At 45.1% G+C, this 144179-nt stretch overlaps 1 protein-coding gene across 1 annotated transcript; it reads left to right on the top strand.

Annotated features, from left to right (window-relative positions):
- The first annotated feature begins 70405 nt into the window (after positions 1 to 70405).
- LOC138260837 (ranaspumin-like) lies at positions 70406 to 142987 on the top strand. The gene is made up of 11 exons (XM_069209263.1): positions 70406 to 70510; positions 75286 to 75374; positions 76130 to 76195; positions 86454 to 86513; positions 87631 to 87684; positions 91555 to 91620; positions 104743 to 104793; positions 130812 to 130844; positions 131124 to 131153; positions 132712 to 132777; positions 142794 to 142987. The coding sequence occupies exons 1-10, from the start codon at positions 70462 to 70464 to the stop codon at positions 132769 to 132771; spliced, it is 558 nt and encodes a 185-aa protein (XP_069065364.1). The 5' UTR covers positions 70406 to 70461; the 3' UTR covers positions 132772 to 132777; positions 142794 to 142987.
- Positions 142988 to 144179: the final 1192 nt, after the last annotated feature.

Below are 144179 nucleotides of genomic sequence, written 5' to 3'. Positions count from 1 at the left end.
TTTGTTGGGTGGGCTCTCATTATCCTACATGTGATTCTTGGCTTTCTAGGCAGCAGGATAGCTAATGGTGTGGGGGACTAAGTCTGACCCACTTGTAATTAACTCTGTCACCCAGATATTTCATTTTGCTCAGACTAACTATCAGTGCCTCTGGTCTCCCACATCAAAGGAATGTTTAGACATCCGAGTGCATGACATCTTTGGAAATTCACAGGGAAGTCGTGGTCACTCAGATCCTACACAATTATGTCTTTTCCGGTATGTTCCCATACACAAATGACAAAGACAGTATTTGTTTAATATGAAGTTTCATTGTACAACTGACTTGTAGAAATTTAGGTGTGAGCCCCAATAACCCAAACAATACACACTGTTAGAATTGAAATAGTCCACAGGAGAGTAATACATTAGTACACAGCTATCATGGTGCCTAACAGTTTCTACTCTCCCTCTGCTTGTTCTATGTATAGCACAGCATGTTAAGTTTGGAGCTTGCCTGTCTGAATCACAGGGGAGACATCATCCCTCATATCAGAGGAATGGGCTGGGATCTGGTTGTGCATCAGCAGCAAGGCAGGCAGCATCTAGTTTTGATTTTCTGTTTGGAAACTCCCTCTTGCGTGTCTTGGGACAAGGACGTGAATTTAAAAGTCATATGTCATGGTGATGAAAAAGGTTCCCTACGCAGGAATGCCAAACCTTAACCCCTACCACATCTATCAGCAACGTACCAGACGGTATCCTTGACTGGGGCACAGAGTGAATATGTTCTGGCAAACTCCAGTGCAGAAGTAGGCAAAACAGTGTGATTTGACTAATTAACAACACCCTAGGACTGGCTATTTGCTACATTAACTGTTTGGAAGGGCAATGAGAATCATTTAGTGCAAAGCGCTCTGAGGCTCTTAGATGTGAGCAAATGAGTATAAGTACATTCAGGGTAAGATGCACAAAGGCCTCCAGCCTGAGGCTAATGCGCAAAGTATACGTTTCACTTGCCACAATACACTTTGACTGACTGTGGGTGTTGTGACTGCCCTGCCAGCACACTTGCCTCTCAGGCCCTGCCCCATACACTTTTTATTCACATTGCATGAACTGTACATGTTACGTGGCATTACCTATGCATGTCAATGTTAGGATGTGTTATGGATGTAAACATTGTTGATGTTTGAAGATGATGTGGGATCATGTGTGTCTTACTGGATTGGCCTGTTTATCGTATGAATGTCCTATTTGTTTGTCAGACTTTGCAGGTGTGTTTCAGTGACCAGTTGCCTGTGTCCCCTCCTCAATGTTGTTGTCTGAGCAGTATGACATTAGTGATGTAGCCTTGTTAGCCAGGCACGTGAGGGACCCTGACGTATGCAGCATGTGTGTGTCCTTAGTGCTGTGTGGCTCCTATTGCTGGTTACTTAGGCTTATGTATGTGTCAGGTATGGACATTCGCCATTTGAGTGTACTGGTACCTTTGTCTTATTTCTAGAAGTAGTTGCGGATGTCATCCTCACCCCCTAATTTAGGTATGTATGTTCCAGGGTGGGGTTCCTGCCATTTGGTACTATAGCTGCACAGAGATGAGAGGTGTTATTGTCAACTGTTGTGGCAGTTACATTGCAGTTGTTGTTTTTGCTACTGCATTACAGATAGGGACCTAGTTGATGTAGAATAGATTTTGCAATACAAGTGCCTGGATGTGGATTTGAGGTAGTGGCCTTCCCACCTGTCACTGCTTTCCCTTGGCTCTCTTGTTGTAATTACAGGATGTCCCCATGGGACTGTTGTTGTTGCTGTACTTTGTCGTGCCCCAGCTTCGGTCAGTACTGGGCATGCCCCCCTGCCGTGCCCCTTTACCCATGCCACTTCATATATGTGCTAACTTACATGCATTGTGTAGTAGGTATCCCCCCCCCCTGCTTACAGTCCCCATTATTGCATTTGAATTCCCCATGCGACTTACCCTGCATGTGCGTTGTGTCGTGGTAGTCTGCGCTGTCCAGTCCTTGAATCCCTGTGACGATCTCCTCCGGGATGACGGCTGCGACCATCTCCTCCATGTGGTCCAGGGCCTCCTGTTGTGCTGGACTCCCCCCTCCAGTCTGCATTGCTGCCTTCCTGTTCCTGGCCATTTTCTCTTTTGTCCTACGTTTGCAGTCATGCCAGCGTTTCTAACACTCAGTGACTGTGCGGCGTTCTTCAGCCACACTGTTGATCTTGTCCACTATTTGTTTCCAGATGGCCTCTCTCCTACTGAGTGGCAATTTTGAGGAGATGAAAAGTTGGTGCTGGTGTTCCGTCACCTCTTTCACCAGGATTTCCTGCTCCCCTTCACTGAAGCGACACTTTCTTTTTAAAAAAAAAATGTCCTGGTTCCTGTATGGATCCTCCTGGCTGGTTCCTGGTCTGCTCTCATCCTCCTGGGGTCTGTTGGGGCATCTGGGATCCATTTTGGCTCTCCTCTGCTGAAAGGTCAGTTTTAGCGCAAAAATTTAACGCAATAGCGTGAAAAAAAACAGCGTTTTCACAATTGCGCTGTCGTAAATCGACCCACAGTGATGTGCGTCGCATTTACGTTGGTTTCCTCTACGACAGACCGACGCTGTGTGCGTCACGAAATAATGACTCCCACCTGTTGGTTGCGCCGCCGTACGTCAAAATATAAATTTGACGCCCGCATGGCGCTTCAAAATGGCGTTAGACGGCGCTAATTTTTTTAACGCAAAACTGCGTTAGCGCAGTTTTGCGTCAAAAAGTATAAATATGGGCCTTAGCACATTAACAATAGTAGAATAAGAATAGCAATGAAAGGCATCTATTTATATATATAAGCAAATAATTCATTGACAGATATAAGCTTTGATTAGCTGTATACTAAAATGCATTGCACTACGATATTTAGGAAGCAGAATATAAATGAGTTGAATACTTCAGATAAGCTTTGATTTACTGCACACCAAAATACATGTTTCAATTACTGCAGCAGGCTCTCGCTACGATGTTCAGGAGGCAAAATATAAACAAACTGAATACTTCATTTAAGCTTTGATTTACTGCACACCAAAATACATGTTTCAATTACTGCAGCAGGCTCTCACTAATAGATTTAGAAAGCAAAATATAAACGAGCTGAATACTTCAGGTCACCACGAGCAAACATGGAGGCAGCGCTGGGCCATGGCAGCTTCCACAATTCCATCTGCAAGCTTCCAACTCCCTCACCCACACTTCAGTGCTTAAATAACTCGACGCTTGGATTCTATCTCATTCTGGCATTTTCTAACTATGTTATCAGTACTTGGCTGCTCTGCTCTGCTCCAGCATTTGTTTTCATTCCATCTTCTCCCTGTACTCTCGTTCTCAAGGTTGAGACGGAGTCTTCTACACAAACAAGCGTGAAAATAATATCATGAACTTTTCCACGATGTTTGGGAGGGGGTTTCAAGAGGCATGACGCTCATCTACACTGCTCAAGCTAATTAACCCTTCGCGTTTCAATGTCTTCCGCATCTTTCCCTAATACTGAACACCTGGTAAAGGTTGGGTGCTAAGTTACTTAGTGTGTGGGCACCCTGGCACTAGTCAAGGTGCCCCCACATCGTTCAGGGCAAATTCCCCGGACTTTGTGAGTGCGGGGACACCATTACACGCGTGCACTATACATAGGTCAAAACCTATGCATAGCATCACAATGGTAACTGCGAACATGGCCATGTAACATGTCTAAGATCATGGAATTGTCCCCCCAATGCCATTCTGGCATTGGGGAGGCAATTCCTGGTTTCCCGAGTCTCTAGCACAGACCTGGGTACTGCCAAACTACTTTTCCCGGGGTTTCCCTGCAGCTGCTGCTGCTGCCAACCCCTCAGACAGGTTTCTGCCCTCCTGGGGTCCAGCCAGGCTTGGCCCAGGAAGGCAGAACAGAGGACTTCCTCAGAGAGAGAGTGCTACACCCTCTCCTTTGGAAAAAGGTGTCAGGGCTGGGGAGGAGTAGCCTCCCCCAGCCTCTGGAAATGCTTTGATGGGCACAGATGGTGCCCATCTCTGCATGAGCCAGTCTACACCGGTTCAGGGATCCCCCAGCCCTGCTCTGGCGCGAAACTGGACAAAGGAAAGGGGAGTGACCACTCCCCTGATCTGCACCTCCCAGCAGAGGTGCCCAGAGCTCCTCCAGTGTGCTCTAGACCTCTGCCATCTTGGAAACAGAGGTGCTGCTGGCACACTGGACTGCTCTGAGTGGCCAGTGCCAGCAGGTGACGTCAGAGACTCCTTCTGATAGGCTCTTACCTGTGTTGCTAGCCTATCCTCCTTCCTAGGTGGCCAAACCTCCTTTTCTGGCTATTTAGGGTCTCTGCTTTGGGGAATTCTGTAGATAACGAATGCAAGAGCTCATCAGAGTTCCTCTGCATCTCTCTCTTCACCTTCTGCCAAAGGATCGACCGCTGACTGCTCAGGACGCCGGCAAAACCACAACAAAGTAGCAAAGACGACTACTGCAACCTTGTATCGCTGATCCTGCCGCCTTCTCGACTGTTTTCCTGGTGGTGCATGCTCTGGGGGTAGCCTGCCTCCTTCTTGCACCAGGAGCTCTGAAGAAATCTCCTGTGGGTTGACGTAATCTTCCCCCTGCAACCGCAGGCAACAAAAGACTGCATCACCGGTCCTCTGGGTCCCCTCTCAGCACGACGAGCGTGGTCCCTGGAACTCAGCAACTCTGTCCAAGTGTCTCCCACAGTCTAGTGACTCTTCAGTCCAAGTTTGGTGGAGGTAAGTCCTTGCCTCCCCACGCTATATTGCATTGCTGGGTACTGTATGATTTGCAGCTGCTCTGGCTCCTGTGCACTCTTCCAGGATTTCCTTTGTGCACAGCCAAGCCTGGGTCCCTGACACTCTAACCTGCAGTGCACAACCTCCTGAATTGTCCTCCGGTGTCGTGGGACTCCCTCTTGTGTGTTCGGGTGAGCTCCGGTTCACTCCTCTTCCAAGTGCCTGTTCTGGTACTTCTCTGGGTGCTGCCTGCTTCTGTGAGAGCTCCCTGACTTGCTGGATGCCCCCTCTGTCTCCTCATCCAAGTGGCGACATCCTGGTCCCTCCTGGGCCACAGCAGCATCCAAAAATCCTAACCGTGACCCTTGCAGCTAGCAAGGCTTGTTTGTGGTCTTTCTGCGTGGGAACAACTCTGCAAGCTTCTTCATGACGTGGGACATCCATCCTCCAAAGGGGAAGTTTCTAGCCCTCTTCGTTCTTGGAGAATCCACAGCTTCTACCATCCAGTGGCAGCTTCTTTGCACCCTCAGCTGGCATTTCCTGGGCATCTGCCCAATCTCGACTTTGTTGCGACTCTTGGACTTGGTCCCCTTGTTCCACAGGTACTCTCATCCGGAAATCCACTTTGGTTGCATTGCTGGTGTTGGTCTTCCTTTCAAAATTCCCCTATCACGACTTCTGTGCTCTCTGGGGAATGTAGGTGCCCTTTACACCTACTTTTCAGGGTTTTGGGGTGGGCTATTTTTCTAACCCTCACTGTTTTCTTACAGTCCCAGTGACCCTCTACAAGCTCACATAGGTCTGGGGTCCATTTGTGGTTCGCATTCCACTTTTGGAGTATATGGTTTGTGTTGCCCCTATACCTATGTGCTCCTATTGCAATCTACTGTAATTTTACATTGCTTGCATTACTTCCTTTTGCTATTTCTGCATAGTTTTGGTATTGTGTACATATATTTTGTGTATATTTGGCATCCTCATCCTGAGGGTACTCACTGAGATACTTTTGGCATATTGTCATAAAAATAAAGTACCTTTATTTTTAGTATATCTGTGTATTGTGTTTTCTTATGATATTGTGCATATGACACCAGTGGTATAGTAGGAGCTTTGCATGTCTCCTAGTATAGCCTAAGCTGCTCTGCTATAGCTACCTTCTATCAGCCGACGCTGCTAGAAACACCTCTTCTACACTAATAAGGGATAACTGGACCTGGTACAGAGTGTAAGTACCCCTTGGTTCCCACTACAAGCCAGGCCAGCCTCCTACAGCCACGAGCAGTATTACCGGTAGAAGTACTGGTGAAAAAAGCTTCCAGTAAGGTTTTCACCTTACCCAAAATGACTCCGATGTCCAGCATGATGATGGTGTGGCGCATGGTCTGTCCAATTTTCCTGGCTCTCCAGAAGTGCTGTTCACTGCAGTCTTAACCTGTGCTCCTGTGTCACAACAGTCTCATTCCAGTCTCTCTTCCCACACCAATGTTTGACCTCAATTCACTCGCCTCAGCCAATGCCGGCTCCCCTATATGCTCAGCATCCACTACCCTCCTATACCAGTCCCCACTGAGTGCAATTGCTATGCCGTCCAATGGAGCCCACATGGTGGTCTACATCATTGCTTCAGAAGCAGCAAAACAGCACATCTCACCATAGGTGGCCTCCCCTTTCTGTTACAATGGTCGTTATGAAAGCAAATGGGGCTCAGTGCAGGGCCAATGAGAACCTCTTGAGCTTGTGCTTGCTTCCCCCCACCTGCACCACACCCTTAGCCAGCACTCCCCACTCACAGCCTCAGTTGCAGTGCTTAAACCCTAGCTGTTTGTGGTGCTCCTCTTCTGCAGCCTTCACCTGCTTTCACCACTCCCTTTAGGTTGATGCCCACGGTCTCAGACCATTCCCACCTCCCACACTAGACATCATAGGCTCCGCTCAATCTTCCTCTTAGTACTATCCCACAGCCTCAGTACACTCCTCACTTTCACTGGACGTTTAGTTACGGATAGAAGTGAATGCAGGAAGAGACGGATATTCTGTGGGGGTATTTGTAGACATATGCACATGTTCATGAGTGTTAGGTCATTTATTGTGTGCTGTGTTAGAGGTGTGCCTGTGTAAGTGCTGGGTGACAGTGAATGGTGTGAGTGCAGCTTGAGCAGTGTGAGTGCAGGATGAAAGGTGTAGCAATGGAAGTGCAGGGTGAGAGATGTTAGAAAAGGGTAAATAGCATGCCCATGTGAGAACTGGGTGACCAATGTGCTCTTGTGTGTGGACGGGAAGAGTGAAAGGTGAGCTGTGCGAGTAATGCATAACCAAACTGTAGTGCCTGTGTGAGTATGGTGAGTCATGAGCCAGTGCGAGGGTAGCATAATCAGTGTGACCTGTGTCAATGCAGGATGATGCATCCCTCGACAGTAACTCTCCATGTTGCAAGTGGAGGTTCAGGTGTAATTTGAATTGATTATTGAATCTGATCCTGTAATAAAATCACAGCATTTTGGATGTGTGAAAGTTACTTTTCTAGATGTGAGTGAGCAGTTAAAAGTCACAGCCAGGTTGTGAGCCCTGGCTCTGCAAGAAGTGTTCTTGGGTCATCAAGCTAAGTCTTCTTGAGGCTTCTGCCAGCTACATCCTGCTTTCTTCCCCTTCATCTTGTGGCTAAATGGTGCAACGTAAAACCAGGGATAATTGTTTCAAACACAGTCTATCTGCTTGACAACATTTCTGTTACCCTGGACAATTAACTTATTTCACTCAATTTAGGATGCTCCTTCTACAAAACCTTCCCTTATACATGATTTTAAAGACTTTAATTTTACCCCTTTAGTTATCAAAACCCAAACAGGTTTAATGTGACAACTGACTTGTCTCTTGGTTCACTCACAGCGTGGTCCATGTAGCCACTTATGTTTGAAAGTTTATGTTTTGAATTATGACTTTTAGTAAATATCATACAATGCAGAACTCTCTTCTAATGCACTAAAGTAAAACGTTTCCAAGTTAAAAAAAGTTTTTTTGAAATTTGATGAATTAGATGCCACACAGATACAATGGCTACACTCTGGTTACGTACACACTATCTGTTAATGTGCTGTTTGCCCACCTTTGTATTGTTTCTGAAATCTATTCTCCCACTGTGACAGCAACGGTCCTTAACAAGACAGGGGACAGCAGGGGGTGTAGGAAATTGCCCCTCTTGGCATGATCATCCCCCCACACTTTTTGCCTGATATTGATGCTGACTTGGCAAAGAGTGTGCTGAGAGCCTGCTAACCAGGCCCCAGCACCAGTGTTTTTTCCCCAAAACAGTACCATTGTTTCCATAATTGGCACACTCCTGGCACACAGCTAAGTCCCTTGTAAAAGGTACCAGTGGTACCAAGGGCCCGGTGCTGCAGCATGTATTTTGCCACCCTAAGGGACCTCTCATCAAAACATATGCACACTGCCAGTGAAGACTGTGTGTGTGGGTGGGGAAAAAAAGATAAAGTTGACATGGCATCCCTCTCAGGGTGCCATGCCCACAAACCACTTCCTGTGGCATAGGTAAGTTACCCCTATAACATGCCTTACAGCCCTAAGGCAGGTTGCACTATACCACAGGTGAGGGCATAGTTGCATGAGCAATATACCCCTACAGTGTCTAAGTCTATGCTTGGAAATTGTAAGTGCAGTGTGGCACTATTGAGTACATGGGCTGGGAGTACTTCATTATGAACTCCACAGCTCCATGGTGGATTCTCTGAAGACTGGGAAGTTTGGTATCAAACGTCTCTGCACAATAAGCCCACACTGATGCCAGTGTTGGATTTATTGTAAAATGCACACAAGGGGCTTCTTAGAGATGCCCCCTGTATTTTACACAACCCTTTAGTGAAGGACAGCCCAGTCTGTGCCAGCATGTCACTAACAGACATGTTTCTGACCCCATGGGTGAGAGTCGTTGTGCTCTCTGGGGTCAGAAACAAAGGCTGCTCTAGGTGGAGGTGCTTTGCACCTCCCCAATGTAGGAACTGTACACTTGGTGGTGAGCCTCAAAGTCTCAGGCCTCCTGTTACAGTGCCCCAAGAGACTCCATCTAGTGGAGATGCCCGCCCCCCCAGACCAAGCCCCACTTTTGGCGGAACGTCTGGCGGGAAAATTAGTTAAAATAGGGAGGAGTGACCACTGTAGCTAGGACCAGAGCTGAAGTGTCCTCCATCGACTAAGTTCCAAAACTGCCCTTAGATTCAATTGATTTTTGAATTGACAGCTTTTTCTAAAATGTTAAAAGTCCTGATAGGGCCTTGGTTAAGTACCTTAGCATTTCTTTTTGAGGTTTAAAAGTGCTGTAGTTAGTGGTAAGTAGCTAGAGTTTTTTAGTTCCTAAAAGAAATCCCCAACATTAGTAACAAAATCAGCAAAGGGCAGTAATCAGCCAGAAGCCACTCTGACTGCCTAGGAATCAGCAGAAATAGCAGACCATATTCTGTCCTTTGCACCAAACTTCAAGGCCTAGAGGATAACTATAACCAGGGATACCTGTAGGAGGCTGGCATGGCTCATAGTGGGTACCTGATGGTACTTACACCTTGTGCCAGGTCCAGTTATCCCTTAATAGTAGATTAGTAGTGTTCTGGCAGCTTAGGCTGATAGAGGTAGCTATAGCAGAGCAGCTAAGGCTGAACTAGGAGACATGCAAAGCTCCTACTATACTTTTTTTTTTCCCCAGGATCGAATAACACCGAAACAAAAAATGATACATTGTCACTTTCAGTAAGAATAAAAAGTTGTGTATAATCATTCAATAGAAAAATGAAACCATAAACAAATAAAGAAATTCAGCCAGGCTTATCTAAGAAATAATCCCCCCAGATCAGGGAGAACTTTTTACCACTACCAACTCTGCTGGCATATCTAATTTCCTGAACCCTGACTTGCGTCATCTTACAACGTCATTCTTGACTAGTGGGAGACAGCTCAGAGCGCCAATTTCTTAACAGAAGAGATCTAGCAACCACAGTGGCGATAAATATGAACTTCTCCCACCTAGAAGGGAGCCTTGCCTCATGGTCGTAGCCCAAGCTCATCGACCGAATGCTGGGGGATATGGAAACCGACGCCATAGTTGTTAACATCTCAAAAATTCCATCCCAATATCCCTGTATACATCGGCATGTCGTAATCACATGAGTCCAGCCTGCCACTCCGACTTCCTTACAACGAAAACACATATCGGGATAACCAGTCCCCATGCGAGACAGGGCCTGCGGGATTCGATACAATAACCATTTCCTGAAAAATATCATTTGGTGGCAGTTAGCTCCTCTAAGAACTGAAAAATTCAGACGATTAATGGTCTCCCAGCATTCACTTGAAAGCTCTAAGCCCTCCTGACGAGCCCATTTCCTTTGAGCTTTTATACCAAGATCTACTTTGTCCCTGTCTGCCAGAAGCCTTCTCCACGACCCCGCAGTCCTTATCCCAGGAGGATCCACCAATTCTGAGATCAATGACTGGGCGTTAATAATAGAATTGGCATCTAAATCCCTTAAAATATGTAACAAAATATTATAGGATCCAACCAACAGGAAGTCATTTTTGACAGCGGACAGAGTATTTAATGGAGCTTCCCAGTTGTCATTGGCACGAAAATCCCCAATTTTACTGAAACCAGCGTGCTCCCATCTCCTTACTAAATCTTCATTAAGCTGAGCACCAGAGTGCAGCAAGATCTGTGTAAGAGGAGTGTCAAAATGAAAAAATGGGATTGAATGTTTTCTAAAGAAATCTGATCTTTTCTTAAAAAAACATTTGAAAATCTTATAGCGAACCTTTTTAGGCGATTTCACCAAGAGTGCTGGGTTCCGAATATTATGCTCCCTACTTATTAATTCCCCAAAATCAGTAAAGAACCTACAGCCTGCCAAATGATCCATTTTAAAACTAGCACAGTAATGTGCAAAAAAAGTAAAATAATAGTCTTTGAAATTCGGCAAACCTAATCCCCCCTTTTCTTTATCCGCAGATAGCATACTTAATGCGGCTCGAGCCTTACGGTTTTGCCAAATAAAAGGGTGAAATATGGACTCCAGTTTTCTGAAAAAGTTTCGCGTTAAAACACACGGAATGGTCGCAAACAAAAGATTGAAGAGTGGTAAGATCGTCATTTTAATTAACGCAATTCGTCCTAGTATAGAAAGGGGAAGGGACCCCCAGCGGGCCAGCAGAGCCTGAGTTTTCTGCAGTATTGGAGCAAAATTTACCTTGTACAGGTCTCCAATATTGGCCGAGAAAAAAATCGCTAAATATCTCTTTGGATTGGCATTCACACAACCTCTTAATTCAGGAAGCAGATTGATAGGAGAGGTGCCACAAAGAATAATATCGGTCTTGCTCATATTAATGTTGTAGCCACCAATTTGTTCAAATGTATTAAATACATTAAAAACCGCTTCCTGAGAAGTACATTCTTTGTCTAGAAACATGATAATGTCATCCACATAGAGTTTAATCTTTCCCATTGACTCTAAAGGAGGTTGAACCTGAGTGTGTTGTCTAATTTTAATGGCTAGAGTATCGATAAAAAGAGCAAATAGTATGGGGGATAAAGGGCACCCCAGCCTACTCCCTCGTTGTATTTGAAGTTGGCCAACGCACTTTGAGTTTATAATAATATTGGCTTCCGAATTTAAGTACAACCTTTGAATTAGTGCAGTAACCTGAGTGGGCACCTTGTAGCTGGACAATACTGAAAAAAGCGTGTCCCATACAACCAAGTCAAATGCTTTTTCCGCGTCTAGCAAACGAATGATGGCAGGGACTTTATTAGAAGCAAAATAATCAAGAGCCTCAGCTAAAAAATGTGTAGCAAGTTGCCAGCCAGCTATAAACCCATTTTGATCGGGATGCACCAGTTTGTTAACTACCCCATTAAGCCTATTGGCCAAAAGTTTTGTGATGATTTTGTAATCTGTGTTTAATAATGAAATTGGACAATAATCATTGGGATCCTCCCTGTCCTTGTTTTTCTTTGGAAAGCTAACCACATTTACTGAATGCTGGGTCTTAGGAATCTGCTCACCCATCAGTAGGCCATTAATTAAGTCCAAGACATATTTGGCAAATGCGCTTATAAAAGCCTTATAAAACTCAGCCGGGAAGCCATCCGGTCCACAGGCTTTCCCCGTGGGAAGGTTCTTAACAACGTCTAGGAGTTCTGACTTCGTAAATGGCTGTAACAGCACTTCACAATCTTCGTCTAAAAGACTAGGAATATCCAGATCCCTCAGGAATTTCTTACTAGCCCTGGGATCACTAACTCGGACACAGCTATAAATTTGTCTGTAATGCTCCAGCATAATTTTATCGACAGCTCGGGGGTCAGCATGTCTAACCCCGGTGACAGGACATCTTAGAGCGTGTATGATATTACCAGCAATACGATCTCGAGCTTGCCATGCCAAAAATTTGGCTGTAAAGTTACTCTCTTCGTAGACCTTTTGTTTATAAGACCGATATTCTATATCCACCTTCTTAAAGAAGTTGTCAGCCAATGCCTTCTTAGCCGCTTCAAAGGACTGCCTATTGTTTTCCGAGGGAGCATATAGATAGGCAATTAAACACTTTTGAACTGCCTCTTCCAGTGCAGTAATTTGATGTCTCAGAAATGATTTATCTGCTGCCTCTTTGCCAATTGCCCAGCCCCTAAAAAAGGCCTTAAATGAATCCCAGACTACAGCTGGAGTTGAGGATCCCTGATTGCGTTTGAAAAAGTCCCTTATTTCAGCCTGAGAGATCTGTAGCCACCCCTCATCCAAAAGAAGCTGGACATTAAAAAAACACCTTCTAGTCTGCATTGTAGGGGCTTTGGAATAGAGAGACACTTCCAGCACCAGAGAGGCATGGTCTGAGAGACCAGAGTGCTGGACCGACTGAGTTCTATAACACAATGTTTCTGATATCAGAAAAAAATCGATGCGAGAAGAGCTTTTGAACTGAGTAGAAATACAAGTATATTCCCTCGCATCAGGAGCATTCGTTCTCCAGGGATCGCAAAGCATCAAGACCTTAACATAATCTTTAAAGATTTTTGTGACTTTGTGTTTGTATTGTTTCTTACCCCTAACCGTGGTATCCAAAACTGGATCCTGAAGAAAATTAAAATCTCCTCCAATAATGATTTTGCCTATTAATTGCAAGAGGGAGTGAAACAAGCTTACATAGGGGGCTGGGTCATCTGACAGAGGGGCATAAAAACTACCAAAGACAAATATTTATTTGACAATTAAACACTGGACTCAACACCATCGCCCGTCAGGGTAAGAAAAAAAAATCAAGTGGCTGTGCATTGAGGGCTCTGGCTAAGAAGACTGCCATACCTCTGTGAGCTGCTGAAGCTGCAGCGACTACTTTAAAATCAGCCATTTTTTTAAACATGTGGAAATCCGGAACTTTATTAACCGGAATATGAGTCTCCTGTAAAAATATAACTGAGGGATTTAAAGCGGTTACACTTTCCTCAATTGCAAACCTTTTCCTATGGTTATTTAATCCATTGACATTCCAGGAGAGTATTCTTAATGGAGGAAAACAATTTCTCATTGATTTACACCTAGAGCTGGTCTGGATAATATCCCCCAAACTATGACGTTAAATCACTATAATAGACATAACGGTGCTCTAAAGTGACAGAAACGGATCCTGATGTCCATACCTCTCCCCCCAAACCCACTCCCTCCCTTACCTCCCTTATCCCCCCAACCCTCACCCTCAGTGGCCCACACCTGGAGCCCTCCCGTCTGGGCGACATGAGGCCATGCCTCTCCCCCCCGATCCCCACCGTCCCTGTCTTGGTGCCTTGACATAGCACCTTAAGCCACAGCCTGGAGAGGGATTGGAGTACACATAACCTGGACCTGCGTTGTGGACGTTACCTGTGCAATCTCACATTCTTTTGGATCATCCCTCTTAGTGCAATACATGTCTCGCCCTGCCATGTATTGTCAAATTTTCCCCGCCCCGGCCCTGACCCCCCCATATTTGACCTGACTGCCCGGGATTTTGAAATACATGTAACAAGGATTTAGCAGCATCAACAGTATGAATGAAATTCGCATGATCCTGAAAGAACACTTTAAGTTTGGATTGCTGCACAAGTCTGGTCTGAGCCCCCGCTTTTTGAAATGCCGGGATCATCGCTTTCAATTCTCTCCTCCGATGTGCCGCCACCACCGACATATCTGAGAAAATCTTAAATGCATAATCACCAGGAATCTGGTGGATTTTGGACTTAAATGCATGTTGAAGAATCCGTTCCTTGATGCGAAAATCACCAAAATTCACAATAATAGTGCGAGGGTATTTAGCGTTAGGTGGCTGCACTGCAGGGACCTGATGGGCCTGCGTGATAGTGAGATCCAAATGCTTGTCCGTTGGTTCTGATAGGACATGACGTTGAATAAGATCAGTGACCAAATCTGTGACTGTCTGGCCGTTTTCACGTCCTTCAGGGACCCCTGTGAATCTCAAATTAGATCTGCATGAGCGATTTTCAGCATCGTCGAGCCAAATCTGTAGCTCTAGCAGGTCCGCCTGACACTTTGCCAGGGTCGGCTCTACAGTCGTACAGGCGTCTTCAAGGTCAGAAACTCGCTGCTCGATATCCGTGATTCGGGAATTAAGTTGCTGCATATTACTACAGATTAAGTTCAATTGCGATTCCGTTCTCTGATTTGTGTTGTCTTGTGAAACTTTCAAGGTTTTTAATTCCTTTAATATCTGCAGGAGCAAATTTTCCAGAGGGGTGTCAGTACTTGCCTTATCTATCAGCTCCTGAGATAAAGCCCCATTTTGAACATTTAGCTCGGCAGATCCAACAGATCCAACAAGAGTAGCGACATGGGAGGGGGACCCCGCTGCTGTGTCTCCCCCAACCCTGCTGATTGAGTCAGGCGGTGGAGGGGGGGAAGGAGCTGTCTGTGAAGCAGAGATGAAACCGTTTATCGGTGAAGAGGTAACCTCCTTCTGACCTTTCCCCAACCCGAACAAAGGATAGAGTAGCTTGGGGGCGGAATCCATATCTGTCATCTGGTCGCCAGAGTTCAAGCTGGGGGTCGGCTGAGTGAACGATGGGGAGCCTTGACCGAGTGATCCTGAACCGGGATCAGAGTTGGTACCGAAACCCTTAATTCCTCGGGTGGACAGTCAGAACTCAAATCAAAGTTATCCAAATTGTTCATGGAGAGAGGCGAAATATAAGGTGGGGCGGAGCAGAACAAAAAGTTGAATCTGTGGCTGCCGGAAGAGCAGAGTCTAAAGGTGGAGCCTTGTGGATGTGGTTATTAGAGGGGACAAGGCGTTTTGTTTTGACAGTACGTGTTGTTCTAGGCACCCAGGCAGAGGAGCGGCCTGTTCCCAGTGCATGATGTGGAGCACGCCGCATCATCCAAGGTTATAAAGTAGTCGTGCCTCGCCAAAAGGGCGCAAGTCTTGTTCTTTCAAGCGTGATTGCAATCATGAGCAGAGCGCAGAGAAGAGCCAATAAATCCCAGTAGGAACGAATCTCAAGACCAGTGTTTTTAGTGGGTAATTTCCTCTCTAATAGTGCCCTTACACGGAGAGAAGCAACGATCTGTTTTAATCTATGAAGCACAATAGAATCCTTCTTTTGGCTGAGTGCAAACTGGAACCAGCAAACCCAAGCAAACAATAATGTCTTTTTGAAGAATAGTTCCCTTAGTGAGTAATCCTCTAGCACCCTGAGCAGCCCTGGCTGTAAAAGCCCCCGACATATTAGGGATTGACGAGGAGTCCTCACCAAAGGGCCGCAGGGCCAAAGTCAAAGTCAATATAATTGAAAACTGGCTTCTGACTCAGTCCCCCCTTTTGTTTTGTTGTTTTTGTTGCGCCCCGGGCCTCAATTCCATGCCGGTCTCTCCCTTGCCAAACCCCCCTGTGCAGACCCAACTGCCAACACGCTATTGCAGAAGCCAGGAGGTTATAGCCACGAGATCTGCAGTCAGCTGTTTCCTGTTTCACCCCTCAGCCTCCGCGTTCTTTAAGAGCGAATGGCAGGACATCCGCACTGTGCAGTGTTGATATGTTAACGTGGCAGTTCAATATAAATACAGTAATTACAGTTTGTTGTGGCTTTAACAACTGAGCAGCGGTTAACACTAACACACCAACCACCGGGCCTGCTGTAGTTCCTGCATTGTGGGATTACACAAGGTCTGATATTCTGTCATTTTTTCCACCATAGCAGCACATCTATGATGGAAAAAGAAAACAAAGTAACTGTGCGGGAGTCTATTGAGCCGTTACCGGGCCCTCTTACCGCATCTCATTCTGCCCTGATGGCACCGGCGTCAGGGCGGGAGCACGAGCGGGATCAGGAGTCTGCATTCGCTCCCCGCTGCCCCCTGCCTCCTAGCGCGTAAGTCCCCCTCAGCTGAGCCTTGAAGCCCCAACGCCTCAGCTGCCAGGAGCTATGGGTGGGCAGCCGTCTGTAACCGCTGCTGACGAGTCCAAACCTTGCCACGGGGCGATCGAGCTGCTGTGTCTCTTCCCCACTCAGGGCGGCTCAGGGTGCTCAGTGTGCCGCTCCCCTACATCCTTGTTCTGACGTCCTGCTGTTCCCGCGTTGGCATTCTGGCTCGGAACTCCAGGGTCTTGCTGTCCCAGTGCAGCCGCTGCAATTGCACCTGGCTCCAACCCGGATTGCTTTAGAGCGAAGCCTCAGTATGAGAAATGCTGTATCCCGAAGCAAAACATCTCCACAGCGTCTCGCACCAGTGCGTGCCCTCTCCCTGTGTCTGTGGCTAGCCGCGGAGCATAACTGGAGCTCCCATGTGGCCTATGCCCCACCGATATACTCCTGTAGGAGGTAAGTAAAATAAACAAAATATGCACACAAACCAAAATCAGGTAAGTAAACAGTTAGAAAATGAGTGCAAACACTGTAGAATACAATAGGATGCAATAGGACACAATAGGCCTAGGGGCAACACAAACCATATACTCCAAAAGTGTAATGTGAACAATGAATGGACCCCCGGCCTAGTGTAGTGTGTAGAGGGTCACTGGGAGTGTGAGAAAACACTAAGGGTGTCCAAGATACCCCACCCCAAGACCCTGAAAAGTAGGAGTAAAGTTACCCTACTACCCCAGAAAGACAGTAAAGTCGAGATAGGGGATTCTGCAAAGGCAACAACTGACTGCAAAGCACTGAAGACGGATTCCTGTACCTGAGGACCTTCAAAGGAAGGGAACCAAGTCCAAGAGTCACACAAGTGTCCAGGGGGGGGCAGGAGCCCACTAAACCCCAGCTGAAGGGCTTCCTCTGGGTGGAAGAAGCTGAAGATTCTGCAACAACAGAAGGTGCCAGGAACTTCTCCTTTGGTCAGAAGATGTCCCACGGTGTGTTGAAGGATGCAGAGTTGTTTCCACGCAGAAAGACCGCAAACAAGCCTTGCTAGCTGCAAGAGTTGCGGTTGAGGATTTTGGGTGCTGCCAGGGCCCAGGAAGGACCAGGAGGTCGACCCTTGGAGGAAGAGACAGAGGAGGCGCTCAGCAACACGGAGAGCCCATGCAGAAGCAGGCAGCACCCGCAGAAGCACCTGAACAGGCATTCAGAAGATCTGAGCATGACGGTCGACTCAGCACAACAAAAGGAAGTCCCACAAAGTCAGAGTCCAACTCAGCGAGTCGGGCAATGCAGAACGGAATGCTGGGGACCTTGGCTATGCTGTGCATGAAGGAAGTCTTGCAAGAGTGCACAGAAGCCCTAGCAGCTGCAGTTCATGCAGTACACAGGATTATTGTCTGGCGTGGGGAGGCAAGGACTTACCTCCACCAAATTTGGACAGAAGGGCCACTGGACTGTCGGGGACACCTGGACCCAGTTCCTGTGTTCCAGGGACCACGCTCGTCAGGATGAGAGGGGACCCAGAGGACCAGTGATGCAGAAGGTTGGTGCCTGCGTTGGCAGGGGGAAGATTCCGTTGATCCACGGGAGATTTCTTCTTGGCTTCCAGTTCAGGGTGAAGGCAGACAGCCCTCAGAGCACGCACCACCAGGAAACAGTCGAGACAGCCAGCAAAATGAGGCACTACAATGCTGCTGGTAGTCTTCTTGCTACTTTGTTGCGGTTTTGCAGGCGTCCTGGAGCAGTCAGCGGTCGAAGTGGCAGAGGGAAGTGCAGAGAAACTCTGGTGAGCTCTTGCATTCGTTATCTGATGAGATACCCACAGGAGAGACCCTAAGTAGCCCTCAGAGGAGGATTGGCTACAGAGAAAGGTAGGCACCTATCAGGAGGGGTCTGTTACATAACCTGCTTCCACTGGCAACTCAGAGCTGTCCATTGTGCCCTCACACCTCTGCATCCAAGATGGCAGAGGTCTGAGACACACTGGAGGAGCTCTGGGCACCTCCCCTGGGAGATGCTGGTCAGGGGAGGGGTCACTCCCCTTTCCTTTGTCCAATTTCATTCCAGAGCAGGGCTGGGGGATCCCTGAACTGGTGTAGACTGGCTTATGCAAGGAGGGAGGGCACCATCTGTGCCCTTCAAAGCATTTCCAGAGGCCAGGAGAGGCTACTCCTCTCAGGCTCCTCACACCTATTTCCAAAGGGAGAGGGTGTATCACCCTCTCTCAGAGGAAATCCTTTGTTCTGCCTTCCTGGGACCAGGCTGCCCAGGCCCCGGGGGGCAGAAACCTGTCTGAGGGTTGGCAGCAGCGGTAGCTGCAGAGAGAACCCCGGAAAGTTAGTTTGGCAGTACCCGGGCTCTATGCTGGAGACCCGGGGATGCATGGAATTGACACCCCAATACCAGAATGGTATTGGGGTGGCAATTCCATGATCCTAGACATGTTACATGGCCATGTTCGGAGTTACCATTGTGACGCTACATATAGGTATTGACCTATATGTAGTGCACATGTGTAATGGTGTCCCCGCACTCACAAAGTCCGGGGAATTTGCTCTGAACAATGTGGGGGCACCTTGGCTAGTGCCAGGGTGCAGACAAACTAAGTAACTTTGCACCTAACCTTCACTAAGTGAGGGTTAGACATATAGGTGACTTATAAGTTACTTAAGTGCAGTGTAAAATGGCTGTGAAATAACGTGGATGTTATTTCACTCAGGCTGCAGTGGCAGTCCTGTGTAAGAATTGTCTGAGCTCCCTATGGGTGGCAAAAGAAATGCTGCAACCCATAGGGATCTCCTGGAACCCCAATACCCTGGGTACCTAGGTACCATATACTAGGGAATTATAAGGGTGTTCAAGTGTGCCAATCAGAATTGGTAAAATTAGTCACTAGCCTGCAGTGACAATTTTAAAATTAGAGAGAGCATAAACACTGAGGTTCTGGTTAGCAGAGCCTCAGTGATACAGTTAGGCATCACACAGGGAACACATACAGGACATACTTTATGAGCACTGGGGTCCTGGCTAGCAGGATCCCTGTGACACAGGCAAAAAAAAACATACATACAGTGAGAATGGGGGTAACATGCTAGGCAAGATGGTACTTTCCTACACCTGTCTAGCAGGATCCCAGTGACATCGTAAAAACACACTGACACACACTCACAAACAGGCCAAAAGTGGGGGTAACTATGCTAGAAAGAGGACACACACAATCTGCAACGGCAGTGTGCATGTGTTTTGGTGAAGGCTCCCTTAGGGTGGCACAATACATGCTGCAGCTCTTAGGGACCCTCCCTGGTCAGAGGGCCCCTTGCACCTCTTGCACCTTTTACAAGGGACTTAGCTGTGTGCCAGGGGTGTGGCAATTGTGGAAACAATGGTACAGTTTTGAAAAAGAACACTGGTGCTGGGGCCTGGTTAGCATTCAAGTCAGCATCAATATCAGGCAAAAAGTGTGGGGGTTGTAGGAGGTTAGTCCTCTATGTAGTGTGCAAGACTAGGCACACTGTGCAGGGGGTCCAGGCAACCACACGTTGGTTTCCAGAGGTAAAAATTAGATCACCTAATGCTCAAATTTTTGAGGTAGATGGTCGAGCAGTTAGGCTAATCCAGGAGATGTGCTAAGTATTTGTTATAATCACACTATCAATCATGCATCCACACACACTCAATAAATAACTCAAGACCAACTTTATAAACATACTTCAGATTTTTGTATAATTTTTAAGACCAAGATGGTTAAGATACGTTGAGTACTTTTTGAGTTATGATTTTTCAATCTTTAATAAAGTTAGTCTCTCTGTGCGTAATTACGCACCATAGGAATCAATGGAAGGCCACCTATAAAAATGCATGTGAAATCACACAGGTGAGTTACCAGTCTCTTCTTTTGCAGGATGGTTGACAAGGAGGGTGGGCACCTGATCCCAGTTGGAGAGTCTCAGGTGGCTCCTGGTTCCGGCGGGAGCAGCGATGGAAAGTCTCTTGGCACAGGGCCACTTAGAGCGGCCACCTGGAAAAGGAGGTGGTTTGCAGGTTTAAAAGTGGTGCCTTCGGGTCCCCTTGGGCTGTTGAGGTCACAAGGGGTTAAGCACCCGTGGCACACAGCTGGTTCCATGATGCAGGGCTCAGGGCGGCCGGATGCAGAGTGAGTTTGAAGTCTTGGAGGCAGTGCGCACTGGAGTTCTTTGGAGCTGGAGGTAAGTCTTCTTCCAGGGGCCTTGCAGGACAGCGAGGGTGCTCTGGTGGGAGGTCAAGGGTGTTCCTGAAGTCCCTCAACTGGGGTTTCCTCCTGGTCCAGTTGCAGCTCGGATCAACTGCAGACTGCTCCAGGAACCACTGTAACTGCAACAAAGTATCCAGGAAGGCTATTGTGACTCTGCAACTTCAGCTCCAGCCAGAAACAGCAACAGTTTCCAAGGTGTGCACTCTCTGAGAACTCCCTGTCTTCACCCTGCACCAGAAGGACAGGACAAATCTCATGTAGAGTGACGGAGTCACTTCCCTGAACCAGCAGGCACCTTCTAAGATGACGACCAGTTCTCTGGAACTCCTCTCCTGGCGATAAGCATGCTCCCTGGAACACAGGTGGACACCTTCGACACAGACTGTCTTAAGGTCCAGCTGTCCAAATTTGGCAGGGGTAAGAGCTTTGCTTCCCCATTTGCGACATTACCCCTGTGCACTGCGTCATCTCTAGCTCCTGAAGCATCTGTGCACTATTTGCAAGAATCCTTTGTGCACAGCATGGCCCGGGTCCTGAGCACTGCATCCTGCGACTCCCAACTCGCTGAGTTGTTCTCCGGCAGCGTGGGACCTTCTTTTGTAGTGCTGCAGCAACTGCAATTGCACCTTCTTTGTCCCTGTGTCCTGGGACTCCCGTGGGGGCTGCCTGGTCATCTGTGGGTTCCCTCCAGTGTTGGGAGCCCCCTATGCCTCCTCAGTCTGAGCTGAGGCCCCAAGGTCCCTACTGGATCCAGGCAGCGCCATTTTGACGAAAACTGTGACATTGCTTGAACCAAGGCTTGCTGGACGAATCCAGTGCTGCAACTCGCCTGCATCCAACATCTCGACATGGGACATCCTTTGCATAATGCATGAACCCGCAGCCATATTCTTTGGTTCTCTTCTGCAGACTTCTTCCACTGGAGAATCCTCTTTTGTACCATGTTCTAGGTTGGCAGGGGCTCCTGTCCTTCCTGGAATCTTCTGTGACTTCTGGACTTAGTCTCCTCTCTTCACAGGTCTTCAGGTCCGGGAATCCACCATTTGTTGCTTGAGGTCTTGCTTGGTTCTTGCAATAACTCTAATCATGAAGTGTAGTGTGTCCTAAGGAAACTCTTTACTCCTACTTTTCTGGGCTCTGGGGTGGGGTATTTTACTCACCTTTGTGGTTTTCTTACACTCCCAGAACACTACTACATTTCACTAATAAGGCATAACTGGACCCGGTATAAGGTGTAAGTACCTAAGGTACCCACTACAAACAAGGCCAGCCTCCTACAATGCCCACATCCCACTGCCTGTGGCATAGGAAAGTGACCTCTAAGGCATGTCTTACAGCCCTAAGGCAGGTTGCACTATGCTACAGGTGAGGGCATAGCTGCATGCGCAATATGCCCCTACAATGTCTAAGTCCATTGTTAGACATTGTAAGTGTAGTGTGGCCATATTAAGTACATATGTTTGTCTTTATGAACTCCACAGCTCCATGATGGCTCCACTGAAGACTGGGAAGTTTGGTATCAAACTTCTCAGCACAATAAACCCATACTGATACCAGTGTTGTATTTATTCTAAAATGTACACAGAGGGCATCTTAGAAATGCCCTATGTATTTTGCCCAACTCTTTAGTGCAGAACTGACCAGTGTCAGCCTTCCACTAACGAACACGTTTTTGACCCCATGGAGTGAGAGCCTTTGTGCCCTCTGGCGTCAGAAACAAAGCCTGCTCGGGGAGAAGGTGCTTCACAGCTGCCCCCTGCAGGAACAGTAACACTTTTCGCTGAGCCACAAAGGCTCAGGCCTCCTGTTGCAGTGCCCCAGGGCACTCCAGCCAGTGGAGATGCCTGCCCCCTCCCCCTGGACCAAGACCCACTTTTGTTGGCATGTCCGGCGGGAAAATTAGTTAAAACAGGGAGGAGTGACCACTGCAGCTAGGACCACCCCTAAAGTGTCCGGAACTGAAGTGACCCCCCTCCCTGCAGAATCCTCCATCTTGTTTTGGAGGGTAGGGACCAATAGGGTTAGGAATGTGCCCCCCTCCCCAAAGGGAGTGAGCACCGGAAGGGTGTAGCGACCCTCAGGGACAGTTGCCATTGGCTACTGCCCTTTGACCCCTGTAATGCCTTTAAATCTAGTATTTAGGGGCTCCCCTGAACCTCATTCACCAGATTCCTGGAGACCTCAAGAAGAAAGAAGAAGGACTGCTAAGCCGACCCCTGCAGTGAAGACTCCAGATGAAAACTGAGTTGGTCCCAGCCCTACAGACGTTTCTGCAGCTTCAAAAATGATGGTGATGTATACTGTAGGACCAGTGACTTCTACAAACCCCCAGAGGACTGCCTGCCCAGCAGAGGACCAAGAACTCCTGTGGACAATGACCCTGTCCAGAAGAAACCATTAAAAGGACTCCAGAACTGCCCCGACCCACAAGCACTGTCCACCCTGCACCAGATGCCCACAGCCCAAGTCGAGGTGCCCCACTCGTCCCGAGAAGGTCTTCAGGCAATTCTGACCATACTAGGTTGGCTTCTCCTGGCCACCATGAAGATGCCTGCAGCCTGATTCCAGAAGGCTTCCCTGACAGTGACTAGATCTGGCAAAGATTCCCGACGTCTGAAGGTACCCCTGCATCTCCAGCCCCCTGGTTTAGGGGAATCTGACTGACAGTCCAGCAACATCCAGCGGGTGCCTCTCCTTCCTGTCCAGCCTTTTGTTTTCCGCAACCGCTCCCCTGGACCTAGCCTAAAGCATCTTTGTGACCCCCGGGATCCCTTCATTGAAAAGCAGTGGGCATCCGATACTGTGTTTGCACTTTGCACCCGGCCGCCCCTGTGCTGCTGAGGGTGTGTGTTTGGTGCTGTCTTGTTGCCCCTCCAATGCTGACCTAAACCCCCAAGGCCTGTGTCCTGAAACTGTGGGTACTTACCGACAATCTCTTTTCTACTAAGTCCCCCAGTCCTCATAGGATTTCATTTCAAACCCGATGCCAACTTTGACCTCTGCACCCAGCCGATCCCGTGTCCCTGGTGGTGCACTTTTTGGCCAACTTGAACTTTGACCTGAGGACATCATAACCCCCGAAGACTGGAATCGTAAGGCATGTACTTACCTGTTAAATGTGCTAAAACCTTTCCCCCCAGGTCTCTCTTGACACCTATGAAAAATGGCACTGTGTCAACTTTTGAAATTGGAAAGTGTTACTTGTAAGCTGATTTATCTGCAAAATCCAAACAAAGTACATTTGATACATATGCTTGCTACTTACTTACAGCTATACTTACCTGCAATAAAGATTCTTTGGATCTAGTAATAAAGTAACAAAATATATTTTTGCTGTATAAAAACAATTGGCCTGGAGTTAGTCATTGAGTGTGTGCCTCATTTCTTGACTGTGTGTACAACAAATGCTTTGCACCACCCTCTGATAAGCCTAACTGTTCAACCACACTACCACAAAAGAGAGCATTGGGATTATCTGGTTTAGCCTCTGTTAAGTATCTGGGGAACCTCCGGACTCCACACTATAGTGATACAGTGGCATAGTGTATACAGAGCCAGCTTCCTAAAGGGGGCAGACTCACGAAGTGAGAAATGGTCATTTAATGACCTGCTAATTACTACCAATGAGGCCAGCTGTGACATGTGAGCTTCTGCCAAGCACCAGCCCAACTCAAGAATAGCATGTGTACTCCACAGCCCGGTCTACAGCAGGCAGATGGGAGGGTGGGTGTGAGAAGCAGGCCTGGTTTATAGTGGGTACCAGCGGTACTTACACCTTATACCAGGTCCAGTGATCCACCTTCGTGAAATGTAGGCAGTGTCTAGCAGCTTAGGCTGTCTAGGGGTAGCTGTGGCAGAGTAGCCAAGGCTGAACTAGGAGACATGCAAAGCTTTTGCAATACCACTATAGTCACACAGTACTTATACACAATAAAATACAATACTCAGTGTTACCACCAATAAAGGTACTTTATTTTGGTGACACAAGGCCAAAAATATCTTAGAGGTAAGTAAAACAGTCATAGAATAGGGCAAACAGTGAAAAACACAATAGATTGCAATCGGCCTAGGGGTAACACAAACCATATACTAAAATAGAGCGTTGCGTAGGCTCTCATTATCCTAATGAGACTACTGGATTTTGAGCGGCAGAATCGCCTGCGGTGTGGGAGACTGAGGCCCATATTTATACTTTTTTAGCGCCACATTTGCGTCGTTTTTTGATGCAAAATCAGTGCAAACTTACAAAATACAATTGTTTTTTGTAAGTTTGTGCCGATTTTGCGTAAAAAAATGACGCAAATGTGGCGCAAAAAAAGTATAAATATGGGCCTGAGTCTGACCCACTACAGGTGACACATGTCGTTCCAATCCGGGTTTTGCTCCAGCTGACTAGCAGTGCCTCACCTCTGCCCAAGGGCAGGGGTGATTGTGCAGCCAAGCGCATGACATAACTGGTTTGTCAGGGAAGCCGTGGTCACTCAGGTCTCATCCGTTTCTCTCAGTTACATTAGTGTCACATACACAATAACGAACAGAGGCAGTATCTATTTCAGTAATGCTTTTAATTAAGTAACTGCATATTAGATAGCAAAGCATGGGCTGCAATAACCAAGAAGATACAGCATGACAAGATTAAAATTGGGACAATTAGAGTAAAACATACAAATAATGCTACCATATTGTCACTAGAGTCAATAGACTAATTCCTACCTAGGCTATAATAGAGCACAGCGTGTTAAGCTCTAATTCTGCCCTTCAGGTTCCCCTGGGAAGATATCATCCCCCATACTTAAAGGCCACTAAATCTAACCCTAAGATATATATGTAAAAATGTCAATAATGACAAGTTAAAATGACACATGAGCATATAAAAGGGCAATTTAACATGTGGCATAAGAAGGACAAAATTTCAAGAGTCAGAGTCATTTTTAGAATTTCCAATTGATTCCGGGAAAATGGAGGACAGGAAATTTTCCACTTCAGCACGTGTTAAAGTTGGAAAGGCATCGCTGAGAAGGACCAAGGAGCAGTCGTGTTCCATAGCCTGAGCCTCAGCCAAGGCAGAATTCCGTGGTGTCCCCAATGATGAGTTAAGAGCCACATCCTACAGGAAGGGCAACTCAGAAGTAACTTCCCATAGCAAATGCACCCTCAATGCGCATGTATTGTAATGAGCCCTCAGCGAGCACATCAAGAGATCAGCGTCCAATGAAAGCAAGCGCTGCATAAAAAGACAAACTTCCAGTGCATGTTCGAAAAGGCACCAGTGGCACCGAAACACAGGCTGCACACAATGTAAAACCCGTCTAAATGACAGGGACCATTCACACTCCAATTCATGACACAGCTGCACTGATGGGAGCGCTTTCATTCCTTCTTGTTGCGGCGGGACAGCCATTGCGCATAAAAAATAGCAACAGCAAAATGCCAACTACTATAGCCAAAGTTATTGGAAATACCTTTAAAATACTGGAGAAAATTAAGTGGATGGCTGATGGTATTAAACCAAATATTGAGGAGAAGGTGTGAACAAAACCAGAACCAACAGCCTTAAATAAATTTGCGATTCCAGTAGTACTGGACGCATTAAATATCCATCCCACTAGTTTACCAAAGTGTCTCGGAAAGTTTGTACTTAAAAGGGACTGTATCTCTGCTGATGACCTTGCCACTTAAAGTGCATAGGCCTTGTGCGCAGATGTGAGAGCCACATGTTTTTGAAACAATAAAGTCTTGAGTCTGCTCAATTTGTCAAAATTCACATTAGAAGTAGCAATATGAGGCCAAATGTCCACTACCTGTTTTATGTTAGTGGGATGAAAGAGTATGTCCGCAGCATGTAACAATCTTAGAAACCGAAACAACATAAACTATTCCGGCTTGCATCCCACAACAGTCTTCACCATTGAGGAGGACATAGCTGTCATTTGAAAGCACCTGGAACATAGGTCTAATCAAGGGGACTGGAACTCTCTTCAGATAACAAGCCAAGTTCACTGCAGATGCGTTACACACCCCATGCAAGGACAGATGTTTACAAACCATTGAATGGCTGACAGAAGTCTTGCATTCGCTACCGCTAAGAAAGACTTCTTTAATGCCACTAAGACATTTGTATGCGAAGGGTAGCTCCCACACCTCATGGATGTGACTATCTCCCAGCTTTTCATATCTGTCTACCGGAATGTGTTTTAAGCCAGATGTGAAATGTAATGTGGAAATAGGCAGATTAATGACCCTGTGTATTAACCACTCAGAAGATGGTATTTCAGCCACAGTAAAAAGCATCTTTTCTAACTTTTCGATATTTAGCATGACATAAGTCGCTTTTTTCTTAGCCATTAGTTGTTGTTGTCGCGTTAAATTAAAAGAAGAAAATATTTCCCTTGCGCTGACATGTTGCTGTGGAGCGTGACCCGCCTTCAGTGTTTGATGTGTCCAACCCAACTACATAATGGACCTTAGTTGACTCTGCCCATGATGTAATGAAGACATTTCCGTTTGTATAATGTCCATTGCAGAAGAAACAATGTTATTTAAGGTGTATATCCAGTCGGACAGGGTATTAATCCCATTATCTACAACAGCTAATGCCTTTTTAAAATTTTCCTGGTCTATTTGCCTTAACCGAGCAGCAGCTTCTTGTTGTGGAAGCTTCCAGATTTCATAATATACTTCATATAAGAAGTGCCTTCTGTGTTGTTTTCTGGGGCCTAACAGGAAGTCCTGTAAGTCGGTGTTATTAGACAGGAGACTGAGGTGTTCTCTAACTGCATCTAGTGAGGAAGTTCTTAACCATTGCTGGCATAGTATCCCTACACTGTATGTTGTTACTATACCCGCATGTTCGGACGATATATAGCGAGGGTCCGACTTACTAGTTCTACAACCCCCTGTGTAGTTTATAAAATGTTTATGACACCCATTGGTATTTATTGGCCACAATAACCACCAGCCAGGACGTGACAGTGCCATTTGTGAAAATTAGCAGGGGCGGGTATGCTGGGCGTGTTCAATTCCTTAATCTTTGCTAAGCCTAAACAACTTGTTTGTTGCAGAGTTTCATATATAAATATCATTTAAACAGGTATCAGGCATGCTCTAAATAAAGCTTCCTTCCCCCGTATTTGCCAATGTTTAGTTCCCCACACACTTTTTAAGTCAATCGGCTTCAGCCAGTATTCATAGCCTTCTATAGTCAACCGGGAAACAAAGGAATCTGAATATATAAATTTCATATTTTTCAATAGTATATGTATGTTTTCTGTAGGTGGCAATTTAAAATAATACGACTCAGCATTTTTAGCATCGTACCCAGAAAAATATGTAAACTTTTCAGAATACATTCTAGAGCTCCCTTGTGGTGGAGTCAGACAATGGCCCTCATTCTGACCTTGGCGGTCTTTTCGCAAGACCGCCGAGTTAGCGCCGCGGTGAAGACCGCCGACCGCGGCGGTATGCCGCTGTGCGCATTCTGACCGCTGGGAGCGTTCCGCCGGAAAACCGCCAGCAGCCACACTGGCGGTCGGCGGGAAAGTGGAGACTGGTCAACCTCCACCGCCACGCCAGCAGAACACCGCCCACAGAATTACGACCCACATTTCTGTGTGGCGGTCTTCTGTTGGCGGTCTTCTGTTTGCGGTCACCTCCCCATGGCTCCCGTCGCCTCCCGGAGGACCAACGCACAAGGTAAGTTGACCGTCCGTGAGGGGAGGGGGTGGGGGGGTGTTGTGTGATGTGGGCGTGCATGGGGGTGTGCGTGTGAGTGTGTAGAGGGGGTGTGTGAGTGCGTGTATGCGGGCGGGGGGTGCTGCTGTGTCTATGGGTAATGTGTGCTGTTCGGCAGGTGCGCATGTCTGCATGTATGTGTGCGGGTATGTGTCCCCGTTGTGTATGTGTGTGTAGGGGGTGTGTATATGTGCATGTTGGGGGTGTGTGCATGTCGGGGTGCATGTATGTGCATGTCGGGGTGGGGGTGGGGAGGGGGTTCGTACCACCTCTGGGGGGTGGCAGGGGGGTGGAGGGTGTGGGGGGAGGACTCGGGTGGGTAGTGGGGGGTGGGGGAGACCCCTATCAGTGCCAGGGAAGGAATTCCCTGGCCCGATAGTGCTTACCGACATGGTTCGCACGGCGGTTCCCGCCCGCAAGAAACCGCGGCGGTAGGCAGGGTCATAATACCCTTGGCGGTCTTGGGACGACCGCCGGGCCGGAGTGCGCAAACTCCAGCCCGGCGGTCATGACCGCCGTGGCGGTCGGAGTGGAGAAGTGGCGGTCGGTCGCGGCGGGGACCGCCGCGGTCAGAATGCCATTTTTAATACCGCCGGTCTGTTCGCGGTCCGACCGCCGTCTCTCCGCCGACCGCCAGGGTCAGAATGAGGGCCAATGTTCTCATTGTTTATAATTAAAAACAGTCTTTGGGCTGCTTGCTCTGTGGATGAAATGGAGCCCATAACATTTATAGCAAAACATATCACCATAATTCTCTTTAGATTGATAAACATCTTCTGGTTCAAATACAGTATAATACTGCAATTCAGTTATCATAGAATCAACTGTTTTCACATCCCAATCATCAGAAACAACTCAGGGTATTATCATATCGTTCACTGAAAGTTTAAACACATATGGTATTCGAATGACCTCCGTAGGGCCGTGTATATAGAATGTTACTTTATCCCAAACAATCCCATCAGGAATTGGAATGGCGGAAATGTTCATGAAAGACAAGTCTCTCTGGACCTTGTGGGAAGAAATATTTTGTTTTCTCATCCACCAGTTCAACTGTTGATTTTTCAGAAAGAAAATGACCATGTATTAACAAAAAAGAATGTTATAACAAACCCAATCCAAAGCAAGAAAGCCAGTACAGTCAAGGAAAGCCACAGATAGTTCCATGGAGGAATAAAATAAATTACTTGAAGCCTGTTTATCAGTTTACGTGTTTTTGACAGTTCAGGTGTTGAAGAGGAGAATGAGTTTGAGATGTCATCATTGATGTCGGCAAAATATCCAGAAGCAGTTTGTGCAAAAACTGGAGCTGTGTTTATAGGTGAAGTTGGTGTTTCCCGCGGTGGCACAGAGTAAACAGCGCCATCCATCTGTCTTGAAGTTGTGTCAAATCGATCAGTTATTGCTGTATTATTTGATGTCCGTGGAACTAATGCAAGATCATTTTCCACCCTCCCCAAGCTTGGAGAGGTGTTAGTGTTGCTACTTACAACTTGTAGAGGAACTTCTTGACCAGTAGTGAGAGGGATTCGGGAACTACTGGCTGTTCCTTTTGGTTGGCTGTGCAGGATCGGCCACATGGGTAGTTTGACACTGTTGATGGAGACTAAACGATTTGCTTTGGCACCTACCGATGGTGGAAGAATTACAGTTCTGATACCATGTATTCCCAAGACTGGAACTGGTGCACGATAAGAAGGACCAAATTCCTTTTTAACAGCAAGCTTTTCACGTACTGGATCGCCCACTCTAGGAATCCAGCTGGTAGGCGTTACAGGTACATCCTTAATTCCTGTGGAGGCAGCACTGGCGGAAGAGTTGTTGTCACGGAACTGGTGTAATTCCTGTAAGACAGCGACACGTTCATTTATGTCAAAAGGTGTTTCTGTCGCCTCCACGCCAGGACCATCAAGATCTGGAACATAAATTTGAGTTCCAAACAGGCACTCATATGAAGTACGATCCCCCAGGGACCTTCTAGACAGATTGTTAAGTGCTCTCTGGACTCCATACTGGTGATTAAGCCAACTACGACCCGTACCTAAGACTGTGGCTGTTAATGATTGCTTTAAATCACAGTTTAATTGCTCCATGACACTATTTCCCTCGGGATGAAATGGAGACGAGTACTGGAGTTGGACCCCCAATGAAGCCATGGCGTCCCTGAATGCCCTTAAGGCGAAAGCAGGGCCCTGGTCCGAGTGGAAAGCCGCAACTGCATATGTACTGATAAAGACGAGCAAATCTTTAGTAACATTCCGAGCATCAGCCGAGCGTTGTGGTCATACCCATAGAAATCTGGAGGAGGAGTCAACAGAGACTAGGATGTATTTGTATGCACTGTCTGGTGTTAGGGGACCGCAATGGTCCAAGTACACACATTGTAAAGGTTTGTTAGAAATTAGGAGGGGTGTCTGCGGTAGGCGCTTAGCAGTGGAAACTTTGATTTGTTGGCAGATGTCACAACAAAGGACATACTGCTTGGCCTCCTTCTATAGGCCTGGCCACCAAAATTGGGCTTGTAGCAATGATATTGTAGCCACCACACCAGCATAGGCAGATACTACCCCCTCATGCGCTGCTTTAATCAACTCTGGGCTTATATCTTTCTTGGGAATTTCTCGAACCCTTAACTTTAGCGTTTAGGCAGCCTCCAATTCGATAGGAATATTTAGCAGGAAATTATTTTGGATAGGGCGTACCATCAGCGGTAGCTTTCACGGTGGCACATATGTCTTCGTCCAGTTTTGCTCCTTATTGGGTTACTGCAGCAACAGTGGCCGTAGCCACTGCTGCCTTTGCGGCTTCATCAGCCAGAGTATTCCCAGCCACGTGTATTCCATTGCGATGGTGTCAAAGTGTATGCACAACATGTACATTTGGTAGCGTTTCCTTCAGATCTGCTACTTTCCCCCACAGAAGTCTGTGTTTAATGGTTTTGCCTTTGGAATCTCTTAACCCATTCTGGCACCAGTAATGCAGGTATTCATTGAAGGAGTGGACACAATAATACGAATCACAAACAATCAGTGTGAGCTGTGCAGGATCCGTATGTTCCAGTGTCATCACCAGAACTTTTAGCTCTGCTAGTTGTGCTGTGCAATCCCCTAGGGTTTGCAAGTATGTATGTTGGGGACAAAATGTATTATCCTTCATGTAGCCACTTACATCTGCGCAAGCAGCGGAGTATTGATGCTTTGTGCCAATTGTAGGTTTGCAGAGCAATCGGTGTACATGACTCTTTGATATTGATCAATAGGCAGTGTGTTTGCTGGAATTGGGTATTCTAGTTCATATTGCAAAAATTCTTGAGTTTTTAATTTTGGGTAGAAAATGTAGTCTACATCAGTGGCCATCAAAGACGTGGCCCATTGTATCCAACGTGGATATAGGGGGTCATTACAACCTTGGCGGGCGGCTGCCGCCGCCCGCCAGGCGGTAACCGCCGTGCGGCCCCCATTATGACATTCCCGCTGGGCCGGCGGGCGCAAACCAAGTTTGCGCCCGCCGGCCCAGCAGGGATGAGGCCGCAACATAGGAGCCGGCTCCTAATGGAGCCGACGGTGTTGCGGCCATGCAACGGGTGCAGTTGCACCCGTCGCGCTTTTTACTGTCTGCTATGCAGACAGTGAAAAGCTGGCCGGGGCCCTGTTAGGGGGCCCCTCCACTGCCCATGCCAGTGGCATGGGCAGTGCAGGGGCCCCCAGGGGCCCCAGGACACCCCTTACCGCCAGCCTCTCCCTGGCGGTGCAAACCGCCAGAAACAGGCTGGCGGTAGGGGTGTCATAATCCCCAGGGCAGCGCTGCTTGCAGCGCTGCCCTGGCGGATTATCACCGCCGGGGCTAAAACGGTGGGAAACCGCCGGCCCCGGAGGTGCGACGGCGGCGCTTCCGCCGCGGTCGTAATAGGGCTGGAAGCACCGCCAGCCTGTTGCCTGTGGTCCCGTCCTTTTAGCCCTGGCGGTCTCGGACCGCCAGGGTCAAAATGACCCCCTTAATGTTTTAGCGTTAGGTACGCTGGCTTTTGTGACAGCCTCAAGGGCTGGAATGGGAGAAACAACAATAATGCGTTTGCCCAGGGCTAGAGGTCTTTCTTTAATGACATCAATCTGGACAGCAGAGAGAATTTTCTCAGTGGGAACAAAGCATTGTTTTGCTGCTGAGTATAAATGTGATTTGTATGCAATCGAGACAGTCTCACCCTCATTACAAGTTACATAGGTGAAACCAATGGCATCAGCAATTACTCTGATGACCAAATGTGTTTTGTTGACCCTTGTGTCTAGATGTTGTGCTGCAAGAAAGTCCATCTGCGGGTCTCTAAGAATGCGTGTGTGTTCGACTGTCCAAAATTTGCTTGAAAAGTCTGGACATATTAAGTCATGTAAGAGTTTTATGCGAGACGCATAACCTGGAATGTAAGTTCTGCCAAAATTTAGGAAACCCAATAGAGTTTGGAGTTTTTTAATCATATTTGGCGGTTGTAATTGTACGCATTTTTCTAAGAATTGTGGGGCTAGGCTCTTTCCTTGACTCGATAGCTCAGATTCCAGAAACAGGACGCCAAGGAAGGCTATTTTTGTTTTTTTTAAATTGAATTTGTAGCCAAATTGAGCAAATCCCACAACAATGCAGGCTACACGTCTTAAATGTTGTAGCAATTCATCATCCGTGAGATACCTATCATCTACATAGGACAATGCTTCAGGGTCAATGTCGTGCAAAATTGCAGTCACCCGAGCTGCGAACAGTCCTGGGCTGTTCTTGTACCCCTGGGGTAAATTACAGATTTTTTTCTGGGAGCCTAGTGCGGTGAAGCTTGTTAAGTCTCTACTCTCAGGCGCTATATTCTGGCAGAAGAAATCACTGGAAATGTCCAGTGTTGTTTCGAATTGTTTGCGCACTATGTCGTTCATTAGTGCTGTGCTATGTGAGTTTTGTATAGCATATGTGCATGTATGACTGTTTAGGTGTCTGTAGTCTAAGACTATTCTGTATGAATGGTCCTGTTCAGATACTGGGAATAAAGGATTATTCATTGGGAAGACACAGGGTTCAATTACCCTCTGGTACTCCAGTTGTAATAGGAATTACATGGTAGGGGGAATCTTTATCCCATCCTATGTGGTTGCGATATAATGTGGGTGCCTGCGCCAATGCCCAATCGATGGCGTAGGATTCAGCGAGTTCCTCTGGAACAAGGGGCAAGAAAGAAGGTTTAATAACATCTTCCCCATATGGGCAGGTACGGACAAATTCAGGTGGCCGATCTTGTTCGGCCAACAAGATATCATATTTACCACGTGATCCCAAAATATTGCGTCTATTGTGCGTTCAATGTCTCCTTCTAACTGTAGCGTTACTTTATACACCCTATCAGGCGTGGAGACTTGCATGTGCGCAGTTTCTGCTTGTAGAAAGTCATCAGTTGCTTTCACCTCCAGATGCCCCAGAAGAATCTGGCGAACTATTGGAACCTCTGCCGAGCTGTCTAGAAGCAGTAGTGCCCACTTCCTGTTCTTCAAATGGACCATCTTCTTGAGCGGCATGTCGTACTGAAACTGCTGCCACCTTTTTCTTTTTAAATTGGGGAGGTTTATCTTCCTTTTTAACATAAACCTCTAATGAGTGTTGTGATTCCTGTCTCGGTTTCACATACTCTGTCCTTCGCTCTGATTGCCCACCTCTCTCTGCGTTTTTTCGATGAGGCTTGAAAGGAACAAGATTGGCATGTATCAGTATATTGATATCTATCAGGCGTTTTTATATTATCTCTATTCCGGAGATTATATCTATTCTTCCCTTCCTTTTTTACAAGTTTGTTGTTTTTTATGCCAGCGTTACTTTGTTACCCTCAAGAGCTTGCTTGAAGAAATCTTTGTTTGATTTGTGCTGAAACTGTGGTTTAGTTTTTCTTGACCGTAGACTATCTCAACCAATACTAGAATAGGTCTCTACGATAATCTTTGGCAGCTCGCATTCTTGATCCTGTTGAGGAACATCCCGGAGCTGCATGCGCACTGATAGTGCGACCACTTCCCCTTCAAGGTTACTCAAAATAATTGAGGATACTGTGACAAAATTGCCCATTAATTGCATCCCCAAATCTAGGTCCGGGGCAGCCCCATATTCATCCTGAATTTGTTTCAACACTTCCGGCAAGTTGGCAAGTGTGGGAGTACTGTGTGCGGTAGTGTAGAGCGCGGCAAACACTGTGCCCCATGTATTACAGTTTTCCACTGTAGGGACCATCCCAAATGGCAAGCACATTGTTAGAATTGTATGTTTATCCTGACCCGTATGGGGAAATACTGCTTTCAGTGCATTTATTTTTTGAGCTAGCCAAAACGGAATTTCTTCTCGTTTTGCAGGTACTTTAACCAGAAATGAAATGTACACTTGCAGGATTAATACCTGATGTCACTGCATGTGGTTGCACTGGAGCAGCACATGCTGGGTTTGTAGTCAATATTTGCATTACAAACTGTACTAATTGTCTGTATACTGCTGTCAGTTCAGTGTATAAGTGACAGACCTCAGCTACTGCTAAATTTGCTATTGCAGGGTGAGGTGTATAAGTGGCCAATAAAGGCCAGGTAGGACCATCATTACTTAGAGGACCTAACCTAACTGGTAAAATCAGTTGAGCTGCTCGATCCCCAGGAGGACAGAAACCTGTCTGTGAGGTGGCAGCAGCTGGGGCTGCAGTGGAAGCATCAGAGAGCTGGTTTAGCAGTACTAGGGGTCCATGGTGGAACCCCCAGGGTGCATGGAATTGACCCCCCAATGCTAGATTTGGACTGGGGGTTAAATTCCACAATCTTAGACACCTCAAATGGCCTTATTCGGAGTTACCATTGTGAAGCTACATATATGTATTGACATATATGTAGTACACGCCTATAATGGTGTCCCGCACTCACAAAGTCCAGGAAATTGCTCCTGGACAATGTGGGAGCACCTTTGCTGGTGCAAGGGTGCCATCACACACAGTAACTTTGCACCTAGCCTTCAGTAACTGAAGGTTAGACATATTGGTGACTTATAAGTTACCTGGTGCAGTGAAAATGACTGTGATATAGTGGGTGCACTGTTTCACTCAGGCTGCAGTGGCAGTCCTTAAGGAGTGTTTGTATGACCTCCTTATGGGTGGCAAAAGAAAAGCTGCAGCCCATTAGGATCTCCTGGAACCCCAATGCCCTGGGTACCTAGGTACCATATACTAGGGACTTATAAGGGGGATCCAGTGTGCCAATCTGAATTGGAATATGGAGTCACTAAACTATAGTGACAAATTTAGTAAACAGAAAGAGCATACGCACTGGAGTTCTGGTTAGCAGAACTCCAGTGACACAGTCAAGCATATTGACAAAACATATAGGCCACAAACTATGAGCACTGGGGTCTGGACTAGCAGGATCCCAATGACACAGTAAAAACACACTGACAAACAGGCAGGAATTGGGGGTAACATGCCAAGAAAGATGGAACTTTCCTACAGTGGGTGAGAGTAAATCCAATCGGCATTGCACTCTTGACTGACTCTATGATATTGCTTTTCCTTCCCCTAGTGCTCATGGAAATGTTACTTCTGTTTGTGTAATGTTAACAGCTGCTGGAGAAAATAAAGAACAAACAAGCATTTGCAATGCAATTGGTCTCGCATTTGCTAGAGTTTAGAGCTGTTGGCATTGTAAATTTAAAAAAAAATGTACCCATGTGTTTTGGTTTCGAATGGGGTGGATGTATGTGTTGCGGCGTGGAATGATGCGGCTATGTTATCTTATGTAATGCTATGATTTGTTGTGTTCTAATATTCTATGTTGTATGATGCTATGCTATGTTGTGTTCTGCTATGATAGGTTATGTTGTCTTATGTTGTGTTATGCTAGGCTATGTTGTCTTATGCTATGTTGTCTTATGTTCTGGTATGTTATGTTGTGTTATGTGATGTTATGCTGTGTTGTGTAATGTTGTGTTGTTATGATAGGCTATGTTGTGTTGTGTTATCTTGTGTAATGTTATGCTATGTTGTCTTATGTTATCTTGTGTTATGTTATGCTATGTTGTGTTATGAATTGATAGGCTATGTTGTCTTATGTTATCTTGTGTTATGTTATGCTATGTTGTGCTATGTATTGATAGGCTATGTTGTCTTATGTTATGTTTTGTTATGTTGTGTTATGTTATGTTACGCTGTGTTATAATATGCTATATTGTGTGATGTTATGCTATGCTATGTTGTCTTATGTTATGCTATGGTGTGTTATGTTATGCTATGTTATGTTGTTATGATGTACTATGCTATATTGTGTTATGTTTTGCTATGTTATGTCGTGTTGTGTTATGTTATGTTGTGGTGTTATGCTATGCTATGTTGTGTTATGTTGTCTTATGTTGTGCTATGTTAAGCCATGTTGTGTTGTGCTATGTTGTGCTATGGTATGCTATGCTATGTTGTGTTATGCTATGTGGTGTTATGTTGTGCAACTGCTTGTAACTCATACTAATACCTTATGGTAATGTCCGCACTACATAAATAACTCCAACAGAGTAATTTGTTTTCAGATTTGGAGATATGGGGTGTTATGCACATGTGCAGGAACTAAATACACACATTTGCGTTCTGAAGCTATATGTGCACTGTAGGAAAGTACCATCTTGCCTGGCATGTTACCCCCATTTTTCACTGTATATATGTTGTTTTAGTAGTATGTGTTACTGGGACCCTGGTAACCCAGGGCCCCAGTGCTCATAAGTGTGCCTGAATGTGTTACCTGTGTAGTGACTAACTGTCTCACTGAGGCTCTGCTAATCAGAACCTCAGTGGTTATGCTCTCTCATTTCTTTCCAAATTGTCACTGACAGGCTAGTGACCATTTTCACCAATTTACATTGGCTTACTGGAACACCCTTATAATTCCCTAGTATATGGTACTGGGGTACCCAGGGTATTGGGGTTCCACGAGATCCCCAAGGAGCTGCAGCATTTCTTTTGCCACCCATAGGGAGCTCTGACAATTCTTACACAGGCCTGCCACTGCAGCCTGAGTGAAATAACGTCCACGTTATTTCACAGCGATTTTACACTGCACTTAAGTAACTTATAAGTCACCTATATGTCTAACCTTTACCTGGTAAAGGTTAGGTGCAAAGTTACTTAGTGTGAGGGCACCCTGGCACTAGCCAAGGTGCCCCCACATTGTTCAGAGCCAATTCTCTGAACTTTGTGAGTGCGGGGACACCATTACACGCATGCACTACATATAGGTCACTACCTATATGTAGCTTCACAATGGTAACTCCGAATATGGCCATGTAACATGTCTATGATCATGGAATTGCCCCCTCTATGCCATCCTGGCATAGTTGGCACAATCCCATGATCCCAGTGATCTGTAGCACAGACCCTGGTACTGCCAAACTGCCCTTCCTGGGGTTTCACTGCAGCTGCTGCTGCTGCCAACCCCTCAGACAGGCATCTGCCCTCCTGGGGTCCAGCCAGGCCTGGCCCAGGATGGCAGAACAAAGAACTTCCTCTGAGAGAGGGTGTGACACCCTCTCCCTTTGGAAAATGGTGTGAAGGCAGGGGAGGAGTAGCCTCCCCCAGCCTCTGGAAATGCTTTCTTGGGCACAGATGTGCCCAATTCTGCATAAGCCAGTCTACACCGGTTCAGGGACCCCTTAGCCCCTGCTCTGGCGCGAAACTGGACAAAGGAAAGGGGAGTGACCACTCCCCTGACCTGCACCTCCCCTGGGAGGTGTCCAGAGCTCCTCCAGTGTGCTCCAGACCTCTGCCATCTTGGAAACAGAGGTGCTGCTGGCACACTGGACTGCTCTGAGTGGCCAGTGCCACCAGGTGACGTCAGAGACTCCTTGTGATAGGCTCCTTCAGGTGTTAGTAGCCTCTCCTCTCTCCTAAGTAGCCAAACCCTCTTTTCTGGCTATTTAGGGTCTCTGTCTCTGGGGAAACTTTAGATAACGAATGCAAGAGCTCATCCGAGTTCCTCTGCATCTCCCTCTTCACCTTCTGATAAGGAAACGACCGCTGACCGCGCTGGAAGCCTGCAAACCTGCAACATAGTAGCAAAGACGACTACTGCAACGCTGTAACGCTGATCCTGCCGCCTTCTCGACTGTTTTCCTGCTTGTGCATGCTGTGGGGGTAGCCTGCCTCCTCTCTGCACCAGAAGCTCCGAAGAAATCTCCCGTGGGTCGACGGAATCTTCCCCCTGCAACCGCAGGCACCAAAAAGCTGCATTACTGGTCCCTTGGATCTCCTCTCAGCACGACGAGCGAGGTCCCTCGAATCCAGCGACTCTGTCCAAGTGACCCCCACAGTCCAGTGACTCTTCAGTCCAAGTTTGGTGGAGGTAAGTCCTTGCCTCACCTCGCTGGGCTGCATTGCTGGGAACCGCGACTTTGCAAGCTACTCCGGCCCCTGTGCACTTCCGGCAGAAATCCTTTGTGCACAGCCAAGCCTGGGTCCACGGCACTCTAACCTGCATTGCACGACTTTCTAAGTTGGTCTCCGGCGACGTGGGACTCCTTTGTGCAACTTTGGCGAGCACCATTTCATGCATCCTTGTAGTGCCTGTTTCTGGCACTTCTCTGGGTGCTACCTGCTTCAGTGAGGGCTCTTTGTCTTGCTTGACGTCCCCTCTCTCTTCAGGTCTAATTTGGGACCTCCTGGGTCCCAGCAGCGTCTAAAAACGCCAAACGCACGATTTGCGTGTAGCAAGGCTTGTTGGCGTCCTTTCGGCGGGAAAACACTTCTGCACGACTCTCCACGGCAAGAGGGATCCGTCCACCAAAGGGAAAGTCTCTAGCCCTTTTCGTTCTTGCAGAAACCTCAGCTTCTTCTGTCCAGTAGAAGCTTCTTTGCACCCGCAGCTGGCATTTCCTGGGCATCTGCCCATCTCCGACTTGCTTGTGACTTTTGGACTTGGTCCCCTTGTTCCACAGGTACCCTAGATTGGAAATCCACAGTTGTTGCATTGCTGGTTTGTGTCTTTCCTGCATTATTCCTCTAACACGACTTCTTTGTCCTTAGGGGAACTTTAGTGCACTTTGCACTCACTTTTCAGGGTCTTGGGGAGGGTTATTTTGCTAACTCTCACTATTTTCTAATAGTCCCAGCGACCCTCTACAAGGTCACATAGGTTTGGGGTCCATTTGTGGTTCGCATTCCACTTTTGGAGTATATGGTTTGTGTTGCCCCTATCCCTATGTTTCCCCATTGCATCCTATTGTAACTATACATTGTTTGCTCTGTTTTCTAAGACTATACTGCATATTTTTGCTATTGTGTATATATATCTTGTGTATATTTCCTATCCTCTCACTGAGGGTACACTCTAAGATACTTTGGCATATTGTCATAAAAATAAAGTACCTTTATTTTTAGTATAACTGTGTATTGTGTTTTCTTATGATATTGTGCATATGACACTAAGTGGTACTGTAGTAGCTTCACACGTCTCCTAGTTCAGCCTAAGCTGCTCTGCTAAGCTACCATTATCTATCAGCCTAAGCTGCTAGACACCCTATACACTAATAAGGGATAACTGGGCCTGGTGCAAGGTGCAAGTACCCCTTGGTACTCACTACAAGCCAGTCCAGCCTCCTACATGCACTCTACAAATTTTCAGAGTAACACATTACATTTCACAGAGGACTTGTGCGAGTGTCATAAACAATACCTGAGTGAGCAAACATTGTGTGAGCTTCTTGTTTCCCATAAAGGTGAAGTAGCTCTATGAGTTAAGCTTTCCAATGCCAGAGGGGCAAGCTCAGCCGTGTATCCTTCCGAGGCTGAGGACACGTTCCCCACTTTTGTTGTGTCTTATTATTTGCACCACATTTACGGATTGTAATATCCGGTTTCAAGAGCTACATTGTTAATATTGTTGTTATTATTATACAGACACGGTCAGCCTGACAGTCACCATAGAGGAGCCGATGTTACTTGCCTGCCCAGTTCCCACAGAGCTGCTCATCAGTGAGGCTTCGATGAAATTTGGAAAGCGCAAGGAGACCTTGTCTAAAAGCTGCTCTGCTGAAGGAACCTCGGCTAGCGCATGACTGCTTACGTGATGAAATGTCAACCCTTCTCGGGAGCTGTCAGGAGAGGAGAGTGTACTGTGTGTTAAATGGTTTCACTGACTTTGGAAAGGAAGGTACCTCAGTGAGTTTGACGGGATAAGATGCTGCGCAGAGAGATGCCGGTGCCTGCTAAAAGGCTGCTCTCCTGAATGGCTCTCTCAGACAAGCTAGTTTGAAATGCCAGCCTTCTTGGGAGATATGCAGAGAGAAGAGATGGCAGCTCTGTTAGCCTGAGCTCAGATTCCACTGCTGCTGTTTGAAACAGTGAAATAATGTCAGCTCTCTCCAACTATATGCAGAGTGGACAGGTCAGAGATAAACAGGACTTAGCGTAATTACACAGTATTTTGTGCTGCTCCCAAAGTGAAAAAAGGCAGGACAAAGAGGCAGAACTGACCACTAGCAAGCAAGGATTTTTGAAGGACACTGCAACTAACAAATCAAAACGCTGGAGCTCACTCTATTGTTTACTTTAGTATACAGCAGACCGAACGCTAACGCTCGACCTAAAAACTGACTAATCCTCGCCTCGGGGCCTGACGTGGAATTCAGCAATTATGTCATACGTACACTTTTGTAACAGCAAGTGTGTAGACATTGGCAGAGAAGTTAATACCATTTCTTTTAAACTAATTGCAATACGAACATCATTTATTTGCCTTCCTCACATGTGGCGTTTAGACAATAGATATCACTTTTCTTATGATTCATTTCTGAAGAAAAACAGGCAAAATGCCATTAAAAGGATCTAACAAAGCTATGGTGCGTTCTTCTTCTTGACTTTTGGATCTCGCAGGTGCCCATGTTAAGCCGTGCTGCTGTGAAACTCAAACCTTAGCAGCTACCAACGGTTTCCCACTGAGCCAAAAGGCTTGTTAAACTAGGTCCCATTAAAAGACTTGTAGCTTTTCATGGTGATGTGTTTTTTCAGGTCTCTGTACACAAACAAGTCTTAAATAAAACTGATTGTGAATACCATGTCAGAGCTGAGGGTGTGACTTAAGTTGCTGATAAATGAAGTGAAGTCAAAGAGACAAGGAAAGAGACATGAGGGAAAAAGAGGAGAGTGAATCGAAATGGGAGGGTGGGAGAAAGAAAAGGAAGAAGAAAAGGAAGGAAGAAAAGTTACATTGGCAAATAGAAAGGGTAAACAAGGAGAAGCGGAATGAAGTAGAAAAGGGTAAAACGAACAAATGAAACATAAAAGGAAGCAATTAAGCAAAAGTTAAAGGAAGGGTAAGAGTAACGGTGGAAGGTCAAGGTTGAGGAGAAGAAAGAAATGGAGAAGGATGGACAGAAGGATGAAAGGATCAGGGGTGAAATGATCAATTGATGGAAGAGTGAAAGGAGGGAAAGAGATGAAACAGGGTGAAATGATAGATGGGTGATAAGATGGATGAATGGGCGTAAGGTGCAATGGTGCATGGATGGGTAAATGTATGTAGGATGGATGGATAGATCAAGCAATTGGTTAAAGGATGATTGAATGGGTAAGTGGAAGAGCAAAAGTATTGATGGATGGGAGGATGGATAAATGAGTGTATGGAAGGGAGACAGTGTAGATGGAATGGTGAATGGAATGAAAGATATGTGGATGGATGGAAAGTTGAAGGAATAGCTAAGTGAAAAGAAAAGATGGAAGAGTGAAGGCATGGATGGATGAATAGATGAATGGATGTCTGAAGTGTTGAAGGAATGGATCAACATACAGAAATATCAAGGAATGGATGTGTGGATGGGTGAGCAGATGGATACATGGTAGGCCGGATGGATGGGAAAATGAAAGTGTGGAGGGATAGATGGGATGGTGATTGCTGGAAGGGTAAAAGGATAGATGGAAAGATGAAGAGAACTATTGTAGTAAAGGTCAGTTTGCTCTGTGACATCAGTGATATGTTTCGAAGTGGTGGTAGTTGCATTTGCTGGCTACTCCCTTCAGGTAATTATTTTAGGTATTGAGGTTTCTCAATGATGCCTGTATCTCTGTTACTCAAATCAAGACCAGCTAGAGGTTCAGCATAATTTTCACTATCTGAAACCATAGACTATGTTAGAAGATCCTAAACAGGTATACAGGATTAGTTTTCATTCTGAATAATAAACTTCAGTTTGTTGCCTCCAATAATTTTTTTTATATTAGAATGTATTGCCTACTCTGGGCTACAAAACCTCAAAACAATTTGGCAAACAGTACAAGATTCAATGTATATAACAGTGATTATGAATTCATGATAAGCTCCAACGGTTTATTTAAAAATAAGATAAGATAAGATATCAGTTTCCTAAATTAATGAAATAGCGTAGAACAGGCTCCACAGGTACCATTATTTTAAAATAAAAACAGATGCATCCTGATGTTTCTGTACATAGAGAACTACAAAAAACACACCAGGTTGACTAGGTTAACCTCCCAAATCACATAATCCGCAATCAACAGCTCTCCATGTATTTAGGCCACCCCAACCGAAGAGCCTGAGATTTCGTAAGAAATTAAGCTATCTCAACTGGAACTGCATACAACTTCATTTGTCAGTTTGCAGGATGAGATAAAAATGGAATGTCTTATTAAGGCTTACTTTAGCCAGACGTTCGTAAAGGATATAGGTTAGCAGGGCTCTATGGAGTGATATGTTATCCTCCCTGCTCTGTTCACAAGTTTAGGATTCACTCCTAAGTCATTCTTGGGGAAAATGCATTACTTCTCATTAGTTCTCATTAGATATTGGAACCTCAAACAAGATATCCATCTCTCAACACTTAACATTATTGGATCCTTAGCATGGTTATTTGCAAGTTGACTCTGCAGTTTATCTGGCGCTGGCTGCTGGGCATCACAAATGCACAAAATTGCTGACTATAAATACTTTGCAATTGCGGTTGTTAAAGAAATGACAATTTCTACTGCCTACATAGGTATCATTTTATGGAATCCTAAAGACTCCTTCCATAATGAACTCTCGCTGTTGTCTAGATCATAACTTCTCTCCACCCACTAAATTGAGGACCCTTCGAACAGTACTGGAATTTAGGAACTCATGACTTCACTGTTAAGCCACCGTACATTTAAAAAAAATAATTCTAGGACCTGCTTTACTGTTTAGTGAGCCATTTTTTCACAAAAGTCCCTAAATAAACGTATGTTTAACCTTCTGGTAGCTTGGCATAAAAGCAGGCAGGCTTAACCTATGTAAAGTTTTTATGCAGCACTCAAAGAGTAACACAAGGAAAACACAACCGAAGGAAAATTGTAGGAAAGTACCATCTTGCCTGGCATGTTACCCTCATTTTTTACTTGTATGTATGTTTGTTTCTGCCTGTGTCACTGGGATCCTGCTAGCCAGGACCCCAGTGCTCATAAAGTGTGCCCTGTATGTGTTCCCTGTGTGGAACCTAAATGTATCACTGACACTCTGCTAACCAGAAACTCAGTGTTTATGCTCTCTCTGCTTTTAAAATTGTCACTGCAGGCTAGTGACTAATTTTACCAATTCTGATTGGCACACTGGAACACCCTTATAGTCCCCTAGTATATGGTACCTTGGTACCCAGGGTATTGGGGTTCCAGGAGATCCCTATGGGCTGCAGCATTTCTTTTGCCACCCATAGGGAGTTCAGGCAATTCTTACACAGGACTGCCACTGCAGCCTGAGAGAAATAACGTCCACATTATATCACAGCCATTTTACAATGCACTTAAGTAACTTATAAGTCACCTATATGTCTAACCCTCACTTAGTGATGGTTAGGTGCAAAGTTCACTAAGTGTGAGGGCACCCTGGCACTAGCCAAGGTGCCCCCACATTCTTCAGGGCAATTTCCCCGGACTTTGTGAGTGCGGGGACACCATTACACACGTGAACTACATATAGGTCAATACCTATGTGTAGCTTCACAACGGTAACTCCGAACATGGCCATGTCTAAGATCATGGAATTGTCCCCCCAGTACCAATCTGGTATTGGGGTTACAATCCCATGCATCCCCGGGGCTCCAGCATGGACCCCGGGTACTGCCAAACTAGCTCTCTGGGGTTTTCTCTGCAGCTACCGCTGCTGCCAACCCTCAGCAAGGTTTCTGCCCCCCTGGGGCCTGGGCAGCCCAGTCCCAGGAAGGCAGAACAAAGGATTTCCTCTGAGAGAGGGTGTTACACCCTCTCCCTTTGGAAATAGGTGTTAAGGGTCTGAGAGGAGTAGCCTCTCCTGGCCTCTGGAAGTGCTTTGAAGGGCACAGATGGTGCCCTACTTGCATAAACCAGTGCACACTGGTTCAGGGATCCCCCAGCCCCTGCTCTGGCGTGAAACTGGACAAAGGAAAGGGGATTGACCACTCCCCTGTCCATCACCACCCCATGGGGGGTGCCCAGAGATCCTCCAGTGTGTCCCAGACCTCTGCCATCTTGAATGCAGAGGTGTGAGGGCACAATGGAGACCTCTGAGTGGCCGGTGCCAGCAGGTGACATCTGAGACCCCTCCTGATAGGCTATCGCCTGGTTAGGTAGCCAAACCTCCTCTGGGGGCTATTTAGGGTCTCTCCTGTGGGTTTCTCTTCAGATAACCAATGCAAGAGCTCACCAGAATTTCTCTGCACTTCTCTCTTCAACTTCTGCCAAGGATTGACTGCTGACTGCTCCAGGACGCCTGCAAAACCGCAACAAGGTACAAAGAAGACTACCAGCAACATTGTAGCACCTAATCCTGCTGGCTTTCTCAACTGTTTCCTGGTGGTGCATGCTCTTGAGAGCTGTCTGCCTTCACCCTGCACTGAAAGCCAAGAAGAAATCTCCCGTGGGTCGACGGAATCTTCCACCTGCAAACGCAGGCACCAAACTTCTACATTACCGGTCCTCTGGTTCCTCTCTCATCTTGACGAGTGTGGTCCCTGGAACACAGGAGCTGGATCCAAGTGATCCCGACAGTCCAGTGGTCCTTCCGTCCAAATTTGGTGGAGGTAAGTCCTTACCTCCCCATGCCAGACAGTAATCCTGAGTACTGCGTGATCTGCAGCTGCTAGGGCTTTTGTGCACTTTTGCAAGACTTCCTTCATGCACAGCACAGCCCAGGTCCCCAGCACTCTGTCCTGCTTTGCCCAACTCACTGAGTTGGACTCCGACTTCGTGGGACCCTCTTTTGTTGTGCTGAGACGACCGCCGTGCTCAGATTTCCTGAACACCTGTTCAGTTGCTTTTGCGGGTGCTGCCTGCTTCTGCATGGGCTCTCTGTGTTGCTGAGTGCCCCCTCTGTCTCCTCCTCCAAGGGGCAACCTCCTGGTCCTTCCTGGGCCATGGCAATCCCCAAAACCTTCAACCGCGACTCTTGCAGCTAGCAAGGCTTTTTTGTGGTCTTTCTGCATGGAAGCAACTCTGCATCTTCCAGCACGCCGTGGGACATCCTTTGGCCAAAGGAGAAGTTCCTGGCACCGTCCATTGTTGCAGAAGCTCTGGCTTCTTCCACCCGGAGGCAGCCATTTTGCACCTTCATCCAGGGTTTAGTGGGCTCATGCCCCCCCTGGACCCTTGCGTGACTTTTGGACTTGGTCCCCATTCTTTGCAGGTCCTCAGGTCCAGGAATCCATCTCCAGTGCTTTGCAGTCAGTTGTTGTCCTTTCAGAATCCCCTATCTCAACGTTACTGTCTTTCTGGGGTAGTTGGTGTAGGAGGCTGGCCTGGCTTGTAGTGGGTACCAAGGGGTACTTACACTCTGTACTAGGTCCAGTTATCCCTTATTAGTGTAGAAGAGGTGTTTCTAGCAGCTTAGGCTGATAGAAGGTAGCTATAGCAGAGCAGCTTAGGCTGAACTAGGAGACATGCAAAGCTCCTACTATACCACTGGTGTCATATGCACAATATCATAAGAAAACACAATACACAGATATACTAAAAATAAAGGTACTTTATTTTTATGACAATACGCCAAAAGTATCTCAGTGAGTACCCTCAGTATGAGGATGCCAAATATACACAAGATATATGTACACAATACCAAAAATATGCAGTAATAGCAAAAGGAAGAAATGCAAGCAATGTAAAGTTACAGTAGATTGCAAAAGGAGCACATAGGCATAGGGGCAACACAAACCATATACTCCAAAAGTGGAATGCGAACCACAAATGGACCCCAAACCTATGTGAGCTTGTAGAGGGTCGCTGGGACTGTAAGAAAACAGTGAGGGTTAGAAAAATTACCCACCCCAAGACCCTGAAAAGTAGGTGTAAAGTGCACCTATATTCCCCAGAGAGCACATAAGTCGTGATAGGGGAATTCTGCAAGGAAGACCAACACCAGCAATGCAACCAAAGTGGATTTACGGACGAGAGTACCTGTGGAACAAGGGGACCAAGTCCAAGAGTCGCGACAAAGTCGAGATTGGGCAGATGCCCAGGACATGCCAGCTGAGGGTGCAAAGAAGCTGCCACCGGATAATAGAAGCTGTGGATTCTGCAAGAACAAAGAGGGCTAGAAACTTGCCCTTTGGAGGATGGATGTTGCATGTCGTGAAGAAGCTTGCAGAGGTGTTCCCACGCAGAAAGACCGCAAACAATCCTTGCTAGCTGCAAGGGTCGTGGTTAAGGTTTTTGGATGCTGTTGTGGCCCAGGAGGGACCAGGATCTTGCCACTTGGATGAGGAGACAGAGGGGGTGCCCAGCAAGTCAGGGAGCCCTGACAGAAGCAGGCAGCACCTGCAGAAGTACCGGGACAGGCACTTGGCAGAAGAGTGAACCGGAGCTCACCTGAAGACACAAAAGGGAGTCCCAAGACGCCGGAGGACAACTCAGGAGGTTGTGCACTGCAGGTTAGAGTGTTAGGGACCCAAGCTTGGCTGTGCACGAAGGAAATCCTGGAACAGTTCACAGAAGCCGGAGCAGCTGCAAATCACGTGGTACCCAGCAATGCAGTCTAACGTGGGGAGGCAAGGACTTACCTCCACCAAACTTGGACTGAAGAGTCACTGGACTGTGGGAGTCACTTGGACAGGGTTGCTGAGTTCCAGGGACCACGCTCGTCGTGCTGAGAGGGGACCCAGAGGACTGGTGATGCAGTCTTTTGTTGCCTGCGGTTGCAGGGGGAAGATTCCGTCAACCCACAGGAGATTTCTTCAGAGCTCCTGGTGCAAGAAGGAGGCAGGCTACCCCCAGAGCATGCACCACCAGGAAAACAGTCGAGAAGGCGGCAGCATCAGCGATACAAGGTTGCAGTAGTCGTCTTTGCTACTTTGTTGTGGTTTTGCCGGCGTCCTGAGCAGTCAGTGGTCGATCCTTTGGCAGAAGGTGAAGAAAGAGATGCAGAGGAACTCTGATGAGCTCTTGCATTCGTTATCTAAAGAATTCCCCAAAGCAGAGACCCTAAATAGCCAGAAAAGGAGGTTTGGCTACCTAGGAAGGAGGATAGGCTAGCAACACAGGTAAGAGCCTATTAGAAGGAGTCTCTGACGTCACCTGCTGGCACTGGCCACTCAGAGCAGTCCAATGTGCCAGCAGCACCTCTGTTTCCAAGATGGCAGAGGTCTGGAGCACACTGGAGGAGCTCTGGGCACCTCCCCTGGGAAGTGCAGGTCAGAGGAGTGGTCACTCCCCTTTCCTTTGTCCAGTTTCACGCCAGAGCAGGGGTGGGGGATCCCTGAACCGGTGTAGACTGGCCTATGCAAAGATGGGCACCATCTGTGCCCATCAAAGCATTTCCAGAGGCTGGGGGAGGCTACTCCTCCCCAGCCCTGACACCTTTTTCCAAAGGGAGAGGGTGTAACACCCTCTTTCTGAGGAAGTCCTTTGTTCTGCCTTCCTGGGCCAAGCCTGGCTGGACCCCAGGAGGGCAGAAACCTGTCTGAGGGGTTGGCAGCAGCAGCAGCTGCAGTGAAACCCCGGGAAAGGCAGTTTGGCAGTACCCAGGTCTGTGCTAGAGACTCGGGGGATCATGGAATTGTCTCCCCAATGCCAGAATGGCATTGGGGTGACAATTCCATGATCTTAGACATGTTACATGGCCATGTTCGGAGTTACCATTGTGACGCTATACATAGGTAGTGACCCATGTATAGTGCACGTGTGAAATGGTGTCCCCGCACTCACAAAGTCCGGGGAATTCGCCCTGAACAATGTGGGGGTACCTTGGCTAGTGCCAGGGTGCCCACACACTAAGTAACTTAGCACCCAACCTTTACCAGGTAAAGGTTATACATATAGGTGACTTATAAGTTACTTAAGTGCAGTGGTAAATGGCTGTGAAATAACGTGGACGTTATTTCACTCAGGCTGTAGTGGCAGGCCTGTGTAAGAATTGTCAGAGCTCCCTATGGGTGGCAAAAGAAATGCTGCAGCCCATAGGGATCTCCTGGAACCCCAATATCCTGGGCACCTCAGTACCATATACTAGGGAATTATAAGGGTGTTCCAGTGTGCCAATGTGAATTGGTGAAATTGGTCACTAGCCTGTTAGTGACAATTTAGAAAGCAGAGAGAGCATAACCACTGAGGTTCTGGTTAGCAGAGCCTCAGTGAGACAGTTAGTCATCACACAGGGAACACACACAGGGCACACTTATGAGCACTGGGGCCCTGGCTGGCAGGGTCCCAGTGACACATACACTAAAACAACATATATACAGTAAAATATGGGGGTAACATGTAGGCAAGATGGTACTTTCCTACACACCCCCCCCAAACGAAGGACATTAAGACTAGCCATGACCTGATGAGTCTTCATTGTCTAAGTGGAAATATCTGGAGAGTCCATCTGCATTGGAGTGGGTACTCCCAGGTCTATGTTCCACTGCATAGTCCATTCCCTATAGAGATATGGACCACCTCAACAATTTAGGGTTTTCACCTTTCATTTGTTTTAGCCAAAGTAGAGGTTTGTGGTCTGTCTGAACAATGAAGTGAGTGCCAAACAGGTATGGCCTCAACTTCTTCAGTGCCCAGACCACAGCAAAGGCCTCCCTCTCTATGGCAGACCAGCGTTATTCTCTAGGGGTCAACCTCCTGCTGATAAAAGCAACAGGTTGATCCTGGCCCTCAGAATTGAGTTGTGGTAAGACTGCCCCTACCCTTAATTCAGATGCATCAGTTTGAACAATTAATTTCTTGGAGTAACATGGGCTTTTTAGGACAGGTGCAGTGCACATGGCCTGTTTCAGCTCCTCAAAAGCTTTCTGACAGCTAGCTGTCCACAATACCTTTGTAGGCATTTTCTTAGAAGTGAGGTCATTAAGAGGGGCTGCAATGGAGCCATAGTTCTTGATGAACCTCCTGTAATACCCAGTGAGGCCTAAGAAGGCTCTCACCTGGGTCTGAGTTGTAGGGGGAACCAAATCCATGATAGTTTGGATTTTCCCCTGAAGTGGTGCAATCTGTTCTCCACCTACAAGGTGTCCCAGATAAACCACTTTCCCCTGCTCTATCTGGCACTTTGAAGCCTTGATAGTGAGGCCTGCCTTTTGCAGGGCCTCCAAAACTTTCCACAGGTGGACCAGGTGATCATCCCAGGTGGAGCTAAAGACAGCTATATCGTCCAGATATGCTGCACTAAAAGCCTCCAACCCCTGCAGGACTGTATTCACCAACCTCTGAAAAGTGACAGGTGCATTTTGCAAACCAAAGGGCATTACTGTGAATTGGTAGTGCCTTTCAATAGTCGAAAATGCAGTTTTTGCTTTAGCATCCTCTGATAACTTGATCTGCCAATACTCTGCAGTCAAATCAAAGGTGCTTAGATATTTGGCAGATGCCAGTGTATCTATTAGCTCATCTGCCCTGGGTATAGGGTGAGCATCAGTTTTAGTTACCTGGCTGAGACCTCTGTAATCTACACAAAACCTCATTTCCCTTTTCCCATCTTTGGAATGAGGCTTTGGTACAAGCACCAAGGACTTTCAGAGTGCTCAACCACTCCCAGTTCAAGCATTTTCTGAACCTCTTGTTTTATGCAGTCTCTGACATGGTCAGGCTGCCTATAGATTTTACTTTTGACAGGCATGCTGTCTCCAGTATCTATAGTGTGCTCACACCAAGAAGTGGTGCCTGGCACAGTGGAAAAGAGTTCAGAAACCCAGGAGATTTATGCAGTTGTCTTTCTGCTCAGCAATAAGACAGTCTGCTAGAACTACACCTTCCACTAGAGCATCTTGTTCTGTGGAAGAGAAGAGATCAGGGTGAGGGTCACTCTCTTCTTCCTGTCCTTCATCTGTTGCCATGAGCAGGGTGAGATCAGCCCTGTCATAGTAGGGTTTTAGGCGATTGACATGGAGCACCGTAAGGGGACTCCTGGCAGTGCCCAAGTCAACCAAGTAGGTGACTTCTCCCTTCTTTTCAACAATAATGTGGGGTCCACTCCATTTGTCTTGGAGTGCTCCAGGGGCCACAGACTACAAGACCCACACCTTCTGTCCTGGTTGGTACTGAATCAGAACAGCCTTCTGGTCATGCCATTGCTTTTGGAGCTCTTGGCTGGCCTGAAGGTTTTTACTGGCCTTTTTCATATACTCAGCCATTCTGGATCTTAGGCCGAGTACATAGTCCACTATGTCTTGCTTAGGAGCTTTTAAAGGTTGTTCCCAACCCTCCTTTACAAGTGTTAGAGGACCTCTCACAGGGTGTCCAAATAGGAGTTCAAAGGGGCTGAAGCCCACTCCTTTCTGGGGTACCTCCCTGTAAGCAAAAAGGAGGCAAGGTAACAGGACATCCCATCTCCTCCTGAGTTTTTCAGGGAGTCCCATTATTATTCCTTTGAGAGTTTTATAAACCTTTTAACCAGTCCATTTGTTTGTGGATGATAAAGTGTGGTGAATGTGTATGTTACACCACATTCCTTCCACATGGCCTTCAAGTATGCAGACATAAAGTTGCTACCCCTGTCTGATACCACCTCTTTTGGGAAACCCACCCTGGAAAATATTCCCAGGTGAGCTTTTGCCACTGCAGGAGCTGTAGTGGTCCTTAGAGGAATTGCTTCAGGATATCTTGTGGCATGGTCCACTACCACCAAGATAAACCTATTGTCTGAAACAGTAGGAGGGTCAAGGGGGCCAACTATGTCAACCCCTACCCTTTCAAAGGAAACCCCAACCACAGGCAGTGGAATAAGGGGAGCCTTTGGTGTGCCACCAGTCTTGCCACTGGCTTGGCAGGTCACACAGGACTTACAAAAGTCTTTTGTGTCCTCTGACATCCTAGGCCAATGAAACAGGGGGACAAGCCTTTCCCATGTTTTCATCTGACCCAAATGTCCAGCCAAGGGAATGTCGTGGGCTAGCGTTAGGAGGAACTCTCTGTGTTACAGGGGGATGACCAATCTCCTGGCTGCTCCAGGTTTTGGGTCCCTTGCCTCTGTATACAAGAGGTTGTCCTCCCAGTAAACTCTATGTGAGTCACTGACATCCCCATTTTGCTGTTTGACAGCTTGCTGTCTTAGACCCTCTAATGTGGGACAGGTCTGCTGTGCCACACTCAGCTCCTCCCTGGCAGGCCCCCCTCCACCCAAAAGATCAGCAGTGTCTGCTTCCAGCTCCTCTGGTGAAGGTTCTGCACAGGGGGGAAATTCGTCTTCCTCAGAAGTAGAATCATCTGTAGAGGGAGGGATAGTGGGTAGGGATTTACCCTTACTAACCCTAGCTTTAGGGAGCACTTGGTCCATTGTTCCAGGATCCAAGCCACCCTGTCCTTTTTGCTTTTTGGCCTGAGCCCTGGTTAAAGCAAAAATATGCCCAGGAATGCCCAGCATTGCTGCATGAGCCTCCAACTCCACTTCTGCCCAAGCTGATGTCTCTAAATCATTACCTAGTAGACAGTCTACAGGTAAATCTGAGGCAACCACAACTTTCTTTGGACCAGGACCCCCCCCCCCCCCCCAGTTGAGATTCACAACAGCCATGGGGTGGCTAAGAGTGTTGTTATGAGTGTCTGTCACTTGGTACTGGTGACCAAGTAGGTGTTGTTCAGGGTGTACCAGTTTCTCTATTACAATGGTAACACTGGCACCTGTGTCCCTGTAGGCCTGAACCTCAACACCATTTATTAGGGGAAGTTGCTTGTACTTATCCATGTTAAGGGGACAAGCAACCAAGGTGGCCAAATCAATGGCACCTTCAGAGACTAACACAGCCTCTGTGGTCTCCCTAACAAGACCAACCCCAACTAAATTACCAAAAGTGAGCCCAGCTACTCCCTTGGATTGGCTTTTAGTAGGTTTGCTCCCACCACCACTGCTATTACTAGGGGCACTAGGTGTAGCAGTAGGGGTTGTGGTAGTGGGAGGCTTGGTGCTTTTCTTTGGACAACTGGCTTCATTTGTCCAATGGCCTTTTACTTTACATAAATAGCACCATGGTTTCTTTACTTGATTAGAAGAGGATTTGGACCCACCACCCCCACCAGAGTGTTTTTGTGGGCCTGATGAAGACTCATTTTTAGATTTGTCCCCACCCTTGTCTGAAGACTTACCATCCTTCTTCTTGCCATCCTTGTCACTCCTGTATGAACTTTTCTGTTCACTCTTGTTCTGACCCATTTGTCTGCCTTCTTTCCCAATTCTTGGGGAGAGGTCAGATCCGAGTCCACTATATATTGGTGTAACAAATCAGACACACAGTTATTCAGAATATGCTCTCTCAGGATCAGATTATACAGGCTTTCATAGTCAGAAACTTTACTGCCATGTAACCACCCCTCCAAGGCCTTCCCTGAATGGTCAACAAAGTCTACCCAGTATTGTGAAGACTCTTTTCTGGTTTCTCTGAACTTAATCCTGTATTGTTCAGTGGTTAAGCCAAATCCATCCAAGAGTGCATTCTTTAAAACTGTAAAATTATTGGCATCACTTTCCTTCACAATAAGGAGCCTATCCCTACCATTTCCACCGAAAGATAGCCATAGGATAGCAGCCCACTGCCTTTGAGGGACCCCCTGTACAACACAGGCCCTCTCAAGTGCAGCAAACCACTTGTTAATGTCACCCCCTCCTTGTAAGGAGGAACTATCTTATGCAGATTCCTAGAATCATGCTCTTTCACAGGATTACTATCTGGAATACTGCTGCTACCACCATGGGGTCCAAACCCCAACCTCTGTTTCTCTTTCTCTAAGTCTAAAGATTCCCTGTCTAGAGCCAGCTGTTGCTGTTTAAGCTTAAGACTGGACTCTTCCACTCTCAATCTATTGAGCTCTCTTTCTAACAATCTGTCATCAGGGTGTGTGGGTTGGGCATGCTTAGACACAGAAGAATGATGTGAATGAACAGAGGGAGACCTGTCCCTAACTGTTTGCACCCTAACAACCTGGCCTGCAGGAATAACATCCCTACTGTGATGTGAACTCACATTAGTACCAGCTATGCTAGGTGGTCTGCTAAGGGGCAGGTTGGGAAGATCACCATCTAACACTCTTACTAGGGGAGCCCCTGAGTCAGACTGTGAACCATCTCCTAACTTCTCAATGGATGTGCCAGCTAAGGCCTTATCATTCTCAATAAGCATGTTAGATAACAATTCTCTAGAGGGATTCATTCCCACCCCTAAACCTCTATCAATGCAGAGACTCTTCAAACCCTTCCAGTTAAGGTGGTCATAAGCTGAGCTGACCAGATCAAGAGAAGGACCTGCATCAGACATGATAGAAGAAAGGTTTAGGGACAGATAAAAGAGAGAAAAAGTTTCAGGACTTTTTAAGGAAACTGAAAAAAAAACTTTTTCAACTTTTTAGAAACTTTTTAGAAAGTTTAGAGGTACTTTTCAGCACTTAGCAGATAGTGTAAGAGAAGAAAAGCAAAACTTTTTGGTTAGGTGTACATACACTGAACTTGTTTTGTATATTATTCTCTCATGAAAAGTACAAAATGACAAAGTCGTAGTAGTTACAAGTACTTATCCCACCGCTGCACAACCAATGTAGGAGGCTGGCCTGGCTTGTAGTGGGTACCAAGGGGTACTTACACTCTGTACCAGGTCCAGTTATCCCTTATTAGTGTAGAAGAGGTATTTCTAGCACCTTGGGCTGATAGAAGGTAGCTATAGCAGAGCAGCTTAGGCTGAACTAGATGACATGCAAAGCTCCTACTATACCACTGGTGTCATATGCACAATATCATAAGAAAACACAATACACAGATATACTAAAAATAAAGGTACTTTATTTTTATGACAATATGCCAAAAGTATCTCAGTGAGTACCCTCAGTATGAGGATGCCAAATATACACAAGAAATATGTACACAATACCAAACATATGCAGTAATAGCAAAAGGAAGTAATGCAAGCAATGTAAAGTTACAGTAGATTGCAATAGGAGCACATAGGTATAGGGGCAACACAAACCATATACTCCAAAAGTGGAATGCGAACCACGAATGGACCCCAAACCTATGTGAGCTTGTAGAGGGTCGCTGGGAGTGTAAGAAAACAGTGAGGGTTAGAAAAATAGCCCACCCCAAGACCCTGAAAAGTAGGTGTAAAGTGCACCTATATTCCCCAGAGAGCACACAAGTCGTGATAGGGGAATTCTGCAAGGAAGACCAACACCAGCAATGCAACCAAAGTGGATTTCCGGACGAGAGTACCTTTGGAACAAGGGAACCAAGTCCAAGAGTCGCAACAAAGTCGAGAGTGGGCAGATGCCCAGGAAATACCAGCTGAGGGTGCAAAGAAGCTGTCACCGGATGGTAGAAGCTGTGGATTCTGCAAGAACGAAGAGGGCTAGAAACTTCCCCTTTGGAGGATGGATGTCCCACGTCGTGAAGAAGCTTGCAGAGGTGTTCCCACGCAGAAAGACTGCAAACAAGCCTTGCTAGCTGCAAGGGTCACGGTTAGGGGTTTTGAATGCTGCTGTGGCCCAGGAGGGACCAGGATGTTGCCACTTGGATGAGGAGACAGAGGGGGCACCCAGCAAGTCAGGGAGCCCTCACAGAAGCAGGCAGCACCCGCAGAAGTACCGGGACAGGCACTTGGAAGAGGAGTGAACCGGAGCTCACCCGAAGACACAAAAGGGAGTCCCACGACGCCGGAGGACAACTCAGGAGGTTGTGCACTGCAGGTTAGAGTGTCGGGGACCCAGGCTTGGCTGTGCGCAAAGGAAATCCTGGAAGAGTGCACAGGAGCCGGAGCAGCTGCAAATCACGCGGTACCCAGCAATGCAGTCTAGCGTGGGGAGACTTACCTCCACCAAACTTGGACTAAAGAGTCACTGGACTGTGGGAGTCACTTGGACAGGGTTGCTGAGTTCCAGGGACCACGCTCATCGTGCTGAGAGGGGACCCAGAGGACCGGTGATGCAGTCTTTTGATGCCTGCGGTTGCAGGGGGAAGATTCCGTCGACCCACAGGAGATTTCTTCAGAGCTCCTGGTGCAAGAAGGAGGCAGGCTACCCCCAGAGCATGCACCACTAGGAAACAGGCGAGAAAGCGGCAGGATCAGCGATACAAGGTTGCAGTAGTCGTCTTTGCTACTTTGTTGCGGTTTTGCAGACGTCCTGAGCAGTCAGCGGTCGATCCTTTGGCAGAAGGTGAAGAAAAAGATGCAGAGGAACTCTGATGAGCTCTTGCATTCGTTATCTAAAGAATTGCCCAAAGCAGAGACCCTAAATAGCCAGAAAGGGAGGTTTGGCTACCTAGGAAGGAGGATAGGCTAGCCACACGGGTAAGAGCCTATCAGAAGGAGTCTCTGATGTCACCTGCTGGCACTGGCCACTCAGAGCAGTCCAGTGTGCCAGCAGCATCTCTGTTTCCAAGATGGCAGAGGTCTGGAGCACACTGGAGGAGCTCTGGGCACCTCCCCTGGGAGGTGCAGGTCAGGGGAGTGGTCACTCCCCTTTCCTTTGTCCAGTTTCGCGCCAGAGCAGGGTTGGGGGATCCCTGAACTGGTGTAGACTGGCTTATGCAGAGATGGGCACCATCTGTGCCCATCAAAGCATTTCCAGAGGCTGCGGGAGGCTACTCCTCCCCAGCCCTGACACTTTTATCCAAAGGGAGAGGGTGTAACACCCTCTCTCTGAGGAAGTCCTTTTTTCTGCCTTCCTGGGCCAAGCCTGGATGGACCCCAGGAGGGCAGAAACCTGTCTGAGGGGTTGGCAGCAGCAGCAGCTGCAGTGAAACCCCGGGAAAGGCAGTTTGGCAGTACCCGGGTCTGTGCTAGAGACTCGGGGGATCATGGAATTGTCTCCCCAATGCCAGAATGGCATTGGGGTGACAATTCAATGATCTTAGACATGTTACATGGCCATGTTCGGAGTTACCATTGTGACGCTATACATAGGTAGTGACCTATGTATAGTGCACGCGTGAAATGGTGTCCCCGCACTCACAAAGTCCGGGGAATTTGCACTGAACAATGTGGTGGTACCTTGGCTAGTGCCAGGGTGCCCACACACTAAGTAACTTAGCACCCAACCTTTACCAGGTAAAGGTTAGACATATAGGTGACTTATAAGTTACTTAAGTGCAGTGGTAAATGGCTGTGAAATAACGTGGATGTTATTTCACTCAGGCTGCAGTGGTAGGCCTGTGTAAGAATTGTCAGAGCTCCCTATGGGTGGCAAAAGAAATGCTCCAGCCCATAGGGATCTCCTGGAACCCCAATACCGTGGGTACCTCAGTACCATATACTAGGGAATTATAAGGGTGTTCCAGTGTGCCAATGTGAATTGGTGAAATTGGTCACTAGCCTGTTAGTGACAATTTAGAAAGCAGAGAGAGCATAACCACTGAGGTTCTGGTTAACAGAGCCTCAGTGAGACAGTTAGTCATCACACAGGGAACACATACAGGGCACACGTATGAGCACTGGGGCCCTGGCTGGCAGGGTCCCAGTGACACATACACTAACACAACATATATACAGTGAAATATGGGGGTAAAATGCCAGGCAAGATGGTACCTTCCTACAGTTGGGTAACTTTACTCCTACTTTTCGGGGTCTTGGGGTGTGGTATCTTGGACACTGTTAGTGTTTTCTTACACTCCCAGCGACCCACTACACACTACACTAGGCCTGGGGCCCATTAGTGGTTTGCATTCCACTTTTGGACTATATGGTTTCTGTTGCTCCTAGGCCTATTGTTTCCTATTGCATTCTATTGTGTTCCATAGTGTTCTTACTACTTTTCTAAGTGTTTAACTTACATGATTTTGGTTTGTGTGTATATTTAGAGTATTTGACTTACCTCCTAAGGGAGGGTGTCCTCTGAGATACTTTTGGCATATTGTCATTAAAATAAAGTACCTTTATTTTTAGTAACTCTGAGTATTGTGTTTCTTATTATATAGTGCTATATGATATGAGTGGTATAGTAGGAGCTTTGCATGTCTCCTAGTTTAGCCTATGCTGCTCTGGTATAGCTATCTCTATCAGCCTAAGCTGCTAGAAGACAACTAATCTACTAAGAAGGGATAACTGGACCTGGCACAAGGTGTAAGTACCACAAGGTACCCACTATAAGCAAGGCCAGCCTCCTACAACAATCTCAAACCAATTTAAAAACATGGATAATATTTTAATCAATGAATTACACAAAAACTAAAAAAAATGCTGTCAGTGGAACCGGAGTTAAGAGTTTTTAAATTTGAAGGTAAAAATATAGCCGAAAGGTACAGATGCCAACCCCAGATGTTGGGTTGCACCGGTCTAGTCCGAAGTCAAAAGTTCAGGCCAACCATGATGGAGTGTAGAACGTGTACAGGTGGAGGCTAAGTCTGCTGAGAGATGTACCTTTTGCCCTTGGTGTGGGGGGCTGCACGGTGTGGTGCTGAGGTGCGAGGCTCTGCATCACATCATTTAAAGCCACCCATCAAAACCTGTGTGATGCTGTGATACATTTCTTTGCATTGCTTTGTGTCAGGTGAAGCCACTGATCAGGAGCTGCAATGTAAGAACCTGTGTTACTCTGCTCCGTGCCAGATGTAGTGAAAATTTCAGTCAAACAGGGACCTCGTACACAGTATTTGGAGGTCAGGACTCACTCCCACAGAGGCCAGCAGAGAGTACAAGGTCAGGTCCACTTGGGTATAGTCCAATGGGAAGTAGGAGCGGTCTCTGGAACTTGTACCTATCATTCACAGAGGAGATTAACCAACTGCCCCTTGGAGTCACTCCTACTGTCCTGCGTTTAAGGAAAGCAGAACTACTTTTTCTTCAGCCTTAAAACAGTAGGACAATCCTTCTTCTGAGGCTTCACAGGTCCAGGAGTATTCAGAGTTTAGGTTCTTGGGTTGCCAATTTTATGCCCAATACCAACTAGTGGGTGGGGACCCCCCTCTTTCTACCTCTATAACTAGTTTTGTTCAGTTCTTCCCCTTCCCCTGAGTTTGGCTCCAGTCTGTCAAAGTGAAACAAAAGTCAGTCAGGACGTGGCATGAGCCACATTTGGCAGTGACAGGTTAGGCATCTCCTGAAGTCAGGATGGAATTAGGTACAGCAGTCAGGCTACCATTTGAAGCTCAGAGAGGGGCTAGGCACAACCCTGTGGGCCATCCTGCTATGAGAGGAACACCCTCCCTCACACCCAGGGACCTTGTTCACTGTCTGTGGGGAATATACATCATGCCACAGCAGAGCAATTAACATTCAGTTGACACTGGACACCAGCAGAAAAGAGCATTTGGCTTAGGCAGGAAAATGCCAACTTTTTTCAAAGTGGCATTTTTGAAAATATTATTTAGTTCAGACTTCACCCTTAAAGATGATTTTAAATTCCAGTTAAAATGAGTGGATGAAGAAGTTCTGTAACTATTCCAAAAATGAATTTTGTACTTATTCAATATATTAAGGTAAACCAGTGTTAGAATATGGGAGACTCAGCCTTGCTGCAATGAAAAATGACTTTGGAGGTTTTTTACCGCCTGGGCATGTAAAACTTAAGTACACTTGTCCTGCCTTTTAAGGATCATGCACCCTGCCCTATCAGCATTTGGACCTATCCTAGGGGTGACTTGTAAGAATTAATAAGCATTGACAAAGCCAATAGGTTTCGCCTCTGTCTTTTTTTTCTATGTAACTGGCGTACAAGTATTCGAGAAATATTATAATAATGTTGGTTTTATTAAATTAAAAACAAACATTATTATAACATTTTTCTAATATTTGTAAGCCAGTTACATAGAAAAAAAGACAAAGTTGAAATGTAGTGCCATGCATGTAGGAAGACGGAAGACAGAAGCCAGATGATGGCAGAAGATGGGAAAAGACAGAAGATGGCAAAAGACGGGAGAAGACAGAAGACAGAAAATGGCAGAAGGTGGGAAAAGACAGAAGATGACAGATGACAAGAGAAGATAGAAGACAGAAGATGGGAGAAGACAGGAGAGCGACATAAGACGCCATAAATGGAAGAAGACAGGAGTAGATAGAAGATGGCAGAAGAAGGAACAAGACGGAAGAAGACGGAAGAAGACAGGAGAAGACAGAAGATGGCAGAAGACGGAAAAAGACAGAAGGCAGAAGACCAAATGCTGCAGAATACCAAAGGCGGAAGAAGACAGAAGATGGACGAAGACAGAAGACTGAAGAAGACAGAAGGCGTGAGAAGACAGAAGGCATGAGAAGACAGAAGATGGAGAAGAGAGAAGACAACAGAAGAGAGAAGAGGGAAGAAAACAGAAGGCATGAGAAGACAGAAGATGTTAGAAGAGTGCAGATGTGAGATTACGGAAGATGGCATACAGTAAAGAGGACAGCAAAGACAGAAGACGGTATGCAGAAAGTAAAAAGAAAACAGACGGCAAGAAGAAAGAAAACCGAGAAGAAGGCATCAAAGAAAAAATACATCAGTGAAGTCAGTGAAGTAAGAAGATGGCATGGTGGAAGAAAAAAGAAGGCAGCAATGAAGAAAGAAGATATAGAAGATGACAACGAAGAAAGAAGACATCAGAGAAGAAAGAAGACGGCATGAAAGAAGAAAAAAGAAGTATCTTCAGAGTTGCAGCCAGTGGGAAGGACACTGAGCAGTGTCCAATAGGAAGTGGCTGGAAGGATTACTAGGTCCACAGGCAACTTGCAGGCAAGATTGGTGAAGAAGATGAAAACAACGATAGGAAGTGATTTGAAGACAACGTGCTTGCCAATTTGAAGCAGTTAAATCAGAGAGACGTTGAAGTAAGCCAATGGTAAGTTCAGGTAAGTAAAGGGCTGGTTCTATGTCCGTTTTACCTTTTTTTTTTACTCACAAAAGATTTCGCAAGCATGCGCAGAAGCGCGCGTGGAGGCACAACTTAAAAGGAAGATTGAGGCCTGGCAGTAAGCAGGTGTGTGGGCCTAGCCCAGCCTATGGTAGGTTGGTTAACTGAAAATTCAAGTTTTCAGTGTCTTCGTGAGGAGGAAGCTCGGATATGGAGTTGGGGATTGTTCCATGCTTTAGGAGCGATCCTGATCTGATTCCGTGTATGCGTGGGATGTATGAAAGTAGTACTTCTGCGGAGCAGAGTTGTCTGGATGGTTGGTTAAAGGTCTGGGTTGTTAGTGTGAGGAGTTTGAATTGAGCACTTTTGTGATTTGGAAGCCAGTGTAGTTTCCTGAGGTGAGGTGTGATGACTGTTCTAGGAGGCAAGTTGAGGGTGTATCTGGCTGATGAGTTCTGGGTGGTTTGTAGTCTTCTAATGAGTTGCTTGGTGATCCTGGGGTAGAGGGTGTTCCCATAGTCTTTTTTGCTGGTGACAAGGGTGTGTGACAGTTATTTTAGTGTTCTTGGTAGCCATTTGAAAATCTTCCTCAGCATCTTCAGGGTGTGTTGAAACAGGATGCAGTGATGGTGCTGACTTGTGCAGTCATGTCCAGTTTTTCATTGATGATTAATATCCGAGATTCCTGACATGGGTTCTGGTTGCGGGTCTGGGTTCCGCCAACCACCAGTTGGAGTCCTTTGGTAAGGTGTTCTTGCCAAGATCACTACTTCTGTCTTGCCTTTGTTGAGCTTAAGACCATTGGCTTTCATCCAGTTAGTGCCTTTCACCATTTCCATCAATCTTCTAGCCACCCTAGTCTCTATTTTTGTGTTGCTGTAAATGATATGTATTTTGATTTATTGTGACTAAGTTATTTTTCCTAAAATAGGTCCCAAGCTCAGCCTGGGACCTTGACTGTGCCAATGGACAATGACACAGTGCTGTCAATATAAGATAAAGTCAAGAGAGTTGAGCTCCAATTCTGGGTGGGTGATTTTTCACTGGCAATTATCCAAATCTGTCAAAAATAAGGTTAGAGCAATGATATGCGAAGGTCTGTTTAGCTTAAAAGTTTGAGGCACTCTTTATGACTTCTGTTTTATCTGTGCTTTCTGGATTGGGACTCAGGTATTGAAATTAAACAGTTGTAAGTAGTTGGCTAGTGTTAAATTGAAACATTTAGATGTAATTTTTGCCTGTATTATGAACAAGTTGATAGAACTGAAGACCAAGAGACAATCTAAGATAGTACAATGAAGAGCTGGTGTTTATTTCTTTATTGCTAGGCTGACAGAAGTGGAGAAGGTAAGCCAATTTTGCAATACTGAGTCTTTTACTCTAAAACCTATCTGTGATTTGGGCACGCTCTTATTTATCTCAATCCATTGTAGCAAATGGTAATGCAAGTGTTTTTTTTAAAGCTTGCTACCAGTACTTAGCATTGATCTCCCCAATAACCTTCCTTCAAGGCTAAAATGAATAATGAGTGTTTCCAAGACCCTGTGAGCACTTCAGTTCTCATAATGTCCATGCATACAGCCTCAGATCAGTCCATCACAATTTAGAAGAGCCAAAATAGCTAAGCTGGACCAAGTCTCCAAAAATCTAGATGGTTTCAATGAACAGATACTTTCATCAAATTTGCAAGTTAGATGGTTACTGAAGTCACTGAATGTAATTTTCACCATTTGAAGTTTATCTTGCCCTCCATATAATTTTAATTGATGATGGGCCCATCCTTCTAAACTGATTCCATAGCATAGTATTAATGTCTGGATTGCTAATCATGTCTCCTTCTGTAACTAATCTCCAGTCTTTTTAAACTGTGCTCTCCCTAATGATGTCGGCATTTCAGCTCTATGGCATAATCTCCTCAGTTATTATTAACTCTAAAGGTTCTTTAATTGATATTCCAGAATATTAATCTCCATAAATTTACATTAGGGCTACCATCTCTAGACATGCTTTATTTTTTATTTATATGATGACTACTTAAAGTGAACCTCATACTTAAATCTGATCATCTTAGACTTCTACCAAAGAAAGTGGTGTGACAATCACTGGCATGGGGAAAATAATAGTCAATAGGTTTATTATAACTTATCATTGCCATTTCATTAGTAGTTTTTCCTTCAACCAAAGTTTTCCAAGTGGTCCCTGTGTTTTCAGAATTAATGGCTCCAAGCCGGGTCTGGAGATTCATGTTACCCCAGAAGTTTATGGTGCATGGGACATACCTGGCTTCTGTCTCATACAAAGTTTATAGGCATTGGGAAAATGATCACTATTACTTCTGTCAAGAATAGGGAAGTGAACAATCTTATCAGAATTATGCACATTTATAAAAGTGTGAATTCAATTAGTGATTCGCCCAGTTTAATCAGTTATGAGGGCTTTTAAGAGATATTATCCATGGAAGTACAATTGATAACTCAAGCACAAAAATAATATTAATCGTGTGCATCCTATCTGCAACCAGGAGATTAAATGAACGACTGGGAATTACCCATTGCTAGTTAAAACCTTAAATGGACAAAGGTCTTCATTCTAACATTAAAGCCAATCTTAAATATTGTTAAAGCTTAGGGGTAGTAATCACTAACATATCCAGCGACAGCTGCAATTCTTACAATATTCCATTGATTTTTATTGGTTGGAAAGAACTATAATGAGACAGTACCTATCTCCTCTGTAAAAGTTCTATTTGTAGGGTCACATAAAAAACATCAATAATTCTGGAATGCTCTACTAAAGTATAAGAAGAACATTCTCACTGAGAGCACCATCTCCAAAGTATTCTTTAGTTTTTAAAAGAAAAAGCTAGCATAATCTCTCTGTGCTCTTCTCTCATGTATTTAATCAGCACTTTGGCAAGGAGGGTGTTGTTGCATCATAATGATTACTGTTGAGATGAGTTTGTGAGGTGTGGGGTGTGCAGAGTAGCCAGAGAAATACAGTATTACTGTATATAGTTGCAACGTGGCATTGGGGGCTATTGAGGAGTCAAGCTGTGTGGTGAGGTGCAATGTGAGTTGTGCTGTTGTGGGAGACACTGGACTATATTGTTGTAGTATGTGATAGGGCTTGTATTCATAAAAGAGCCTGCTTGGATGATGGTGTAGTGGAGCCTGTTGAGGGTGGTGTACTATGTGTGGGATGTGCCACAAGGTTTGAGGGAAGTGTAGTGCAATGTCGAGCTCTGAAGTATGTTAGGGAGTTGAGTTCATATAGCTAGCTCACACTATGCATAAATACACTGAGTGACAATTGACTTGATCATCCTTAACCCCTTCTGTGCCCGGTACGTAATGGTTATGTCCCGCGGCACAGTGCTCCTGTGCTGAGGATGTAAACATTACAATCTGGCACTAGTCCACGGGGAGTGCAAGCATTCCCCCCATGGTCAGGGATGGAAGGGGAATCGTAAAGTGATCGGGCTGCAGAAATACCCCTTAGACACTAGGGAGTTTGTTTTTTTGTATATAAATAATGAAGGGGAGCGACCCCTTGGACAAGAGTCGCTCCCCTCGGGGGCATTTTTTATAAGGCGTTTTCTGCCCCTGGTGGCAGATCAGCCTATTTTAATTAGGCCAATCTGACCCCGGTGGGGCAGAAGCCACTAGACACCAGGGATAATTTTTAAAAAGTTGTTTTAGAGGTGGGTAGCGACCCCTTAGGCAAGGCTCATACCCGGGGGGGCAAATTGTTTTTAGGCCATTTCTGCCCCCCTGGGGGCAGATCGGCCTATTTTTATTAGGTCAATCTGCCCCCCAGGGGGGGCAGAAACCACTAGACACCAGGGATTTTTTTTTGTTTTGCGACAATTTCACTAAAGGGGAGCGACCCCATTATATAAGTTAGGGAAAATTAAGGTCTTCATTGAGATTCATAACATTCACAGCAGAAACTGCTTAAGGCACAATACAAACAAAATGAAACAAGGAGAAGACACTGCACCATGCATGCTGTGGCAACAATCCTGGTATTTGGAACTCCCTTGCCAACCATATTAGGCAGATCCCACACTCCTAGCCCATAGAAATGAACAGAACTTCTTTGTCTTAAAGAGCTTTCTTATCCATGTGTGAAGCTCAAGATGGACAATAGATGTTAATCTCCCTACTCCTGCCTTCAATTCCTCCTTCATCCCCTTAGCCTGTACTCCTTCACACTACCCATATCTTCAGAAAATGAACTGTTTTTATATATTGCTAGCAACACTATGCATGATTACACTGAGTGACAATTGACTTGAGCATCCTTAACCCCTTCTGTGCCGGGAACGTAATGGTTACGTCTTGTGGCACAGTGCTCCTGTGCCGAGGATGTAACCTTACATCCTGGCACTGGCCCACGGGGAAAGTGCTCCCCCCATGGGCCTAAAGACAGGGATGGAAGGGGAATCGTTTCCCCTTCCACCGCCCCCCGGTGACGTCTGATGAAGTCAGCGCGCCATTTCGCGCTGACCTCATCAGAGGTCGCCCTCATCGTGCTGGAAGCTCAGCTTCCAGAGCTAAGGGTGGGAACGGGCAGAGAGACAGGAAAGGAAAGGAAAGACCTTTCCTTTCATGTCTTTCTGGGCATTTCTGCAGCCTGATCGTAAAGTGATTGGGCTGCAGAAATGCCCACTAGACACCAGGGAGTTTGTTTTTTTGTATACAAATAATGAAGGGGAGCGACCCCTTGGACAAGGGTCGCTCCTCTGGGGGGCATTTTTTTTATTGCATCTTTTCTAGCGGCAGATCACCCTATTTTAAGTAGGCTAATCTGCCCACAAGGGGGCAGAAACAACTAGACACCAGGGATTTTTTATTTTGTTACAATTCCACTAAATGGGAGCGACCCCTTAGGCAAGGGTCCCTCCCCTGGGGGCAAATTTATTTAAGGCGATTCCTGCCTCTCTTGGGGGCAGATTAGCCTATTTTTCTTAGACCAATCTGCCCCCAAGGGGGGCAGAAACCACTAGACACCAGTGATTTTTGTTGGTGCCAATTTCACGCAAGAGGAGTGACCCCTTAGGCAAATTTATTTTAGGCCATTTCTACCACCTGGAGGAACAGAAACCGCTAGGCACTAGGGTTTTTTTTATTTTTTTTTACAGATGGGGAGCAACCCCTTACGCAAGGGTCGCTCCCCTGGGGGGAAAATTAATGTTAGAACATTTCTGCCCCCCTTGGGGCAAGATCGGCTAATTTCTATTAGGCCAAACTGACCCGGGGGTCAGAAACCACTTAGGCACCCGGGATTGGTGTGTGTGTGCGTTTTATTTGGGGGCAGCCCCTTGAGCAATGGTCACTCCCCATGGGGGCACATTACTGTTGGCCATTTCTGCCCCCCCTTGGGGGCAGATCAGCCTATTTTTTAAAGGTCCATCTTCCCCCAAGAGGGGTAGAAAGCCCAGCAGAGACTAGGGAAGATTTTTTTCAAAAAGGAGGGTGGGTGTATGGCTATACCCCCATCCCAAATAAATGGGGACAAAGCTGTTCTGCCCACCGGTGGGCAGATGGGGCAATTACCCCCGATCCACTCCCTGGGGGGGCAGAAAGACTACTACATGCCAGGGAATAAAAAAAAAATAGTGGGATGGTGGCTACCAACCAGTATGGGGATGGTTGTTCCCCCACCCCAACTGAAGGGGGTAACAGTCTTTCAGCTCTCCCCCCCGCACACTAAAACATCTTATCCCAACAGCAAGCAAGAGGACATTTGATTATTTTGGGTTTTTAGTTTTACATTTGGGTCATGAGAGCTTGTCTAATTCTCAAAATTGTCCCACTTGGAATGGTGAGGGCAGCACTTTTTCGACTTTGGGATGCTGTCATGTAGAAAAATCTACGAGACCTAGACACATCTGAAAACTGAACATCTGGGTGAGCCCAGGTGGTGTGCTTCACATGCACCCGCACCATTTTCTTACTCACAATGCCCTGCAAACCTGCACATTTTCCCCACATTTTTGTGATGGAACCTTCCGGAATCTGCAGGGATCCATGAAATTCCTACCACCAAGCATTGTCGCATCTACACCAATAAAAATTCTGCCCCATTTGTCAGCCTAAAAATGTTTTTTTCCAAACTGCCTTTTTGGACCCGATTTGGTTTCCCCTCAATTTTGACATGTTTTTGGCTCTTCCCTGTCACAGGCACTTGGCCGACCTACACGAGTGAGGTATCATTTTAAAGGGAGACTGAGGGGAACGTTGAGTAGTTGGAAATTAGTGCTGGTGCGGTTAAAAATTTGATTTTTTTTTAGCTAAATTTGAGGTTTTCTGCAGATTCTGGGTAAGAAAACACTAGGGAATCCACACAAGTCACACCTCCCTGGACTCCCTTGGGTGTCTAGTTTTCAGAAATATCTGGGTTTGGTAGGTTTCCCTAGATTCCTGCTGAGCCCATGACCAAAAACGCAGGTGCCCTCCCCCGCAAAAACAGATAGTTTTGTATTTGATCATTTTGATGTGTCCACATATTGTTTTGGGGCATTTCCTGTTGCGGGCACTAGGCCTACCTACACAAGTGAGGTACCATTTTCATTGAGAGACCTGGGGAAACGCTGAGTAGAAGGATGTTTGTGGCTCCCATCACATTCTAGAACTTTGCAGCACCTAAATGTGAGGAAAAAAGTGTTTTTTTTTGTCATATTTTGAGGTTTGCTAAGGATTCTGGGTAACAGAACCTGGTGACAGTGCCACAAGTCACCCCATCCTAGATTCCCCTAGATGTCTAGTTTTCAGAAATGTTCAGGTATGCTAGGTATTTATAGGTCCCAGATGAGCTAAAGGCCAAAATCCACCCATAGTCACTTTGCAAAAAACAGGTCAATTTTCTTTGGGAAAATGTGATTTGTCCATGTTGTGTTTTGGGGAATTTCCTGTCGCGGGCACCAGGCCTACCCACACAAATGAGGTACCATTGTTGTCAGGAGACTTGGGGGAATGCTGGGTGGAAGGAAATTTGTGGCACCTCTCAGATTCCTGAACTTTCTATCACTGAAATTTGAGGAAAAAGTGTTTTTTTGCCAAATTTTGAGGTTTGCAAAGGATTCTTGTAACAGAACCTGGCGAGAGCCCCACAAGTCACCTCATTCTCAATCTCCCTAGGTGTCTAGTCTTTAAAAATGTATAGGTTTGCTAGGTTTCCCTAGGTGCCGACTGAGCTAGATGCCAAAATCCACAGCTAGGCACTTTGCAATAAGCGGTCAGTTTTCTTTGGGAAAATGTAATGTGTCCACGTTGTGTTTTAGGGCATTTCCTGTTGTGAGCACTAGACCTACCCACACATGTGAGGCACCATTTTTATCAGGAGACTTGGGGGAATGCTGGGTAGAAGGCAATATGTGGCTCCTCTCAGATTCCAGAACTTTCTATCACTGAAATTTGAGGAAAAAGTGTTTTTTTGCCAAATTTTGAGGTTTGCAAAGGGATTCTTGTAACAGAACCTGGCGAGAGCCCCACAAGTCACCCCATTCTGAATCTCCCTAGGTGTCTAATCTTCAAAAATTTATAGGTTTGCTAGGTTTCCCTAGGTGCGGTCTGAGCTAGATTTCAATGTAAAAATGTGATGTGTTAATGTTGCGTTTCCTGTCGCGGGCATTAGGCATACCCACACAAGTGAGGTACCATTTTTATCAGCAGACTTTGGGGAACACAGAATAGAAGAACAAGTGTTATTGTCCCTTGTCTTTCTCTTCCTTTTATCCTTCCAAATGAAAGACAGTGTTTAAAAAAGACGTCTATTTGAAGAAATGGCCTATAATTCACATGCTAGTATGGGGACCCCGGAATTCAGAGATGTGCAAATAACCACTGCTTCTCAACACCTTTTCTTGTGCCCATTTTGGAAATACAAAGGTTTCCTTGATACCTATTTTTAACTCTTTATATTTCACCAAATGAATTTCTCTATGACCCAGTATACAATGAAAACCCATTGCAGGGTGCAGCTCTTTTATTGGCTCTGGGTACCTAGGGTTCTTAATGAACCAACAAGCCCTATATATCCCCGCAACCAGAAGAGTCATGCAGCCGTACCGGTATATTGCTTTCAAATATCTGCCATAGGTGGAAAAAGTTATAGAAGAAAACAAGGACACAAATGGCTCTTTTGTTCACCTCAATTTCAATATTTCTTTCTTTTAGCTGTTTTTTCAGTAGGGAAACCTTGAAGGATCTACACAAATGACCCCTTGCTGAATTTAGAATTCTGTCTACTTTTCAGGAATGTTTAGCTGTCCGGGATCCAGCACTGGTTTCACACCCATTTCGGTCACTAACTGGAAGGAGGCTGAAAGCACAAAAAATAGTAAAAATGGCGCATGTCCCAGTAAAATGCCAAAATTCTGTTGAAAAAATGTGGTTTTCTGATTGAAGTTTCCCTGTTTCTGAAAGCTGGGAAGATGGTGATTTTACCACTGCAAACCCTTTGTTGATGCCATTTTCTGGGAAAAAACACAAGCTTTCTTCTGCAGTCCTTTTTTCTCATTTTATTTTTAACGAAATTTTAGCTGCATTTTGGCTAATTTCTTGGTCTTCTCCAGGGGAACTCACAAACACTGGGACCCTCTAGAATCCTTAGGATGCTGATAAAAAAGGACGCAAATTCGCCGTGGGTAACTCATGTGAACAGAAATTTATGAGGGCCTAAGTGCAAACTGCCCCAAATAGACCAAAAAAAAAAGCTCTGCAGGGGAAAAGGCCTGGCAGCAAAGGGATTAAAGAATGTTCAGTCTTGTTTCTCCTTGCTTAGTCAGTAGTGCATTGTTGTCCTTAGGAGATCACAAAGGAGACCCAAAGGTATGGGCAGTAACACAAAGTAAGACAAAGAATGTATTACATGCTCAACATAAAGAGATATAGGGGGTTATTACAACTTTGGAGGAGGTGTTAATCCGTCCCAAAAGTGACGGATATGCCACCAGCCGTATTACGAGTTCCATAGGATATAATGGACTCGTAATACGGCTGGTGGTATATCCGTCACTTTACCGTCACTTTTGGGACAGATTAACACCTCCTCCAAAGTTGTAATAACCCCCATAGTTTTAGCGATACAGGAAATAGAAGCATAAAAGTAAAGTGGTGTAGTGTTAGAGTTGAAAGGTAGCTGGGAACTGCAGTAATGTTAGCCAGAGTTCTACCTGTGAATTCGCAAATGAGAACATTGCTTTCTAAGTCTGAGATTTAGTAAATGATCATCAGCCATCCTGCATACTCTATCTCAGTCAATATAATTGGTGTTAGAGCGGCAATGAATCGGGAGGGCAGAATTATCGTTTTTGGACTGGAGTCACTGTGAAATTCTCTGGATAGACTGAGAACATTTTTGTTAGAGGCACAAAATTGACTTATGCAGGGTATGGGTCTTGTGCTGCACTCCGACGCATGAAAATCTTTCATCAAATATTTTTACTCTGTGCTTCCTTAGCTTCCATTGAAACCCTGGGGAAGGGGCACTTACAATTGCAAATACCAAGCACACTCCTCTAGTTGAAACCAAAAAGGTAAGCGGATTAAAAAAGGCTTTCCAGATTAGGATCTCATGGGCAAGATGATAAGGTTTGTGAAACGCAGTGGATTTCTGCCAGTAATGAGGACACTTTGCCACGCTCTTACTGCTGAGAGTGACTACTTATCCCTCTAACAATAAACAAATCACATACGTAATCACATAGAAAATACACATACGTAATTCCATAGGACATAGCTCCAAATACTTTCAGTTACAATAGACAACAGGATGGAAAAAGAGAAGATTAAAACTGGATCTGTGAGATTTGAGACTTAATGACTCCTTTAACAAATATTGACATGTTCCTTATGCCTACATGCTCTTTACACAAGGAACAACAAATAGAGACATGCCAGTCACACCACAAACTTTATTAATTGGTGAAAAAAGCTATTGTGTGTAAGAGTCCTTTGCAGTTATCCTTGAAAGAACTTTTTGGCAAAACTGAATTGTAGAAAGTGGATATTTGATCCATCTTGTGATGATCTGGGAGGAGTGTCCATTGATGCTTCTAGTATAAAAGTAGGTGTCAGAGATAGGTAAATTCACCAGCATCTGAAGAGTCAATACCTATCCATCACTTAATCATGAAGGTCGGTGTGGTGTTCCTGCTCGTGGCCATTAGCGGTTGCTATGGTAAGCATTCTTTTTTACCACAGAGCTGCACTGTGCTGGATGGAAACAACAGGCAGCAACATACCTACTAATATTTGGCACTTCTGCTCCATTACCAGTGCTGGCTTACACCCACCTTTTAACGAAGTGTGTCCCTAGCATAGGTTTCATACTGGAAGGGTATCATTCCAGTACAAGGTACTTTGCTCAGGCATAGCTTAAATCTTTTCCCACGTTTCTGTGTGTGTGCTGTGCAGTGCAGGACAGATGCAATGTGAATAAAGTTAGGAAAAATAACAAATAAAAAACATTACCACTTGTTAGCACCAGCCTCAAGCAGTCATTGCTTTTGGCAAAGGTCTATCTACCATTGTTATGAGCTTTACATGAAAAATGAAAAACCATGGATGGTAACAGGGGAATTCCCGCATATCACCAATGTGATGCCCGCTACAGGTAAAGTAATCCAAAGTAGCACACAGGCTCCTTAAGTTACTTTCAGGGGCAGAGTCCAGCACAAAAATATAAATACTCTGTCAGCCCTCTGCTCCATTTTGCATCACCTTTTGTGACTGCGAACTATTACAAAGCAGCAATTAATCTGTAAAAGAATAAAAGCAATGTTCAAAATTTTGTTCAGAAAGCATTCGGCCTGCGCTATCGAAGATCAGGGTGTTGAATGCCAAGGCTGCATAGTCTTGCTTCCGCCTCATGTCTCTTTGATCCACCACCATACACTCCCTGCCTCTTTATCTCTTGCAGGTTTTTTTTTATCCCTGTGGTCTCCCTTAATCATTTTTTTAGTCTTTTTATTCTTCTTTCCTCCTTTTTTGGTTTTCTCTCACTTGCTCTGGATCAAAGTCTCTTAATGCAAATTAAGTGCCAGGACCCTAAAATGAGTGCCAGTGAGCCATACCTGCTCAAATTAAGCACTGGTTCATAGTGTTGTTAAATCTCCACTCTTGATAGCATATTCTACCTTCCTTTGCAACTGTTACTTTGACTCAGACATTGCATTCCATGAACAGTGACAGACTATACATCTCAGCAGGTTTTTGGGTGGAGTAGCTCTTTGTGGAGTGAATGCTTTTTATTTCTGTTTCAGAGCAGTGTTTCACAATATCCACATAAAGAATGTTTGCAAACAATGAATATCAATGGAATTCATCTATGGTCACAACATTTATTTTGAATATCTAGAATTGATCTGGCCCCTCGAGAACCTACATTGGACACCCCTGTCCTAAAGTGTACAATGTGCATACAAAATGGCATACTGTAGAGGCGGAGACAACCTAAGATGCTTATTGCTACTCTTTCAATACCAGCTGTAAGGCCAAGAAATTGTGCTTTTCTTTGGTGTTAGATGTATGTATACCATAGTGTACAGTCCTGGCTATGTGTGAAGTATAGATTATGATGGGTCCATATTATCCACTGCCCAGGGGATTCTGTGGGCACATTCTATAGTAACAGCACAATGGATAATTGAGCGAGCCTGAAGGCACAACTCTCCAAAGGATTCTACTGAAAAGTAAAACACAAAAAGAGCAGCATCAGAGCATGTGACTCTCAAGCCTCAAGCTATGAAGAGACTTTTTGCTTTATTGCAATTGTATTTATATAGCACTTACTACCCCTGACGAGGCGTCAAAGCACATTTCTGTGAGTAGCACGCTACTCCGAAACCTAAAAGGCATTAGTGGGGAATTAGTATAGGGAAATATGAGTACAGTATTAGTATTAGTATTAGTATTAATATGAGTTAATTTGAGAGGAGGATATGTGAGTTTGTTAGTTGGATTGACCAGAGTAATGGGAAGATAGAGGAGGGAAGAATTCAGAAGTGTTAATTGGAAGTTTATAGCAATAGGATGAGGGATGGGATGAGTAAAGGAAAGATGGAGGAGGGAGGAATATATAGAAAGGGGTTAGGGAGATCATAGTAGCAAAAGGGGTTTAGGATGAGTCAAAGGTGAGATAAATGAGGATGAATTTAGTAGGGTTGTTTGGGAGATCAAAGTAGTAAATAGAGGTGTGGAGTGAGCCAGGAGCGGTAGAGGAGGGAAGAGCTTAGACATGGTTATTTTTGTGACCAAAGTAGTAGAATGGGTTTGGGATCAGTCACGGTTAAGATAACATTTGTTCATTGTGATATAAAAAAAGAAAGCAGGGATTGATAGGTATCTAATATAACAACTTATCTAGGAGCTATGCAATGACCTGTGAACATGTTAAGCATAGAATAATATTCACATATATATCTATATATATGTATATACACACACATATATACATACACACATGCATACACACAAATATATATTTAACGATGGATAAATATATATTTGTTAAACAGTCTTAAAGAGTGTGTGTATAATTTATTATTATAAAATAGCAGCTATACATATTTCTTAAAGAACTATACCTGTCTAGAATATACACATAATAAAATTATAAACATTTATCAACACAGGCATATGAAGTCCATTGCTGTTTGGATATGGTGGTTATGATGGAAAGAGCAAACTCTTGAGTAGTTTTCTGAAGACAAGATAGTTATCCGTGGATCTTATATTTGGGGGTAATGAATTCCATAGTTTGGCTGCTTGAACAAAGAAGGATGTACCACCTTTTGTCTTTTTCTTATATGGCGGTGTTTTAAGGCAGGTGCCAATCTTCAGCAGAGGTTTCTTTGTTGAATGTATTTGGTTATTTTGTTTCTGATGAAAAGCGGTCCTGTTCCATGTATAGCTTTGTGGGTGATACAAACAGCTTGAAGGTGGATTTTCTGGCAACCGGTATCCAGTGTAGAACTTTCAAGGCAGAGGCGATGTCTGCCTGCTTGTCAGCTGCCAGGCTACATGTAATAATAGCCTGGCAGCTGAGTTCTGAATACGTTGTAGATTGTTCATAATAGATAGAGATGATCAGTGGTAGAGGCCATTGGAATAATCCAATTTGGATAGTACAAGAGAGATATTAGCCTGCATCTTGCGTGAAAATTCAAGGTGGGGGAAGATGAGTTGCAGAGACTTCAAGGTGATGAAGTCTGATCGTGCTAATGTGTCAACTTGGAAATTCATTGTTAACTTGGAGTCCATGGTAATTCCAAGGTTTTTAACTTCCTTGGATACTTGAAGAGGTGGTCCCATATCACCAGGCCAAGCTCACAGTGGGTTATACATTTTCCAGTCGCCACATGTAAGTATTTCTGTTTTGGAAGCATTCAGTTTGAGATGGCTCCATATCATCCACTGATCAACTGCTCTGAGGCAACTGAAGATTGGCTTTTTATTATAAAATAGTATGACCAGCACTACAGAGCAAGAGAAGGGAGGAAAGGTGTCTCCTACAGCAGCCTACAACAGAGGCTGAGCGTTTATGTCTGCCCAAAGTCAACAACCACTCTCAAAATGATAAGATATTCATATTTCAGTGGGAAATGTTTTAGTAAATTGTTATAGTACATTTAGTTTAATCAATACCACACACTGGGGGTCATTCTGACCCTGGCGGTAATTACCGCCATGGCGGAGGTCGGCGATAGCACCGCCAACAGGCTGGCGGTGCACCGCTGGGCATTCTGACCGCGGTGGTTCAGCCGCGGCCAGAAACGGAAAGTCGGCGGTGTACCGACTTCCCGCTGCCCGCTTCCCGCTGCCCGCTTCCCGCTTCCCGCTGCCCATGAGAATCCTCCATGGCGGCGGAGCGCGCTCCGCCGCCATGGGGATTCTGACACCCCATGGGCACTGTCGGGGCCCCCGTAAGAGGGCCCCACGAAGAATTTCAGTGTCTGCTTTGCAGACACTGAAATTCGCGACGGGTGCAACTGCACCCGTCGCACCTTCCCACTCCGCCGGCTCCATTCTGAGCCGGCGTCCTCGTGGGAAGGGAGTTTCCCGCTGGGCTGGCGGGCGGACTTTCGGCGGTCGCCCGCCAGCCCAGTGGGAAACCCAGAATGACCGCCGCGGTCGTTTGACCGCGGTACGGTCTTCTGGCGGTTCCCGCTTGGCGGGCGGCTCCCGCCGCCCACCAAGCTTAGAATCACCCCCACTGTCTTTTCATAATTGTCAATTTCAAGGATCGCCTAGAAATACAGCCTCTGTAAATTACATGCAAATCACTAAGATAACTACTTTCAGGTTGTATCGATAGTGTAGGAACTACAGAAATATGCCTACTATACATGCAAGCTTCCTACATTTAGCAAAACTTAACCTGCTGCATGTGATATTTTTCAGGTAATGCATTTGTATACATTTCTATTTCATGAGTTTAAAAAAATGTATATCCTGGGTTCAGTCATGTGTAAATTGATGGGTTTTATGAAGTTTAGAAATGAACAGAGTAATATGTATCGTTAGATGGACAATGATTTTTTTGGATGGACAAAGAGGATAGTGTGAGGACTTTTATGACCTACTGAGATGCTCTGTTGTATAATCCCTGGTTTGCCTGATTGTTGATAACTGTTTTAAGTTGAATATGGTCATTTCTCTACTCTCCTTGATACAAAAGTTTGTTAATTAGCTGTCATTGTTTGTCAGAACTATCAGAATTTCAAGAGTTAAGAGTTTTTAATTGTTGTTGATATTGAAGTATGCTTTGTCAAAACTGTACTAGACCGAATCTGAAAAAAAGAAGTGAGTGTGTGACTTACTGAGTGTGCAACTGGGTAAGTGAGTGAAGGAAATGGACAAAATACAAAGTGCAAACAACAAATCAGCTTTAGGTATTTCCACACAATAAATGGCACCAGAGTAAAGTCTTACAGATTTTTATTTTTTTCCTAGGTCATGTGCAACCTCATGGAAGTGGCACATATTGCCACCCATCCAGTGGTGGAGGGGTCCCACACACCAACTGTTTTGAGTACATTATGGTAAGGTTGAAACTTGAAAGTGTGTTGCTGAAAGTAGTAACTGAAAAGAGTGTGCATTAATAGTACATTAGAGTTTCGGATTTAATTCACCCAAGCTTCTATCTAACTATTACTGTAAACTGTGAATTTTTAAGAAGCCTTCTGTCCAATTAGGTGTGCCAGTGAATATGTGAACACCTCCCTGCAAGGAGAAGGGTGTTCATAGATGTCTACAAAGAGATAGGTCATGTGCAAAGAGTACCACCAATGTAAGACCTATCCTGAAATTGAAATGGTGTCCCCCTCCATTGTAAGACCCCTGAAAGTAACAATTTCTTTGTTGTGCATGTTGAGTGAGACACTGACCAAACACAACTGTACAAAGTATCAATAGTAGTAGTAATGATAATAAAAAAGAAATAATAATGAGGATAATAATAATAATAATGATAATAATAATAATAATAATAATAATAATAATAATAGTAGTAGTAGTAACAATATTTACATATACATAGTTGTAGTAAAATCATTTGAGATTGGATACACAAGCATACTAAACTATCAAACTAAACCACAAAAACACTTTTACTTCGTCTGCAGTTAAGTGTGGGGGTTGTTTATCCTTTAGAATGAACAGGACATTGGACATTAGGCTGAACACATATATGTTCTAAAAAGAATAGCACCTGAACCACAAGAGAAAACCCAGCTGTGATCACGTGACTACACACTATTTAAAGTATGACATACAACTGTCCTTTTATTTTTTTCAGAAAGAACATGTGAAAAACGTTTTGGTCGCTCTACAAGAACTCTTCTGCTCATACGACCATTGCAAGGTAAAGACAATCGGTTCTTCATATGTTAATTTATAGCTAATATTGAATCCTGACAGTTGGCAAAATTGTTCAAGTGAGCTAAACACTATGGGGCACATTTACAAGAAAGTGGTGCATCAGCACTGATGTGCTGCTTTTCTTGCATCGCCTTTGCCCCACTTAACGACACCATGTGAGCACCGTATTCACGATATGGCGCACCAAGGCAGTCGCTAGGCCAATGGTGTCATAATTTTTTACACTATTGTATTGCTCTGCTACAGTAGCGTCAAACATTTTGACGCTAGTGCAGCAAAGTGGACAGGAAGCCCATAGGTTTCTATGTGTGTGTGTCATTTTAATGCCTGCTTTGAGCAGAAGTTAAAAATGATGTTAAAATGGCGCAGTGAAATCTTGGTGATTTCACTGCGCCATTTTTGAGGGACTTTTAATGCAGGAATGCCCCCTTGTATACATTATGGCTGGTGCAGGCATAATGTGGCGCAAAGGGGAGCAAAGTGGCACAATGCATGCATTGCGCCTCTATGTAAATATGGTGCGGCAAAAATTGCCTCTTTGCTCCACATTACCTTAAAAATAAATTACGTTAATATGGCACAAGGAGGCGCTAGGGGCTTGTAAATATGCCCCAATGATTTTATCACATATCCCAACATGAGTGTCTTCCCCATATATTTGACATTAGGCTATCACTGCCCCCTGCTGACGTGATTGTCAATACTCATCAATTCTCCTCTGTAAGTGCCTTGTCTTCTTGGGGTTTCAAAATGGCATTGATGAACTCCCTCCCAGTGTCTCATCCCAGTCACGTAGGTAACCTGTTTCTATCTTGCACCTGATAATCTCTTTGCAGGTGTTCCAACTCTCTCAAACAACCCCCCCATGGATGCATTTCACATGGAGTGCAGTTACAATAATTGCCTCTCCCTGGTTGTTCCCCTAAAGTGCCCGTATTCTACTAATCATTGCACATCTGCATTCTTCAAGATTTGACTATTTGCAATCAGTGCTCTCTCTAGGACTGCCCAATTTCCCATTCTTTCATGACTGAAATCTCTCTGTCATTCTGTCCATAGAAGTGACTACCTCACTGTCTCCCTCAATATGTTCCTCTTACTCCTCGCAAGGCGGCCTGACATCACCTCACATTTCTCACACCAAGAGCTGTCAGTATTTAGTACTTCCCAACCTTCAGTTCTTGTCTACCATTGGTAGTTCCTCATCTCTTCATCTCTGCCAAAAACCCACGTGGCATATTTACAATCCCCTACCTCCTCCTTGTGCCACATCAGTGTCATTTTTTAATGCAAAGGGGGGCAAAGAGGCAACTTTTGCCGCACCAGATTTACATAGTGGTGCAATGCATGCATTGTGCCACTTTGCTCCCCGTGCAACACATTATGCCTGCATCAGGCATAATGTGTGCAAGTGGAGCATTCCGGCATCAGGAGGCCAGCAAAAATGGTGCATTGAAATCTACAAGATTTCACTACACCATTTTTTCCATAATTTTTAAAGCCTGCTCAAAACAGGCATTACAATGAGGCACCCATAGAAACCTATGGGCCTTCCTGCACTAGCGTCAAACTTTTTGATGCTAGTGTAGCGAAGCGCCACAATAGAGCCAAAAACGTTTACCCTATTGTCCAAATGTCTGCCATTGTGCGCGGTATTGTAAATACGGCACACCCTTGGTGTTGTTAGGTAGGGAAGGGGCAACGCAAGATAAATGGCGCATCAGTGCTGATGTGCCAGTTTCTTGTCAATCTGCCCAAAGTGTTCTCTGTCACCACATTTAGAATTACGCCACTGCGCTGTGTGCGTTTCTTGCGCCCGATTAATTCCTTTGACCATTATTCTCATTATTACAAGCTGATGAGTAAGTGATGTGTTAGGTTAATGGGTTGATGACCTCTCAACAAAAATTTGTGTGTACATTTTGAATTACATGTATCACTCTCAGCAGATATATGCAACTTTTCATTTTCCCAGTCTAAAAAAACGACATAACCATACATTGGGTATGAGTAACATCTGTAATTTACAGAACACAAAAATGCTAAATTGGCATTCCTGTAGCTGTAATTTCAGAACCATTTCACAGCTTTTAACTGAGTTATTGTGTCTTAAGCAGTATTTAGGATATATAACGTTCTACTCTCAATATAGAGCATCCTGACAAATCTTTTCAATTGTACGTAGTGGTGTGTGAGTGCTTTGATACCTGTTCCCCCCTATGAAGTAATTTCTAAAAGTTCCAAGTGTTCTCAAACCATAGGTTTGCAACTTAGTGGTGGTAGTTTGCCCTCCGCCACTTTATCTAATCCTCTTTGTACCCTATACTTCAGTGTGTATCTCTCTGGGCTCTTTCCACCTTTGTGTCTGCCATTATACTTTATGCCACACTCTTTACTGACAAGCACTCTGTCTTCCACGCACCTTTTTATCTACCTATTTTAGGCCCAGTACTTCCCTGTTAACTACTCTCCACTTACAGTGATTTGTACACCATTCCAAGTTCCCCACAATACATAATGCCTTGCTTTATGTACTGTAAACCTCAATGCCTCTGAAACAATGTGTCCACCACTGTGTGCGACTTGCAAGTCAGTGTCTGCCACTTTGTGTGCCCTATGTTACAGTGGCCAGCACTGTTTGTGCCCTACAACTAATTGCCTAGGCTGTTATGCTCTCTCAACCATTCTGTGTCCCGACAACTAAGCATTCACCGACAACTAAGCATTCATCACTCTGTGTATCATGCAACACAGGCAGGGCCGCCTTTAGCGCTGTTGGGTTCTGGTGCAACAGTCTTTTTCAGTGCCCTTGTAGGAGGCTGGCCTGGCTTATAGTGGGTACATTGTGGTACTTACACCTTGTGCCAGGTCCAGTTATCCCTTATTAGTAGATTAGTAGTGCTCTAGCAGCTTAGGCTGATAGAGGTAGCTATAGCAGAGCAGTTAAGCTGAACTAGGAGACATGCAAGGCTCCTACTATGCCACTTATATTGTATAGCACTATATCATAAGAAACACAATACTCTGAGTTACTAAAAATAAAGCTACTTTAGTGACAATAGAGGATATACTTCCTTCGGAGGTAAGTAAAATATACAAAGTGTACACACAAATCAAAATCAGGTAAGTAACCAGTTAGAAAAGTAGTGCAAACACTGTAGAACACAATAGAGTGCAATAGGAGACAATAGGCCTAGAGGCAACATAACCATATACTCCAAAAGTGGAATGCGAACCACGAATGGACCCCAGGCCTAGTGTAGGGTGTAGAGGGTCACTGGGAGTGTAAGAAAACACTAAGGGTGTCCAAGATACCCCACCCCAAGACCCTGAAAAGTAGGAGTAAAGTTACCCTGCTACCCCAGAAAGACAACTCAAGATAGGGGATTCTGCAAAGGCAGCAACTGACTGCAAAGCACTGAAGACGTATTCCTGGACCCGAGGACCTGCAGAGGAAGGGGACCAAGTCCAAAAGTCACGCAAGTGTCCGGGGGGCGGCAGGAGCCCACTAAACCCCGGATGAAGGTGCAACAGGGCTGCCTCCGGGTGGAAGAAGCCAACGATTCTGCAACAATGGAAGATGCCAGGAACTTCTCCTTTGGTCAGAAGATGTCCCACAGCGTGCTGGAGGATGCAGAGTTGTTTTCACGCAGAAAGACCACAAACAATCCTTGCTAGCTGCAAGAGTCACAGTTGAAGGTTTTAGGTGCTGACAGGGACCAGGAAGGACCAGGAGGTCGCCCCTTGGAGGAAGAGACAGCGGGGCACTCAGCAACACAGAGAGCCCATGCAGAAGCAGGCAGCACCAGCAGAATCACCTGAACAGGCATTCAGAAGATGTGAGCATGGCGGTCCTCTCAGCACAACAAAAGGGAGTCTCACGAAGTCGGAGTCCAACTCAGCGAGTTGGGCAATGCAGGACGGAGTGCTGAGGACCTGGGCTAGGCTGTGCACGAAGGAAGTCTTGCAAAAGTGCACAGAAGCCCTAGCAGCTGCAGTTTCCGAAGTACACAGGATTACTCTCTGGCGTGGGGAGGCAAGGGCTTACCTCCACCAAATTTGGACAGAAGGGCCACTGGACTGTCGGGGACACTTGGATCTAGCTCCTGTGTTCCAGGGACCATGCTAGTCAAGATGAGAGGGGACCCATTGGACCGGTGATGCAGAAGTTTGGTGCCTGCGTTAGCAGGAGGAAGATTCCATCAACCCACGGGAAATTTCTTCTTGGCTTCCAGTACAGGGTGAAGGCAGACAGCCCTCAGAGAATGCACCACCAGGAAACAGTCGAGAAAGCCGGGATGAGGATGAGGCGCTACAATGTTGCTGGTAGTCTTCTTGCTACTTTGTTGCGCTTTTGCAGGCGTCCTGGAGCAGTCAGCGGTCGATCCTTGGCAGAACTCGAAGAGGGAAGTGCAGAGGAACTCTGGTGAGCTCTTGCATTTGTTATCTTGTGAGAAACCCACAGGAGAGACCATAAATAGCCCTCAGAGGAGGATTGGCTACCGAGAAAGGTAAGCACCTATCAGGAGGGGTCTCTGACGTCTCCATTGTGCCCTCACACCTCTGCATTCAAGGCAGAGGTCTGGGACACACGGGAGGAGCTCTGGGCACCTCCCCTGGGGAGGTGCTGGTCAGGGGAGTGGTCACTCCCCTTTCCTTTGTCCAGTTTGATGCCAGAGCAGGGCTGGGGGGATCCCTGAACCGGTGTAGACTGGCTTATGCAAGGAGGGCACCATCTGTGCCCTTCATGCATTTCCAGAGGCCAGGAGAGGCTACTCCACTTCGGCACTTAACACCTATTTCCAAAGGGAGAGGGTGTAACACCCTCTCTCAGAGGAAATCCTTTGTTCTGCCTTCCTGGGACTGTGCTGCCCAGGCCCCAGGGGGGCAGAACCCTGTCTGAGGGTTGGCAGCAGCGGTAGTTGCAGAGAAAACCCCAGAGAGTTAGTTTGGCAGTACCCCCGCTCTATGCTGGAGCCCCGGGATGCATGGAATTGTCCCCACAATACCAGAATGGTATTGAGGTGACAATTCCATAATCCTAGACATGTTACATGGCCATGTTCAGAGTTACCATTGTGACGCTACATATAGGTATTGACCTTTATGTAGTTCACATGTGTAATGGTGTCCCTGCACTCACAAAGTCCGGGGCAATTGGCCTGAACAATGTGGGGGCACTTTGGCTAGTGCCAGGGTGCCCTCACACTACGTAACTTTGCACCTAACCTTCACTAAGTGAGGGTTAGACATATGGGTGACTTATAATTTACTTAACTGCAGTCTAAAATGGCTGTGAAATAACGTGGACGTAATTTCACTCAGGCTGCAGTGGCAGTCCTGTGTAAGAATTGTCTGAGCTCCCTATTGGTGGCAAAAGAAATGCTGCAGCCCATAGGGATCTCCTGGAACCCCAATACCATGGGTTCCTAGGTACATATACTAGGGCATTATGAGGGTGTTCCAGTGTGCCAATTAGAATTGGTAGAATTAGTCACTAGCCTGCAGCGACAATTTTAAAAGCAGAGAGAGCATAAACACTGAGGTTCTGGTTAGCAGAGCCTCAGTGATACAGTTAGGCACCACACAGGGAACACATATAGGCCACAAACCTCTGAGCACTGGGGTCCTGGCTAGCAGGATCCCAGTGACACATATCAAACACACTGACAACATAGGGTTTTCACTATGAGCACTGGGCCCTGGCTAGCAGGATACCAGCGAGACAGTAAAAACATCCTGACATATACTCACAAACAGGCCAAAAGTGGGGGTAACAAGGCTAGAAAGAGGCTACCTTCCTACAGCCCTTCAATGACAATTTCCAACAGTGCCCCTCTTTGCTCAATATTACTTCTCTCACATGTATTTTATTTGTTCATTTGTTTGAAATGCTCCTCATACCAGTGTAGGGTGTTTACACTTTACATCACACACAATTTCCAGAGACAATTAATTTATATGTGTGTAAAGAACTCTATAGATAATGTTACATAAGAAATGAGGATTGCAATATGTAGGAAGCACACCATCCTTATTAGCAGGCAGTATATTTTAAGAATGTTTGGTTTGGAGAATAAAAACATCTCAGAATTTAAGATGTAGCACAGTGGATGGAATTGGCCATACTAATAAGAATGTATTTCAGCCCAAAGGAACCCTTCTTAGCAACATTAGGTTAATGAGAGACTAGGAAAAAAATATAACATTCTAACCTATACCATGCAGTGTGCATGCAGCTCTTTGATGACAGTTCATAGGTCACTGTGCTGTATTAAGATTGTAACATAGGAACTGCACGTAACAAAAAGGTCTATGTGACAATCGCAGTTTCCCACTGAACTATCCACATAAGATACAGTTCTGTGATTTGCATGGTACATGTTCTTTGCACCAGAGGTATCAACCATCTGCTACGTTTTGACGAATCAAAACTGTCAGTAGACAACACTACATCTCACTCCAGGAGGAACATTAATCGCCAGACATATCTTGACAATTTTAATGTTGCTTGGACACACAAGAACCTTTGCAGAAGGACATTTTAAGCCCAGAGGTTACTTCTAAACATAGTGCCCTCTTTCGAGCTCAGTGCCAGATGCAGCTGCACCAGTCACATTGACTAAAGCCGGCTCTAACCCAGTGTACACCTCCCTCTTTATCCTCTATCACAGTATCACCCCATCTGGAATTCAAGTAGTTCTTTCAAGTTATACAAAATGGCCCTCATTTAAATTTTTCACACACCATGTCAATTCTCTTTCGTGATGGAAGTTCATAATGACATGGCAGTGCAACCCAGAACTTACACAGTAAAATTTGCAACATTTCACTACCTCATTCTGCGACTTCACTGCATCCAAATTTTACCGCCTGCTCACAGCAGGAGTAAAACTGACTCAGGGCTTTTCTGTATGGGGGCCTCCTCGCATTGCTGGAGAAGCATAATTTTTTATGCTAGTACAGCAATATGTGAGTTTAGCACCAACAGATGCATCAGAATTTCTGACACATCTGTAAAGCGTGCACCAGAGGCCTCTGTATTGTAAATACAGTGCATCCATTGCGTTGTTATGTGACCATAGGGCAGCGCAAGAAATTTGACCCATCGGGCTGATGTGTTAGATTCTTTTAAATGAGACCCATTGGGCCAGATGTAGGTAGCATTTTGCATGGCGCAAACTGCGAAAATCGCAGTTTGCGCCATGCAAAATGCGCATCGCCATGCTCATTCACATTTTGCGAGTTGGTACCGACTCGCAAAATGTGAATGTGACTCTCAAATAGGAAAGGATGTCCCCTTCCTTTTTGCGACTCGCACCACAATGCTAAATTGTTTTGTGACCGCGAACGCGGTCGCAAAGCAATTCGCAGTTACCACCAGTGTCACACTGGTGGCAACCCATTCGCAAAAGGGAAGGGGTCCCCATGGGACTCCTTCCCCTTTGTGAATGTTGCCATAAATGTGTTTTTTCAGAGCAGGGAGTGGCCCAATGGACCACTGCCTACTCTGAAAAAACGAAACCAAATAGTTTTGTTATTTTTGTTGTATTGCAACTCGTTTTCCTTTAGGGAAAACGGGCTGCAATACAAAAAAAAAAACTGCTTTATTTAAAAAGCAGTCACAGACATGGAGGTCTGCTGTCTCCAGCAGGCCACCATCCCTGTGTGTGCAGGGAATCGCTATGGGGTCGCAAAATGCGACCCACCTCATTAGTATTAATGAGGTGGGTCTTTGTGACCCCATCGCGATTCACAGACAATGTCTGAGACACCGTTCTGCATCCGAATTTGTGATTCGGAAATTGAGAGTCGCACCGACTCGCAATTTCCGAATAGCAAATTCGGAGATTGCTACATCTGGCCCTTAATTCCTTATACTCCTCTGTCTGCCACTTTACATTTTGTGCCGTGCATCTCACTGTATGGCATGCTGTGGGTCCCAAAGCTAATTGTTTACCACATTTTGTGTCCTGTGTGTCCCAGCTGGCTATTCTGTGTGCCATAAACCCCTTAGTACACTATTGTGAGTTCCCTATGGCTCAATGCTTCTCACTCTGCGCCATCATAATAGTGCCTTAGATTTTATGAGCCTGGAAGACAATGAACACCACTATTTGTGCCATAGAGCTCAGTATCTATCACTCTGAATGACCTATATTACAATTGCTGTCACTGTCTGTACAATGCACCTCAGAACATTTAGCTATGTGTCCTCTCTATCATTCTACCCTCGGAAAATCCCAAAGTTCTTTATAACTACAGACCTATCTTGCTGCTACCTCAGCTTGGATAAACACTAGAAAGTTATATTCATAAACAGGTAGTAGCCTTTCTAGAAGAACTTAAGACCTTTCACCCCTCACAATCGGGTTTCAGAGTGCTAGAAAGCACCAAGACTGCATTGGTGGCAGTCACTGATAACAACAGACTCTCACTAAATGCAGAAATACCGGTCATGCTGATGTTACTGGATCTATCTGTTGCCTTTGACATGGTCTCTCATTCCATCCTAATCCGTAGACTACATGAGACAGGACTTTACAGCAGAGTGCTACATTGGCTCATAGGTTCATTGTCAACAGAACCTAAAATGTCTGTTTCAGTCCGTTAAAATCGAGTAAGATATACCAACAAAGGGGTCCTTCAGGGTTCATGCCTGAGCCCAACACTATTTAATATCTATGTAGTGCCTCTGCCACATATTATGAGATCATGTGGTGTGGAGATTGTGTCATATGCAGATGATACCCAACTTCTCATCTCCTTCGGACCTGATCCAGATAAAGTTAAAGCTCAGTTTGTGAGCTGTATGAAGGAAATAGCAGATTGGACGACCAAAAACTGACTCCAATTACACAGTGAGAAAACTGAGATTGTCCTATTTGGCAAAGCACTTGAGTTTTGGTCGGCTGATTGATAGCCCACTGAACTTGGCCCAGCCTTTTCTCCTAAGCAAGGGGTGAAAAATCTTGGAGTAAAAATGTACCTAATGCTATCTATAAAAGATCAAGTCAAAGCACCCTGTGGCACCTGTTTTGCCACAATTAGGCTCTTAAAAAAAGTTTTCCCTTGCTCCCTTCTACCTCCAGAAAAACCCTTGCCCAGGCACTAATAACTAGTTGCTTGTACTACGTGAATGCACTGTTGGTAGCAGCAAACAGCACTTTGCTCGCCAAATTGCAAGTTGAGCAGAATGCAGCCCTGTGGCTAATTTGTAGCCTACACGCACGGCCCCATCCTAAAAAACTACCATGGCTACCAGGAAATGTGCAGTTTTTAAGCTAAGCTGCTTGACGCATAAGGCATAAAATAAGGTCTTTCCTGCCTATCTTCACTCAAGACAGTTAAGGTCCACAAATAAAGCTCCCTTGCAGTTCCGTGCAAATGCACCTCCAGATAGGTTGGCAGATCTTTGTTTTGCATTTTGCCCCTTTTCACTGGAAAAGACTCCCTTTTCATATCTGCGCGTGTCCCGATTTGACAAACTTTAACAAGATGTTTACAACGTGCATGTTCTAGAGTGCACTCGTTCTGAACAGCCATGTGCCGAGACGCTCATTCGGGAGTGAATCATGCACTATACCAAAAATATGTATGATATGATGATATAATTATGTGTTTCTTACATGTAGGAATGTACGTCTTTGTGCAGTCAGCACCACAATGTAAACCACATAGTTCACCATCAAAGTCATTACCTGGAACCTTTGCCTCCATGTGAACCACTTAATGTGCAATGAAAGTGTGTTTCCTGTAACGTATGTCCTCCACCTAAATATTTTGCACAGTTTGTGAATGCCATTATAGCACATTTGATACATTTTAACTCATTACGTCGAACCTAAAACCAATTTCAAGTATCTTAAACGTTTATTTCAGACAGCAGCGTTGAGGGATGAACTTTTAAAAAATGGCTCTGTATTTGTGACTGAGGTATTGGAAGCAGGAATTAATCTACTTCTAAACATATTAGAATAAAACTAAGCTACCTATAGGAATGCAAGCAGCCAGCCAGTCTTGTAGAACTGTCAGTGAATTATACCTGTTGGAATCAGGCAGCCTGCCGGTCTGTCTCAGCCATTAAATCTTCATCTAGGATGCAGCTTGTCATGCTATTGATTGAATTCGCTTCTATATGCACATTGCATATCTGATGGTTATTATGTGCACTTGATAGTCAATAAATAAACAATAAAAAAGGATGAAGCTTGTCACCTGTTTCTCAACTTTTGTTTTAGACAGGTGACTGCAGCATGGAAGAATGGAAACGAATGTTCGATCAACTCAAAACTACTATGGTACAGTCTTGTTGAATTATTGCGCTATTTATTACCTGAAATTTATGGAGATCTTTTAAAATAATGACTGTGTTACTAATATACTGAATATAGGGATCATCCTATCGGCACATTATAACTTCCTAATATTACATAATTAAAAATATTGCAAAAACATTCATATAATTAATGTAGACTATCATTCTTACAGCTTGTACAATTTTCACGTCTTTTGACATTTTGTGATTTACAGTTTATCAGAATGGAAGTGTGTTCATAACCTTGCTGAGCTAAGAGAGATTTAAATTTTTTGTAAATTATGATAAATTTTATCGGTTCGAAAAACAATCCAGAATAATCTAGTATTATACATTCCGCCACGCAGAGATAAAAATATAGGAGGCAGATTTAGGAGCCCCTGACGCCACCTTAGTGCCACCATAGGGTCATTTGTTTACACTAAGGTGGCACTAAAGTGGCATTTTCACTGCGCAATAAATACAAAGTGGCGCAATGCAGGCATAGCGCCACTTTGTAAACGCTTGCTCCACATTATGCCTGTGCCAGTCATTATGTACGCAAGGCGGGCGTTCTCCTGGTATAGGGACTGAAAAAATGGCGCAATGAAATCTAGCAGATTTGCTTGCACCCATTTTTTCAGCACTTTTAACGCATGCTCGGAGCAGGCATTAAAAGGGGGCCTCCATTATTTAAAATGGGCCTCTCTGTGCTCTGCAGGAGTAGCACCAAATTTTTGGCGCTACTCTTGCAGAGTACATCTGTAGCATAAACAAAATGACACTATTGCCCCCTAGCCTGTGCCACGGTGCACCGTATTTTAAATACGGCGCACATATGGTGATGGTGGCGGTAGGAGGGTATTAAGTGGCACAAGGAAAGTAGCGCTGCACTAGGTGCAGCGTCACTATTCTTAAACATGCCCCATAATTCCTTATTGATGTGATTACTAAACTAATGAAGTAGAATTTGGCATAAGTGTGTAACACCAGATTTGTTTCTTTTATTTTAGTCTAATAAAATTATTTACGAACAACATCTCATAAATAACTCCTTTCCATTGACTTCTTTCAGTTTCCAAGTTAAAGGCTGTCATAATATTTTCGCATTATTTTTTCAGCAACTCAGCGGTTGTGCACTTAATGAGATGGTATTAGGTAAAAACCCAACAGTGGTAAGTTCCTATCTGTTATATTTTACTGTTGTTTCATTCCTAGATTATCTTTCACATCTGATGCACCTCAGTACAATATTTGATATTTTTCTATGTAATATCTCCTCTGAGCACCTCAATATGTTCCTTGATGAGCCTCAATGAATGGAGTTGTTTTGTCTTTGCTGAGGGAGGGTTTAAGATTGCTCATATAAATGGCTTATTATATCCTTTCAATAGAGATGTTACCTTTTCTCTACTAGGAGGCTAAGCTGCTTCTCTCCCCCAGTCTTCTGACCTCAGATTGGCTCTCTTAGGGCTTTGGTCCAGCATCCTGATTAAAGTAGCACAAGTTTTCAGCATCTTTATAAAACATTGTCTTACGTGCTACCATTACCATTTTATTCAAAGTAGTAGTAAGAACCCCAAGTGCATGTCACGTTCAGTATAATTTCCAGCAGGAGAACAACATGGACAGTATTAACTCCTTGGAAAACACAGTTGGGGCAGCCAATGGCAGACATTATATACAGCTGTTTCTTCCTGACTCTTCTTCTTAGTTTGACATGATGAGCAGTTGGTTTGGCATTGGGATGAACGCTTAGGGTTATATTAGTTTTTTTAATGAAGGGCCTAAGTGTGATAGAAAAGGATGATACTTGTTTTTTTTTCTGTTGCCTTGCTGAAGGCTTCCATGTTTTCAGTCTCATTGTCCATGTTTGAGCAATATCCTGAGATGCACTTTCCTGTGACAGCCTTCTCCTTGAAGACCATGACTACCTTAATCCTCTACGTGCTGCAGACAAGAGTTCGACTCACTCTGTACCCAGCATATAGCAACAACTGGATTTAACAAACTTTTTCCAAAGTGAAAGGCAAATATTGAGACCCCTGATGGGATTTAAAAAGATCTTTTGAAGGTGAATCCCATGTAAATAAAACACAATATTACAATTACTTCAGGGTGACAGTGTGTGTCTTTTGCTGACAATTGCTCTGGCACTGGTGTAAACATTATGGGGGTCATTACAACCTCGGCGGTCTTTTTAAAAGACCGCCGAGGGACCGCCGGGCTGAAGACCGCCAGTGGTGGCGGTTTTCCGCTCGGAGTATTATGACTGTTGGCAGCTCTAAGTCATTTTTCCGACGGAGAGCCGCCAACAGCCATAGTGACTGGCGGCGGGTAAGTGGAGGTTGCTCCACCTCCACCGCCACGCCAACAGAACACCGCCCAGCGAATCACGTCCTGTGATTCGTCGTGGCGGTGTTCTGTTGGCGGTGTGGTGTCGGTGGAGCTGCCCCCATGGCTCCCGTCCCCCCCGGAGGATCGACGGAACAGGTAAGTTGATCGTCCGTTAGGGAAGGGGGGTGGGGGGTGTTGTTTGTTGTGTGGGTGCATGGGGTTGTGCGTGGGTGTATGTAGAGGGGGTGTGTGAGTGCGTGTATGCGTGCGGGGGTGTTGCGTGTTTTGGGAATGAGTGCGTGTATGTCTGTGGGTATGTCTGTATGGATGTGTGCATGTATGTTTGAATGTGGGTGTGCGTGTCTGACTGTGTGTGTGGATGTTGGCATGTATGTCGATGTGTGTGCGTGTATGTGTGTTGGTGGTGCCTGCGTGCGTGTCGGGTGTGTATGTGTAAGGTAATGTCAGGGGTCGGGGGGGGGGGGGGTCCTGCCACCTTTGGGGGGTGGCAGGAGTGGTGGGGGGTGTAGGGGAGGGAGTCGGGGTGGGGGTGGGGGGTGGGGGAGACCCCTATCAGTGCCAGGGAAGGAATTCCCTGGCACTGATAGTGCTTACCGCCATGGATTTCATGGTGGTTCCTACCGCTGGAAATTCACGGCGGTAAGCCGGGTCAAAATACCGGTGGCGGCATTGTCGCGGCCGCCGGGCTGGAGACCCAGGTCTCCAGCCCAGCGGTCATCTCCGCCCTGGTGGGCAGAACGGAGAAGCGGCGGATGACCATGGCGGTAACCTCCATGGTCATAATCCTCAAAAAAAGACCGCCAGCCTGTTGGCGGTCTTACCGCCACTTTAACACCATCCGCCAGGGTTGTAATGACCCCCTATATATTTGTTCAGCAGCGTAAGACAGTAGTGTCCATTAGATTTAACACAAACGACTATTTATGGTGTTTAGGCGTGGTTAAAACACTCTCTTATTATTTTAGATGCATTTACCAGTGGTCAGAATAAAACTCTAAGGTCTACCATGAAGTAATTTGAGTCTGGAAATACTTTCGGTGCCATTGCTCTCCTGCACATCAGAGAGGTCCGGAAATAGTGTTCTACCTCCATCTCACATTGGAGCCTATTTCTTACCTTGCAACTTCTCTCTAACTCATGGGAGAGCACACACATGTTCTTCAGGTTCAGAATTGAACCCCAGGATGAACCATGGCACCACACAGGGGTGAAAGCCACCCTGAACCACTAATATTATTAATGTTGTAATAGTGATTACATCACATATGATGATTTTAGTGGCCTCCGCATGCACGAATGTCAGCAGTGATCATCTCAGTGCATCGAGTTGGGTTGCCAGAAGTAATATAAAAAAATTACTTTAGCAGTTGGACATACCTCTAGATGGGTAATACATAAAATCCATAGCTGCAATCCCCCTGGCACCAAGAAACTAACACGACTACTACGTCTACCCAGTGTCACATGATTTATTACTCCAATATAAGATATACATTTATTTTGAAAATTCAAACATTTTTCTCCAAACGTCAGCTTATAAGCCCTGAAAAATAAAACATTTCCCTCTCAAATACATGAATACACACTTTTCAGGTTTGGAATAAATATATTAATTCTACCAAGCAAAAAGTTTCTAATTTAGTAACTAGCCTGCACACAGCAGAGGTACTTATAGGTGGCTGGAGAGCTACCTATCGCTCATATGCTACTCATAGGAGATGCTTACTCTAAGGTGTTCATTTCCTCTCTCATTCCATGTAAGTGGATTATAACAAATAGGAATATACTGGAAACCACAACCACTCATCTTGAAATACATGCATCCCTGCTTCCAAATTATGTGTGTGTCTATGAAAACCTGAAGTGTCTTCAAAGTGGAGGTGAAAAAGCATCACAAAACAGTCAGCGATGGTTCTTTGCTAAGCGGAAACATAGGCCCATATTTATGCTGAATTAGCGTACGCAGCACTGCAAGTCTTTTTGCTGTGCAGCACTATACCAATGTGAGAGTGCAGGAATACACCTTATTTATGAAATACGGTGCATTCTTATCATTTCCCTCCGCACTATAGCACAGTTGGCTGCCTAGCATCAACAAGCGTTCAATGCAGGATTATTTTTGTGCAGGAATTCTGCAGCACACATGGAAATAAGGAAAAAAGAGGAGAAATAAAAATATTTCTCCTTGTTACGCCTGCTCTTGGGAGGCACAAATGTTTTACACCACTCCCCATTTAAGTGATTAGGTAGATTGGGGGCAGTGTAAAAAAATCAATGGGTGTTGCATGAGAAAACCCACTGCAATGCCCACAGAATATCTCCCTGGCGCAGAGTAAGGCAATACAGTGACCTGTGCTGCTTTGTCTTACTCCATATCTATGAGGCCGTTCAAACCCATGCAAAGTGGCTTTGTGTGGCATCATACATATAGTCGAGAGGCCTGCGCCACCATAGCATCATAAAAAGTAATGCTGTATTAAATGTTCCCCATAATTTACAGTGGTGATTTATACAAGTCACTATGGGCCATATGTAAGAACACATTTTCCCATGGACACAAAATGGATAAAACCCTATGATACATCCGGCCCTATCTGTTTGTTTGGTTCCTGTTTTGTAATGTTCACCTTTTTTACTTTAATAAAAGCAAACGTCCCAGCACTGATGTTTCCTCTGCTGTCTTCTAGGAGGAAGTTGCAGAAAAAGTTGGTGAATTTCTGAAAAAACTCGAAGGCCCTCTCAGAAAGCTATTGGTAATACCAATATATTTATCTCATTGTTCGTTTACCAGTGTATCTCATTGTTTGTTTACCAGTGTATCTTGTGACAGACGTATAAATGCAACACTTCCCAATACAACAAGACGTGCTTCGCAATAGGCTATGGGTGGAGAAACAAACATACACCGACAGAAACACACACAGCCTACGCAAACACATGACACACATACAGAGATTTTACACACCACATCCATACATGTCATTTTGAAATACAAGAGTCAATGCTATTGAGGCAAACTATGAACATAAAGAGTACAGGCAGGTGTGTTCTCTGGATGTTGACTGTAAAGCGGGTTATGTTGCCAGACATCCTAAATGAATATTTACAGGTTTTTACAAAGCAGTTGTGAAATGACGGTCTGTTTATAGGAAAGTCCTCTGCTAATAAAGGCTACCACTAGCTAATCAACTTTTAAAAATTAAAACCGCCTCAATATCCAAATGTGTACTGAACTAACTTTTTGAAAGTCCAACTGTTGTCAACAGCAAGACAACGTTTAAAAGTACAGCTGTGACCTCCAAAGGAGAAATGTACAGGTATTGTGAAGTCCCAAAAGAATGCCCCTGAAAATCAATGACAACAACACAGAGGTGGTACAAACAAAACTGCCTTTAAATTCACGTCTCGACTTTGTGACCTTTAATCAGTTATCCTTCATCCAGGTGGCAATGTCTGTCATGCAGTTGTGGAAGTTAGTCTTGGTGTTGGAGGTGGCTCTGGAGAAGGAAAGGATTAGTTGTGTGTTGTCAGCATAAGATATGGTGTTGAGTCCATGATTTTTGGCAATGCTGGGCAGAGGTACCATATAAGTGTTGAAGAGGGTGGGGTTGAGTGAGGATCTTTAGGATACTCAACAGATGCTTTCCTTTGGTTCAGAAGTGAAGGGGAAAAGGTGGACTTTTTGTGTTCTTCCAGTGAGGACAGAGCCAATGCATCTGAAGGCAGCTCTTTGGATGCCTGTGTTGTGCAACTTTGTGATGAGTATGTTTTGGAAGACTGTATTGAAGGCTGCCGAGGGTCTAGGAGGATCAGAGCTGCAGTCTCTGCTCAGTCGAGTAGAGCTCAGATGTCATCAGTAGCTGCAATGGGGGCTGTCTTGGTGCTGTAGTTTCTGCAGAATCTGAATTTGGAGGAGTTGAGTAGAAGACTCTGTTTCAGATGTGAGGAGGGCTGATGGTTGATGTCTTTTTCTAATATTTTGGTTGGGAAGGGGAGCATGGAGATCGGTCAGTAGGTGTTGAGTTTGTTGGGGTCTATCAATGGTTTCTTTAGAAAGGCATTGACTTCTGTCTCTTTTCAGTCCTCGGGGAAGGTGGCCATGGCAATTGAGGTGTGGAATAAGGTGTTGAGTATGTAGCTGATTCTAGTTTCACCTATGTTGAAGATGGGGTGTGGGCATGGGTAGGTTGGGGCCCCTGAGTGGACCAACTTCATTATAGAGGCAGTGTCCTGTTGGGCAAGCCATTCAGTTAGCCAGATGCCTGTGGCGGTAGCGTAGTAGTTGTGTTTCTTGAAGAAGTTGGTGGCCTTAGGGTCGGGTTTCTAGTTTCTGTAGATGTTGGCAATCTTGTTGTGGAAGAAGTTTGCAAGGTTGTTGCAGAGTTCCTGTGAGAGGGTAATGTTTGTTGCAACTAAGGGGTTGAATAATTCTTTGACTATTTTGAAGATTTTTTTGCTGTTATTGGAGCTTGATTCGATGCATGAGGCTAAGATCTTTTTCTTCGATTTTCTCAGCTGGTCATGGTAGAGGTTGAAGGCTTTCTTGAAGGCAGTCTTGTCGGTTGTGTCCTTGCTGGTGCACCATCTCCTTTCCAGTTGTTTACAGTGTTGTTTAGTGGCTCTGAGATCTTCAGTGTACCAGCTAGCCTGCTTGGTGAACCTTGTATGGGTGTTGTTGCAGATACGAGCTACGCTGTCAGCGTAGTTGGTGATCCAATTGTTGAAGTTTCTGACATTCTCATCTAGGCTGTTGGAGCAGAATGGGTGGGTGGTGTTTGGGGCGTTTGTCCATGTGTCTTTGGAGACTTTGCTCAAGCTATGGTAAGGGGTGTTGGGCAGACTGAGGGTGGGGGCCCATAAGCTGGTGATATTGAATTGGATGATGGAGTGGTCAGTTCAGGTGAGTTCCATGGTGTGGCTGTACCTTATGCTGTCCTTGGAGGTGAAGATGGTATATAGTTTGTGGCCTGTGATGCACCACAGCTAAATGATATTCACACACCTACTGGAGACTTTCACCTGAGCCTCTCCTATCTTTTCTGTGAAGACATGTCTCCTACAGTTACGGAGATCTCTGCACACACAGGTATGCATTTTGGTAATAAATGTAGGAGGCTAATTGAAATGGTTGGAAAATGAGGAATACTTCTTACTACGTGCGAGGACGATAGGGAAGGGTTTGAATAGGTGTTTAGATCAGGACATAGAAATACACTCAGTCATCCACAAAAGAGTTAGACAATTTCACAAACTACACTTCTAAATTTACTACAGCACTAAAAGTGACAAACAAGGTGTAAATGCACTCAAGCCCAGCTTTGGGGTAAGTTAGGCACCATGCATGGCTACTCTAAATAACTGCATCACTCTCCTATAGAAAATAATTGAGGTAGGAAAATGAATGAATAATGTTATTTAATTAATTATTTTAATTAATTAATTAATGTTTTTATTATTTTAAATGTAATGTTAAACTAAAATAAAAAACACAAATAAACATTGAAATTGTACATACTAAATAATGTAAATTTCTTAAACACACACCTTTCAACGAAATAAAGTAAATAATGAATAGATATACAAATATTAGTGAGGACATGATCTTTTGAATTATTTTTGAACATTTATAATTTTTTGCTGAAAATTGTAGAATCACTGGCCTTGGAATTGGTAAATGGAGATAATTATTTCCCCAAACCTTCCAATACCAGTAAATAATGTCAATGACTGTCTCTGAAATCAACAATATTTCAAAAGGGCATGACAGGTACTCCATAAAGCGAGGTAAGGCCGCAGTTAGGGGTACCACCAAAATGCAGCTTTTTCAGTGGTGTATGGGGAGCCCTCCAGCCTCTGCTCTCTTTAACCCTCAATGCTCTTACCATGATACCTTTACCACTCAGGCCTTTACCACACATTAGCATTTACCACAAAGGTAAGTCTATGGAAGGTAAGTGTGTGTGTGTGTTTATCTATTTAACGTTTAGGTGTGGGTCAGAGTATAGGATGGTAAGGGTGTTTTTAGGGTTTAGGAATGGGTAGAGGTATAGGTTGGTAAGAGTATTTTTTGGGTGTAGAGGTCAGTAGGGGTATAGGGTGGTCATGGTGTGTAGTAGAATTGGGTGGTATGGGTGTTTTTCAGGTTTACGGATGGGTAGGAATGTAGGGTGGTAAGAGTATTAAAAAAGGGAGGGGTTTGTGCCTCCTCAATTAAAAGTTGTAATTATTTTTTAAAAACATGTGGGCTCCCCCCCAAAAATGTAAATTACACACACACACACCCATCCACCCACACACACATATATCGGTTTAACTTACCATAAATTTACTTACTTTGCGTTATAAAGGCAGTGCAGAAAGGCATATTTGTGATAAAGACATGCATGGTAAAAGCTTTCTGCTGTAAAGGCATCAGGTGGCAAAGAATTTGTGGTAAAGGCATGCATTTTAATGTTATACAACTGTCCTCCAGTAGGCAGAATGGTTTCTTGTAACACTCAAAAGCTTAACGTAGCCTATTTTGACCAGAATTGCTTGTTTTCATCTCTTCACACCACTGACACAAAGTAAAATGTTTGTTGCAAATTCACCATGTTGAGCTTTGTGATCATCCAAAAAGCACAATATATATTTTACAAGCTACTTAGTGGCTTATCATCCTATTGAGATTTTTACACCTTTTAGAACCACATTGGGTTCCCTGTAAAAACCTGTAACACTGAACCCTTTTAATATTGCTTTCTGCAACACTAGCATTGAAATAGGCTCTTGCAGAATTCTTTTTCTCTGAGTTGTAATAACCTGATTACATTTCCAAAGTCACTGCTCATCCTTTTTTCTGAAAAATATCTAGAATCAGTCACTATCTCAGCTCCAACAATAAGCGTACCCCATTTATATCTTGGACCTCTTTCTATCCATTTTTTGCACTTCCTGTAATACAGAAATAGTAATAGTATAATTCATAGGTGATCTCCTTCAAGTAAATGTTAATGTATGTGTCCTTCTCCTTCTGGGCCTGTCTGCTGTTTTCAGTACCTTTGCAGGTGAAATTCCTTTGTACTTTTTTCAGGATGGTAGTGAAATCTCTTATTCTCCCATCAGATGTGTAACAGATCCATTCAGTCACCATTGATGGTTTTTATGTCACTCAGGCTCCAGCATCATGTGGAGTTCCACATGGATCAACTCTCCCTCAACTCTATTCAACATTTGTCTCACAGTTCTTTGGTTATGTTCTTTGTGCATCAGGTGTGGGCTTCCTAATTATGTTGCATATGAAACCCTATTTTATATGCCTCTTTCTCTAGTTTGAATTTTTCTTTAGGTGCCTTGTGGTTCTGGCAATTTGTTGTGTCGCACATTTATTTGTTAGCCCAATCTAAAACATAACAATAAAGGGATTGAAGTAAACTACAGCCTTACATTTGACAAGTAATATGTTACTTGGCTTTGGGAAAAGTAATTGTCAGGAATCAGATTAGTGTAGGTTAGTGACAGGCACGCAGGGGATGGAAGCGCTGGAGAACGGGCTATGAAGCTCTAGACAGATAACTCCTGGAAATTAAAACTCACTCACTTCCTGGGTTAAGGTCATTCCAAGGTCAGGAGGGGTACAGCCCTATTTAGACTTCTCTGAGACTCTAGCTCAGTGCCTAGCAACAAGTTGCATGGTTGCATTGGCTTTTCTAATCTTGCTATATTTCTCACTGTTTTGTTGCCTCTCACTGCTTGCTGTTTTCTCACTTTGTGTGTTGAAAGTGAAACGAAACGGTTAGCTATGGTAAAACAGTATAATGTCAGACACCAGAACAAGCCTAATTCTTCCTTTGCCAGTCACTGGGTAACTGACTCAGGTCGAACCAGCGCGATTCCGGGATTTTAAGGTACTCTCCTGGCGTGTACATTCCAAGCTACAAACAATAATAATACCCCACATTACTACACCCCCTCCTTTCTTTTCAAAATTAAACAAAAAGCTTAAATCTAAAATATAATAAAACAAAACATATATCCTGAGTAGGGAGTGGTTGTACATGAATCTTCACAGGTGAAGAAAATCCACATAAACAGAAGACTGATGATAATGGTACATCTTTCCACACCATTTGTACATTATTCTCCAAATATCGAGGAGGTCTGCACTTTCTAGTGGAGCGACTTTCTCTTAGCTCCATGGGAAGAATGGAATAGTTAACACCTGACCCAAGAGTATCTCCTCCCCTGCACTCAAAGTGGCCTCTGGCTGTCCCATCTCTTTTGATCACAAACTCTTTATCACTCATCAACATAAAGCCATCAAGACTTCCTTGAGACTCTACATTTTATTTATTGACTACATATTTGTTCACATCTCCTTCCCTCTGGTACAGTGCTACTTTACATTTGTTTCTCTTGTTGCCACTTTCTAACACTACATACCTGTCAAATACTTCCTTAACTTTGAACAGGCCCCAAAATTTTCTCAATCTTTTACATGCTCTCCCATGCCTTATTTTCACCCAGTCACCGGCTCTCAACTCTTTATCATTAACCAGGGGGTCCTTCCCAACGTTCATCTCGTGGCAGGTATTGGTCAGCCATCCCGGGGTCAACTTTGTACCTGGTTTTCTACCACGCATTTTCTTAAACAGGTCATCATAGTCACACAAGGAATCATAGTTCGATGAGCCCAGACCATATCATTCACCAGAACTTCAACATCTCTCCAACTTTGAGTGGCCATGGATATGGTATCTTTCACTAAACGGTTGGCCTGTTCCACCATGCATTTGGCATGGGGATTATACAGGGCAGTACAATGGTGTGTTATGCCACACATTTCAATAAACATTTTCATTTCATGTGAAACCACTTCCATTATCTGTGATAAGAATACAAGCTAATCCTTCTTCTAAAAACTTTCTTTCAAATCCTCCATTGTCCTTCTGATGGTCACATCAGGCATGAACTTTGCTATCATCAATTTGAATGTACATCCACCAAAACCATAGCATTCTTCAACTTGTCTTTCACCCCTTGCATGGGACCAATGAAATCTTTACCACAGGGGACTCCATGGTTCACTAGGGTCTTCAAATTGTCCCTATGCTACCTGATGACCAGCCTTCAGTATTTCTTAATATACTTCACAATTCACCACCCAAGATGTGATTTGGTCATCCATACAAGGCCACCAAAAATTCTCTCTCACCCTTTTCTTCATCATGGTTTGCCCCAAGTGCCCTTCATGGGCTATCTTGATTATCCTTCCTTTCAACTCTTCAGGTGGCACAAATTTGTAATTTCTCATTAGAACCTCTGTCAAAGTCAATTCATCAAGGATCTTCACAAACAGTCTAACCGAAGGGGCTATTGTACTCCACTCACTACCATTTTTAAGAACAAGATCTTGATCCGTACACTTTTACCTCTCATACGCTGTGAACAAGCTCCCTGCGCATTTTTCAACACCACACACCAAAGACACTGCTTTTTCCTGTTCTGTGGTACTATGCCTATCTCCCTCTGTCCATTCCAAGGACATGCATGAGAGATAGTATGACTGCACATTTTTCTGCCCAGGTATATGTGTGACCCTAAACTGATACACTTGAAGCCTAGAAGCGAATCTAGCTAGTCTAGCCGATCCATTTCCAGCTCCACCCGCACTCAAAACTTTGAAAAAGGGTTTGCGATCCATATGGATGCAAAAACTCACATCCCAAAAATATGTCCTAAAATGTTTAACTGACCAAGCCGCTGCCAAGGCCTCACCCTCTATCATAGAAAAATTGTGCTCAATTTCAATTAAGGAGGGTGAGGCAAATGCCACTGCCTTTTCTAAAGCACTATGTACCTGGGAAAGAATTGCTACCAGCCCACACACACTTGCATCCACTGTCAAAAATGTTTTGAGTTGAGTGTCAAACGGTGCCAGGATTTGCATTTCACATGCATCCTTCTTCACTATGTCAAACACTTTCCTTTGTACTTCCCTTCATTTAAACTTGCACCCCTTCTGCAATAACATCCTCATACCTTCAGTCTTGCCTGCAAAATTGTGTATGAATTCACCATAATATCCGATGAAGCCCATAAATGACTTTAGTTGATCTTTGTCATGAGGCTCAGGTGCTGCCCTGATCGCTTTCAACAAATCAACCTTGGGCCTAACACGCCCTGAAATGATATGGCCTAGTTAGCCGATTTCTTCTACCAGAAACGTGCATTTTTCCCTCCTCAACGTGAGACCCACTTCCAACAATTTTGCCAACACAGCTTGTAAGACATTGTTGTGTTCTTGTATGGTTTCACCAAATACAAGAAGATCATCTTCAAAATACTTTACGTTTTCCATCCCTCTTAACACTTCAGTCATGATACATTGGGAGACGCTCGCTGCAGAGGGCAGCCGAAACGGTATCTTTGTAAACCGAAATGTGCCCTCCATAGTGAAAAAAGCTGTTAAATGCCTGGATTCTTCATGTAGATTGATCTGATGGTCTGCATTTTTCAAATCAAGTTTAGAAAAGAACTTCCCACCTTTGGTCAATATTAATAGCTCATTAATATTGGGAAACAGAAATGTGTCTTTCACCACGTGTTGGATTAAACTGCGAAGGTTCACACAGAGCCTCAGCTTGCCATCATTTTCTTTAGTTGTGACCACAGGGGAGAACCATTCAGAAGACTTGACTGGATCTATGACTCCCACCATAAGCATATTATCTAACAACTTTTTAACTTTCCCCTCACAACCTCTGGCACTCTCCTCAAGTTGTGTTTGACATGAATTGCACCTCTCTCTACCACTCACATTTTTGAGCATAACCCTTCATCTCACCCGACTTCTCGTGAAACATTTCTTTCATTTCATTCAGCTCTTCTTCGATTTTTACATCATTCACAGATAACACTTGACTAGGAGCATGGGGATCAATAAAAATGTGCAAATCAAATTGATGTGCCCATCCAAAAATAGGTAGGCCATCTTCAGCCACATATACTTTTCCCACAATACATTGTAATTAATATTTAATATGCAATAAAAAAGTACCCCAATACATCTATTTTCTGCCCCTGGTATCCCCTTAGATTTATGTCCTTGGGCAGCAGACAAATTGCAGCCTTTCCTTTCTCCACATTCTTTTTCGTTCAATAGTGTACAGCAAATCAGTGTCAACCATAAGTTCTATGAATTTGCCCGGAATACCAAAAGAGGCTTTCGATCTAATTTTTCTGTCTCTTTTCTCAACTTCAGGAGGTACCATCAAAACCCGATTCTTGTTGTCTTCTTCACATGTCGTGTCTTCAGTTACGGCCATTCAGGATTAGCATAGTGGCCTTTGCTCCCACACCTTCAGCACTCTTTATTTGATGCAAAGCACCACTTTGAATCATCAGAACAGTACACACTACCACACCTTGGACACTCTTTGGGCTTAGCTCCACTCTGTGTTTAAACATTAAGCTTGTTAGTTGCTCCTTTCATCCCCTCCTCCGTCTTCACAACAGCTTCAATCTCTATTTCCCTGTCCATCAGCTCTTTTTTCCCCCAATTCTCTCATGCATCGTTCTGATTGTTCCACCACTTTTGATATTGAGATGGCACTTTTCAATGATGGGTTCTTGGCAGCCCAAAGACATTCTTGTATTTTTTTTGCTGTGGCACTGAACAATAAGTTGATCTCGAATGAACTAATCCATCATCTGACCAAATTTATATTGTATGGATAGCTCACCTAACCCTGACACAAAGTCTTCCAATGATTCACCAATTTTTTGCAGCCTTGCGTAAAACTTGTAGTATGACATTATAATTATTTCTTCTTTCGCCAGTCTTTTTTCTAACCACAATTTGGCTTCCTTGTAAACATCCTCCACAGGTTGATTGACACTTCTTAACCTCTGGGGTAAGTATTTAAAAACATGGCAAGCCTCCCTGCCAATGATGCCTTAATGGCAATGCTTTTTTCCTTTCAGGGCTAAATACTAGGCCATTTAAGGCTATACGATAATTTTCAAATAGATCTATCCATTCCTCCGATTGAATAGATGGTTCTCCTTGCTGTGGAAATGTAATTGATGCAGATGACATGGTTTCTTGCATATATTCCTCTAATGAAACAAGTCTTCATAACCCAAAAACAAAGTTCTATTTGCCAAGGTACTTTCCTTTAATATTCACGAGTGCTGATCCAAGCATGTCTTCCCAGTCAGAGGAGATCCTGATAATGAACAAGACGAATAGGATGTGTTCATAAAAAGAATATTGGCCCAACGCAGACTTCACTCGCGTAGTGAGTGAAAGTGGGCAATTTGAGTAAGCGAGTATCCCTTGACAGTGCATGGAGCTTTGCACGAGCAACAGATTCAACATCCACCTCGATGCTTGCACCGCATTGTGACAGGCCGCCTGCAACACTCACAGTTAATAGCCAATTTGAGGTGGGCACATAGTAGCTACACTTACTTTGCCACCCTCACTCTCAATTTAGCCGGTAGCAAAGGTGGTTAAACACTTCTGATCCTCAAGCTGGTGCTGTTTTGATCCTCTACGTACACTGCTGTGGCGCAACAGGATACGGGCTGCGCCTACAGTTATCCACTGTGTTCTATGGTGAGTGTCACCAGGCAACACTGGTGATCATTGGCAAAATGAAGAAGGTGACACCGCATGGTTATCGTTGGTAAAAGCAGTTTAATGTCAGAGACCAGAACAAGTGTGATTCTCCATTCGCCAGTCACTGAGTAACTAGCTCAGGTCGAAACACCACGACGCCGGGATTCTAAGGAACTCTCCTGGTGTGTACATTCCAAACGTTAAACAATAATAATATTCCACATTACTACTCAGTTCCCTTGATTCCTAAGTTTGTGCCCTCTTTAGTTTTTCCCTTTTTGCTTCTCTGGCTTTTAAGCCTTTCAAATGTAGAGTCTTGGGGCCTTTTCCAGATTTCTGGTTGGCTCTGGTTTCAACATAGCATAATTGGCTGCAGGAACTGCTGATCAGATCAACCCAAGACTCATACCATAAATGCATAGTTGTGCCTTCCCTTTAAACAGTTGAAGTCTTGTAGAGCGAGCTCATTCCTGAGTTTCACTCTTACCTCTTATTCTTGTTTGTCCCTGGTTGCATTGTCTGGTGATAATTATCACTCTGTTCTCCAGTGCATTTGGCTATGAGATGGTCTGGGCTTAAAGCTGGTCTCTGAATCCCGACACTAATCTACTTAAAGGGTGAACTAATAAGTATTCCAATTCTATGGATCTTTCATTGAATCTTAGCTACAGTCCCAGAGAGGGCTATGCCTCTCAATTATATCTTATCACAACTGAACAACTTCCTTATTAATGATATTGTGCACCTGTTGTTTGCTTGATACTTTCACCACTTAATGGTCAGTCTGCAATGTAATTGCAAAGGTGGTCTAATTTCCTGCTGTAGATTAGGGTATGCAAACTACAATTATTTATGAAAGGAAATGTGATACACCTGCTTGTGTACAGGCCACAAATTTCCTCTGAAGTACCTATTCCTCTGGTGACATTCAATTATAATTGGGGAATGACAAACACAACCATGAATTCTATTTCAAATGGCGGTTAGGTGTGTGCGTGGGGTTGCCTTTGTGTGGAGTTGTGTGTGTTTTGCCAGTCCTCCAGCTTCCGCTTCTGAGTTGTGTATTTTCGGCTCATCAGACACACTGTTGAAGCGTGATGCCTGGACCAGGGCTACACAGTTTTAGGAGCAAGGATTTCCACATCTTCTGTGGACCCGTTGGCAGATGGAAGATACTGGATAAGTTCCAAAAGCAAGCACTGAACTGCATGTAGGGCAATGTCATGGTCCACTCTGCGTTAGTACAATGCTAGAGACACCCCCTCATCCTCCTTCATCAGAGCTCCCAGTGCCCTTTTGTGCTCTTTAAACATGACAACCGGCAACAAACGTGCCTTTTATTTATGCCCAGAGAGAATCATTTTACTTTTACTCTCAAAGGTACGCTCACCATTAATTTACCTAACTTAAAGATAGCCCATGTGCTTCAAAGCAGTTAATTCGTGTTGTACCACCTTTTTTTGTTCTGGAGCAGATGAATGGAAAATGTATTTCTTGCCTGTACGGCAGGTCAAGTGTGAAGTTTATGGGTTGTGCAGGATCAATGGCCATCTCAGGGGCCTCCACACCATCTGCATACCTCCCCTAGCACAGCCAGCTCTCCCTATAGCTGACACCCCTATAACTGCAGTCAAGCCACACTAGACATTTTCCAGGTTCCAACTACAGGGGGACAGATCTATATCAAGCTAGTATAGAGGTTCATAGATGGTACCTTACCTGCTCGAGTTCCTGGAAACAAAGCTGCTACAGTTAAGAAAGTCCACAGGACATTATAGTGCTTTATGTTCTTCATTTTGTAATTCAGATTCAGACAATTGAGATAGCTCCAGGCCAAATATAGACCAGCAGGTCATTTCAAGATAACAGAAGAAAATAAATCTCAATCAATGTTTTGAGCTCATGTTATGCCCCCTTTAGACCAGCATGTAGAGCTATGTCCTGTTGTTCTCTTTCGAGCCTTGGGAGTAAATTCCAATCTCTTGCATTATGTGAGCCGTTGCCAAACTTGGTAACGTTGGACAGACCTGGTTCTATTAGATGTTTACAAGTTGAAGAAGATACATTTGCATAAAATAAGGTAGATTGCTTCTTGATGAATATCTGGATTATAACCTACCTAAATTCCACACATTGCTAGCAAACATCATTTCTGTCCACACACGCACTACCCTAAAGCCATCCCACAGAGTGCTAATTTAAGGCGACTTTTGGAGACCCTGGGGTGTTAGAATCACGTTCAGCAGTTTGCATCATTATAATGCAATTCAAAGCAGTTATTTAAAAAAATCTTTTTGTATTTCCCACTCTGGCAAATGATGCAACTATTTATGCAGTCTTCTTACTTTATATAATTCATAGGTCTTAGCAGAGAGACAAATGTATTCCACTGTACTGCAGTATTTAAATAGTGCTTACTACTCCTATGTCGGCGCTGAAGTGCTTGCCTTCATGGGTAGCACTCTACGCCGTGTAAAAAGTGCGGTTGGAAGGATGTTCTATTCATTTTGATCATGTGTGGGAAGTGTTTCCATGCCATGCATGATGACTACCTATGTGTTATGGGGTGCAGCTCTTAGCAGTGTGCTGAATGATAAGGTGTGAGTGACAGGCAGGCAGTTTTATGGTTTTAAGTGTGGTGGTAGCTGTGAACAGCTAGGCAGGTTCCTTTATTTTCTGTTTACGGTCAGGTCTTAATATGAGGCCCACAATGTGGGGTTGTTGATTTTGCAACCTAGGCGTTGATGATCCCATTAGTTCTGTGGGTGTATAATTACCATGGATTATAGATCAAATACTGAGCATCAATTACTTTTATGACGAATTACCGGGGAAATCTGTATTCACAGGTCTGATTCCTGCTTAATTCCTAATACTCCCCCACCGTACCTTGGAGACTTCAGCTCTTCACAGTTGCTGAAAGTTCTGAGGGAAACATGAGTGGCTGACTTAAATCTAAACCCCATAATATTTGTTGGGGCTGGTAACTGTGTTACAGGCTTCACCTGGCAGTGTTGGCATCTCCTAGAGAGGGCTTTAGGCTACTTGGTTATTTGATCTTGAAAACATAGACTTTGAGGGTACGTAATGCTTCTGTCATAAAAAAAATTGTTAACAGGAATTCTATTTGTAAAGCACAAAATGAAAGATTCTGTCATTATTGTGGAACCTTATTACAAAAAGTAATTATGTTGATTTTCCATTTTTTTTTTCTGCAAAGCAATGCATTGTGCTGAAAGATCTCACTGTATTCCCTTTCACTATTTTCTAGAAATTACTGAAAATTGAGCAAACACTTTTCCCTCCGGTGTGCCACCTGCTGGTAAGGATCCCTCTTTGTTTTGTTGCCTTTGGAATGAAACAATAGTAGAACGTCACTCACCTCAGATAAGAAACAAAAAGCGCCTCCTTCCTCTGATGAGGAGTCTGCTTTCCACTGGTCTTTTTATTCAATGATCCGACTCCTAATACATCAGGACTTCAAGATGCTACAACATACTGTTATTGTTGTTTGAAACTAGTTTAAAATGAATTTTTTAAAAAAAGAAGTGCGGACCTTTTAATTTTTTTTATTAATCATTTTTTATTAAAGTTTGAAAAGGATTCCCCCTCCCCCGAGATCGCCACCCCTTCCCATAGTACACAGAGAAGTAAATATCTTTCAATAATAAACCTTTAAATTATAAAATACATACAGTAATAGAAAACTATTACATGAACAATAAAAACACACACAAGGGGAGCCACAGACAAGGGGAGACATTTTTATCATCCATATATACGAAAAACAAAGTACAACTTAAGTACAACTTAAACCTCCCTAGCTGAGTCATTCATCCAATATTTACAACCCTATAATAGCAGCCCTAGTAATATATCTGCTACAAATGTATTGTTGTGCTACTTTCCATTTGGAGAGAGGTTCCCATATTGGCTCCCATCTCTTCCTAGATTTTCCCTTACAAGCATATGATGATGTTTCTAAATTATGAACTGCAAGAAGTTGCGCCATCCATTGCTGAAACGAAGGTGGGGAATGATCCAGCCAGGCGGATGCAATGCATAGCGTAGTACTTCCATAGCCACAAACATAAACAGCTGCATGGCACAAGGGACCGCCTTACTGTGAACTCCCAAAAGAACTAGCTGAGGAGTAAGATTTAAAATTATTCTCACAAAATTTGGTTATCTCATCTTTAATTTCCTCTAAGTCCGGACAGCTCCCATACATGTGTAGCAAATCATTAAATCTGCCACCACCTTTTGACATCTTGGATAGCTTGTGCCTGTTTTACCTCCTCCCCATTTAACCATATTTCCAGGGATATAATATAGATAGTAAATTGTTTTATAATGCTGGGCCATCAGATTAGCTGACAGCAATTTATACTGGTCCAGCTCCAGTGATTCCTCAAAAGTACCTTCTGTGACCCCTAGTTTCCCCTGCCATTTCAGAGATTGTTTCTCGACATCATCCTTAATGAGTTCAACATTCCGTAGGCCTGTCCAATCATAAATTTAGTTCTTCTCATTGACATATCAATTAGTTCAGATCTGAAAAATGAATGAGCTGCACCTGCCTTTATAATTACAAAGTCACAAACTTGTATGAAGTTCAAAATATTCTTTTGGTTGACATTCAATTTCATCACCAGTTCCTCAAAAGTAATAAATCCATAATCATTATAAAAATCCCCTAATTTACTTATTCCCTTTATTTTCCAACCCAGCATATGGGGATCACAAAAAATATCAGGGTGGCTAAGATTATCATACATGAAAAGGGGCTCCCTGTGTTTCTATAGGTCATGGGGTGGGTAAAATTCTTGTAAGGTAAAACAAGTATAACCCCCGTCCAGCCTTCTAATTTCTATGTGGAGTTAATCCCCTTTATTCTCTTGTAATCAAGTGGAGCTCAGTGGTGTACAAAATCATTCCCATTATTTAATTTAAATTTTATTCAATATAACACAAGAAACTTCCAATTCATTATTAATTTGAAAGACATATTAAATTACCCACATACTCTTACTGCCCACCCTCAACTTCTTTCAAAATATACTAAAAACTATGCCTCATATTCTCATACACACTGATCCCTCATAAGGACTCCATTCAACTCCAACCAAATTTATTTAGTCCAAACAACCATCTCAACCACATCCTTATATTATAACCACCCTTTTTTTTTAAGTCTAACAATGGTCAATCTTGAATGAATGATCTTATACCACTTGGTGATTTCTTTCAATCAGTTTCATCCTACAATTGTTCTATAGTAGCCACGGCAGCTTGAGTAGCATTTGAAAGGACATGCACATAAATTAATGGACATTCAGAAAATGTATGCTGTGATTAAGTCATATGATCTTAAAGTGAGAACATTGTAAGTGCTTTTATTGTTGTAATAAACCTCTGTCCAATGCTGAACTTTCTCATTGTATCCCGCGGGTATTGCCAGTAGACCCTGTCATAGACTTTTCCAGCAACTAATAGGGTCTTCTGCAACCCCGAGACATCCATTAGAGTTATCATCCTTCGTATATGCTCAGCTGTACCTCTCCCTGGTATAAAACCATGCTGTTTGGGGGATACAACCTTACCAATTATAGGGGAGAGCCTATTAGCTAGCACCTTCAAATATATCTGTGTATCACTATTCATTGATGTAATGGGCGGTATGACCCGGGTTCATGAGGTGGTTACATTTTTTGAGAAAAAAATATATTTGCAGTTTCCCATGATACAGGAGGCATCTGACCTTCATAGACACCCCCAAGATCTGTCAGAAATACCCCTAATTGAATGGAGGATACTTTATAAAATCTGATAGGAATCTTGTATGTCCCCACTGCTTTTCCTGATGATAGACTCTGAACAACATTCATAATTTCTTCCCCTGAAATAGTAGCATTGAGAGATGCTTTGTCTAAAGCATCACACTGTAGGAGAGGAATTGCCTCCAGATATGTTGTCATTTCCCACAACCTCTATTGCTACATCCTCACTGTATTGGTAATATTCCCTGAAAATCTCCCTTATGCCTATGATATCTCTAGCGATGTATCCCTTAGATGACTTCAATTCTTTTATTAAACCATATGAATTTTTTGTTGGACCCTGATAGCCAAGAGATGCCCAATCTTTTCAACGTATTCAGAGCCATCTTTTTTCCAGACTACATAGTTCTCCACCACCTTACTAGCAGAAACCTCAGTGAATGCTGGCATGGCCAACACCAAATCTTACTGAGCTTCCTCTACCCCTGCTCCATCTAATACTGCTTTAATTAGACTGGATCCTGAATTGACTAACCTCTCATACCGTATCTCTGTTAACTGTTTTTCTTTTTGTTGCCAATTCAAACTAAATCTTATTGTCTCCCCTGTACTCTAGTCTTAAGAGCATCCCAGATAACCCCAAGAGAGACACTACCCCAATTTTCTTCCATGAATAATGGTATTCATCTCTCTATGAGCTTAACATAGTCTTTATCATACAGCAATGACCATTTGAGTGTCCAATTCGATTCTACTTCATACTTACTCTGTGTGGTCAATTCTATAACCTGAGGAAACTTTTCAGCCTTCCAGCGTTGTATCATGTCATGAAGTATACAGAAATAATCTAGTCGTGCATGCTTCCTATGAGGAGCTGAATAGTAGATAAACCCTGGATCAATATCTGTCACACTACTCCAAACTTCTGTTAACCCGTGATATCTCCCCATCTGTTATACAGCCTTAAACACACAGGGCTTAGGTCCACTATATGAATCTACTCCTGCCTCCAACCAGTCACCCTGCAGGCGAATACTGAAATTACCGTAAACCATAATTGGCAACTCCTTTTTCAGCCAGTCAAAAACCAATAGGCCATCCAAAACTGGCCCCTATACTGAGCATAATGTAAAAGCCCCTCCTGGATAACAAGTTTAAATAATTATCCAACTCCCAAGGCTGTCAGAGAAGGTTTGCATAAACTTAAGCCACTTTTTTGCCAAAATGGCCACCCCTCGAGTCCTAGTTTCCTGGGTTGTACAACCAATTACTTCATAACCCATTGATCCCAATAAGTTCTTCCTCTCCTCCCAAGTACTTTTCCTCAAAACACGCAATATCTGCTTTTAATATTTGCAGGTCTACAGCTACCCTTTGCCTCTTTGTGCTGTCACGCAACCCTTAACATTTTTTGTAGCTATCTGGATTTTACCCGTACTAAGGTGTCTAGAGAGCTAACCATTATGATGTTCATCATACTAAGGGCATTTAAGGCCCACTTGTGTTAAGTTTAGCTTTCTGGATCTGCCCCTCTAGTGTTGAACCTCTTCCTTTGTGTACCAGCCCACCCTCTACCCATCCCCCCCAGCTTATTCCCACCGAGCTCACCCTCCTCCAGCCTACAATCACCCCTCACCTCCACCATGAAGTTACAGGCCTACCAAGGCCTGTGTGATGGTTTCATGAGCATGCCCCCTAAACATCCTTTCCCTCCTAGGTCAGAAGTTACAAAAATATAGTAGGAAAACTACAAGCTCTTTCTTAATCATCCTACCCCGTATACACCATATACATTGGACAATATCAAGTATCCTATTTCCCTGGCTACCATATCTCCTTCGTCCCAAATTGGAACCCCCCTCCTTCCTACCCTCCATACCCAATGAGTACTGCATCATGTAAATCAAAAGACATTCTATGTGGGTTTTTTTCTCTTTCCCATTTTCCTTCCCTTTCCCTCCCACTCCTCCTTCTTTTTTCCTTCCTCCATTTTTTGCTTCCTTTCTCTGTTTCTTTTTGGCCTTCATCTTTGAAGTAAAGTCATAATCTTTCCTTTCACTATAATTTTCAACCGAGCCGGGATTATCAAGTATGCTCCTCAACCCTGACTTTGAAAGGGTTTGATTAATTATCTTAATCTCCATCTTCTTTCTACAGTGATTTTGCAGAAGCCAAGGCTTACAAAAAAAGACTGTCCTTTAAAAGATCGTCTTACCTCTGAGTGGTACTTTTCAAAGATTGCCTGCCATGATAAAAGAAAAAAATCAAAATATTTCAGAATGGCTCTTTGTCTTTCTGTCTGGCTCTCTCTCAAGCCTTCTTAATCAAAAGTGGAAAGCGATGCACCTGCTATTTTGTCAAATCCCAGTTCCACCATGCTAGATCAGGGAATGCGTCTTTAAGAAAATGTACTGTGAAGAAGCTGAAGGCCTTCCCTTCTGCCCCTTTAGAGACTCCTAAGAGCCTCAAGTTCTTCCTCGCTGCCTGTTCTCAACATCTTCTATTTTCCACATAATGTCCACCAGTTGAGACTTCTCCCTGCCCCTGCCCTACTTCCCCTTCTAGAGCTACAACTCGCTCTTCTACTGCAGTGATTCTTTCTCCAATGTCGGAGCATGTTTTATTCAATTTCCTCATAGCCCGTGCACTTTTTTAGTGGTCAATGGTGCTTTACGACTGTCCCTCCGTGAACCCTCTTGCAGTTGCTTTATTGATTGATAATCAAGCTCAAAGTAGGCTCCCCTTTCACTCCTATTTTACTATCTGCAGAATCTAATCCTGCCTCAGCCTGCAGCTCATCATACGCCTTGGTCTGGGCATCGACCTCAGTGTAAACTTGCCTAGTATATGAATAGTCCCATTTCAAAGCATGTACTCCTTAGCAGTTTTTCCAGGTCCCCGCTATATACGATTTTTCTTTTCGCTTCTTTCATGTTGTTTTTTTCTGAATCATCTGGAATATTTCATAGGGTCTTTCTCCCAACCCCACAGGGATCTAGATCTGTGTTTATGCCACAACAAGAGGTATCTGAATTGTCAGTAAAAGAGAAGAAGTTTTCTAAGTGATCAGTTGCTCCAATCATACTCCTACTATCTATTGGGTCAATTTCTGTATTTTTACAGCCTTTCTGCAGTACCCCATCTGTGGCAGACAAACTGCATCTTTTGCGCGAACATTCCTAAAAGTTGCTAGAGCCATGTTTCGTGAGTCAACCCCATTTGCCCTAACAATATCACAATTCTTAAAGTCTTCTCCCGGTATAACTTCATTTGTTTGGGGCACCTCTTGACTAACCTGAGCATTCAGAGTTGGATTAACCTGTTCCATTGGTAATTGTCTTGCAATCACCTCCCATTCTTCAAAACCAACTCTGCGTCATTTAATGATAGCAGGGGGGAGGGTGCTTTATGTCAATTGCTCCACCATGACCTTTGCCTTCATTTGCTGAGATTGCCTGCTGTGTTAAATGTTTCCCCGTATAGTCCTCTGCTGCTCCTCAAGGAACCAGCATCCACATTGGAAATAGGAAATAAATCCACTATTGTGGGCTGCAGCAGTTTTGGTAAGGCACTCTGCCGCCCTATACAGTTCCTCCATGGGCTCTGTCTCCTGAGTCCGACTTCCCTCCCGGGGCTGCCCATTCCTTACGCACCCGACATTATGGGCCAGATGTAGCAAAGGGTTTTTCCCATTCTGTGTCAATAGGAGATTGTGTTCGTACATATGGCCCTATACTTCTTCACCACAACTTCCAAGACTTTAGCACGATCAAGCCCGTTCTTCTGTTGTACGGACGAGCTTGAGTTTTGTTTTTGGTCCCTCAGCAGCCTAAGTCCTTTTGGGGGCATGCTGTGAGCTCTTTGCATCCTCCACCAGAATGTACTGCAAACAGCCTCCACCATCTGCAGCAAAATCAGAGATGAGACCGCCACTGCCGCCGATAAAAATCCTGTGTATGGAGATGAGCAGGTCGGGTCTTTTAGCATACCATAGACAGCTTGCCTAATTACTGTATTTTAGTCCATCACTGCCAGCTGAGAGGGGCCTGCCAACAGGCTTCTAACTCATTAGCTATCTTGCTTCCCTGTATCACTCAGAGTGTAGCTTTAGATCATTTTAACGGGCCTTTCATTTCATATGGTTAAATGAGGTTGATCTTTGCCCTCTAGTCACTAAAAATGGCATCCCTCTAGCATGGCTCTGTGTTTTTTAAATTAGTTGGTACAGTGTGATTTATTTTACCGGATCAAGTCATATTTCTCGGTTCAAGTGGACAGAGAAACAGTGGAGTTTGTAATGTGTCCTTTTCCCATGCGGAAAATGAGGTACAACTAAAATACACTATAAACAAACATACTTTTAATTTAGTTTTATTCAGATTCTATTGAAAGTGATCCCATATATGTTGTCGGTATCAGACAATATCTTCAGATATGGAGTTGATCTAATGCAGGGTTGGCAAAGAATATTTTTCATACTGTACAACAATGAGAAATATGCTGGCCAGGTTGAAATTACCCAAAATCAAAGAAACGTTATATAATGTAACAATGTATGATGAAAGATTGATAAGCAAGTATCACCATTACATGCCTTCCAATACTCATACAGAAAGCGCTTCTTCAGTGCACTGGCACCTGATAATAAGTGACCACAGTGCAATGTGTGTTAACAGGCAGCGCTTTATGTGGGATAAAAATTTGGGGGGGACGGGTATAAAGGGACGTGGACAAATTAGAGTAGCTATGCCCGCTGCATGAGGTGTGGTCCATTTAATTAAGGGCATAGCTTAAAAAATTGTGAACTAAACTCCAGTGCTTCACAGCGGGTGAACTGACCAGTATTTTGGGTGCTCTCTTTGAGTTTCCTGTCTTTGCATCCATACATATAAGAGAACAATGGACGTACACCAAACACTGCCAGAACAATTGCCTTTGCCAATGCTTGTTAGCAGTATCCAATAAATGAATAGCAACGATTTTGTTGTGAAGAACTAACATAGAAAATATTTCTGTTCTAAAAACATAATACTGTGAGTTAAGCCCTACTAAGGCCTCTGGAAGAGGTAGTGGTGTTCGGAGCATCTGTCATTGCCATTTTCCTTGGTACACACTTTCCTTTCCAGTATTTCACTCCTTTTAACCGTTTTCTCCCTACATCTTTCATCTACACATTTCACATGTTATCTCGTTCCTTTTCAGCACCATACTTTCACTCTGTCCTACCATGCGCATTACTTTCCTCTCCACGACTTTCTTATCCCACAGGAAGATAACCCACCCATTCACCAGATGGGGACCGCATTTTATTTTCCTTTGGCATTTATACATCTGTGTAGCTTCTTCAAACACTACCACATTTACAACTGGCATATGTGTAACCATCGCTCTGCAGAGAGGCCCTAGATTGCATGGGCATATGATCACAACATCTTTATAACTTATTGAGAGGCACTGTGAGAAACACTGCCTCCAACGTTTGTTCTATTCATGAATCTCTATTCGTGAATCTCACAGACACATAGAATTACCAAATGTGCACCATTTGCCCAAATTACACATTTCTGCAATAACATAATAAAATATACATATTATGTATGTATAATATGCAGGCAGGTCGCTTCCTCCTTACCACTGCTCCGGAAAGTGCTGCCATTGTTTTGGGCTTCTTTGGGCTTGTCTGGGCTCGTTTGGGCTTGTTTGGGCTTCTTGGCTTCTCCTCTCCCGGAAGGTTCGCGCTGCTGCATCCCCGCAGCCCCGCCCCCCTCCCTCCTCCTCAGAGCTCTTCCTGCTCCTGACTCCTGTGCCCCGCCTCCCCACACTCCCATTGGAGGTTTCCCTCCCTCCTCCCAGCTGCCACTCCCTCCCACCTCCCCTCTTATGCCGGCTGCAGCGCGAGGTTAGAAGCGACCTTTGACCCTGCATCCTTGCAGGCAGGTCGCTTCCTCCTCACCACTGCTCCGGTAAGTGCTGCCATTGTTTTGGGCTTGTTTGGGCTTGTCTGGGCTTGTTTGGGCTTCTTGGCGTCTCCTCTCCCGGAAGGTTCGCGCCGCTGCTTCCCCGCGGCCGTGTCCCCCTCCCTCCTCCTCAAGCTCTTCCCGCTCCTAACTCCTGCTGCCCCAACCCCGCAGTTCCATTGGAGGTTTCCCTCCATCCTCCCAGCTGCCACTCCCTCCCACCTCCCCTCTTATGCCGGCTGCAGCATGGATGCGCCGCTGGCGTGCCGAAGGCACACCAAAGGCAAGCCTGTCTGTGCCAGTCCGCACCAAGACCGCGCCCAGCGTCAGACCCCCGGCCAACACGCCTCCCACGCCACCGAACACCTTTACACTGCCAACGAACTCCAGGCCCTTAATCCAGGACGCTCCTCCATCTGCTTCCAGTCCACACCGACGGGCACCAAAGGAACCTTCTCCTGCAAAGCCTGCATTTCACCCGCAACCTAACCTACAAACTCCAAATCAAAACAGACAACGGCCTAAGATGCATCCTACTTACCACCCGCTCCGTCCACAAACATGCAATTGAGCTCTGGGACCTCCTGACCACATACTCGCCCGACTTCGCATCACTCACTGAAACCTGGATGAATTCGGCCTCGGAATCAGACGTAGCCATAGCCATACCAGAAAACTACAAGATCCCCAGAAGAGACCGAATCAACAGACCAGGAGGAGGAATCGCCATAGTCCACAAAAACACAATAAGAGTCTTCACCAACTCCCACGACACTATCAACTCTGCCGAGCACCTCCACTTCAAAATCCACATAAACGCCAACAACACACTCAGAGGAACACTGGTCTACAGACCCCCTGGACCCAGACCGCAGTTCTGCGATGATATCGCCGACGCCATCAGCTCCCAAGCCCTCGCCTCAACAGACTACATCCTCCTCGGTGACCTAAACTTCCACCAAGAAAATAACAACAATATCAACACCACCAACCTAATCAACAACCTCGCCAACTTCGGCCTTAAGCAACTTGTCAATTCACCCACCCACTCCGCAGGCCACACACTCGACCTCGTCTTCTCAGCCAGCAACCACGTCTCTTTCAGCCACCGAACTCAGCTGGACAGACCACCGCTGCATCCACTTCTCCTACCAGAAACCAGTCACTCACCACCACCGCACACAACCCCCCTGATGCAACTGGAGCAAAATATCAACAGATCAACTGATCTCCACTCTCGCCCGGGCCTCACCCCCTGGGACCCCGGAGCCCAACACAGCCACCACCAACCTGCATCGCTGGATAGAAGATTGCGCCAACACCCTCGCACCGCTCAAAAAAAAACAAACACCTCCCACAGAATCAAGGCGAGCTGGTTCACCCCAGAACTACAGGAATCCAAACGGCTATGTCGCAGAATGGAAAAAAACTGGCACCTTGACCCTACCAACTCCAACCACATCGCTTTCAAGGATGCCTACGCAAACATCACCAACTGATCCGCACCACCAAAAGGACCCACTTCAAAAACCGCATCGACGCCAACGCTCACAACAGTAAAGAGCTCTTCGGCATCATCAATGAGCTCTCCACCCCCAGGACCTGCTCCAACAAACCCCCGCCATCACAGGAGTTCTGCAACTCACTGGCAACCCACTTCTGTCGAAAGATAGAAGAAATCCACCATAGCTTCAAACCTCAGACCCACCAGCTGACTACAAACACCCAAGAACCCAACGCTCCAAGCAACACCCACCTCCTCCACACCTGGACCCCCGTCAACATAGAGGACTCCACCGCCACCATGGCCTCCATCCACTCTGGATCACAATCGGACCCCTGCCCACACCATATCTTCAATAAGGCAAACATCATCATTGCCCCCCACCTCTGCAAAACAATCAACGGTTCCTTCGAGTCAGCCACCTTCCCAGAAAGATGGAAGCACGCAGAAATCAACGCCCTGCTGAAGAAACCAAAGGCAGACCCAGACGACCCAAAGAACTACCGGCCGATCTCCCTCCCATCTTTCCCAGCCAAGGTCATCAAAAAAATCGTAAGCAGCCAACTATCCTGGTTCCTGGAAGACAGCAAGGTACTCAACACCTCCCAATCTGGATTCCGCAGAAACCACAGCACCGACACTGCACTCATTGATGCCACAGACGACATTAGGACCATGCTCGTCGAAGGAGAAACAGCAGCACTCATCCTCCTGGACCTCTGCAGCTTTCGATACGGTATGTCATCACACTCTCCGCACATGCCTTCACAACACTGGAATCCGCAACACTTGACTCTCAGGCAGAACACAGAGAGTCCGCATCCAACCGTTTCTGTCAGAAGCCTACAGAATCATCTGTGGCGTGCCCCAAGGATCTTCGCTCAGCCCCACGCTCTTCAACCTTTACATGGCCCCCCTTGCCAACAGCGCACGAACCCACCACATCAACATAGTTTCCTACGCAGACGACACTCAGCTCATCCTCTCCCTCACGAAAGACCCTACAACTGCAAACAACAACCTCCACAACGGACTTCACGTCATCACCAGCTGGATGGAATCAAGCCACCTCAAGTTAAACACAGACAAGACAGAAATCCTCATCTTTGGCACCAACCCCTCAACTTGGAATGACTCCTGGAGGCCCACCTCCCTAGGAATCGCGCCCTCACCCACCACCCACGCACGCAACCTAGGCTTCATCTTGGACTCAACACTCAGCATGACTCAGCAGGTCAATGCCATCTCCTCTTCCTGCTACAGCACTCTCCGCATGCTCCGCAAAATCTTCAAGTGGATTCCTGTTGAAACCAGGAAAACTGCCACCCACGCCCTGGTCAGCAGCAGTTTGTACTACGGAAATGCCCTATATGCAGGAATAACAACCTAACTCCTAACAAAGCAAAGAATCCAGAACGCATCCGCCCTCCTCATTCTGGACATCCCACGCCGCGACCACATTTCCCCCCACCTCAAAGACCTTCACTGGCTACCAGTATCAAAGAGGATCACCTTCAAACTCCTGATCCACGCACACAAGGCCCTCCACGACACAGGCCCAGCCTACCTCAACTACAGACTCACATTCCACACCCACACCAGCAATGTTCGATCCACCAGCCTCGCTCTCGCCTCCATCCCCCGCATCCGCCGCACCACTGCCGGAGGAAGATCCTTCTCTCACCTAGCCGCCAAGACCTGGAACTCCCTACCGCTCCACCCTGCACATGCACACCACAATATGCACATACTTACGGCCCCTGCCGTCAAACTCATGTCACATGACATAGGTGTTAATTTTAAGACACGGGGAAGTTTGACAGCACTACCAGCCACGAAAGGTGCATAATTCTTATTATTGTAAAAAGGTGAGTCAAACGGTCACACACAGAGCACTATTGGTCTAGGTGTCACATATGCAACTCCTGGCAATCCCTCTATTCCTACGATCATACTATAGGTCAAAAACAAGGGGAAGGCTGGCAGTATAGAAATCAGTAAAGGTGCATAGTTGAGGCAAACAGTTGCAAACAAAGAACCACTGGTCAAAATGGGTTTCCTAGGGGTCACACTCGGGACCCCTATCAACCCATAATTTACTTTGATGCCACCAGATCACACTCCATGTCACAAACAAGCAACTTATCACATCTTTTTGAATCTGCCCAAACCACTAACAGATCTTAGCTCCACCATGGTTTGGAATTATTCTACCAATCACGAATGAAATGTAAGCCCCTATGGCACATGTTGGGGTCACAAGATAATTCTGAAATAGAATCAATTGGACTGGACTGTTGAAGAGGCGATTTTTCGTCTCTGGACATTTATGGAGCCAATTACAGATCCTTGTTAGACTGGCCTTCAAAACATCTTTCAATCAGTGGCCGTCATTCTTTGGTCTGGTAAACTGTTGTTCATACTTTGCTTCGACCATCATGGGGCAATGGGTCACCCCACTTGATTGATTGGCTTCTCTTTAAATGAGTGATAGCAATTGCTTGTGAACAACGTGCATGTCTGCTATGTTATCATTCTCCTACAGTCCCTGGGCCAATGGTCCACTATGTAATTTCCTTTTCAAAACCGGTTTTGCCTTTTAAACATTTGCTTTTTTTTAATTATTTTTCGAGAGCCTGACAACTCCCCAGACATTGCTTATGGACCATTGCTGTATCTTGCAGTGCATGGAATCCCATTAAGCACTTCTAGAGGTGGACTTCATAACGTGTTTTTCCACTATTTCTTAAAAGTAAAGTTTTTCAGAAACCATTTGAAGGTTGATGCCTGTGTGTGCAGATGCCTCAGACATGCTTTCTAATATACAAACCGCCCTTGAATGGTTTTTTCGATAACATATAATAGAATCATTTCAGGATATATGCCCCTAAGAGCAGACAGTTGCTGGCATCTGCCATGTTGTAATGTTTTTACCATATTTTATTCATCTTTACAGTTCCAAAGTGGCCAACGCAGTACTTCCAAAAGCATTGGGCATATTGGAACGCTAAAATAATAATAAAGTAGAGAAATGAAACAAGTATTTGAACAGGAGCTTCTCTAGGATTCTCCACTGAAAATCCTAGTAAAAGACCAGTATGAAATGGGTATTAATCTAACATATTCAAAGCTTCTCAAAACTTACTGTGCAGTACACTGCGGTGAGTCTATCCTCATTGTAGTAATCATAACAAAATAGTTTTATTCAATCGCATTTAAGGTAATGTTCGCCAGCATCTTCCCTGTCACAATTATACTAGAAGTTTCTTTTCATTACTTATGCCACCTTTACAATTGTTTCACCAATTCTACCCATGAAGTTCAAAACCCACATCTTGTACATTGAGTTATGTGTGGAAAGTTCACATGCTACCCGTATGTTATAGATTCCCTCATCTCGGAAATGAATAGTTCAACTATGTATGGGGATCTTTTTTAGGTTTCGTCTGCACAGTGCTTGTGAAATCTATTGTATTCAATGTAAATGTCAAAAGGGGCTTACATCTCACCCTCACTTTTCATTGATTGGTGTGCTTGCCACTTACTTTTCCTCTGTTTTTATTGGTTGTAGCATACCATTTCCTGTTGTTGTTCGTGTGTTCTTCCTATTAATATCCCATGGCGAAGCACTCCTTTTTTCTCTTCAAACTTTTTTCTTATCTATCACTTGCACTAACAGCAATCTTCCGACCTCTTTCTGTCTCCGCCCTTTGTCTTACCGAGTTTCACTGCGGTTAGAATCAATGTACCATTAAACCTTAGCTATGGGTATGTTGTCGGTGACTTTGGAAGATTCTGTTTTAACCTCGAGGTCTGCAAGCGGACGTTCAAAATAGTGTCAGGGCCTTATGGCAGTGTCTATTTCACATTCTTTAAAAGCTTTTTCATTTCCAGTTTCCAGAGCTGCAACTCAATCTGCTAGGGTAACGTGTATTAAAGGAGGGAGGTTGTGGCATAACATCCAGAGCTGCCAACATTAGAACTGGGAAGGCAGGCTCGAGTCTCAACATCGGCTCAATACCATGTGATTCTGGTTTGCTAAACGTGCCCCTTGATTTTTAGCTGAGTGTTCAGCCAGACGCCTTGAGACAGCTCTCCGAACATGTGGCACGAATCACCAAACAAGGCGCACAAAAAGCATGGTTCAGAACCACAAAAGACTGCCAGTAAATCACTGATATACATGACACTATAACAGCATGATTTCTTTCACGTGAGGAACATCTAGGAAACACCTGAATGTGCAGGAAATGAAGTTCACGGATGCCGCAGGTGAACATGTGGAACTCCACATGCTCCCTTCTTTTCTCAGCATGCATTGGTTTACCTGGTGTCCACCCTCTAACTTCCATTTGGCGCCCCTCGAGCACAAGTATTCTATATTAAAACAGTAAGCAAGCAACAAGACACAAGACGCCACTCACTAGCAGTTTAGAGACAGCACCATGCAATACTTGAGACAACTCTTGCTTCTTCATTTAGCAAGTAAACAGAGTTGAACCACAATGCTGGTGTTTTTAGCATGCTTTGGCAGCACCTGTCTGTGTAGCAGCACCATTCTGTGTGAAACCGCCTGTTTCTGCTGACTGACGGCACCACTAGACCATTTTAAGGGCAAAAGGAGTTTCACATGTCGACTGGGCAGTAATTCATGAGTGGCCTCAATAATAATACAGAAAGTGATCCCTACACAAGTGCTGTGTCTGAGCGTACCCTAGGATTAGTGGTTCATGTTGTGAGAAGGACTTTTCTGGTTGTGTTCCAGGGATTAATGTTTGTAAAACTGCCTCGGAGCATGCCCTAATGATTAATGTCTCATGCTATGATATCGCCATCTTACAACTTAAGTTTTCATTCATACTTGACAGTCATTGCCAAAAAAGCAAATTTTTCAAAAGAATGAATCACATATTGTGTGTTATTTTTACTTCAGTTGGCAAAGTCAAAAGACTTCGGTAATGTGGGTTGTGGCTGACCACGCCTGGGCAAGAGGAACTGGTTGTTTCTCAATGCACAGAGAAAGACAGCAGTGGTTTACCTTTGATCTGTTTGGAGCTGTTGGATTTGACTGCCCAGCTACATTTTGATCTGAGCCCTGATACTCCTTGCACATACAACCAGTCTCACGTGCGAAGAGTGCATTGACTTGTGAGAAGCCTCTTTAAAGGAGCCCAAGGATTAAGCTGATGCGTACCGATACTGTATACACAAATCTTCATTCAGGCACACCACTGTTCTGTCCTTTTGTACAGGTGCTTTCTTTGAACATGTCCTGGTGACTAATGTCTTATATTTGATAAGAGGCCATCTCTAAGCAGTTATTAGTGACGGATGGATCATGTTGTAAAAGGGAACCTTCACGGGTCTGTCTTTCAGCATGTATTCATTCGTATATTTGTGTTTCATTAGTGTTTCATGTTTTATGAGGGTTCTGCACCGTTTTTTGTCTGAACGTTTAGTAGTAATTGCTGTTTTATGGTTTAGAATGAGACTTGCACCGTCTTTATTTTTGAATGAGTAACATTTGTTTTTTTAAAAAACCCTGTGCCTGAACATGCCCTATTAAATAGACTCTCATGTTTTCTGAGAGGTCTCTAAGCATGTTCTATGTTTTATAAGATTCTCTATGGATGTATGGGGGTTCTACCTGGCACACATGATGATTTTAACCTTTTTCTTATTATAGAAGCCCCAAAATAAGTATGTTATTTAGCTTTCTCCCTCATATTGCATCCTCCCCTAGCTGTAATCTCTAAATTGTCTTATGTTCTCTCAAATGTTGGCATGTGTGACATGGTGCTATCTGATATGTTCTGCATAGTGCTTTCATTCAGCCTCACTTGATTGGTATCTCATGTTATAAGAGGTGTTCTGAATTGTGCTGTCTACCTGGTTTCAGCATATTCGAATTACAGATCAAGAAGCATTGACTACAGACTTGCATGATTAGCTTTCCTGTTCCTTTGTTGAGCTATCCCCTTGATGCTGGCCTCTAGCTCCTTTGGGATGAGCAAAAAATCTTGTTCCTTGCGATCTGGTCCTTTGTGCCTAGGCATCAGTAGGTCCTACATACAGGCATTGGCACCTCCTTTCCGGTCTGAGCATGTAAAGCCTTTAGTAGTGTTTGATGCATACATTTTCTATCTGATGCTCCCCAAAAGCAGTCTGCCTCTTCAGGTTCCCTATCTCCTTCACAAATCTGATTTCTACTTCCCCTTTGATTCCCCAATACAGTAACTTGCAGGCCATATCACCAAAATCATATCTCTTTCTAGCCACCTCAGTGGTGGGTGGTGTTAGAAATGGGGTATTTGGTTGGCAGTCAGGTTACCCTCTGTCCAAGCAAGAACCCTCACTCTAGTCAGGGAAAGTCACACACAATCCAAATTATCCTGTGCCCACCCTCTGGAAGCTTGGCAGAGCAGTCAGGCTTAACTTAGAAGGCAATGTGTAAAGTATTTGTGCAATAAATCATACAATAATACCATATAGCACCACAAAAATACACCACACAGTGTTTAGAAAAATATAGAATATTTATCTGGATATTTGTAGATCAACACAATAAAAGATGCAATAAGAATTTGTAGAAATATCACTCAAAAGTGATAGAAAGTGTCTTAAGTCTTTAAAAAGCAAACAAAGTCTCTTTCAAGCACAAAGTACCTGGATTGGAGTGGAAAATCTCCGCAGAGGGCCGCAGAGGAGGAAATGCGTGGAACAATGGTGTGTGCGTTGGTTTCGCCCCGTCACACACGGACTTGCATCGTTATTTTTCACGCGGGGAGACGTACGTCGTTCTGCGGGAAGAAAAATGGTGTGTGCGTCAGTTTCGCCCCTTCACACACGGACTTGCGTTGTTATTTTTCACTCTGGGAAGACGTGCATCGTTTTCCTGCACGCAGGCCGATTCCTTCTATGGATCGCGGGATTACCAGATGTCCCAGGGTCTGTGCGTGGATTCCTCGGCTTGTTATACGGCTGCGCGTCGTTTCGGGAGGCTGTGCGTGGAATTTTCTTTCTCATGGCAGGCGTCGCGTCGATTTCCTCTCTAGAAGTCGGGCGGCATTGTCCATGCGAGGCTGTGCGTCGAAGTTCCGGTCGCACCGTAGGCGTTGCGTCGAGCAGCGTCGGCGTGCAGTGATTTTCTCACCGCGGAGCAAGCTGTGCGTCTAATTTTTCGGCGCACGAGGAGTCCAAATGAAAAAGAGAAGTCTTTTTGGTCCTGAGACTTCAGGGAACAGGAGGCAAGCTCTATCCAAGCCCTTGGAGAGCACTTTTGCAGCCATACAAGAGTTCAGCAAGGCAGCAGGCCAACAGCAAGGCAGCAGTCCTTTGTAGAAAGAAGACAGGTGAGTCCTTTGAGCAGCCAGGCAGTTCTTCTTCGCAGGATGCAGGTTCTGGTTCAGGTTTCTTCTCCAACAAGTGTCTGAGGTGGTAGGGCAGAGGCCATGTTTTACACCCAAATGTGCCTTTGAAGTGGGGGAGAGTTAAAAGAGTGGCTTAGAAGTGCACCAGGTCCCTTTTCAGTTCAATCCTGTCTGCCAGGGTGCCAGTAGGGGGTGTGTCAGTCCTTTGTGTCAGAGCAGGCCCTCCACCCTCCCAGCCCAGGAAGACCCATTCAAAATGCAGATGTATGCAAGTGAGGCTGAGTACCCTCTGTTTGGGGTGTGTCTGAGTGAATGCACAAGGAGCTGTCAACTAAACCTAGCCAGACGTGGATTGTAAGGCACAGAAAGATTTAAGTGCGGAGAAATGCTCACTTTTTTAAAAGTGGCATTTCTAAAATAGTAATATTAAATCCAACTTCGCCAGTCAGCAGGATTTTGTATTACCATTCTGGCCATACTAAATATGACCTTCCTACTCCCTTCAGATCAGCAGCTGCCACTTCAACAATGTATGAGGGCAGCCCCAATGTTAGCCTATGAAGGGAGCAGGCCTCACAGTAGTATAAAAACGAATTTTGGAGTTTTACACTACCAGGACATGTAAACTACACAGGTACATGTCCTGCCTTTTACCCACACAGCACCCTGCTCTAGGGGTTACCTAGGGCACACATTAGAGGTGACTTATGAGCTTAGGAGCTTCAGGCTTGGCAAGTACTTTTAAATGCCAAGTCGAAGTGGCAGTGAAACTGTACACACAGCCTTGCCATGGCAGGCCTGGGACAAGGTAAAGGGGCTACTTGAGTGGGTGGCACAACCAGTGCTGAAGTCCCACTAGTAGCATTTAATCTACAGGCCCTAGGCACATACAGTCCACATTACTAGGGACTTATAAGTACATTAAATAGTCCAATTGGGTATGATCCAAAGTTACCATGTTTAAAGGGAGAGAGCATGTGCACTTTAGCACTGGTTAGCAGTGGTAAAGTGCACAGAGTCTAAAATCCAGCAAAAACAGAGTCCAAAAAGTGGAGGGAGGCAGGCAAAAAGTTAGGGGTGATCGCCCTAAGGCATGTCAGGTCTAACATGTGTCCCCCCCAGCTGAAAGTGGGGAGAGCTACCCGACCTCCTGGGAGCTCTCATCGCTAAGGCGGAAGTATCTGGAGAGACCATCAGCATTGGCGTGGTCAACCCCTGGGCAATGCTCCACCGTAAAGTCCATCCCCTGTAGGGAAATGGACCACCTCAAGAGTTTTGGATTCTCACCCCTTATCTGCATGAGCCATCTGAGGGGCCTATGGTAAGTCTGAACCCGGAAGTGAGTCCCAAGCAGGTAGGGTCTTATCTTCTTCAGTGCCCAGACCACAGCAAATGCTTCTCTCTCAGTAGCACTCCACCTTTGTTCCAGTGGTAATAGTCTTCTGCTAATAAAGTCTACTGGTTGGTCTGAGCCCTCCTCATTTAGCTGTGCTAGAACATCCCATATGCCATGCTCTGAAGCGTCTATCTGCACAATAAATTCCTGGGAGTAGTCAGGGGCCTTGAGCACGGTGCCCGTGCACATGGCTTCCTTCAGAGAGTCAAAGGCTTTCTGACAAGCCTCTGTCCAATTCACCAACCTAGGTTGTTTCTTGGAAGTGAGTTCTGTCAAGGGGACAAAATGGTACCATATCCCTTGACGAATCTGCGGTAGTATCCAGTGAGGCCCAAAAAGGCTCTCACCTCAGTCTGTGTTCTAGGTGGTTGCCAGGCCTTGATAGTTTCAATCTTGGCCTGGAGTGGCTGCACCTTGCCACCACCTACTAGGTGTCCCAAGTACACCACGGAACCCTGCCCAATCTGGCACTCACTAGCCTTGATAGTCAGGCCTGCCTGTTGCAGAGCCTGAAGCACCTCCTTGAGGTGGAGCAGGTGTTCCTCCCAGCTGGAACTGTAGACAGCTATGTCGTCCAGGTAAGCTGCACAGTAGGCATCTTTAACAGCTAGGACCCCATTAACCAACCGTTGGAAGGTAGCGGGGGCATTTTTCGGTCCAAATGGCATCACTCGGAATTGGTAATGGCCAACAGGGGTGGAAAATGCTGATCTTTCTTTAGCCCCCTCAGTCAGGCTGATCTGCCAGTACCCTGAAGTAAGATCGTACGTACTCAGGAACTTGGCAGCGCCGAGTCTGTCAACGAGCTCATCAGCTCGGGGGATGGGGTTAGCATCAGTCCGGGTGACTGAGTTGAGACGCCGGTAGTCCACACAGAACCGGAGTTCTGGCTTAGCACCTGGGGCAGTAGACTTACGAACCAATACCACCGGGCTGGCCCAGGGACTACTGGATTTCTCAATAACCCCTAAAGTCAACATCTTGGAAACCTCCTCCTTGATGCTGGCCTTCACCTTATCCGACAACCTGTAAATTTCGTTCTTCACAGGGGGGCTGTCACCTGTGTCAATGTCATGAACACAGAGGTGGGTCAGTCCAGGAGTTAGGGAGAACAGGGGGGAGAACTCATCTAACAGCTCATAGCAGTCTCCTCTCTGGGTTAGAGTCAGGGAGTCAGAGAGAATGACACCCCCCACTGACCCATCCCCTTCTTTGACAGCGAGGAGGTCGGGGAGAGGTTCACTCTCCTCTTCCATGCCCTCATCTGTGACCAGGAGCATACTGACCTCAGACCTCTCAAAGTGAGGTTTGAGCCGGTTGTGATGGAGGACCCTTAGGGGGTGCCTAGGGGTCTTGAGGTCCACTAGGTAAGTGGCCTCCACTTTGCGCTCCTTGATCTCAAAGGGACCAGTCCAGCGGTCCTGGAGAGCCCTGGGCTCTACTGGCTCCCTCACCCAAACTTTGTCTCCAGGTGAGAACTCAACCAGAGTGGTCTTCCGGTCATACCACTCCTTCATCACCTCTTGACTGGCCTCGAGGTTACTCTGGGCCTGCTTCCAGATGCGTTGGGTTTGGTTGCGGAGGGCCAGAATGTAGCTGACCACATCCTGGGGAGGTGACTTGGGAGCTTTCTCCCAGCCCTCCTTCACAGTGCATAGAGGTCCCCTGACAGGGTGACCATAGAGAAGCTCAAAGGGGCTGAACCCCACCCCTTTCTGGGGCACCTCTCTGTAAGCAAACAACAGGCAGGGTAAGAGAACGTCCCACTTACGCCTCATGGCCTCAGTCAGGCCACTAATCATGCCTTTCAGGGTCTTGTTGAATCTCTCAACAAGCCCATTGGATTGAGGATGGTAAGGGGTGGTAAACCGGTAGGTCACCCCACACTCATCCCACATGGACTTCATGTATGCAGACATGAAGTTTGTGCCCCTGTCAGACACAACCTCCTTAGGGAATCCCACACGGGTAAATATTCCCAACAGGGCTCTGATTACCACCAGTGCAGTCACTGTTCTCAGAGGGATTGCCTCGGGATAGCGGGTGGCATGGTCCACCAAAACCAGGATAAACCTGTTGCCCAAGGCAGTTTTGGGGTCCAAGGGACCAACAATGTTGATGCCCACCCCTTCAAAGGGGTGCCAACGACTGGGAGTGGGAGCAGGGGAGCCTTAAGCCGTTTCCCTGTTTTCCCACTAGCCTGTTAGGTGGGGCAAGCTCAGCAGAAGTTATCTGAGGCTGTCCTCATTCTGGGCCAATGGAAGTGGGTGTCAAGCCTGATAAAGGTCTTGTCTTGGCCTAGGTGTCCTGCCAGGGGGATGTCATGAGCCAGACCCAGTAGGAAGTTCCGGTAACACTGGAGGACCACCAGCACACGGGCTGCCCCAGGACCTGGAACCTTACGCTCACTGTAAAGGAGATCATTCTCCCAGTAAATATGGTGAGTGCCAGAGGCGTCACCTGCTGCTTGGGCTGTGGCCTGTTGCCTCAGACCCTCAAGGGCGGGGCATTCCTTCTGTGCCTTGCAGAATTCCACTCTGGTTGGCCCCCCTCTACTTGCCAGCCAGCAAGTTCAGGTAGGTTACCCAGGTCAGCTATGTCCTCCCCAGTTGGCTCAGGGGCCTCCTCCTCCTCAGGGGCTTCGTCCACCACCGTGGGAACATTTGAGGCATTTCCCCCGCCTCTTGCCCTGCCTTTTTGCAGCTGTCTGGGCCATTTTTCCAGGCTCCAGACGCCCTTGACTCCCTTCCTGGGCAGCCATGGACCAATTGATCATGCAGACCCACTCAGGTAACCCTAACATCTCCAGGTGGGATCTGAGCTCTACTTCTTTCCAAGCAATATGCTCAAGATCATTGCCTAACAGACAATCTACAGGCATGGCAGGACTCACAGCTACTTTCAGAGTACCAGAGGACCCCCCCCACTCAAAGGGAACCAGAGCCACCGGTAGGTGACTATCACGATTGTCAGCGACTATGACCTGGTGGAATGTATTAGGGACTATCTGCTCTGATGACACCAGCTGACTCTTGACAGTAGTCATACTGGCTCCTGTGTCACGCAGAGCTTCCACCTTTTGCCCATCAATGGTGACCCACTGCCTGTACTTGGAAGTATTTTGGGGCATGTGGGCTTTGGGCACCATTTCTCTTTCTCCCAGTAACACTAGGGAAACCTCTGCCTGCTCCCCAAAGCTATCTTGGTCCATCTCCCCCCCAAGCGCTACACTAGTCAACCCAGGTGTCTGTCCAGTAGTGGATGATGCCATCTTGGAGCACCGGGGGTCGCCTTTATTGTGACCATACTAGTAGCACTCTAAGCATTTGGGGTTGGATCTCCCTGATTTATCATAAGTCCCTGGCTTTTTCCCAAATCTAGAAAAGGAATGGTTGCCACCCCCTCCCTGGGAATTCTTTTGGGGGCCTTTTGAGAGTTCCTTATCTGTAAGTTTATCTCCCCCCTCTTTCTTCTGTTGGGAACCCTGACCACCTTTGTGGGTGTGTCCCCCAGGTACCTTTTTGGACACTCTGGTGCTAACTCAGAGGTCCGCCTCCTCAGCAAGCTTCCTGGGATCAGTCAGCTTACTATCTACCAAGTGCTGGTGCAACTCTGTAAAAGTAGTATTGAGCATATGCTCTCTCAGAATCAAGTCATATAACCCTTTATAATCATCTACTTTGTTGCCCCGCACCCATCCATTCACTGCCTTACTGGAAAAGTCAAAGAAATCTACCCATGTTTGTGTGGTTTGTTTGGTGCTGTCCCTGAACCTCTGACGGTATCCCTCAGGGGTCAGCCAAAACTTGGCAAGTAAAGTGGCTTTCTGAAGTGGGTATGTGTTTTGATCAGGTTGATCCAATGTGAGAAGTGTGTCCCTCCCCAATGGCGGCACATGACCCCACATAGCTGTACCCCATTGCCCTTCAGGAACCTCATAAGCCCTTAGTGCAACTTCATAAGCAGCTAACCATTTATCTATGTCATCTCCCACCACAAAACTGGGCACCACATTTTTAGGTATACAAACCTTCATTTCTCCAGCCGGTCCTGTCTGTATGCTGCCACCATTACTGCTGGATTCAGACTGTCTCACCTTGATCTCCAGCTCCTTGAGACTCAGTTCATGAGTCAACAATAGTTTATTTTCAGCCAAAGCTCTCTCAGCTGCAGCTTCAGCTCTTTCAGCTTCCATCTGTTTGACTGCTCTTTCAGCTTCCACCTGTTTGGCTGCTCTTTCAGCCTCAGCTTGTTTGGCTTCTCTCTCTGCCCTACTTTCTTCCTGTTGAGCCTCAATTTTCAGTTTTGCCATTTGTAATTGGAACTCCCTTTCTTCTCTCCTTTCCTCTGTGGTCAGGCTTTGCTCAGAGACACTGCTCCCTGGTCTGGAAGGGGGCACAATTGCAGTGGTAACATTACCCACTGATGGCAATAAATTTCTGGCTCCTCTTCCTCATCATCCTCCTCTAAATGGGCTTCTGCCCAGGCCCTCAGCGACACTTGAAAGTCCTCCTTTTTGGAGGCCCCATGGGTGGGTAGTCTCATCACCCTGCAGAACCCTTTTAGCTGTTTGACAGTATATGTCTCTAACAGGGCTAGGTCCAAATCTCCCACTTGAGACCCAGCCAGAGACATGTTGAGTGAGGATTTAGTTTTTGAAAATTGTCAGGAAAAACAAATTTGCAAAAAAGAGATAAAAATCAAGTTGACCTTCAACTGTGGGTAGGTAGTGAAATACTTAGCTACTGTATGTCACCGCAAAAATACAAGTCCTATCCTCACCGTTGATCACCAATGTTAGAAATGGGGTTTTTGGTTGGCAGTCTGGTTGCCCTCCGTCCAAGCAAGAACCCTCACTCTAGTCAGGGTAAATCACACACAATCCAAATTATCCTGTGCCCACCCTCCGGTAGCTTGGCACGAGCAGTCAGACTTAACTTAGAAGGCAATGTGTAAAGTATTTGTCCAGTATATCATACAATAACACCATATAGCACCACAAAAATACACCACACAGTGTTTAGAAAAATATAGAATATTTATCTGGATATTTGTAGATCAACACAATAAAAGATGGAATAAGAATTTGTAAAAATATCACTGAAAATTGATAAAAAGTGTCTTAAGTCTTTAAAAAGCAAAGTCTCTTTCAAGCACAAAGTACCTGGTTTGGAGCGGAAAATCTCCGCAGAGGGCCACAGAGGAGGAGATGCGTGAAAAAATGGTGTGTGCGTTGGTTTCGCCCCTTCTCACACGGACTTGCGTCGTTATTTTTCACGCGGGGAGACGTGCGTCGTTCTGCGGGAAGAAAAATGGTGTGTACATCGGTTTCGCCCCTTCACACACAGACTTGCGTCGTTATTTTTCACTCGGGGAAGACGTGCGTCGTTTTTTAGCACGCGGGCCGACTCCTTCTATGGTTTGCAGGATTACCAGATGTCCCAGGGTCTGTGCGTGGATTCCTCAGCTTGTTATCCGGCTGCGCGTCGTTCCGGGAGGCTGTGCGTGGAATTTTCTTTCTCATGGCAGGCGTTGCGTCAATTTCCTCTCTGGAACTCAGGTGGAGTTGTTCATGCGAGGCCGTGCTTCAAAGTTCCGGTCGCACCGTAGGCATCGCATCAAGCAGCGTCGGCGTGCAGCGATTTTCTCACTGCGGAGCAAGCTGTGCGTCAAATCTTTCGCCGCACAAGGAGTCCAAATGAAAAAGAGAAGTCTTTTTGGTCCTGAGACTTCAGGGAACAGGAAGCAAGCTCTTTCCAAGTCCTTGGAGAACACTTTTGCAGCCAGACAAGAGTTCAGCAAGGCAGCAGGCCAACAGCAAGGCAGCAGTCCTTTGTAGAAAGCAGACAGGTGAGTCCTTTGAGCAGCCAGGCAGTTCTTCTTGGCAGGATGCAGGTTCTGGTTCAGGTTTCTTCTCCAGCAAGTGTCTGAGGTGGTAGGGCAGAGGCCCTGTTTTATACCCAAATGTGCCTTTGAACTGGGGGAGACTTCAAAGAGTGGCTTAGAAGGGCACCAGGTCCCTTTTCAGTTCAATCCTGTCCGCCAGGGTCCCAGTAGGTGGCGTGGCAGTCCTTTGTGTCAGAGCAGGCCCTCCACCCTCCCAGCCCAGGAAGACCCATTCAAAATGCAGATGTATGCAAGTGAGGCTGAGTACCCTCTGTTTGGGGTGTGTCTGAGTGAATGCACAAGGAGCTGTCAACTAAACCTAGCCAGACCTGGATTGTAAGGCACAGAAAGATTTAAGTGCAGAGAAATGCTCACTTTCTAAAAGTGGCATTTCTAAAATAGTAATATTAAATCCAACTTCGCCAGTCAGCAGGATTTTGTATTACCATTCTGGTCATACTAAGTATGACCTTCCTACTCCCTTCAGATCAGCAGCTGCCACTTCAACAATGTATGAGGGCAGCCCCAATGTTAGCCTATGAAGGGGGCAGGCCTCACAGTAGTATAAAAACGAATTTAGGAGTTTTACACTACCAATACATGTAAACTACACAGGTACATGTCCTGCCTTTTACCCACACAGCACCCTGCTCTAGGGGTTACCTAGTGCACACATTAGAGGTGACGTATGTGTAGAAAAACGGTAGCTTTAGGCTGAAGTGGCAGTGAAACTGCACACACAGGCCTTGCCATGGCAGGCCTGGGACAAGGTAAAGGGGCTACTTGAGTGGGTGGCACAACCAGTGCTGCAGGCCCACTAGGAGCATTTAATATACACGCCCTAGGCACATACAGTGCACATTACTAGGGACTTATAAGTACATTAAATAGTCCAATTGGGTATGATCCAAAGTTACCATGTTTAAAGGGAGAGAGCATATGCACTTTAGCACTGGTTAGCAGAGTTTTAAAGCCAGCAAAAACATAGTCCAAAAAGTGGAGGGAGGTAGGCAAAAAGTTAGGGGTGATCACCCTAAGGCATGTCAGGTCTAACAGGTGGCATTAGCAACAATTTGTTCTCCTTTATCTTTGTCCTTATGTAATGTAGCTGGTAAAGACCTCCCATACCTTCGTATCAAGTTTGCGCACTCTGAAACTGTCTTCGGGGGAATTCACTTTACACATCCGTTGCTTTCTTTTATAAATAGTTTTTCTTTTTGTTTAATTTTTTACACGTTGCATTGCAACCTGCATTGCTACACAAAGTGTCAAAATAATTGACAAAGCCAATAGATCTCGCTTAGGTAAAAACTATTGGCTATGCCAACGCTTGTTTACATTTATTCACACACTGGACATGTTCATTTGACTATACCTGCTGTGTGGTTATCCTTGTCATGACAGTTTGGATTTCTGACTACCATACAACTGTGTTTTTTACCTACAGGGTAAAGCTTTGGACAATCTCGCAAATGTTCTGGTAAGCCGACGTGAACTTTCCTTTTGGTACATTCACAATTTCATATAAATATATTGGATAATGTGCATTCTGCAGAAATGCAGACTTTATCATTTTAGCTACTGAGGATAGACTCAGAATATCAAAGTGCTTCCTTACCACCAAATAAAGAACTCAAAATATTCCTTAAGACAAGATTGTGCAAATGCATTTTGCATTACAGCATATAGAAAGATGTGTGACAGACAATCTGCCCATTTCTCTTTTTTTCAATAAGTCTCAATGTCTTTGTGTTTTTAGGGCGACCTACCGGAAAAGCTAGGTCTTGGGGTAAGTCATTTAACTTTTCTCTCATGTTGTTTGGTCACCTGAAATAAAATACACATTTCTTTATAATCAGAGTATTAACCACATTTAATAATGAGTTTTCCAAACTCACAAGAGTCTGGAAAGCTATAGCTGACTTACAAAGCAGTTTCTCTGGTTTGAGACAAGGTTACAGCTGTCTCATGTTCCCTCGCCCAGTGTCCTCTTCCATTCTTCAGCCTCATCTTCCCTCCGTCATAGTTTCTACATCTCTCTTCCATGAACCTGCCCTCTCTCCACTGTCTACTACTCTTCCACACTGGCGCCCTGTGTGCTTCTCTCAACAGTCTCAGTTTTTCAGATACACAGCCTCATACATGTTATATCTGTCCTTTATTTTAATTCTCAAGTATCTTTACAAGGTAGAAGTGGCTATTTCAGTCACCAAATTACTTATTGTGGAGTGACTTCTCCTAAATGTACAATTAGGATATCTGTGTTTGCCTGTTATGCTATCATCAACAATAGAAGGCCAAATATTTGATTTTAAACTAAAATCTATAAGACTTGTGCATATGTTTTGAATAATCATATTAAGTATAATAACAATAATGATGACAATATGCTGAGGTACATCTTCTGGCTTAAAATGTCATGACTTGCTTATTCCTAGAGAACACTACAGACCCAGTATAGTAAGGCATGCTGAAAAGACTTTCCTAAGCTGGACATCTTTCCTAGCTAAAGAAAGTCCCACAAATGCCATTGGCTTGGAAAAAACTTTAATATATCAGACTTTTTCTCTTCTTCTCAAGGGTGATAATCTAAATATATCTTCTCGGAAACTGAATTTGTCTGTGGCGCTCAGGTTACATTTACACTTAGGATGACAAGCCTTTGGCTCAGGCAGCAGAACACTTGCTATAAATCTGACTTTTTATACAAGAATATTACACGACTAATGATCAATTTCTCTGATTACATTTCTGTAACTATCCTCCACAAAGATTACTAGTGTTGTGTAAAGACTGTGAAGTGGTGTTTTATTTCAGAAAAGATGTAGGGTTGTCCAACATCAGTTTTGCCAAATGTTCGTGAGGGTACTTGCTCCAAACATAATTAGCAAGAGAGTGCACTGACATAGCCAGTACCTCTAAAGCTCATCAAGAGAGCTCAATGTGTAAAGTGCCTATACATTACATCCTAATCACTTTGCCAGGTCCTTACAGCACTGCACCATCTTTCCATTCTTCTAATTACATTACCATTGAGATGGGTAATTACAAAACCTAATATTCAAACTCATGAAAACAATGTACAGTTAAGTTTTGTGCATGTGCTATAATTAACCCCACTATTATGATTATTATGCTGAAACTCTCTCTTATAAGAGGAGCCAGTCAAATAGTACTCCCTTGCATTCAGGTCAAGCAGGCCCCTGGGTCTCAGCTTTCTCATTGTGAAATAATGCCAGTGAGAACCAGAATGACTTCATCCTCAGCTGATACTGTTTTCTTCTCAGATTTCATTTTCCAGAAACCAACTTATCTAGAATACTAATACTTTTTGTCTTCAATTCAAGGATGTCCTTGGTGGTGGTTCCAGTGTTAATGGTCTTGGTCTAAACCTTTTTAGGAAATGAATTCAGGTAACACTTCCTTTTGTCAAAATTATAAACATGTGCAGCGTTCATCATGATGTCACCCTTGCACCCCACCTCTTTCCAACACAAGGCATCAGTTTAAGGAAATATTTAGCTTAAACACAAATCTGACCATCTAGATCACACCTGGCAGATCTGTCCATTTCTTCAATTATCTCAAAGGCAATCACATGAATGTTGTAATATCACCATGTGCTACTAACTCTCCTCCAAATAAAGAGGTTCTAGGACTAAAACCACAATCTCTTACAAAGGCAACCCCTATAACTGTTCCAACCAGAAATGCATACTTTGCCCTGATAAACCCCTGACAAACAAAAGGAATGGTGCCAGGCCCGCTGCTAGAAGCACTGGTGGTGCATGCAACCACCGCTAGCTGGTGATGGAGAGAACAACAATTCACAGTTTATGCAATCCATAACTGACATTTGTGCAGTAAATAAAAAATATTTTCATTAGCACATTATCCATACACGTGCCACTTATGCACTGCTTAAACACCTACTTCTGGTATTAATCTTGAAACTTGAGTAGCTAATTTCAGAAATTCTGCATTGCGTTCATTAAGCATGTGTAAATTCTAACATTTATAACATATGACACCCATTCCCACACAATTCCTTTGATTTTTTAATTTGTTACCCTAATTGCTGCAAGAGAATTTCATTACGCCACTGACGTCTACCCTATCTACTCACGTTGTACCATTCAACAAATTTGCAAAATTCGAAATAATAATTCATCCGTCAGTCTATATTTGTTTGCGTTTATGGTGCTTATGCCATCATCAACGATCAGGTTCTTTGCTTTGGAAATGTCAACTTAAGATATTGGCAATCTTGAATCAGTCCACAGTAATAATTTATTCTCAATAGTCTTCTGTTGGCTCTTTGCTTGTGTCCTTCCACCTCCACTAGATTGCAATAAGAGAGCATTATACATCTAACATCAGTCAACAAGTGTCCTGGAAACAGTCAGCGCTGACATACGCATCTGAAAAATGGCTGCTAAATAAAGTAGTGCAACTTTCTTGCGCCATATATTTTCAGATGTTTGTCTGCGCTTTAGTACAACAGACTTGATGGTGGCCCCCTTTCATAAGACATACAAACATCAAACCCATTCGCTTTGCCACTGTTTGTTTTTCATGTTTACATTTCTTTAAACTTCCATCCCTTTGTCCTTACACCCATCTCATAAAAAGAATACATAATGTGAACATACATTACACATATTTCATGTTTTATAAATCTTGTGTGCATGGTGTTAGAGGCTGGCCTAGTTTGTAGTGGGCACCTAAGATACTTACACCTTATACCAGGTCCAGTTATCCCTTATTAGTGAAATGTAGACAGTGTCTAGAAGCCAGGCTGTCAAGGGGTAGTGTGGACGAGCAGCCAAGGCCTAACTAGGAGACATGCAAAGCTCAATACCACTGTAGTCACATAGTACTCACACACATGAAAGAAAATACTGAATGTTACAAAAATAAAGGTACTTTATTTCGGTGACACAAATGAAAAAAGACCATAGAGACTATACTCCCTTGGGAGGTAAGAAATACACAAATCCTATACACTAGTATGCAGAAACAGCTGTAAAAAGATTTAGAAAACAGTGTAATTAATGAAAATCACACTAGTTAGAAATGGGCCTGAGGAAACACAAACCATATACTAAGAAAGCAGAATGCAAAAGTCGATTTCCCACCGAAGCAAGTGTAGTGGGTAGAGGGGTGCTGGGAGTATTAGAAAACACCAATGGTAGGTAATAGAACCCAGCACAGAGCCCAGGAAAGCAGGCGTAAATCACAGTAACTTTCTTAGAACACACAAAAACACAAGAAAGAAGATTATGCAAGAACCAGAAGAGACTGCAAGACACCAATGATGGATTCCTTGACATGAAGACCTGTGGAAGAAGGGGACCAAGTCCAAGAAGCACTGAAGAGTCCAGGGAGAACAGGAGCCCCTGCTAACCCTGATGAAGGTGCAAAGGAAGAACCAATGGTGAAGAAGAACAGTCAGTACTGCACCCAAGAAGATGGATGTGGGTTCCTGGCTGGTGCATATGAAGTCCTATGCCGGATGGATGATTGCAGTCTGGTGTGCGGCGCTGGATTCCACCAACAAGCCTTGGCACACGCAAAGCTTGCGGTTAATGGAAAATGACACTGCCTGGGACCAGGAGGGTGGATTCTACCAAGGAGGGGGAGATAGAGAGGGCTCTCAGCAACTCAGAGAGCACTCAAACACCAGGCAGCACATACAGAAGTCCCACAGCATGGGGACAAAAAGGTGCAAAAGGAGACCCATGCAGCACTACAAAAAGCGATCCCACGCTGCTGTAGAACCACGCAGGAGGCTATGCGTCACAGGAAGGAGTGCTAGGGGCTGGAGCTGCAAGGTGCATGAAGAACTTTGTGGAAAGATGCCAACAAGCCTTGGCAACTGCAAAACAGGTGGTGCACAGGGGTACTGTCTTGACTGGGGAGGCAAGCTCTTACCTCCACCAAAGTTGAACAGGTGGATGTCTGGACCATCTGAACCACTTCAGTCTATCACCAGTGTTGCTGGATTCACTCACTTCTTAGCTCCCCATCTCTAAAAAAAAAAAAAAAAAAAAAAAAAAAAAAAAAAGCTAATTTGCCCTGGCGCCTATAGGTTTCTGCCCCCCCCTGGGGGCAGAAATGGCCTAAAATAAATTTGCCCCCATCAACCCCCCGCCCCCCCAGGAGCGACTTTTGCCTACGGGGTCGCTCCCCATGCGTGATATTGGCGCCAAAAAACAAATCCCAGGTGCCTAGTGGTTTCTGTCCCCTTGGGGGCAGATTGACCTAAAATCGGCCAATCTGCCCCCAAGGGGGGCAGAAATGGCCTAAATACAATTTGCCCCCCCAGGAGAGCGACCCTTGCCTGATGGGTTGCTACCCATCTCCAAAAAAACAAACAAACAACAAAAAAAAACAGCAAAAAAAAAATTGCCCTGGCGCCTAGAGGTTTCTGCCCCCCCCCCCCCGGGGGCAGAAATGCCTAATAATAGGCCGATCTGCCCCCTGGGGGGCAGAAATGGCCTAAAATAAATTCCCCCCCGAACCCCCACCCCCCCGGGAGCGACCCTTGCCTATGGGGTCGCTCCCCCTGCATGACATTGGCGCCAAAAAACAAATCCCCGGTGCCTAGCGGTTTCTGTCCCCTTGGGGGCAGATTGACCTAAAATCGGACAATCTGCCCCCAAGGGGGGCAGAAATGGCCTAAATACAATTTGCCCCCCCAGGGGAGCGACCCTTGCCTGATGGGTCGCTCCCCATCTCTAAAACAAACAAAAAAAAACGAATTTGCCCTGGCGCCTAGAGGTTTCTGCCCCCCCTGGGGGCAGAAATGGCCTAAAATAAATTTGCCCCCATCAACCCCCCACCCCCCCAGGAGCGACCCTTGCCTACGGGGTCGCTCCCCATGCGTGATATTGGCGCCAAAAAACAAATCCCAGGTGCCTAGTGGTTTCTGCCCCCTTGGGGGCTGATTGACCTAAAATCGGCCAATCTGCCCCCAAGGGGGGAAGAAATGGTCTAAATACAATTTGTGCCCCAGGGCAGCGACCCTTGCCTGATGGGTTGCTACCCATCTCCAAAAAAACAAACAAACAACAACAAAAAACAGCAAAAAAAAATTGCCCTGGCGCCTAGAGGTTTCTGCCCCCGGGGGGGCAGAAATGGCCTAAAATAAATTCCCCCCCGAACCCCCACCCCCCCGGGAGCGACCCTTGCCTATGGGGTCGCTCCCCCTGCATGACATTGGCGCCAAAAACAAATCCCCGGTGCCGAGCGGTTTCTGTCCCCTTGGGGGCAGATTGACCGAAAATCGGCCAATCTGCCCCCAAGGGGGGCAGAAATGGCCTAAATACAATTTGCCCCCCCAGGGGAGCGACCCTTGCCTGATGGGTCGCTCCCCATCTCTAAAACAAACAAAAAAAAACTAATTTGCCCTGGCGCCTAGAGGTTTCTGCCCCCCCTGGGGGCAGATCGGCCTAATAATAGGCCGATCTGCCCCCAGGGGGGGCAGAAATGGCCTTAAATAAATTTGCCCCCCCAAGCCCCCCCCCCCGGGAGCGACCCTTGCCTACGGGGTCGCTCCCCCTGCGTGACATAGGCGCCAAAAAACAAATCCCAGGTGCCTAGTGGTTTCTGCCCCCTTGGGGGCAGATTGACCTAAAATCGCCCAATCTGCCCCCAAGGGGGGCAGAAATGATCTAAATACAATTTGCCCCCCAGGGCAGCGACCGTTGCCTGATGGGTCGCTACCCATCTCTAAAAAAACAAACAAACAAAAAAAAAAATCACAAAAAAAGAAATTTGCTCTGGCGCCTAGAGGTTTCGGCCCCCAGGGGGGGCAGAAATGGCCTATAATAAATTTGCCCCCCCAGGGAGCGACCCTTGCCTAAGGGGTCGCTCCCCTTGTGTGAAATTCACGCAAAGAAAAAACTCCCTGGTGTCTAGTGGTTTCTGCCCCCCTTGGGGGCAGATTGGACTCATCAAAATAGGCCCAAGGGGGGCAGAAATGGCCTAAATATAATTTTCCCCCAAGGGGAGCGACCCTTGCCTAAGGGGTCGCTCCCCACCTAAAAAAATAAAATGAAACATAAAAAAATAAATAAAAAAAAAGGGGGGGTAGAAAAGGCCTTCCCGAAAAAATGCCCCCCATGGGAGCGACCCTTGCCCAAGGGGTCGCTCCCTTATGTGAATTTCAGGGGAAAAAAAAAAAAATCCTTGGTGTCTAGTGGGGTTTCAAAAGCCGGATAGCAAGCAATCCGGCTTTTGAAACCCTCGGAGAGACTTCAAAGGGAAGGAAATACTTTTCCTTCCCTTTGAAGCCCCTCCGGGCCTCCCCCAGTGATTGAAAGAGAAATGCAGAGCATTTCTCTTTCAATCGCGCTGGAAGCAGAGATTCCAGCGCGATGGGGGAGGCCCCTGTGACAAATCAGCATGCGCTCGCGCGCTGACGTCATGGGGGGGTGGGGGGGTCGGGGGTGGAATGGGAAGGTCTTCCCCTTCCATCCCCGCCTTCGGGGGGAGGGGGCTGCACGGGGGGCGCGCTAGCGCTCCCCCAAGTTCCCCTGTGCCTTGGACGAGGTGATCTCGTCCAAGGCACAGGGGAACTGTAGCCTTGGAGGAGATGATCTCGTCCAAGGCACAGAAGCGGTTAAGGAAAGGGGACCCAAGCCACTTGTCATCGCTGCAGAGGGGTGCCTGCTGAAGCAGGGAAGTGTTATCTTCACTTCAAGGGAGATTCCTTTCATTCTTCTGGTGCAGGCTGAAGACTGGCTGTCCTCTGAGGATGCACAAAGTGGAAACTACTGCAGTTGCTGGCAGGAGCCAGGGATACAATATTGTAGGAGGCATCTTGCTTCTTTGTTGCAGCTTGTAGGTTCCTGGAGGGTCCAGATGCAGTTCCTTCAGTGAGAAATCGAAGTGGAGGATGCAGAGGATTTCTACTGGAGTCTTGCAATCCAAATCTGAGGAACCACCCAAAGGAGAGACCCTAATTAGCTCTGAAAGGGGGACTGGTCACCTAACCAGGTTAGCACCTATTGGGGGAGGGCTCTGATGTCACCTGGTGGCACTGGCCACTCAGATGTTCCCAGAGTTCCCTGCCAACCTTGAATCTAAGAAGGCAAAACCCGGGGACCCTATTGAGGAGCTTTGAACACCACCCCTGGGGTGGTGATGGACAGGGGAGTAGTCACTTCCCTTTCCTTTATCCAGTTTCATGCCAGAGCAGGGACTGGGGGTCCCTGAACCGGTGTAAAGTGGATTATGCAAGGAGGGCACCATCTGTGCCCTTCAAAGCATTTTCAGAGGCTCTGGGAGGCTACCCGTTCCGTGCCTGTAACACCTCTTTCCAAGGGGAGAGGGTGCAAAATCCCTCTCCCAAAGGAAATCCTTTGCTCTGCCTTCTTGGGCTTGAACTGCTCAAGCAACAGGAGGGCAGAAACATGTCTGTGAGGTAGCATCAGCTGGGGCTGCCTGAAAAACCTTAGAAGGCTGTAGTGAAGTACTGGGGCTCCTCTAAGGAGTCCCCAGAGTGCAAGGAATCATACAACCAATGCTCACAAAAGCCTTGGGGTATGATTCAACGTGTTTGATACCAAACATGGCCATATTCGCAGTTACCATTCTGAAGCTGTACATAGGTAGTGACTTATGTACAGTGCACGCAGAAAATGGTGTCCCCGCACTCACGAAGTCTGGGAAAATGGTCCTGGACAACGTGGGGGCACCTCTGCTAGTGCAGGGGTGCCCTCACACTCAGGTACTCTGTACCCAGCCTTCAGGGTTGGAAGGCTTGACATATGGGTGACTTATAAGTGACCTGGTGCAGTGTAAATGGCAGTGAAAGGGTGCATGCACCATTTCACAGAGTCTGCAATGGCAGTCCTGTAGAAGCCTTTGCATGGGCTCCCTATGGGTGGCAAAATAAATGCTGCAGCCCATAAGGATCACCTGGAACCCCAATGCCCTGGGTCCCTAGGTACCATATACTAGGGACTTAAAAGGGGTGACCAGTGTAACATTTTTGGTTGAAATACTGGGTTACCAGTATGCAGTGACAAACTTTAGAGGAGACAGAGCACTAACACTGGGGTCCTGGTTAGCAGGATCCCAGTGCCACAGTCAAACACACTTACATCAGGCAGAAATTGGGGGTAACATGCCAAAAAGAGGGTACTTTCCTACACATGGCTTTCTATTCCAGGCATAAATGTAATTTACACCAAAATAAAGCATTGCCTCTGATCAGCACTAACAGAACTAGTTAAAACTTTTAGTAATGCAGACTGGAGCATTGCTACCAAGAGGTTGTTAACATGTGCTTGTGCCCCACCTTCTACCTTCGTGTTGCAGATGCATAGGCTCACAGGTTGAGAGTTAGAGTGTGGCAGCACCATAACGTGGCATCAAGTTAGGCACCTCATGCCTTTAGAAGAGCCTTTTCCCTTCACTGGCTTGAACGCTCTGTGGTTTCTATAGGGGAAAAATATGCAGGTGCCATTCCTAAAAGGAAGTGAAGTGTTAGTCCCTGCATGTAATGCCACTGGTTGGATGCTGCCGAATGCCTATGTTGAAAAATCTCGGGTGTGGTTGAAGAAGCTCTGAAGGTGTGACATCCAGACTGTACCCCACACCTGCAGTCATGCCAACACTAGCGCCAACCAGCTTGATCACTTTTGGACTAAAAAATGAAGGCATAAAGGGGGAAGCTTGCACACCGCGTGCTTTCCTTATCATTTCAGTTTATTTTATTGCCTTGTGTCCATACTAGAGCTGATGTGATCTCCAAAACGGTTTGTATTCATTTGAAACCTTGCAGAAGGTCATACATTTGTTTCGATAACTTTTCACTCTACTGCCCCATCGTGCCAATCTGCTGTAAAATTCCTGAATGGAGTCTACCTGTCATGCTACACTTTCATAGTAAAACAGGAGGGTGGAAGGAGCCCTATTGACATATTTGCCACACGTGTCAGAGGGGAAGATGGTGCTGCTAAGATGATGTATTAGGAAGTAGCACTCCACTCGGGGAGTCTCCCCGCTGCTCTGTTGTCACCTAGCACTACCCACAGGAAGCAGCAATTCCTCTTCTAGACTAGTTCCAACTGTCTACCCCATGGGTCCCTATTCCAGTGGTCATGTTCCCAATTAATGGCACTATGGAAAAGTGTAATCCAGCAGTAAATGCCTCAAGGAGCACAATAATGCCCTGTCCATGCCACCCTACAAAGTGGAAAGTAATGAAGAGGTTTGAACTCAGTCCAGATAACTCGAGGCCAAAGCAAGTGCAATGGAGGTGAGCCTGGGAAATTCTAGGCAATTCAGAGGGTTCAGATGCTACTAAGGGCCAGATTTATTGAGGTTTTTCAACATCCTTACGCCATGCAGGTGGCGCAAGGGTGACGCAAAATCTAAGTGACATTTGTCAAGCCATGCAAGGCCACCTTGGATTTCCCTGCATGGCTTGATAAATCTAGAGTAACGCAACGCAGCTCAAATCGCTGTCTTGAAGTACTGGGAGGTGTTTCATGGGTGGATCGTGGGTTTTCCCACGTATCCACCCATGGATTTTGGCACATTCCCAGATTTACCATTAGTGGTAAACCTGGGAATGCATCAAAAAGCTACGCATCCCCGGTGAGGCAAAACAAGAAGTAATATCCTTATTTCTCCTCATTGTTTCCTCTTTCTATGTGTGCTGAATATCTCTCAGCATTTTTTTGTGCAGGAAGTTGTCTCTCTCTACACAAAAGCAGTCCTGCCTACAACGCAGGCACCCTTGGAACAAGACACAAGGGTGCCTGAGTTGGCGCTAGGCAGCAACAAGTGTCCCAGCAATAGGAAAGGACTGGAATGGGCCCTATAATGTTAAATATGGTGCATTCCTACCCTTTCCCTCTTATGCAATGCAGCACAGCAAAGTTGCTTGCGGTGTGAAAGTGACATATATGTCCCTTAGTGCCTAAGCAATGGCCTAAATTAAACACTATCTGCCCCTTTTCCCTAAATGGATTACTCCTGCTCACACTAGATTACCTGATCGAAGCTCCTTTGACTGGCTTGCATTCTTCCTATGCATTTACCTGATGCACGTACCCTTGTCCCTACTAGCTCCGGGAGGTGCCTCAGTGAACTTTATCTTGAATGTCTTTCCAGAATGCTAGATTTATATGCAATGTTTCACCATACATACAAGAGGAAGAAGAGACACTATGAAAATATTATAGCAAAACTATGGAAACTGGTTTCTGGTGATATTACAACGACAAAGACTGAGTCGGATTCACAAAGGTAAACTTAGACTTTTGGTCTAAGTTTAGACCAAAAGTCTAAGTTTACAACTTTTTGGTATTCACGAAGGTGAGTTATGAGTAGAATCTTTACGTCCGCACTCAGGGCGGAATCTCCGAAGTGCGGAGATTCCACTCCACACCTGGAGTGTAATGTCTGCACCAGGAGTGTTTTCTCTGCACCTGGAGTGGAATCTCTGTGCTCAGGCCCAATCTCTGCCCCAAGTGCGGAGATAACGCCCAGAGTGAGAACGTAAATATACTACTCGTAGCTTACCTTTGTGAATACCGAAAAAGTGTGGACTTAGACTTTGGGTCTAAACTTAGACCAAAAGTCCAAGTTTACCTTTCTGAATTGGGCCCACTATTTAGTCCCCCTTATGTCACTACAGTGCTTAATGCAATTCGAGCATTCCCCCCCTATAAGAAATGTTACAGTTCCTCTCTTTCCAATAACAAGATGATGCAGCCGGTCTTTCTCAGTCACAGCTGCCAAGCTGTGAAATAGGCTACTTACCCACATGGCTAGCTTAACTTCTCATGCTGCTTTCCGAAACCAGCTGAAAACATGGATTTTTTCTCTCTGCGTGATGGTTATATTTCTGCTTTCCCTTCCGGTATAATGCGCTGTTCAAATATTAAAACATGCAAATACAAATAAATCTCCTGTATCATGTGATATCATTTTTCTGTCATTTTTTTTATTTTATATGAATGTACGTTTCATCAGAATGACAATGAACTTGCAGAACATAATTAAAAAAGGCACCTGTGCTGTGGTTTACTAACAACGGGGTAATGTCCTAATAGATTGTTCAACGGGAACAAACATTCAATCTAAGACTACAGCATTATGTTGGTCTGTCCAATTACACACATGGTGTAACATTTTAGGATGGACGACATTGTGGCCGCTGGGTAGAAAACTCTCAGGAAAAAACTAATGGATTGCGAACCTTTTGTTGAAAAGACATTTTACATTATTTTAGTGAAAACACTTCCTGGTTATATCATAAATAAACTTCCCATTACTAATAACTGAATGTAATATTTTTTTATAGATTATGGTGTAATAACAAGTTCAACTTTGTTTTGTGTACTTGTAATCTCTTCACTTTTCCTCAGAGAGTTGCTCAGTATATCTTGCTGTTTTCTATTTCCAGGGCGCACCATCTATGTCTTTGCGCAAGTGGAAGGATTCTGATGATGACTGCCCAATCCTCCCCCTTCTACATTTCTATGCAAGAGATTTCCTTCCAATGAAGCACCGCACAATGCATGTTGTTCAATGTATCCCTGAAACGATCCTGCTGTCTTTTGTGTTAGTTCTCCAATAAAGTAGGAAAAGCATAAGAAATACTGTCTCATCCGGGTTATTATCTCATCTGAGTTGTTGTTTCGTACAGGAACCATCATGCTTAATACTTAAAATTACTTAAGAGAATACGGTGTTAATTGGACAATCGGTTTGGAATGCATGAGCAACACCTGTTATTTACAACTCTTAGAAAATGTGCAAATATGTTACAAAGCACTGTTAAAAAATTATCCATATTATTTTATCATTATTATTGAAGGTTTTTGGTTGTAATAGTTCTAACCCACTGTGATCACTCCCTTAAGAAGGTATCTTGCACTTAATGTTGACTTATTTAGCATAGGATAAGTAATAATTCTTGGCCTTTATGACACTTTCAACTGAAGTATGGTAAGAATAAAAAAAATCTTTCAAGTCTGTCTGTATACCGCTTCAGACGAGTGCCAGCTGATGGCTTTGGAAAGTGGTAGGGCGTAAAAGATACCTTTGACCAGTGCTTAATTTGCGCTTTTTGTTTCCGGTGTGGAGCATCAGCATTTATGTTTGAGGGCCGACACTTATTTTTCTGCCTCAAGCATTTACTGTGAGCAAAAGACACATATGGGAAAGACGGAGAAAGAGAAAAACAAAAAGCGTCACAATGGGAGAAAGTAGAAAGCTGCTAGAGTAAACTGAAGGGGCAGGGAGTGGCTTTAAATGGACTGAAGAGGACTGAGATGGCTTCAGGATTACGCTGCCTCAGTATTCCGTATTCCACTTTTAATTGCAGCAGCTGCATGCTTAAGAGGATGGCTTTGAGCACCGGCACATTTTTATTTACAAATTAAGCACTGCCTTTGACTGACGATGTGTGAGGAAAGCTAGTGACAACAATGGAACCAAAGGGACTTCAGGCTAAAGGACATTGGGACAGATGTACGAAGCAGTTCTCAAGTCGCAAACAGAGAACCGGCCCATTTGCGACTTGAAAAATGCTATTTGAGATGTACAAAGCCCAAACTGCGATTCAGTAACTTGTTACCGACTCGCAGTTTGGGTTTTGCGATTCTGTATTAGGAAGGGGCGTGACAAGGGCGTTCCTTCCTAATACCGAATCCAGATGGTAAGTATGATTGTTTTGTGACTGCAAATGCGGTCGCAAAACAATTGCAATTAACACCAGTTTGAAACTGGTGCTAACCCATTCGCAAACAAGAAGGGGTCCCCATGGGACCCCTTTCTCTTTGTGAAC

The sequence above is a fragment of the Pleurodeles waltl genome, chromosome 10 (assembly GCF_031143425.1).
Source record: "Pleurodeles waltl isolate 20211129_DDA chromosome 10, aPleWal1.hap1.20221129, whole genome shotgun sequence".
NCBI classification, from domain to species: domain Eukaryota; kingdom Metazoa; phylum Chordata; class Amphibia; order Caudata; family Salamandridae; genus Pleurodeles; species Pleurodeles waltl.
This window is presented reverse-complemented; position numbering and strand designations above follow the sequence as displayed.

Excerpts from the sequence above, each read along its gene's own strand:
- LOC138260837 (XM_069209263.1), top strand. The coding sequence starts at position 70,462 with ATGAAGGTCGGTGTGGTGTTCCTGCTCGTGGCCATTAGCGGTTGCTAT. Across the intron at positions 70,511-75,285 it reads GGCCATTAGCGGTTGCTATG|GTCATGTGCAACCTCATGGA; the intron begins GTAAGCATTCTT and ends TTTTTTTCCTAG. Across the intron at positions 86,514-87,630 it reads ATCAACTCAAAACTACTATG|CAACTCAGCGGTTGTGCACT; the intron begins GTACAGTCTTGT and ends TTATTTTTTCAG.